Genomic DNA, 144,179 nt, shown 5'->3' with positions numbered 1-144,179 from the left:
TCTTATTCAGGTAAGGCGTATGTAAACTTTTGACTTCAACTGTATATGAAAAACTACACAGGAAAAAAAAATCTAACAGACATTAGCTCAGCATGTTCATCAAATATAACGAGAAAACAAACAAACAAGCACAAATGTAGGACCGTGGTCTAAAATTTCATGTGCATTTTCTGTTTCTGATTTTGAATATATAATTTGCTGGAGTAGCAGTTCAAAGCTCCTCCAATGCAACTTTGAGTTAGAAAATGTGTGTGGGTTCGAATGAAGGTTTCTGGTCAATGTTTGATAGGTCTCTTTGTCAACACAAAGACACATGTTTTTGACTGAACCAAACAGTCTCATGAAACACCAGGTAACTAGCTCAATTCACATGAAACAACTCATGAATTAAACAACACAAAACCTTCTAAGCAATAAGATTTTGTAAATTATGCATTCACAGATTATAAATGAATGGTGCTTGCAAGAAGAATATCTTGTCAAAATACAGCTATTTTTACAGTGGCAAAAGTGGTTTTTGCTTACAGATTTATAATTTAAACATAATTTTTTAAGGTTTATTTTTTATTGCTGCATTTAAAAAAAATGTTTTAGTAATTCAATCTTTTTTGCTTTGTTATTTCTTGTTGCTCTTCATGTATAAATGTTCATGTATAAAGTTGGTGTCCTATTTTTGTTTTTATATCTGTAAAAGTATTTTTTGTGATGCCATTTACATTTGTGGATTGTGAATTTTTCATATTTGAAAGGTACATTTATAATATACCACATACCAACATATTTTCATATTATAGGCTACCATATTTAGTGTTTTCATCATTTCATTTAGTGCGTCATCAATCGGCCACAATGGGGGCACTGAACCAGGATTTCCAGGGCAAGAATCTTGACAACATTTATGTTCTTATCATTTCCAGTCAGGAAGGTGAAATATTAGGCTAATATCTTAATTAATACTGCTTGTACGTATCTTTACCACCTATTAACTTTAGTTTGTCAAAATATAGCACCTTTTCCTGCTTACTACATCTGTCTCTATATGATTTAACAGGTTCCCCACATTTTTTCCATGGTTTAGACAGCATAAATTAGCAGTACAACGTATTCAGTAGTACATTTACCTACAATCCATGCTGTTGTTTACATCAGAGTATCGCCATTTTGGCTGCGCATCAGGGTAACTGACCAAATCGTGACGCAAGTGCAAACCCTCTATTCCAATACACACCTTATTCTTCAATGCAGAAATAAGACTGTGGGCAAGACTTCCATAGTGCTATAGGGAAATAACGAGAAGAATAACAAAAAACAGTGTATTTATAATTAATAATACAATAAAATAATATGGTAAGACACACCAATACGTATTATCAAGTAGCAAAACGACTTTTGTACAGCCGAAAATAGCTGGATGCGGATGAGACCGGAAGCCAGACCCATAAAATTTACAAATAGTAAATTAAGGTGGGTACCTTATTCCCAACAAAATGTTATGTTGTTTTAACAGGCGAGTAAATCCATTCCGTGAGGTGGCGGTAGATAGTTTCCCATCACGAACCCTCACGGACACGCGCAGTAGAAGAAGTGTGCTGCTCCCGTTCCTCGCGCACATTGACAGGTAGCTAATTCACAGCTCTCTTTCCTTATTACAGACATTACTTTAAACCTCAATTGACTAAAAACAAGCCAGCAAGGCTATAAAGTCGCGTTAACCAGAGTCGTGCCTGCAGATTTGGTTGATCTGTTTGTAGTTAAACAGATAGGCTAATTTAGTGAACAGCTCAGCTAGCCGGTGTGCTAATGATATATAGATATGAGTAAGCAGTATGATAAGTTTATGATTTTATGACATGTTTAACGTTTTTCAGATTAAATGCGAGATGTTTTTGTGGTGATGTGGTTTATTTTGTGTTTTGGATGTTCGTTTAGACCCTGTCGTCTTTAAATGGAGGGTGTTGAACATGTTAAGATATATGTTTGCGTGTGTTGATGCTTCAACAGATTGCTTTTTTAGAAATACATATATGTGTGGGTCATTTGATAAGAATATTATATGTCGTGCAAATCATGACAATGCTTAAAACTGACATGGCACTGCAGGCAGAATTACTTGTCAAGTCATTCAGGGCTCCAGTGCTCATGGAAAAACATGGACATATCAGGGAGTTTTCAGGAAATTGGATTTAATGCAGTCTTAAAGGACATAGTTTCAGTTTCGAATATATTTTTCATGTTCTAGAATCTAGATTGTCATACATCGATAGAGATGTTTTAATAATTCGTTTGAGTCGGTTCTTTTGAATAAATCAGTTGAACCGGTTCACAGATTGGTTTGATAAACAACTGAGATGCTGGTCCTGTGTTTCTTGTGAGCAGGTTAAATTAATGTAGGACTACTGTAGATTATTTCTGTAAAAACGGGTCTGACGAGTATCATGCCTGACATACGAGATTTCTAATGTAGGCTGTAAACATTTCAAGCTGATTTCTGGATTCAGATTTCTTTATCTCTCCTATAGAATCTCACAGAGGAACACCTGGACACCCCCTCTCCCCTTCCCACTATGGCTGACTCCATGGATATAGATGACTCTCTGTACAGGTACACTGTAAATACTGAATCTAATATACTTTTAGACAGAAATGTGACAGGTTTAGCTTTCTGTCATGCACAGCATTAGCCTGGAAAAATCCAGACCCTAATCTATTAAGATTAAGGGTCTGGGATCGAGCAATGAAAACTGCCTAACTTGAGGGGCGGCACCAAGCATGCATTTGAAACTCTCACTGCACACAATTGGATAACGCCACGACCAATCGCAACAATACACGCTTAGCTACCAGCAGAGCTAAATGATGTTTCATTAACAAAGTTCGGGAGAAGCGCGTCAGATACTTAGCGTAAACATCACAAGAGGAGCCCACTCAAGTCAATCAGCGCCATAGGTTTAAATACAGCTGACTCACCTCAATTCACTCGATGGTTTATCAGTAACCCTCCACCACCCCATCTCATCACTCCGAGTTCTCACTACTCCTATTGGGGGGTACTCTGGGTTCGAGCCACTCCCGAGCTCGGAGCCCTTCACCGGGCAGCACGCCAAACATGCACTACTATTGTCCGGCTAATTATATGTAAGCGTGAACTGATAGATTAAACTCTTGCCGTATCCAGTCGGCAAAACAGCATAAACGTCCTTCTTGCAAAGGAACGATTCGAGTTTTCTGTTTTCTGTTCCTCTTTTATATGAAAAGCCAAGTCTAACTCGTTCATTGTAGCGGCCAAAGCCGTTTCAAACAACTGGTGTTCATCTGTAGCGACAGCGATCTTTCAAAGTTTACTACATGATTCGGACGTCGCAGTGCTGTCATCATCAGCTTAGCTCGCCTCTGTCCCGCCTACATCAGATACACCGATTTGATTGGTTCCCACAACTGCTTACGTAATGCAGTAACCTGCATCATTGCTCGATGCCAGAGTGTCTTGCAGAGACAATTCAAATTGTGCTCTCGCGAGACCTCTGGATTTCCAGGGTAGCACAGCATCTGATTATTTAAGAATCAGATGTAATCCAATGTTAACTGTGTGTTTGTGTGCAGTCGGCAGCGGTATGTGCTGGGGGACAGTGCTATGCAGCAGATGGCCCAGTCCTCTGTGTTTCTCAGTGGAATGGGGGCTCTTGGAGTGGAAATAGGTGTGTGGTTTTTCCTTTTATTATATTTGTATTTTATTAGCCCCTTTCACACAGCAATTCTGGTAAGATTACTGGTATAGCATTACCGGTAACAATTATGCTGTTCACACAGGCAATGGCGTTCAGGCATTTTACCGGTAAGAGACGTTCACACATCAGCACCAAAACACTGGTAAATTCTGTGATCTCAATGATCGGAAATTATCTTTAGAAGCGCTTTGGTTTCACTATCTGTTCAATTTAACCATTTTTTTAAAGGGGTCATCGGATGCAAAACTCATTTTTACATGTTGTTTGAACATTAATGTGTGTTGGAAGTTTGTGAACACAACCACCCTACAATGATAAAAATCCACCCAGTGGTATTTTTTTAATCTTTAAAAGTAATATCCCCTTTTTTAAAATCAGGCCATTCTCAGCTTCATGTCAGTGTGACGAAACACAGTTGACTGACAAGAGCACCTTACCTTATACCCGCCCTCACCGAGCTGAAACTGTCGGACTCCGATCGCCATTGTGTCGACTCAGGTGTAGAAGAAAGACAAGAATGTCTCTGATTGAGCGATTGAGGTGTTCTGTTGTTGGATGTAATATTGAACATAGCAGTCGTCATTTACTCCTGACAACTGAGCCACTGAAGACACAGAGGATAACGTTACTTTCATTTTTAAAATTGAAAGTGCTGATCCTGATCTACATATGCGTCTATGTTCATGCAAATCGTTCCTGATGCAGCTTCACCCACAGCAGAAGTGAGTGTAAGGGTTTTTTTATGCATCTTTGCAGACTGCCTTTTTTAATAAAGTGCTGATGAATGGAAAAAAAGGCTGGGTCTGGAGCACCACACATTGAAAGCTGTGAGATGAGACACAATGGTCAAAGATGTCCATCTAACACATATTTAGATAGAAAAACTAATACAAAAAAAAACAATGGAGCTAGTAAACAGCTCAGAGTAATCACGTCATCTTTATAATAACACTATGTTTGGCCAATTTGGACCAAAGCAGAGTTTAGTTTGTCAGTGTGTTCTACCTGCACATACTGGTAATTTTTATCTGCGTTTACACAATACACATTACTGGTGATGTTACAACTTCTCATACTGTTAAATTGCCAGAACAAATTTACTGGTATTCACACATGATCTCTTAATGGTAATTTACTAGAATAGACTATCTGTGTGCAAGGGGCTATTGTTTTACTATTTACTTTTTACAATCTCTTTATAAATGCTTAATGGCTATAGAAAATATATAGTTTCTAGTATATTATAATCTGTGATGTCCATTGTTTATGTATGTATATTTTCTTTCCTTCTGTAAACTCTTTGCTTCCTAATCCTATGAATTATAAATTCAATACAGTGTACATCACCTAGAGTCTTGATTGAACAGTTTATTTGTTATTTTTGGTGGGTGCTGTAATTCATATCACACCACCAATTACTAATTAAAAATCTCTCATGTTGTGCAGCAAAAAACATTGTTCTGGCAGGAGTGAAGGTAAGATAAATGTTTGGACATAATTTTCTTCTTTGTTTTTTCTGTATGCATATTTTTATGGAATTAATCTTTACATCATGGCTGAATTCGTTACAATACACTGTTGTTAAGATTTTTATTACTTTTAAATATGTTTAATAAAAAATACAGTAAAATTAGTAATATTGTAAAATAATATAATATTTGGAAATATTATTCCAGCTTTCTGTTTTTAGTTTATAATTTTTTTTGAAACATTTGTATTTTTTTAATGATTAATTTTTGGTAGAAAAATTAAAAATGAACATTTTTAACATTTTAAATCTCTTTACTTTTGATCATTTTAATGCAACCTTTATATATATATATACATATATATACATATATATATACATATACATATATACATATACATATACATACCCCCTTCTATTATATATAGTAGGGGGTATAAATTTTTATCATAAATATGAGATAAAAAGAATGAAATTATGACTTAAAAGATGAAATTGCAAGATAAAGACAAAATGACTTATAAAATTGTAATTATGACTTTAAAAGTTGAAATTTACTTTACTCGTAATTTAAACTTTTTATCTCATAAGTTCGACTTTATCTCATAATTATGACTTACTAAATCAAAATCATGACTTTAAAAGTTATAAGTATGAGATGAGAGGCGAAATTATGACAAGTCAATTTCGACTTTTTATCTTGTAATTATGACTTTTTTCCCTCATAATTAAGACTTTTAAAGTCATAATTGTAACTTTTTTAGGCATGATTTTCTTTTCTTACGTGGCGGATATAGGCTGTTTGGTTACTTTTCAGTTGTATAATGACTGTATTATGAGGTTATGCATGCATGCATGTATGTATGTTTGCAGGCAGTCACTCTTCATGACTGTAAGAGATGTGAAGTTTGGGATCTGGGCACCAACTTCTTCATCAGAGAGGAGGATGTGCATAACCAGAAGAAAAGGTGAACTGTGGTTACTTTTGTTACAAGCAGATATATCATATCATCCACTCCTAGTAAAGTTACAGTCATATATATATATATATATATAAATAATGTGCAATAATCAAAATGTTTTCTTTTTCTGTTAGGGTGGAGGCTGTCCATTCTCGAGTGGCTGAGTTAAACCCGTATGTTCAGGTCAGTGTGTCCACTGATGTTCTGGATGAAAGCACTGACCTCAGCTTCCTAAAGAGATACCAGGTTAGTCTTCACTAACAACAGCAAACTTTACAGTGCAACAAACTTAATTCCAATCAGTTTATTATTATTTACCTTATTCTGTATGTTCATATCATTCATTCTTGTATTTATTTCTTCAGTGTGTAGTGTTAACAGAAACAAAGCTGAGCTTACAGAAACGAATCAACCATTTCTGCCACTCTCAGCAGCCTCCTATTAAGGTACAGACATTCCTAGACATGCTACATAGATATTATTATCTGTTTGGATGCTTTAAAATACTTTTTTGGTGCAGTTCATCGGCTGTGATTTGTTTGGGATCTGCTCGCGAGTATTCTGTGATTTTGGGGAGGCGTTTGTAGTGTCTGATCCTACGGGAGAAGAACCAAAAGAACTCTTCATCCAAAACATCAGCCAGGTAACTATCAAACCTTCACATTTCTTTTGGCATTTGAACCTTTGTTTTAGATTGAATGCTGAAACATTCAGTTCTTCTTAGATTTGGGTTGCTTTTTAACTTCCTGTTTGGCATCCAATCGCAGGGCAATCCGGGTGTTGTGACTTGTATGGACAGCCGAACACATGGCCTCCAGACTGGACAGAGTGTGTGCTTCAAAGAGATCAATGGCATGATTGAACTCAATGGTACCACTCACCAAGTTACAGGTATAAACTTAAACTCTACAGTCATTATGCACAGTGATATACTCTACTCATATATCTAACTGTGTGTGTGTATTTAGTTCTGTCTCCCTACAGTTTTGCAATTGGTGATACCTCATCATTCCAGCCATATACTCATGGAGGAATCTTCCGCCTGGTCAAGACCTCCAAAACCTTCAACTTTGTATGTTAACACCACCTTCAGTTGGTCTGTTTTAAATTGGTGAAGTGTAATGATTAACGGTTTCCTCTCTGGTCTGTGTAGGAGATGATGGAGCAGCAGTTATCTGACCCTCAGCTCCTAACTCCAGACTTTAGTAAACCAGAGGTCAGAAACGCAGATTCTCTCATTGCTGGAGTCTATTTATCTTTATTGACATGAGAATCAGTCACATTTTGTCTTAATAAATGTGTCCTTATCCAATCAGGTCCCTCTGCAGCTCCATACAATCATGTTAGCTTTGGATGCTTTCCTGGAACAGCATGCTAGATTCCCCAACATCGGGTAACTTTTTGTTAAACTTTTTATCATCTTTTAGACAGCACCTCAAACCTAGTGAGGTGCATTTTGAATAGGAAAAAATGACAAAATTTAGTTAAATCAAATTAACCATTTATTTTTTTGACAATGTACTGTGCAAACATCAATTACTTTTTTTAAAAAATATATGTCTGTAAAACATTACTTGTAATAATGTTATTTTATTATTTTTAGTACTTTAAGATGTACGTTCTGCTATACAGTAGTGGTATATTTCTGTCACAATTTTACTGAACTTTTATTTTGAAGTGTTGTGAACACCTTTGAGTTTTTGTGTGTATATCCAAAACAATGTGTGTATATAATGATAGAAGACAATAGTTGTGCTGAATTTGCCCGCCAAGAAAATTTAATGGTTTAAAATTGGGCTCCCGGTAACTGCTTTATAAATAAAATATTGGCTTGTTTCTCATTAAGTATGGACAGCAAATGGCTTGTTTCATCATTTCTCTCTTTTTCAATATGATTGACGTGGATGATTAAAATCCTGATGGATTATTCTGCTTTGTGTAGTTGTTTGCAGGATGCTGAGCTGCTCCTGAAGTTCACAGAGGAGATCGGCAGAACACTTAAAAACAAAGTCAGTTTTGTACACTCATTTACATAGTCACTTCCTTTTGTGCATATCTTCGAACTTCCGTCTTTTATTTTAAATGTCTGTGTTTTCAGGTATGCATAAATCAGGATCTGGTGAGGTGCGTGTCACGCTGTGCGAGGGGATGTCTCTCTCCTCTAGCGGCAGCAGTGGGAGGTATCGCTAGTCAGGAGGTTTTAAAAGCTCTCACTGGAAAGTTTTCCCCTCTTCACCAATGGGTAAGTCAAAGCTTGGGTGTTTTGTCTTTGATGTAAATTACCATTTAAAAGCACAGTATGTATGATGTTTTATTAAAATATCCAAAAACCACTAGAACTGTGTTATATATTTTGCTGACTTGTGTACATATTATCCCAAATGTCCCCAAGAATGTTTAAATCCAGAGAAATCCACAAAACCAGTCATAAATAGCACAGGTATTTTTGTAGCAATAGGCAACAGTACATTGTATGGGTCAAAATTATCGATTTTTCTTTTATGCCAAAAATTATTAGGATATTAGTAAACATCATGTTCCATGAAGATATTTTGTAAATGTCCTACCGTAAATATATTAACTTTAGAATTTTTTTTTTTCAATATTTAATTTTTTTTTTTTGCACCCTCAGATTTCAGATTTGTACATTTTTGAGTGTTAATCAGTGTATAAATCTCCATTTAAAAAAATAAAGACCCTTATGACGGTTTTGTGGTCCAGGGTCACATTTATCATCATATTTAACTAACTGATCAATTTAATCCATCTTTGCTGATGGTGTTTATTTTTTGTTACATGTGTGTTTATACAGTTTTATCTTGATGCGGTCGAGGTGGTTCAGCCCCTTCAATCTCTTCCTGCTGAAGAATTTGCCCCAAGGTGAGCATGACACTAAGTATTGAGCTCCACAATCGTTTTTTATAGCATTTGTACAATATCTCTCTTTTGTTTCTCCTCACCTAAAAAAAAATTTTTTTTGCATATACATTACCTAAAAGAATAGTTTACCCAAAAATGCAAATTCTGCCATAATTTACTCGTGTTGCAATTCCTTAAGAGCAGTCTGTCAACCAGGAGCCTCAGCAAACTTCCAAGGGGGCCTAGAATTACAATGTTTTGTTTTATTTTATTTTATTTTATTCCTTAGCAACTAATTTTAAAAGTGTGGTTTCTAGACCTGGAAAAGTAATTTTTCATTAATAAGATCTGCATCTTAGTGGGCATTTTTGTAACAAATATATATTTTCCTTGTTATGCCAAGTTCTCAATTCTTTTTTTAGTTTGTGAAACTGTAAGGAAAAAAATATTTAAAAAATCTTTGGAGTCAAAAAGGTAGAGGTCAATTGCTTTAATGAATTAGTTTACTTCCAGAATAAAAATACTCCCATGTCATCCGAGTTGTTCATGTGTTCATGTTTTTCAGTCAAAAAGAAATTAAGGTTTTTGAAGAAAAAAAAAAGAACATTCCAGGATTTTTCTCCATATAGTGGACTTCAATGGTGACCAGTGGGTTGAATGTCCAAATTGTGGTTTCAATTAGATAATCATGTTGGTAAGGCCATGTGTGGTTGTTCAGTTCAAAAAGGTAGGGTAGGGTAAAAAACTTCTAATTTTTTTCCTCCAAGTTCGAAATCATCCGACATAATGGTTTTCCTTTTTTTGGTAAAGGTTGTTTGACTTTCTTTGCATGTTCGCTTTTTAAACACTGGGTCTGTACTTCTGCTTACTTCATGCATGACCTTTCCAACATGACTACGTAATATGTAAGTCGAGCTAGTGCAAGACAAGCATTTGTGGTTAAAAAGTATATAAATTTTAAATAATTTTTTAGAAAATGGCAGATCATTCCACTAGATAAATCCCTTGTTTCTAAGCTAGGATTGTGTAGAGCCCTTTTGAAGCTGCATTGAAACTGCAATTTGGACTTTCAACCTGCTGATCCCCTTTGAAGTCCACTATATGGAGAAAAATCCTGGAGTGTTCTCCTCAAAATCCTTAATCTCCTTTCGACCGAAGAAAGAAAGACATGTACATCTTGGATGACATGGGGGTGAGTAAATTATCAGGACATTTTTATTCTGTAAGTAAGCTTTAAATGCTGTTTTTCTGATATGTGTTAACAGGGGTGACCGGTACGATGCGTTGAGGGCATGTATCGGAGAGTCACTGTGTTTGGAACTGCACAAGTTTCAAGTTTTTATGGTGAGTCAAAAGTATAGTAGATACAGTAGAACATGAATGTAATTGTAATGTAATTTTAAAATCAATTAAGGAGTTAATATCATACTGCAAAACGTAAATGAGATAAAATGTGTGAATTATCTTAGTATATATTCTTTGCGTGGATGTGTTGCGCTGGTTTTTGATATCTTAATATGTGAATGTAGGTGGGCTGTGGTGCTATTGGCTGTGAGATGCTGAAGAATTTAGCACTTCTGGGCGTCGGATTGAGCAGATGCTCGGGAGAGGTGGGCTATATACATCTGACAGGACTTTTCAACATTTGTTTTTTTTCATTCTCACTTGCAATTGGTCCTATTTTCAAAATGCTATTTTTTGCATTCTTAGATATGCATTACTGATCCAGATTTGATTGAGAAATCCAACCTCAACAGGCAGTTTCTCTTCAGACCTCATCATATACGGGTATGATTTTAGTTAGATACTACTTCATTCTTCTTCATTTAGATTTTCTAGTTAGATTTTTTTATTTTTTTATTCTCTCCTTTTGTCCATTTTCCTCTCTTTGTAGAAGCCAAAGAGCACTACAGCAGCAGCAGCTACATTAGAAATAAACCCAGAGATGCAAATGGATGCTCATCTGAATAAAGTGTGTCCTGCTACAGAGGACATTTATAGTGATGCTTTCTTCTCCCGTCTCAACCTGGTGGTCACCGCACTGGACAACGTAGAGGCACGGAGATATGTGGATAGGTAATTCATGATTAACATTAGAAATAATTGTTTTTCAGTGTATTACATGTGTGCTTTATTGCAAATTCTTCAGTGGTTGTTTTGTGAACTCACAGCCGGAGTGTATCCAATCAGAAAGCTCTGTTAGACTCTGGTACCATGGGTACGAAAGGACACACTGAGATCATCATCCCATACCTCACAGAGTCCTACAACAGCCATGTGAGTGTGTATGTTTATGCGTGTGTATATGTAGGATTTGTGCCAGTTTATGCATCTATTGTCTTTGTTTTTTTTCTCAATTGTGATTGTGTTTTTTTTAGAGAGACCCACCAGAGGAGGAGATTCCATTTTGCACTCTAAAATCTTTTCCTGCTGTTATTGAACACACCATACAGTGGGCCAGAGACAAGGTCGGTTTAATTTAAGTTAATTAAATTAAATTTTATTTACTTTTATAATTTATTTATTGTTTTTATTTATTATATTCAATTTTTAATTTAATTGAAATTTGTTTTTTTTTGCATTCATTTAATTATTTTTTTTAAATTTTTATTTAATTTTATAATTATTTTTTAATTATTTTGTTTTAACTTTAATTCATTATTTTAATTCAGTTTAAATTTAAATTTTTATTCTATTTTATTATGTAAATTTAATTTTATTGAATTAAATTGAGTCACTGTACCCATGTTATTGAACAAAACAGTGCTGTTTATTTTTTTATTTTAATTTTATAATTTTTTAAAATTATTTTGTTTTAACTTTAATTCATTATTTTAATTCAATTTAATTAAATTTTTTATTCTGTTTTATTATTTTAATTTAATTTAATTTTATTGAATTAAATTGAGTCACTGTACCCATGTTATTGAACAAAACACAGTGCTGTTTATTTTTTTTATTTAGTTTTATCATTTTTATTTAATTTATGTATTTATGTTATTTTCTTTTATTAGTTTAAATTAAATGAATTTTAATTATTTTATATTTTTCATTTAATGTAATACTGTTTTTTTTAAAATATTTTTATTTATTTAATTCTATTAATTTTATTAAATTATATTTTTAATTGTATTATTTTAATGGAATTGATTTTATTTTTTACTTAATTTAGTTTTAGTTTTAATTGTATTATTTTAGTGTAATTAATAATTGATTTTTATTTTATTCAATTTAATGAATTTATTTGTTAAATTTAATTTAGTTTTAATTTAATGCAAATACGTTTTTATTGCATTATTTTAATTAATTACTTAGTTTTATTTTTTATTTAATTTTTTATTTGTTTTGTTTGTAATTTTTAATTAAGACAAGAAATGTAATGTTATTTTATTATTACTTTTTTGCAAATAGCTCTAATTACATGTTTTTACCAAACTAATTAGCATTTTAATTTAGAAATGATTCATTCACTGTTTTTCCAAAAAGTAAAAAAATTTCATTACCATCACACACAATATAGAAAATGAACACCATCACAAATACAAAAATCCACTTAAATGCTGAGACATGATCAGATCTAAAAGAAGTTTCAGTTTAAAGAAGTAGTCAGAAGAAGCCCTAACGGAAGCATCCCTCAATAAAAATCTGTGTGTGGAATCTTTTGCACTCTGGATGTTCCCTGGATAATATAGATTTTATTTAACAGATATTAAAAATTTGTTCTGTATTAGCATCCTATTCCAATCTCCTATGTTTAGTCAACTTTAACCACGAACAGCTGCAAAGGTGTGATTTTTTTACGACCAATTAAACTTATAAACAAATTTTTAAAAGAGTTTGTTCAGACTTCACATCTAAAAAGAGTGCTATGTTTTTGACCACTCAGAATACATTTTTATTAATTAAAAAAAGATCAAAAAGGTTCAGTTTGAGTTTTGACTGTCTCATAATAGCACTTAGAGATGTTGTAAGTGTTTTGATTTGTGATCTTGTTGTTTGGTATAGTTTGAGAGTTCCTTCTCCCACAAACCCTACATGTTCAACATGTTCTGGCAGAGTCATTCATCAGCTCAGGATGTGTTACAGGCAAGGACATATTACTACACGCTTATCTAAACTCTAAATCTAAAATTTACCCTTGTTGGTGTTCAGCAAGCCTTGTTAAGTTTCTAATTTCATTTCTTGTGTGTGTGCAGAGGATGATGGCCGGGGAAAGTATGGATGGATCATTTCAGGTCATTAAATTGCTGAGTCGAAGACCCACTCATTGGGATCACTGTCTAGCTCTCGCTCGACTCAAGTTTGACAAGTACTTCAAAAAAAAGGTACTGAATAAATCTTTAGTAATAGAGATTGTCTTGTAGTAATGACCATTCTGACCTTTTAAAAGTATTTATAGAATAGTAATAATATCTTTGAATGCTTTATAATTCACTAATACGTTCCCCATTGAAAATAAAACGTTTATTTTGCAACATGTTTACTGTGTTTTAATATTTCAGGCATTACAACTACTGCACTCATTTCCACTGGACACACGGCTAAAAGATGGCAGTAAGTCAATCTGCTTTGCTCACTCATGCAGAGATGGTGTATTAAAAGCCAACCGACTCTAGTCTTTACCCAGCTGAAGTGTTTTTCCACTGTTTTCAGGCCTGTTCTGGCAGTCTCCCAAACGGCCGCCTTCTCCTATAGAGTTTGACCTCAATGACCCGCTGTGAGTATCTGAGGAAATACTCTGTTCACTGAATACTGAATGTTCAAAGAGGTGAAACGTAGAATTTAAAAAATGTCTCTCTCCTCCATCAGGCATTTCAGTTTTGTTGTCAGCACAGCTCGCCTTTTTGCTGAAATTTATAACATCCCATATTCAGAAGAGGTAAAAAGAATATTTAACATCTCAATCTGATTCTGTTACTTTTCTATACAATTCTTGTATTATTTTAATGTTTTGTTGTCACTAAATAATTCTTAGAAACTCTCCTACGAGGCTGTTTCAAGTGTTTTAGCTGAAGTGGCGGTTCCTGAATACAAACCAGCTGAAAAGGTATGTGTTTTTTCTCTAGTTATGTATTTAGTACTCAGCAACCAATGAAAACGTGTCTAAATTAACTGAATGAAATACATAACTGCACTGTGTTATTTTATTAATTTTTTGCTTAACTATACACTATAAACTGGGTTTGTGAGTTGATAAAAAGCTATTACTTAATTAAATCTTAATGTCAAATTAAAATCATTGTAGAATAATAAACAATATTAGGGCCCTATGTAATCTATATATTTTTTTCAAATTCTGTTTTTTCCATTTTAATGGTCGAATTAAATTTTAGTAATTAAAAATCATGTCTAATCGAAATTGTGACAATTCAATAAAAATTAATTAACAAGGCTCTGCGCTTACTTTTCCTTTTAGGAGCACACTTAAATTTAGGAGCACAGTCCAAATTTTTGGAGCACCTTCTAATCAATAATCCAGAAATCTGTTAAAAAATTTGACTTCCCATTATGAGGTGATTATTTGACTCGTTGAAGAACGAAATAAAAACAAAAACCATGTATTTGTACTACAGAGGTACCACAGAAACACAAAAGTGGCTTTTAGGTGTATTTTCATATGTTTAATGAGGCTGGCATGAGTGCAATCAAATTCATAAATTCGAGATTAATGTTTTAAATGTACAATTTTGAATGCAAATGATTTAAATAACTGAGAAGATACTTTAAAAATGAAACTAAATCTGCCAGTAGGTGACGGCAAGTCACTGATTTAATTACTGAATCATTCATTCATGGGATTAGTTCGAATGGCTGATTCTTTCAGGAATAAAGCAAGTGACTGTCTTTATGAGTGGGAAATTGAATCATTGACTAGATTCATTTAAAAAGCACGTTCATTCAGAAACAATGCTGTGTTTGAATGGAGATGCACAGCGGCTCAGTTCTGACTTGTTTCAGACCATTTTTGACGACAAAATAGCACAAAATCAATATAGTGTTATAGTCCGGCAATGTATATCACTTAATATTAACTTGTTTATTTAACTGTTGCATTAAATCAATATCTCATTTACAAACTCCCTTAAAAATCAAAAGTTGTCACTCATCTTAGTTCATTGCGTTCTCACATTATAAAAGTTTTATTATAATCAACAAAGCTCTCTACACTTCTCAATCAATCTCTTATTTACACTCTCTCTACCCTTTGTTTAATGAAAGGATTTGTGAGATATGTCAGTGATACATTACTCAATGTTGCAAAAGGACGTAGAAACCTTTGAAGCTCCCCTCGCAAACACAAATATGCTGATCGGGTCAGTTGCACATGGTGCTCCTAAATATATTTTCAAAGTTGCACGCAGTAGTTTTCTGTCACTGCAGAGCCCTCATTAAAGTTCCTGTTATTTGGTAAACAATAAATGGCATAAAGCAATTAAAAAATAATCAAATGAAATTAAACCCATTTATTTTGGTAAACAAAATGCTGCACAACAGAGGTTTACTGTTAAAATTAAAACATGTAGGAAAAACTGTATCTCTTTCAAAATGTTTTATTAATCATTTTTTTATAATTACTATAATCATCATCTATCACAATTTCTTCAAGTTAAACCAAACTTTTATGTTGGTGGTTGCCATAAAGACCTTAGTTTCTTTGTGTTTGTATGTAATAAATATGACTATTTTTTTAAATTATGCTTTTTTCCCCCTAAATTATGCTCATGAAGAGACTCACAGAGCAGCTGGAGATGAATTTCTTTTATGTCATCATATAGTGAGATGGCAGAGGCTGCAAGAAATGCAGGAATCATATTTAAAGGATTATTTCACTTCTAGGACAAAAATTTACAGATAATTTACTCACCCCTTTGTCATCCAAGATGTTTATGTCTTTCTTTCTTCAGTCGTAAAGAAATGATGTTTCTTGAGGAAAACATTTCAGGAGTTATCACCATAGAGTGGACTTTAATGGTGCCTCCAAGTTTGACCTTCCAAAATGCAGTTTAAACGCAGCTTCAAGACAAGCATTTGAGATTAAAAAGTATATAAACTGTCAGTTTGTTTCGAAAATGACCGATCGTTTTGCTAGATAAGACCCTTCTTCCTCGGCTTCCTTTGAAGCTGCTTTTAAACTGCGTTTTGGAAGTTCAGACTAGGGGGCACCATACAAATCCTTTATATGGAGAGAAATCCTAAAATGTTTTCCTCAAAAACTATTTCTATATGACTGAAGAAAGAAATACATGAACATCTTGAATGACAAGGGGGTGAGTAAAATTGAAATATTAATTTAAAATCTAATTGAATTTAATCTAAATTGAATGTTTTAGGTGGTTTGGCTGACAAAAAAAATGTCTAGGAATCCCTGCAATAGAATATTAAGCAGAATATTGATTTCAGATCTTACCAGTAGGATTCCTGTCCTTAAGAGCCAAAGACATCCATTTAATGCATGCGTTCATATACCAATGATTTAAAAAAAAAATTGCCAGACACTAGTGGTGCTAAAATTGCTTGCTTCCTCTTTGGAGGAACTACTAAGTGTTTGAATGTGTATTAGCATATAGAGACCGATGAGACTGTAAGGAAGCCTGATCAGGTGAAAATGACAGTGAGCAGTGAAGAGGAGAGAGAAGCAATCACACAGCTACAGGAGGCCATCAGCTCTGACTTTGTAACGCCAGGTGTGTTGATCCACATCCACATCCACTTATACAGAACACGTAACAGCCTTATGAACTAATCTTTAACCTTTTTCCGGCCTGTTTTTTTTTTTTCTTATATGCATTTTTCGTTCTTCTTCTGTATTTAGAGAGGCTACGCATGACTCAGCTTTACTTCGAAAAGGACGATGACGCGAACGGACACATGGATTTCGTAGCATCAGCATCAGCTCTGCGAGCTCACATGTATGCCATTGAGGCTGCTGACAGACTACAAACCAAACGAATTGCGGGTAAAATCATTCCTGCTATCGCCACATCTACAGCTGCTGTTTCAGGACTGGTAAGAGAAACAATCCTGTTCAGAAAAGAAGTCATTTTCTATGATATATACAGTGCTTTGCAAAAATATTCATACCCCTTCATTTTTTTCACGTTTTGTTGCAGCATTATGTTAAACCGCTTTAAATTAGTTTTTCCCCACATCAATTTACACTCCATACACCATAATAATGACAAAGCAAAAACCAGATTTGCAAATTTTACAAATTTATTACAAATAAAACACTGAAATAAGTAGATTAACTCAGTACATAGTTGAAGCACCTTTACAGCCTCAAGTCTTTTTGGGTATGATGTGACAAGCTTTGCACATCTGCATTTGGCAATTATCTGCCATTCTTTGCCTCACCCTTTCACCTCTCAAGCTCTGTCAGCTTGGATGGGGGCTGGCAGACATTTTCTAGAGTCCTAGTTGTTTTAATCGTCTTCCATTATGGATAATGCAGGCTACATGCTTCTGTGAACCTTCAATGCAGCAGATTTTTTTCTGAACTCGTCCCTAGATCATTGCCTTAACGTAAGTCTGTCACTGAGCTCTACAGGCAGTTATCTTGACCTCAGGACTTGGTTTTTGCTCTGATATGCATTTTCAGCTGTTAGACCTTTTCTGAGAGGTGTGTGCCTTTCTAAATCATACTCATTCAAATGAATTTGCCACAATTTAACTCCACTCGAAGTGTAGTAACATCTAGAAGCAATATGAATGCTCCTGAGCTAAATTTCGAGTGTCCCAGAAAAGGGTATGAATACTTATGCAACAGGATCTTTTCAGTTTTTTATTTCTAATAAATTTGCAAAGTTGTTACAAACCTGTTTTGTGCTTTATCATTATGGTGTATGAGATGTAGATTGATGTGGGAAAAAAAGTAACTTAAAGCAGTTTAACATAATGCTGCAACAAAACAAAATGTGAAAAAACTGAATTTGCAAGGCACTGTAAATAAGGCAATGGACTGAATTATGATAGTTTTGTTATTTATTCTATTTAGGTGTCATTGGAGTTGATAAAAGTTGCTGGTGGTTATGGATTTGAGTTATTTAAAAACTGTTTCTTCAACCTGGCCATTCCAGTCATGGTGCTCACAGAAACAGCTCAGGTCAAGAGAACCCAGATCAGGTAGCAGCAACACTCATGCATGGATTGACACGTGCAAAAATGACAAGATGTGTGTTACTTATCTTGGAATAATTTGATCCTTTTGTTTTGACCAGAGATGATATCTCCTTTTCCATCTGGGACCGGTGGACTATTTTTGGTCATGAGGACTTTACCTTGTCTGATTTCATAAGTGCAGTAAGGGTGTGTAGCATTTGAGCTTGCAGATCAATAATGTGAAGGACACTTTAGCCTTCAGAGACCAACTGGACTAAAAACTACTTTTTGAAAGTAGATAATACCCAAATATGGATTCAAACAGCTGCTCATGCTCTGAAATGTATCATGGCAGCAAGTTTGGAAGCAAAATACTTGTACAATACAATACAATACAATACAATACAATACAATACAATACAATACAATACAATACAATACAATTGTAATCTATTTGCTGAACAGCATCACTGTCTACTAGGGATGTAACAAAATCTCATGATACAATAATATCTCCATATGAAGTCCACGACACAATATTTATTGCAATGTGTATAAACATGATTTTATTTTACCATTGGCTTCATAAAAACAAATATAAGATATAAATTAATAATCCTTGGGTCTCTGATGGTTAATGATCTGTAATTTTAGAATTTTTTTTAAGGGATAGTTCACCTAAAAATGAAAATACTGTCATTAATTACTCACCCTCATGTTGTTCCAAACCTGTTCATCTTTAAAACACAAATTAAGATATTTTTGATGAAATCCGAGAGCTTTCTGACCCTGCATAGACAACAGCGCAACTGACATGTTCAAGTCCCAGAAAGGTAGTAAGGACATCATTAAAATAGTGAAAATGGCAAAAGCAAGAAAACTTTTTGTGTGCCATGGTTTGTACAAGGTGCTTAAAGTACTTGAATTTGACTTTTTGAAATTTAAGGCCTGAAAAACTCAAGAAAATTGCTTTGTGAAGCTCAGTGCTTGAATTATTGAAAGACAATGTATCTATGAAATAAGCACGTCTTTTCACACAATTTAAAAAACTGTACTTTTTAATCTTATTGCAGTTAATATCGTGAAACTAGTGAGCTAAACCAGTAGTATCATTGACAATGTCGTGTAAACATGGCTGAAGACAAAAAAAGAGAAACAGATGAACCAAATCAATTGAGTCATTTATGCCGAATCCACTCTGATTGATTCAAACTCGTGACCTTGAGCAATTCATTTTAAGCGATTCACTAGCCAGATTAAATGAAAAGAGTAATTCATTTTTAAATTGCAACATCGCTTGTAATCATTTTAAAAAGCATGTTGCAATGGGTGAAACTGAGCTTTTCGAAACTCAGAATCAGTTAAACCATTGCTTTGCAAAATGATTCACTATTTCAAAGTACTCCAATCTAATCAGGTATCAAAGATGATTTGTTTCAGTTCAGATACTTCAAATCATGTATCACGAATCATTTGTTTTACATCTGAACTTAGCGCATCGCAATTTGATTCAAATCAGGACTTGAGAGTGGATATCACAAATCATTTGGTTTAGATCGGAACGGTTTTGTGAATCATTTCATGAAATTGAATAATTGGAATTAAATGATTTGTGATGCGCAGTTTGATGTAGATCAGGTTTGCAAATCATTTGAATCAGTTCACAACTTTGGCGCGTGTATGGCTAATTATTCATTTCAGATCAGGATTTTGGAGTGGTTTTATAAATCTTTTTTTTTTTTCAGTAGAAAACATCAAACATTTAAGGCAGTACAGTTATAAAAACAAAACAAAGAGAAAAAAAAGAAAATATACACAAATGCAAATCCCTTAAGAACATAAACCATGGTTTTTCTATAGTAAAAGTGTAGTATACTATGTAATACTTAATTTTGGCCATTTAGTTTTACTAGTATATTTTTATTTATCTAATTGTCTTTTTTCAGAATTTGAAAGAGAAGACATTGTTTGATAAGTGAGATCTCTGATTGAAGTCCTTGAAAATTAAACAAGTAGTGCTTGAAAAGTCCTTGAAAGTCCTGGAATTTCATCTTCAGTATCTGTACAAATCCTGGTGTGCAAAGAAAACTAAAATAACAACTTTATTCAACAATTTCTTCTCTTCCGACATGCATTCACGACAATACCATGGCGCATGCTGTTGTGAAAACGCATCAAAGAAAATTGTTGAATTTCTTCATAAAATTAAGCTTGAACCACTGATGTCACATTTTTAATGACTTTTTAAATGATGTCCTTACTACCTTTCTGGGCCTTGAACATGTCGGTTGCGTTGCTGTCTATGCAGTGTAAAAAAGCTCTCGGGATTTAATCAAAAATATTTGAATTTGTGTTCTGAAGATGAACGAAGGTCTTATGGGTTTGGAACTACATGGTGAGTAATTAATGACAGAATTTTTATTTTTGTGTGAACTATCCCTTTAAGAATAAAAGAATTATTGCACAGCTCATAGTAATTTAGCTTTATGCTTAATTTCAGGTGGAGTATGGAATTGAGCCCACCATGGTTGTTCATGGAGTGAAAATGCTGTATGTGCCAGTCATGCCAGGCCATAACAAAAGACTCAAACTGACGTAAGGCCCAGCAGTAAAATAACCTTGTCTTTGAAGCTGAAGGGTGTAATTTCTGTGACTGCTGTGATCAAACACAATTGCAAAAATAATGACACGCTTTAACTTTAATCTAAAATTGCTTTGTGGTTTCATAACAATACCTTTATTTCTCTTCTTACAGAATGCATAAACTAATTAAACCCTCAGCAGGCAGGAAGTATGTTGACCTTACCATATCATTTGCCCCTGAGGTGGATGGTGACGAAGACCTGCCCGGTCCCCCAGTGCGGTATTACTTTAGTCAAGAAAGCGAGAGCGGCGAGAAGCCCTGACGCACACACACACACACACACACACACACACACGCACACACGCACACACGCACACACACACACTCTCCTCTCTTGCCCTGTGGACCACAAGTGGAGTAGCACTTGATCTGACTCATTGTACATAGTGAATTTTTGTTTTCTACTGGTTTATTATTTTATTGCACAGCATTGTCTGTGCAGATGCCTTAAGATAATTATATTGTGCTTCAGTGTGACAATAATAATGATTATAATATTAATACTCTGACGAGTAAAACAAAAAGAAAGTTTACACGACTTCCCCAGGGCTTATTATTATATGTTAGTCTCTTAGATTAGGAGAGGATTTGACAAAAGTCAAGAGAGGGCTTGTGAGAGACAAACATTCATCATGAATCAGCAGTAATTTATTTGCACGTTTTGGGAGGATATTGCAGGAAGGTTCTCAGTCACTGTAAGCAACATAAACACCAAAGATTTTGCATCTGGTTTAAAATGTTTATCATCAGCATTCAGCAATTCCTCATGACTGATTTCCACTGAATGTGGCTGTCAGCTCCTCCTTGATCTTAGCTTTCAGTAAAGATGAGGTGCATTGTAATGTTACATTTACAATGGCAGTTCAAAATGCATTCTCAGTAGAGTCACTAGAGGGCACTGTAGTTAACTGTTTCCTGCTACTATCAACTGCTTGAGTCATGAGTGAGGAGGCTTGTAGGATGAGATTCTACATAATTGACAGTGATATAGGCAGATTATATTCATATCACTAAGTCCAGCCTGCATGCTGACATCAAAAACAGGCTTTCTCACTGCATCTGCAGTCTTGCTGATGTCATTGACTTGTCCTAAAGTGTCCTTTAGGCAGTTGGCTGTTGCTTAGCACACATTTGATTGGCAGTAGTGATCAGAAAGTACTCACACACACATCCTGACCCTGCATTAAGCTTTGAGCTTACAGTGGACATGTTGGAATGGACAAAGAACAGGAAAAACACAGAAAAGTTTTTTGATCCCTTTAAAATGGCAAACATTAAGTTGCACAGAATTCCCTCTCATGATGTCCAGCATTTACAGTTTATGTGATATCGGATGATATCTAAAAGAGCTAAACCAGTGATTGGAAAATATGATGTCATTGTGACAGTATTCAACAGAAGTCCAATAAATCCAAAATGCAAATCAAGTCAAAATGCATTTACCTTTTTTCTCTCCCTTTCTTTTTGCAACAAAAAGGCAGTTTGTGGTAGTGTCTGGAAAGTGTGTAATGTAATGTAATGTAATACACTGAAATCCACTACCAGTCAAGTTTTTGAGCAGTTTGAGATTTTTAATATTTTTTTTTAAGAAATTCTTTTGCTCACCAATCCTGCATTTATTTGATCAGAAGTACAGCAAAAACGTAACATTTAGATTTTTTTTACTGTTTAAAATAACTCTTTCTCTATTTGAATATATTTTCAAAGCTAAATTTTCAGCATCACTACTCCAGTCTTTAGTCTCACACGATTCTTCAGAAATCATTCTAATATGCTGATTTGCTGTTCAAAAAACATTTATTATTATTATTTTTATTATCAATATTTAAAACAGTTGAGTAATCAATTGTTTTTCAGGATTCTTTGATAAATAGAAAGATCAGCATTTATCTGAAAGCTTTTGTAACATTATACACTATACCATTCAAACGATTGGAGTCAGTGTATATATATATATATATATATATAAATTAGAAATTATTATAGAAGTTATGATAAAAGTTATCTATTTCAGATAAATGCTGTTCTTCTGAACCTTCTATTCATCAAAGAAACCTGTAAAAAATACTTTTTCAGCATAAAAATAAATGTCTTTTTTTAGCAGCAAATCATATAAGAATGATTTCTGAAGGATCATGTGACTGGAGTAATGATACTAAAAATCTGCTTTAAAAACACAGGAATAAAATTACATTTTAAAATGTATTCAAATAGAAAACAGTTATTTTAAATAGTAAAATATTTCAAAATTGTACTGTTTTTGCTGTACTTTGTATCAAAGAAATGCAGGCTTGGTGGGCAGAAGAAAATTCTTAAAAAAAAAACACTAAAACAAAAAAATCCTACTGTTCAAAAACTTTTTGTGTATATGCATTACTGTTCAAAAGATTTATTTTAAAACAAATTAAATTATTTAAATTTTAGCCAGCAAGGATGCATTAAATTGACAGTAAAGACATTTGTAATATTACAAAACATTTCAGTTTCCACAAAATAATAAAAAACATTTTATGTAAAGGACAAATTCAGCCTATTAGAATGATTTCTGAAGGATCATGTGAGACTGAAGACAGGAGTAACCATGCTGAAAATTCAGCTTTGCATCACATGATTAAATTACATTTTTATAAATATATATATATATGTGTGAACAGTTATTTTAAATTGTAATAATTTTTCACAATATTACTGTTTTTACTGTATTTAAAAAAAAATAAATACAGCCTTGGTGAACATAAGACAAACATTTTGCCAATCTCTTAACTTTTGAAAGGTAATGTATATTTAAGCTAATTAATGCTGGTAATATCTTTTGTATCATGTTTCATATTGTGTGTAAGATATATATGTGATACTTTCATGCTGCTTCATGACTACAAGTGAATCTGCATCTATGGGGGTTCACGAATGACTCCAAAGTGTTTGATTCATGGCTGAGCTCTCTGTATAGAACACATGAAACAACTCGCCTGTGTCTGTTCTTGGCACGGGTGCTGCTTTGAGGAGTGGAGTTTGACCTCTGGGTCACTTGGGACAGCATGTCTGAGCGTGTGCTTCCAGGACACATACGCCTTCTGTTGTTTGATACAACAATTTAAACAGATTTCTCTTACATTGAATGGGTTAAATCAATATGAAACGCCTTTACATCCACCTATTTACCACAACACACATAAAAAGAGTAGGTGTTGTCATATCTAAACTGATTAAAATAAATACATTTTTTTTGGTGTAAATCACATACCATAGTTCAGACAGAGGAGGAGGCCTCAGGAATTCAATTTACCCTGGAGTGTCAAATGAACTGCCTGCTGCAGTCTGTTGGGTCAGAGTTCACACCAAAAGTCTGCTCCCTCCCCCTATCCCACACGCACACAAAGACATTTAAGAGCACAGATGGTTAATGGCTATCTTGTTTAACATGAATAGCTACAAGCTTGTCGTTCTCCGCCTGTGCCTTCTTCTCCTGATGAAGATGATGCAATATAACAGTCTAGACACTGGACAGCTGCTAGCTTCTGAACCCCTTGTCTTATTAAAAAAGGTTGTGGGATTTTTGCTGACATCCGTTCATTAATTAGTTAGACCTAATTTAAACAAAGATGCTATTACGTTTCTAGAATCTGTATTTATATATGCATTATTAATATGTATTAAGTATACACAAATTAAGCTATCTTTCAAAAAGAAAAATCGTTCTGAGTGCATGTTGACATATTATTTATCAGTTTTGAATTATTATTTCGGACAGCTGCTGTTTTCAGCGGTACATTAGCTCCAGTTTATTCTTCCCTTGAAATGTTTAAGGTTCTCTCTCTCAAAACTTTCCGTCACGCTCTCTCTTCTGTCCGGGAATGTGTTTCCTGTGGTCCGCTGGCTGATTGGTCCGTTGCCTTCCGGGGGAACGCGGATTGGAAGGCTGCGCTCGACATCTGGAAGGGAGGAGAGCAGTGATGGGAAGTCCGACTCACTCCGGCGAATCGGTTCTTTCGAACAGTTTGCTTGTCAATGAGCCGGTTGGAAACGATTCGGTGGTTCTTTGACGTCATCGACCTGTATCCCCTGATCTGTATCAGCGCTTGTACCTGACATTTCGGCACGGCCTACTTTGTGCTATCCAAACTGGTCCTTTTGTGGTCACTTCGAAAAAATGGTTATTTTGGAATTGTGTTTATTGCGTTTAAGTGTTTTGGATTGATCATTTTAATCGTGATAAAAAATATTTAACTCTACACTTGAATGTTAGCCATTGTGTTTCATGGTGACTCTTTGATGCATTTAGAAAATTTTCATATGAAGATTATAATTATTTTATTACTATTTCTTGCAAAAATACATTCGTAAATGTACATTTTCAATAATAATAATAATAATAATAATAATATATTTAACAGTTTAAATATTCAAAAATCATGTTTTTTCATTCCTCATTCCAATTGATCTCAATCAAACTGCAGTTGAGTTATTTTGATTTAAAGTGAAATAAAAAAAATAGGCTACAGCTAACTAACACAATAAAACATAAAAACATGTTCACAAGGATGTTGAAATAATACCTTATCAACGTAAATTAAAAAAATATATATTTATACAAGGGATGTTGCAATAATACCTTCAGAAATGTAAATTTAATTAAATATATATATATATAATGTTACATCAGTGCAAAATTTCGTAACCCTTTATGGTTGTTTATTGTCTTTTTTGCGTCTGAATGCGCTATTCTTTGTTGCAATAAAAATGCATATTTTTAAATAATATTTTTATTAACAAGGATGTTGCAAAAATACCTTCATAAATGTACATTTTCAAAAAAATGTATACATATAATGTTAGCTCACTGCATAATTTCGTAACACTTTTATGGCTATTTTTTGCGTCTGAATGCGCTATTCTTTGTTTCAATAATTTTTTTATTAACCAAGATGTACATTTTCTCTCTCTCTCTCTCTCTCTCTCTCTCTCTCTCTCTCTCTCTCTCTCTCTCTCTCTCTCTCTCTCTCTCTCTCAATTCAATTCAATTCAATATGTGCTTTATTGGCATGACAATTGTTACAGTGTATTGCCAAAGCAGAGTGTTTACATTGAATGTAAAACAGATATGTATGCAACAGAAACATGCATGTATATACATTAAAAAAAAAAGAGCAGGACAAATAATTAACATTTTAGATTTCTATGAACAATTTAAAATTCGATGTGTGTGTGTGTGTGTGTGTGTGTGTGTGTGTGTGTGTGTGTGTGTGTGTGTGTGTGGACGGGCGCATCACTCTCTCTCTCTCTCTCTCTCTCTCTCTCTCTCTCTCTCTCTCTCTCTCTATAATATTTTGGTAACACTTTTTATGGTTGGTTATTGTCTTTTTTTGCGTATGAATGCGGTATTCTTTGTTGCAGTAAAAAAAAAAAATAACACGGATGTTTATTGTACCACAGTTAATTCGTTTAAGTCTTTTCCCAGTTAATATTAAACATACATTTAGAACCTAAAAATTACATTTCCATTAAAAAAAAACCCGGGAATATTAATTTTCATCACTCATTCAAATGATGCATTACCAACTGAGTGGTTCTCGGTTCAGTGAACCAGTGATTTGTTGACTCAAGAACCGCAATGATCGATTTGTCGTGAACGATACAGTCCGACCAATTCATTAACAAGATCCGACTCAAATGAACGACTCGTTCGAGAATCGGACATCGCTAGAGGAGAATAGACTAGAGAGGTAAACCAGAAAAAGGAGGAGAACGGGAGAGGGTGCTGACATCTGAGGTGAGTGATGTGCTATGCCAAAATATCTACCCTGACATAAGAGCAGCTGTACTTATAATTTGAGGATATTCAAATCTCATCGTTTGGCACTTTTGTTGGTAATGAGTTTGAAAGGTTGGAAATATGAAGTTGTGGACGTGCTTCGCCCTAACAGCGACAGCAGAAGGCGGATAGACGCCTCGGCAGATGGGCTTCTGACTAACTGTTTTCAATATTATCGTTACATTAGTCGCTTGAGCTTTGCTACAGTAACAAACACGTTATTGCTTGATACGTAGTAACGATTTTGAGGAGTATTTGGCGCTGATATATCGTGTTTGTTTCAGTTGCGATGGAATGGTGTAACCGGGGGTCGTGCGTGTGGTCGCAGCCCTCCTTCAGAATTTCGCTCGACTTATCCGGTCACTTTGTGCATTGCTGTTGATCCTTCAGTTTTACAATTAATGTTACTTAGACATTGTGGTGTATAGTATTTAATAAGTGCCATTTGGGACGTTTATTTCCCCGCGGTTGTTTTACGCGCCTCGCCTCTCCCCTCTCAGGTTTATGGCAGACTCCGGCCCCCTGCTCAAGGCCAGGCCAATGGAAAAGTCAAAGCAGATGGAATCGATAGTCTGTCATACAGGGCTAAGGCGCTTGTTTGTTCAGGTTAAAGCACTAACGGGTATTTGAATGAAACGTTAATATAATCGCGCCCGTGGGCCTGTGTGTGCGTACCCGCTGCTTGTAGGTAGGTGCGCGTCGCAGTGGCGAGACTCTCGTCCTGTTTCACGACGCCCGTTCTGCGGCAGGCACAGGCAGCTCCAAGAGCAGACATGTTCTCTATAAGACCATTTCACAATATCCAGTCCTTCCAGCCGTGTACTAAACTACAATAGGCAATTATACTGTAGGCCAGTACGGAATTTTTCACAGCAAGGCGTTTGCGATCTCTAGCTGTCCTATAATTCATGGGCTGAAATGTAGAGAGCATATGCAACATGGAGAGCAGCTTTGGGAATTGTTGTTACTTCAAAACTGGTTGGTGCATTTCTGCAAAGTAGCGTTGTTGCTAGATGAATTGGTAGTGGTGGTTGTCAGTATTCGTCCTGTTTGTTTATGATCTTGTAAGTGTGTTTGTAAACTATAAGGGGTCATTTCCACTGAGTTGCATCCCTGGGCCTTCCACTGTAATTCACAAGAGATGTGGGGTGTGATTGCTTCATGGGTTTGTCTTTCCTCTCTTTGGTGCACTGTTTATAAGCTATAGCGTTGGCCATGAATATAAATATTATAAGCAATCTGATATAGAAATGTATAAAAATGAATAGGCCTACTAATATATTAATATTTATAATATATACTGTACAAGAGTAAGGCCCCAGTGAAAATGTTGTATCATTGTAATTTAAAGGGATAGTTCACCCAAAAACGAAAATTCACTCATTATTTAGGTTGTTCCAAAGCCATTTGTTCATATGTTATTCATTTTTGTTTGCTAAAATTAGTTTATTTTTGTCATTTTTTTTAAGATTCTGGAAAGTACATAAAGACAAAACAGTCATATAAAATATGAATTGAGCATTCCAACACTTCTGAAGAGACACAATCACGTTATATGAAGTTTTTGTTTATGTTTTTAGTCACATACAACATTGATGAATGCATACTTTAAGCAAAAGAAACAATACGGTTTGTTCTCCTCTGCCAAGTCAAGTCAATGAATAAATACCTAAATTATTAGCAATGTTTTTATAAACTTGCAATGAATGAACAGAAATGATAAGAGGATAATAAAAATATCTTCATCTGTTTTCTGAAGATGAATGACACAAAGCTGAGTAAGTGATGAAAGTGTAAGTGAACATTTTTTAAATGTATTTTTAGGACTTTCAGAGTTGACTTGTTAAACTGAGATATGAATTAATTATGTGAAATTAAATAACTATTTATATACTCTACAAATCAAAAGTTTTTGGACAGTAAGATCTGTAATGTTTTTTAAAAATGTTTCTTCTGCTCAGCAAGCCTGCATTTATTTGATCCAAAATACAGCAAAAACAGTAAAATTTTGAAATATTTTTACTATTTAAAATAACAGTTTTTTATTTGAATATATTATATATAATGTAATTTATTCCTGTGATTTCAAAGCTGAATTTTTAGCATCATTACTTCAGTCACACGATCCTTCAGAAATCATTAATATTCTGATTTGCTGTTAAAAAACCCCGTTTATTATTATTATGTTGAAAACAGCTGAGTAGATTTTTTTCAGGTTTCTTCAAGAAAAAAAAAACTTAACTGTTTTAAATATTGATAATAATAATAATGATAAATATAGCTGCAAGCAGTAATTACGGGGCCAAGCACTCAAAGGGAAAATGAGGAGCTAAGCATGGCAGGAACAGCAGACCAACTGCAACAATATGTAAAAGGAAGCAATTTTAAGATGATTTTAGTCAAAACGACTTAAAAAATGACATAAAACGCCTACTGATATGATTTAATGGCTTATTGCGTTTAACCAACAGGTGGCGCTGTTATCAAATCGATGTGGTGTGTTTACTGTGAGGTGACAAAGGCACACTCAAAGTTTGGTGTCATTATGTCAAAGCTTTGCAGAGATAAAGCCTCAGAATCATTTTGGCATCAAGCCTAATATTTGTTGAGGGGCTGTACGAAAACGGTTTCATCTATCAACTTGAAATCCATAACTTTTTGTCAACACAGTCTGAAGATGATCTGACTCAATTTTGGTGAAAATCGGACAAACGGTCTAGGACGAGTTCGAAAGTAGGTTTTCAACATAAAAAAAATGGCGGACAGGAAGTTTGACCAACTGTGGCATAATTGGTATCTATGTTGTCGGCATGACCAAAGGAATATTTTGAGACCAGTTTCATTACAATAGGCTAATGCTATCTACAGTTATTAGCATTTTTGGAAATGTCACAATTAATGGTTAATAAATGGTTTATTACTCTTGACCAATAGGTGGCGCTGATACCAAATTGATGTGGTGTAATCAGTGTGAGGTGACAATGCCACATACAAAATTTGGTGCAAATATCTCAAAGTTTTGCAGAGATACAGCTTCAGATGCACTTTGGCATCTTTTCAGCAAACTCGTTGATGCGTTAAATGAAAACGGTTTCGAATATCGACACGAAATCCATAACTTTTTGTCAGCATGGTCTGAAGATGATCCGAGGCAAATTTGGTGAAAATCCAACAAACGGTCTAGGAGGAGTTCGAAAAAGTATGTTTTCAACAATAATCAAAATAGCGGATAGGAAGTTAGGCCAATTTTGGCAAAATTGGTATCAATGTTCTCGGCCTGACCCAAGGAATATTTTGAGATCAATTTCATTACAATAAGCCATTTTTCACAAGTTATTAGCATTTTTTTAAATGTTTATGTACATTCAGGGCATGGTGCCGAACATTTTTGTAATTAATGTCGAAATGATACGCTAATCCGTTCTCAAGATACAGCATTTTAAAGCTAAATTCAAAATGGCCGACACCCAAAATGGCTGACATGGGAAAATTGGATATGGTTCGACTCGGTATGACTCACCGAATCTAAAGAGACCAGTTTTGTGATTTTTGGACAAATCATTCAGACGTTATAAAGAAAAATAGCCATTTTTTGTATCTCCTGACCACTAAGGGGCACTGCACCGAAACACTGGAGGTAGCCTCATGTCATGCTTGTTTTAACACACACCAAGTTTGGTGTCAATATGTCAATAGATATGGCCTCACATTAATTTTTGCTAGCTTTTTGTAGAATTCTTTTGCATGTTATTTGTGAACGGCTAGACGAATCGTCTTGAATTCCATAACTTTTTGCCAGGATGGTCTGAAGATGATCTGGATCAATTTTTGTGACAATCGGTGCAACGGCCTAGGACGAGTTCGAAAAAGTAGGTTAAGGTTTTACGAACAATTGAGAATAGCGAAAAAACTAAACCTTACGATTTTTTAATTTTGGTGTCCATTCGACTCGGAATAAGCCAAGGAATCAGAGGAAAAAAGAATTTTTGTTGTGTGGCTTACGGTTCAAACGTTATTAGCATAAATCTTTTGAAAGTTTGGACAAGTGGTGGCGCTAGAAAGTTTAAATTAGAGACTCCAAACTTGCAATGGTTAATGTTGGGACTGGGACAAGCGGTTCTATGGGCTGCCATAGACTTGCGGCAGAAGAGGAAGAAGAAGAAAAATGCCAACGGATACAATAGGTGCCACCGCACCTTCGGTGCTTGGCCCCTAAAAATGTTTCTTGAACAGCAAATAAGTATATTAGAATGATTTCTGAAGGATCATGTGACACTGAAGACTGGAGTAATGCTGAAAATTTAGCTTTGATTACAGGAATACATTTTAAAACATTAAAATAGAAAGCAGTTATTTTAAATAATAAAAAATATTTCACAATATACAAGCTGCTTTTGCTGTATTTTGAATCAAATAAATGCAGGCTTGGTGAGCAAAAGAAACCTCTTTAAAAATCATTAAAAATCTTACTGAGGAAAACAAAGCACTACCAGTCAAAAGTATTTGTTGTTTTACTGTTTAGAATATATGGTCTTCAATATGCTCTCATATTTTGGACCCCACAGTTGTCTCATACAAAGCTATAAAAGAATATATAAATGACTACTTTGTGCCATATTTTAGTGAAAATAGTATCCCTGTTAAGGATTCAGATTTTCTTGTGCTCTGGCTGGGATAAGGTCGCTGCTTCGGGAATGAGAGCCTTGTGGAATGTTTTGCTGAGGGCTGTTGTGGTCATAAAGTCTTATTTCCAGAGCCTGTGCTCGTCAGGATTTGTTGCATGATGCAATGTTTGTTATAACATTCATCATGAGTTATATTTTGGCAAACTGTTCGCACAACGCTGCTTTATCTGGTTTCTCAGTGCACGGATTGCCAGCCTATGCAGAAACATGATTTTGTTTGGCTGTAAATGTGCTTGTTGTCACAGGATATTTAGACTGGTGGTGGCCAGACATTATTGTAGGTTAAGATTGATGTATATATGGCGGCTACCTCATTGGATGTTTGTAAAGTAGCATTGTTTGTATGTGATATAGTCTGAAATTGTCATATAAGAGTCAAAACAGAAGATCCCTTAAGGTTAGTAATAGCAGTATGACCCATTTTACAATGGTGCACAATCCCCATTCACTCAAGAGTATTTGCAGAACCATTAAAAATTATAATGTGTAAAATCAAATACTTTTAGTGCTACATAAATGCTTTAAATCACTACCTGTCTAACTGCATTGAATAGACTTTGGCAGTGTTGCCAAATAATTATATTTTATAGATCACTAAGTCTTTTTAAAATTAAAGCCTGCTGATATTTTGTAATAAAATAATTTTCCAGATTCAAAACCAGCTAAGCTCTGTCAACGTGTTTTGTAACTGCATTACTGTAAACTTTTTTTTTTGCTCATTTTACAAACTGAAGGGCAAATTATTTTCAGTTGGAACAGATGCTGTGGATAGAGCATAGCTTGTCTTAAACCCGGAACATTCCTTCATATGATGCAGCAGCTGCCGTCATGTTTATACTGTTCTGCCGCAAATTTAGTTTTTCCTATGGGACACATTAAAGTTTGGAAATGCATCCAATCTTTTGTGTTTGGTTTTTTGATTGCATGGCTCAAGAATAAGCACTTTTGTTTTGAGATTTTTATTAGCCCTTCCAATATTTTCACTTGCGTCACCACAAAAATGATAATTTTTATCTCCAGAAATGTATTTAATTAGTGCAGTCAACATTAAAGTAATTTTTCCAGTTTAATACATTTACCAAGAAATATGTGACCCTGGACCACAAAACTTAAGTAGCACGGGTATATTTGTAGCAGTAGCCAAAAAATCATTGTATGGGTCAAAAATTTAAATTTTTCTTTTATGCCAAAATCATTAGGATATTAAAGGAGAAGTCCGGTGTGATATTGACCTAAAGTGTATTGAATCATGATACCGAGTAGTGAGTAGTATCACTGTTTTACACCATTTACGAGGCACACAGTAGCTCCACACTTCATTGGTAGACTTCCAAGGGCCCTGACATTTAAAATGAGACATTGAGAACTCAGAAAAAGCACCGGTAGTTTATTTACAAGAAGATTTATACAGACAGTACCTGCAAGAAATTTACCGGCCGCCGCCATCTTGAATTTAGTCACGATAAGTCGAGTGACGAGCAGGAAGGAACTTATCAGGTTATCAACTTATCAGGTTGTAGTTTCCTTCCTGCTCGACACTCGACTTATCGTGATGAATTCGTTGTAAATTACAAAATTAATTGTTATAGGCCTATACAGATGGAAGAATGTTGTTTTAGCAAAGTATATAGTCGCATATAACATTATAGTGATGTTGTTATAATTCGTGCTGATAGACAATATACAAACAAACAAGATACTTAATATTAATCTTCAAGAGGAACAAGGCAGGAACAGAGATCTTCACACACGTAACACAACATTAAGGACCGACAGGGAACTGAACGCAAACTAATCATCAAACACAGGTGACGGGGATAACGGGTAATGAGGGCAAAACCAATAATCACAGAATGACAGGGGGAGACAATGGGAAAAACCAAATGAACAGACAGACAGAATGTAACAGATGTATGGATACATATGTGACCCTGGACCACAAAACCAGTCTTAAGTCGCTGGGGTATATTTGTAGCAATAGCCAAAAATACATTGCATGGGTCAAAATTTTTGATTTTTCTTTTATGCCAAAAATCATTAAGAAATTAAGTAAAGTTCATGTTCCATGAAGATTTTTTGTAAAATTCCTACTGTAAACCTATCAAAATGTAATTTTTGATTAGTAATATGCATTGTTAAGAACCTAATTTGGACAACTTTAAAGGTGATTTTCTCAGTCTTTTTGATTTTTTTGCATCCTCAGATTTCTGATTTCAAATAGATGTATCTCAGCCAAATATTGTCCTATCCTAACAAACCATACATCAATAGAAAGCTTATTTATTGAGCTTTCATATGATGTATAAATCTTATATCATAACCTTATGACTGGTTTTGTCGTCCAGGGTCACATATTAGACAGTGCATATGTTAACAGCCTACGCGATTCCTTAAAAAATTCTCCTTTTGCTCAGCTGCGCATACAATCTTAGACATGTCTGTGATCGGCTATTGTTCAACGCTGCAAAAACATGCTTTAAAATATGTTTTAATATATAACTTTTTTCAAGTTAATGTTTTAGATATAATTATATATAAATTATTATATATAAAAAGTGTGCCCCCCTATGAAAACGAAATGCCCCCCCAATAAAAATGTTCTGGCGACGGCCCTGATTGCATTATCTGAAAATATTTGTTTCTATTTGAATTGGTTCATTTCGAAAGTAGACATTTCTCTCTCTATAGATATATTTCTCATGTCTGTAAGGCAAGTATACACAGAGTTTCACACTCAAGTAGGGGTGGGCGATATGGTAAAAATATCATATCACGATTTTTTCAAGAAATATCACGATTCACGATTTTATCACGATTCTTTGTCATGTTGGTTTTACTTTTTTACAAGTTGTCTGAGTACTACAGCCAAATTAATTTTTCTATTTTAAAACCAAAACCTTACAAGGTAACAAAATATAAAATAAAAAGAATGGCAGATATTTAAGCCAAAGTGGGCGAAGACAAAAAATCTTTGTCATTATTTTCTTTGTTTTAAAAAAATAAGAACAAAGATAAGCTACATGTTACAAATACACATACTATACAAATAAAACAAACAGTGCTTTAATTTTCAGGTACAGTCCATGTATTTATCAGTAGCATTCAAGAAATTTAATTAACAAATATAAAAAAAAAACACTATATACATTATATACATAAATTATACATAGAAGCAACATTTAAAGCAACTGTATTGAAGTTCTTCAGTCAAGAGCAGTGAGTGATTTTCCTTTGTGTTTTGTTTTATTAGTGTATCATCACCCAAAAATGACAATTCCGTCATCATTTACTCACTCTCGCATTTTTTTAAGCATAAAACATGCTGAACATAAAACTTATTTTGAATAATGTGGGTAACCAAACAGTTGCTGGGTCCCCAGTTACTTCCATATATTTTATTTATTTATTTTAAGTCAGTAGGGACCAGCTACTGTTACCCACATTCTTCAGAATATCTTCTTTTGTGTTAAGCACAAGAAAAAAAAAATAATAATAGAGATTTAGGACATGTGAGTGACAACATTTTTGGGTGTACTGTCCCTTTAATGACAATCGACAGCATGTTTAGCTCTGTCGCAGAGCTGCACGCATCTATACAGACGCGCATCCGTTTTTCTCTTAACTGTTTACTTTCACTTTAGACAACCGACTGTGTTTATATGTAATCCTTGCGTGTTTTTGACAGTATAAGCAAATTAAACGCCAAAGATAGCTCAGTTTAGTAATCAGGTGCTGTTTGACAGGCTTTTAGCGCACGTGCTTCAGGTTTACGCGCTCATGAAGCGCATGCCAGAACAGCGCGCGGACCAAATGGCGTTATTTTACCGGCAAGACTTTGAAGCACATTCAAATAATGTACTTTTGTGATCGCGAATATGAATAAGTGCAGTGTCCCGTGAGTGAATGTACAGTATATTAAGACGGAGGCACACTGTAGCACGATACTACGATATTTATTCAAAAGCAGATCGTGGAGACATTTTAATCGTCCACGATCAAAAATCGTTATATCGCACACCCCTACACTCAAGTTCACACAGTGACTTATCCCAGCCAGAGCACAATAATCGTAGAGTCTTTTCAGATGCGAAAGATGTATTACTTCTATCTGTATGACCAAAAATGATGGAGTATTTTAAGACCAAGTGACCGCACCGGCGCCTCTATTTGTCATGCAGTAAGCACACTATTATTTAGCTTCCACATTCCGCACAGACACTTCAATAGCACACATTTTTCTAGGTTAACGTTAGATTGAGCTTACATATTTTACATGATAAACCATATTTGATGTCGATGAATGACAGGTGAGCATTTGGATGTCCTGTCTGACTATATTACCACATAGGCCAGCAGCTAACGATATGTCTGTCACAGACTGTGTAACTTTGCCACTTCCTGTGGATTTTTTAGTAGGCAGCCCTAATATTTTTGTAGAAAAAAAATATAAAAGAATAAACTCTAAAAACTTGAAATATGTTAGATATATGATACATTTTAAACAATAGATGAGACGATATCCTACTTCTCACCTATTTTATATATCCATTTATTCCACACACTTTCTTATCCCATTGCTTTCTTTGACTCTCTGTCTTTCTTTATCAAAAACACACACACAGACACACATCACCAGCTGCAGACTCGAATGAAATGGCTTTGTCAGTGTACTGGTAACCATCTTTACATAGGATCTGGTATCCTTGTTGCAGCCTGTGTGGTTTTTTTTAGGTAAGCGATGTGATGTCACTGCTAATAGCAGCGTCCTCTGGGCATACTCTCTCTCTCTCTCTCTCTCTCTCTCTCTCTCTCTCTCTTTCTGTGTGTGTGTTGGTTTATATTCCAGCAGGCTGCTGCACTATGTCTCTGTCTCCCTCTTTAAGGGTCTGGACTTGCTGACTGAGGAAAAAGTGAGTCAGAGGGGGATAGAAAGAGCAAGAGAGAGAGAAAGGGAAGGGGGCCGAGAGGGTGGTGCTGTGGAGAGACTGCAGCTGAAGGCTGAAAGGGGGTTATATGTACTACAGGGGTACATCTGCACTGTTGGGTTATTGCTCTGTTATATTGTTTTACAGGAAGGTGCTTTTACTGCAGGCATTGAGCTTCAGCCTGCTGAGGTGTTCATTTAAGATTACATGATTACGGGAACTAAATGAAGGCTGTAAACTAAAAGTTTGCAGGCTGCTTTGTTTTTGTGAAGCTGAAGTAGCCACAGGCTGCTTTGAAACAACTTTAAAGGATAGTTACTCACCCTCATGTTGTTCCAAACCTGTAAGACCTTCATCTTAGGAACACAAATTAAGATATTTTTGATGAAGTCCAAGAGCTTTTTGACCCTGCATAGACAGAAACGCAACTGACAAGTTCAAGGCCCAAAAAGGTAGTAAGAACCATATAGTCCATGTGGCTGAGGATACTTTTTGTGTGCAAAGAAAACTAAATGAATGGCTTTATTCAACAATTTCAGTCTTCGACTCGTGTTTACATGTTGGTGGAGACTGCCGGAAGAGATTAATTCGTGAAACATTATGGTTGAACCATTGATGTCACGTGGACTATTTTAACAATGTCCTTACTATCTTTCTGGGCCATACAATGTTTCAGTTGTGTTGAAACATTGTATGCGACATGAGGGTGAGTAATCAATGAGAGATTTTTCATTTTTGGATGAACTTTCCCTTTAATTTTGGTCAAATTGAACATTTAGGAGCCAAATTACTTTTTAGCTGACAAACTACAATCACTAGCTCAAGATGCTTAAGTTTGATGGTTTTATTGTAGTAATCCTAATTTTTGCATTTGTGTTTTGTAAAAAAAAATGTAAGCCTTTTTTGTGAAGTAATTGCTGTTGATTACCATTTATCATAAAAAAAATCTCTGTTAAAAATGTTTTGCATATTTTTGTTTATTTATTCCTGGTACATTTCAAATCAGACAAAACAGAAAAATCAGTAATGGACCAACATACTCTCATGGAAATTTGTAACCATTTAACATTTTGAAAAATTAGTGGTGAATTCATATAATAATTTGTGCGATTGCATTTGTACGTTTTTGTATTGATCTGCCCACTCCCCATTGACAGTTAAGTTTAAGGGTGAGGTTAGGGGTGGAGCGTCATCCTAGTTTTTTCCTAAAAATCATATATTTTCTTCCTCATTCATACAAATCCCCAACCAGTTCAGCTAAACATAAAATAGTTGTGTTTTCTCATGAGATCAGGTTGAAGGGAGTCACTTACGGCTCGAGTCTGATTCAAATCATAACACAAGTTCAAAAATCCTTTTGACAGACTTCATTAAAAAGAGTAACACAATTTTAACCTCCATTTGAGATGACATGTAATAAAACCATAGAAATATCCACAAAACTTGACCAGCTGCAACCAAAGATGACTAGATTTGAAAATATTGCACTTTTTTTATACATTTGTGACCATTTTAGACAAAACATGTAGTGCCAGTCTTCCCAGCCAGCCTTCCCAGCCTTGTCGTCCTTTCCTGATCTCTCCTACCTGATCTCATGGCGAAAACGTACCACTGGGAACTTACCTATCCGAACTGCTCCACCAGTATATCCCTTTGAGAAGTCTGAGATCCTGCGGCCAGAATCTCCTTTTAATTCCACACTCTAGACTTAGGCTCCGTCCACACGAAGCCGGTGCGTTCCCTATCCGATCATTTTTTTTCCTCGTTCTAAAAAAAAATTCCGTAAACACGAAACCACTGAAAACGGTGTAGTATATATGCCAGACCAGTGTGGGGTGCTGTAATTCTGCCATAGAGATACGCTATACACGGAGAAGAAGACTTTGAGCATGCGCATAACCTTGCGCGCTGTAATATGAACTAAGAAGAAGAAGACGAAGATGCGAACATTATCACTTGTTGCTCATAACAGTTGCATAGAAGCAAATAGATTTTGCTGTAATAAAGCTATAGGCTTAGTAGCAACACGAACGCAATCATGTAGTCCGCCAATATTGTTGTTGCTGTTACGTGTGACGCAGCCGACACGTGATGTGATGACATCATCGTTTCAAAAAATATACGGATTGGCTGTACACACGAAACCGCGAGGGTTCAGTCTCCTAAAACGCCGGATCCGTGTGGATGAAACGCCAATACGATAAAAAATGTATACGTATACAGCGAAACGCGTCTCCGTGTGGACAGGCCCTAAAGCGCAGAGGTGACCGGGCCTTTTCAGTAATTGGGCCTCGTCTTTGGAATGACTTGCCAGTTGAGATCAGAACGGCTCCTAGTCTGACTATTTTTAAATCACTTTTAAAAACTCATTTGTTTTCAATGGCCTATTAGGTTTTATTTTGTATGTGTCTTGTTTCCTTTTAATTTTTTCTTGTGGATGTTTCCAAGTGTAAAGCACTTTGGTCAGTCTTGCGGCTGTTGGAAATGTGCTATATAAATAAAGTAAACTTGAAACTTGAAACACTGGGAACTTTTTCGCAAAACACAAAATACGTACCAATAAGCTCATATCACTGCAGTTTCCAACAGAAATTAACACTAGAGGCGGTAAAACGGAGAGCACTTGTAATCGCTTTCATACATATGATTACAACCTCAAATGTACGTAACAAGCTTGCTCGATAGCTCAGCCAGCACAGAATTAGACTTAGGAATCCTTGGGTTAAATCCCATGAAAAACATGACTCACAATGAAAGAGCTGAAAGATGAGAGATCAAAAAAACAAACTAAAACGGCTTGCGAATGCGTTTTCACATTCATCTTTGTTCATACTATCGGTTAGGTTTAGGTGTAGTGCAGATGGTAGGTTATTTTAAAACGTCACAGAGAATTGGAGTTATAGCGCCACTCAACAGACATTTCAAGTCAGAACAGCGGTGACACCTTCAAAACCAACGTCACATAAAACGTACCATATTAACGTTCATCTGTTCCGGAGAAAAAAACCCGAACACTCTTTTAGCGCCACTCAGTGGACATTTCACATCGAATATGTCACGAAAAGTACATGGCGGTACGTATTTCATGTCTTGTGAATAAGCTCCCAGAGGTTTGTTTTCATCATAAGACCAGGTTGGATTTCATCCTCTCCTCTCTCCTACGTTTTGTCCGCTTGTCAACTGTGCTATCTAAATAAATGTAAAAACACCATCAAATACATGTAAAGCTTGGGAAATAAATGCAGGACCATATACCATATACTATAACTATTGACTAAATTATGGTGCAATTTATGAAGCAAAAAATAATTTTTTAATGTGTGTGGTTGTGTTTTTGTCCCTTCTGTGCAATCAACATTTGCCACATATGGCATTGTGTTTGCCGAATAAAAGTTTGGATCATATCCGAGAGATGCGACTGCGTCCACCACCTCCCTCTGATTCTCCAGTGACTGTGTAAATAAAGCTTACGAACGAAAATCGGCTTAAAAATTGTCTAGTGGGACGCTGGCCTCAGACTAACTTTAGAGAACTGAGGAGGGAGCAGCCAGACTCATCATTCATCCTTAATCAGTCCTGCTTTCCACAGAAGGGGGTGGAAGATCATGCCTCGATCCCACTGTCATTTTTAATGTGTGCGCGAGCGTGTATGTGTGTGCGTGTGTGTAACATTATCACACTCCTCTCATCTGACCAACAGTTGCCTTGGGCTTGACTCAGGATTATGAAAGTGCTGTTTCATTCCCGCTGTGTGTGTATATGTGTGTCCCGACGCCTGTTTTCTATCCTGGCCTAACAATAGGAGGCTTGTATTGTCATTTCTGGCTCCCTGTTCTGTCCATCTCTCCCTCTATCCTTTTCTTTCCATCTCTCTGTTGGGAGTAGACAGCCATGTGGTTTATTTTCATGAAGAAAGATATACTTTCACATGGGTGAAAATATATGGATTTTCTCCTCAGCATTTAGACCAAGTATGTTTGAGTTGCATTGCATTATTTTCTTGGCATTAAACAGATGCTTTTTTGTTTGATAATTCAATTCACCAGTCCCTTGAAATAAAAGGTCACAATTATTGACAAGCCTGACATCACTTCCTATTTCCTGTGGATGTTTTCACAGAGCCTGGGTACACACTGACTCGCATTCCTTTGTGTGTTTGTTCAGAGTGATTGTGTATTGGCATGTCAGTTGAAAAGCCAGCCAGGCTTATGTTTCTTCATGCTTTTCTGAGAAATGCAAACATATTTATGCTGTTTTTCTGAATGAATTTGTATATTATTCTGTCTGGCTCTCCTTGCTCGACCTTCGGTCTGTGCTGTACCGAAATGAGATGGTGTCAGGCATGTCTGGCTCAGAGATGTTCTAGAAAGTTCCTCTGCGTATTCAATCTTCTCCTGTCTACAAATTCTGTTGACGTCCATCTTGTTTCTTTGTTCTTTTTTGACAGAATGATGAGGTGAGATGCAGGTTACATATGCACATGAAAGTAAATCTGCATTTTCAATATTTCTTAGCTGCGTGTGTATATGTTTTGTCAAGGCTGTCAGGTGCAGATGGTAATTTTTATGCTAATTGTCATGCCTCAAGCTATGCGCTCTCACACTTGACAGGTCCAGAGTTTGAGTATATGTGTGTGTATGTTTCACATCGGTCATGTCTGCTGATGTAATTTCATATTCACCTATCAAGCCAAAAGCAAGAGGATCACTGAATTATCAAGATGTTTTATTAATGCTAAACTGTTTTGGGTGGCTGCCAAGTTGACACTGTGTGGTTGCTAGAGCATTCTGGCTAGTTGCTTGAGGTTACTTAAAGGGTTAGTTCACCCAAAAATGAACATTTTAGTCATTAATAAACTCACTGCCTTTCTGGACCTTGAACGTTGTAGTTGCGTTGCTGTCTATGCAGGGTCAGAAATAGGGCTGCACGATATATCGAATAATTATCGTTATCGCGATAACAGTATACGCGATATTGGTATCGCAGAGAGTTGCGATAAATGACATTTAATTGGTTTCATTTCTTTACAAAACTTTTCACAGACTGCTGTGAGCTGATGCAGTGACAGGTTCACTGTTCTCTCCAACATTACAACCATTTAAACTTAATATTACCTTTAATGAAGTTGTGTGATATTAGCCGTCAATCACTCCCTGTCACGGACACTGCGCTCCGCTCAACTGGAAACCGGACGTTTTTTTTTCTTTCTCAACTAATCTCTGTTCTGGATCTGCACAAACTGCATTGCAATTAGGGGTGTGTGATATGACGATTTTTTATTGTGGACAGTTTTAAGGTCTCCACAATCGGCTTTTGAAGAAATATACTATATTTCGTCTTACAGCGCGCTAGGGTTGCACGGTATACCGGTACTACGGTAGTATCGCGATACTAAAGCTTACAAATACCCGCGGTGCCATTGCATTTTTGAAACGGTAGTATCGTCCAAACGGTAGCACCATAAGATATGTTGTATGCACGGCAGGAACACTGTTTAAAACGTTCATGCACGCCAGCAGAAACATTACAAGTTGACTGCCAAAATGTCTTTCTGCTGTGCTTTGTGTAGTACAAGCGGTGTATAGGCTTTATATGCTATTCAGTGTTTCACCATGCTTCAGTTCAGTTTGAAATGAGAAGCTGCACGCGCACGTCCTTGTTCACGCTGCAGTTTCAGAAGAGAGGGTCTGATTCAGACGACTGTCTAATGTTATTTAAAAAATATCAGCCCAAGAATCAATTATTAAACATCAAAATATTTTACTAGACAGAATTTTCGTATTTTTATTCATTTGCCCACTTTTAGAACATGTGTAATAATTTGTTTCTGGAAGCATCTTTGCGATCACTAATGCAATTCCATTAACATAGTGGTTTTGACCTTGGTTCTTATCAATCATTATATATATATATAACTTGGACATTTTAAGATATGGCAGCAAAAATGCCCGTGACAGTTCAGCAATAAGACACGAGCAAGATGTTTTAGTTTCGTTTCTGTGTTCGAATCTGAATTCGCGTTAGTTTGGGCGAATCACTGATTCACTAAGCCATTCATAAAAACGAGTCATTTGATTCACCCCTGAATGATTCAGCCGTTTTGAAAGGATCGTTTGAACAACTCAGTGATTCAATCATGAACACTGCTGCCATCTGCTGGCGGTTTTAAGTTTCCCGTCATGTTCCATTCTTTTCCAACATATTTCTATATTCAGAGTTTTGTATTTAAAACATTTATCTTATATCATTATTTATGCAATTATAAGTACAGTCTAAATGCATAAATACCACATCTAAATGTCACTCTATGAAGCTTCTGTGCAGTGCTCAGATGACTTTTGTTGACATGATTTCATGGATAACAATAGCCAGTCATTTATTCACATTAGTGAAGTATTCAGAGAAAAATCTTGCCTGTTTTCATTTACATCTTTTTATTCATGAATTTTTTTATTCATTTTGTAGATTTGAATTTTAAAATAACAGAATACTGCATGGTATCGTGATACTACTTGGTATCGTGATACTTCAGCTGGTATAGTATCGTAAGTCATTTTTATGGTATCGTGACAACCCTACAGCGCGCACATTCTGTTTATTCTGCCGCCTCAGTCTCAATATAGGCTACTGTACAACGCTGCATACATTCACATCAGATGATAACTCAGCGGCAGAGTTGCACTCACGCAGGGGTGTAATTTCCACTGGGGACACGCTTTTCAAAATCCCGTTTGTGTCCTCCCACTTTCAAATGGTTTTGTTAAAGTAATCTCTTGTATTGTAGAATGGACGCTCTGCGCTGCTGAGAGTTTCGCGCAGTCGTTAAAACGAAACCAAAAGTAAAACACGCACGCGCATTCAAATACAATTTTAATACCCCGTGTTTAGAGAGCGACTCTACAATGCGCGCAAATTAGGCTACATAAAATATCTAGGTTGTTATTAATATGTGGGCTGTATTAAGATTTGTAGTTGTCTAAACTCTATCATGCTTGGAAAAAATCGTTCTCTATTTGCACTTTGAATATTGAAAGAGTAGTCTACTTTGATCATGGCTGCATTTATTGTCTGCACGACTAAGAAAGAACTGTGTCCTTTATTTTTTGTTATTTCTACTGTAGATTATTTAAAAATGCAGAGGTTGTCTCTAATTTAAATGGCTACCTATAATAGAGAAAATTCAATTCAATTCAATTCAAGTTTATTTGTATAGCGCTTTTCACAATACGAATCGTTGCAAAGCGCTGTACAAAAGTTTAGGCTACTACAATATATTTAGTAATTTTAGTATTTAGTGGTGAATACTGTATGTCAAGTCGATGTACATATGATATAAATGTTAAAATCAGTAGGGGTGTAAATATTAATCGATTCGTATCGATGCATCGATTATGCAGCCGCCGATTCAATGCTTCGATTCGTCCGCAAGAATATCGATTAATGTGTTTATTTTGCCGCCTGTTTGTTCACTTGTCTATTTTTAGAATCCGTTCCGACCTTTCTTTTACTGTCTGCTCCGATGTATTAAGCGCACTACCTACTCCTAAGCTGCGGGTGGCACTAACCTCACTGTCTTCTTCTTCACACGCGTTACTTTCGTTTCACAGTCCGTCTATGATGTTGTTCATGTTCACAGACCTCACATTGTTGTCTGACTTTCAAGAGCGATGATTTTGAACTGATTTTGTGGAGTAGTATTCTATTTGCAGTTCATCTACTGCAGAGGATGTGTGACCATTACCTCTTAATAAGATGCAAATTGTATTTTCAAAATGTAACCAATTTTGTATGAAAGAAACTTTTTTAAAACGACGAATAGGCTAATTGGCAATAGTAGACCTGCACTATAAGTTTTTTTTTTTCTTATTACAATTTATCTGATTGCACTTTGTAGATGCAGTAACTTATATTTGCTGTTCTATTTGCAGTGCATTGAGCACAACTGCTTTAGTGGAACATACACATTATGTGAATAGAATACTGTTTCTGTATTCTCAATAAAAGGCAAATTATTTAAAATTTTGGTTGATTTATTTGAAACTTAATAGATATCATGTAAAAATATCTAATATTGAATCGAATCGGATCGAATCGCATCGTATCACAGGGAATTCTGAAGTATCGAAAATAATCGAATCGTTGGCTTAAGAAATCGGTATCGTATCGAATCGTCTTGAAGGCTCCGATTTACACCCCTAAAAATCAGTAACTGTGTAATCGAACAGATGATGAACACTAATTGCAATGATTATGTGCTGTGATCAAACTTGTAAGAAAATTATGTAGTGCTGTATGTTGTTTCAAGGCTGGCATCATCTGCGGTCCTCTGAGGGGTCGGCATCATCTCTTCTTCTGAATCCAGACTGAATCTTGTGTAAATCCTAGTTACCACGGGATGGAAATCCCGTGGCAGAAACAGAGAAACAAATAGAGAAATAATTAGCGTAGCTGCTGTTCCAACTTCCAACCAAACAAAAATGATGTGTTTAGCCCAAGCCGAAGAATATTAATGTGCATTTGATCAGATGTAACTGAAGTACAACGTTATGAGATACATTATGTGAATGCTTGGCTAAAGAGATGAGTCTTTAATCTAGATTTAAACATAGAGAGTGTGTCTGAACCCCGAACGTTATCAGGAAGGCTATTCCAGAGTTTGGGACCCAAATGAGAAAAGGCTCTCCCTCCTTTAGTGGACTTTGCTATCCTAGGTACTACTAAAAGTCCAGAGTTTTGAGACCTTAGGGAGCGTGAGGGATTGTAGCGTAGTAGGAGACTAGTTAGGTATGCAGGAGCTAAACCATTAAGGGCCTTATAGGTAAGAAGTAATATTTTGTAAGTGATACGGAACCTAATAGGTAGCCAGTGTAGAGACTGTAAAACTGGGGTAATATGATCATATTTTCTTGATCTGGTAAGGACTCTAGCAGCTGCATTTTGGACTACCTGTAGCTTATTTATTGAAGAAGCAGGACAACCACCAAGTAGTGCATTACAATAGTCCAGTCTAGACGTCATAAATGCATGAACTAACTTTTCTGCATCAGAAACAGGTAACATGTTCCGTAGCTTAGCAATGTTTCTAAGATGGAAGAATGCTGTTTTAGTAACATAGGAAATATGATTTTCAAAAGACAGGTTGCTGTCTAATATAACACCCAGATTTTTGACTGTAGAGGAAACAACAGTACATCCGTCTAGTTGCAAGTTGTAGTTTAAGAGATTCTGTGTACTCTTTTTTGGTCCAATAAGTAATATCTCAGTCTTATCTGAATTTAACAGTAGAAAATTATTGGTCATCCAGTCTTTCACATTTTTAACACACTCTGTTAACTTTGCTAAGTTAGAAGTTTCATCTGGTCTTGTTGAAATATATAGTTGAGTGTCATCAGCATAACAATGGAAACTAATCCCATATTTCCTAATAATATTACCAAGGGGTAACATGTAAATTGAAAATAGTAGAGGACCTAGGACAGATCCTTGTGGCACTCCATACTTTACTGGTGTTAGCTGCGATGACTCCCCATTTAAATACACAAAGTGATAGCGATCGGACAGGTATGATCTGAACCATCTTAATGCCTGCCCTTGAATACCTGTATAGTTTTGTAATCGATCTATGAGTATTTCATGATCTATAGTGTCGAACGCAGCACTAAAATAAACTTCTTGTTTATGTACTCATATTTTCATTCATTCTTGTCCCTTGCTTAGGCAGTAAAATAAATATATTTTAAAAAGGCTTTCAGAATCAGCCCGTTTTCTTGTAAAACATCGGCAATCAGAATCGGCCATGAAGAATCAAGATTGGTGCATTAGCCTACTAAAAAGAAATTGGGTGCTCTTCATGTTTTTTTGTTTTTTGATGCTCCTAACATTTTGAAGTTTAATAGTAAACCTTTTGTTTAATAGTATTTTTTTATTATTTAATTTGTTTATTAATATTTATTTTTATTTAAAAAAACAAACAAACAGGCAAGGCAAGGAAATATTTTGTTTAAAAGATGCTTTTGAGTGTATGTTACTTGTAAATAAAAAGTAATGTTTGAAAACAATTAATTTTGTGTTTGCAGGTCTATGGTAACAAATCAGAATATCAGCTGAGGTTTTAAGTCATTCATAGTGTTTTAAAGTCTAAGTGTTTGCAACTTACTTGACAGTTTTTTTTTATCCTGAATTAGATTTAATTCGGATGACAGACAAATATCTATTACCTGTTTATTTTAGTATGATCATTACATATATAAATTATTTTAAAACATAGATTAATAATAATAATAATAATTTAAAAAGGCATTTCTCTAGGGAAATGTTATATCGCAAGAAATATCGTTATCACAATATTCAACAACAATATTGCATATCGCATGTTTTCCCAATATTGTGCAGCCCTAGTCAGAAAGCACTCAGATTATAGTTCCGAAGATGAACAAAGGTCTTACCGATTTGGAAAACATGAGGGTGAGTAATTAATGACAGAATTTTAATTTTCGCCAGAGTAGGAAATCTGAAACAGCGTATTTTCAGACACTGCTTTTGATTTATGTGGATAATAAAAATAGAAGTGGGTGGATTTTTACCATTATAAGCTGGTTGTTTACACACACTGTGGACACACATCAGTGTTCATACACCATGTAAACGTGAATATTGCACAATGGGTCCCCTTTAAGTCTATAATGTCATAATAACAAGAAACTGCTTCTAACCACAGGTCGAAACTGTAGTTCCAACCACAACTTTGCGATGCTCTTTGCAAATGTTCATTGGAACTTTCATTTTTGGAAACACTGAATCGTTCAGCTATGTTGCTCGCGACAAAACATGTGACCGTAGTTGGCTGAGTATGCTTCTGAGAAGCACACCACTGGGTTTGCATAATCTACAGAGTGGTCTGAAAATCTGTTGGCCGAAGGCCTGTTAAACTGCAGATTGCTGGTTTTAATGGGCATTAGTACAAATATATTGCTACACAATCTGATCAGGAGTTACAGAGTAACACAGAAACTGAGAGAGGGAGAGATAAGCCCTGTGTAAGCTGTTTTATGTAATATCGAGACTTTTCTGTGACTTGTCAATGCTTAGTTTTATTTATGTTCACAGGTTGACACATTTGTGCATTTAGTTAAACTATTTTTTCAGAGGAAATGCTGGGAACAATGAACTCATCCTGCTGGCTATTATAGAACATGATTTTTTTCTACACACAAACACACACAGTATGTCCGGCCAGCTCTTTTTTGTTCTCACACTCTTTGTTGTGTCTAACTGAGGTTTCTTTCAACCTCCTTGTTGTGTGTGAGTATGAGGAGGTGTGTGTGTTGATGCTGTTGTAATAGCTTGTAAGTCATGTTTATTGCGGTCCATCCGCTCCGTTCATTGTTCTGGGATCTGTGTTGAGGTCACTGGCATCCTGCATCTATATTTTTCAAGGAGATTTGGGTGAATTAAGACAGGACTAAAAAAGAAAACAAAAGTGTATTTTAAAGTGTGTTTTTCAGTCTTTTAAGGGATAGTACACAAAAATGAAAATTCTGCCATTAATTACTCACCCTCATATTGTTCCAAACCTGTAAGACCTTTCATCTTTGCAACACTAATTTAGATATTTTTGATGAAATCCGAGAGCTTTCTGACCCTGCATAGACAGCAATGCAACTGCCATGTTCAAGGCCCAGAAAGGTTACTACAATAATACTTTTTGTGTGCAGAGAAAACAAAAATAACGACTTTATTCATCAATTTCTTCTCTTCTGTGAGTACCTGAAATTGTTGAATGAAGTCATTATTTTTGTTTTCTTTGTGCACAAAAAGTATTCTCGTAGCTTCATAACATTGAGGTTGAACCACTGATGTCACATGGACTGTTTTAATGATGTCCTTCCCAGATTTCATGGCTTTGAATGTGTCAGTTGCGTTGCTGTCTATGCAGGGTCAGTAAGCTCTTTCATCAAAAATATCTTACTTTGTGTTCCAAAGATGAACAAAGGTCTAAATGGTTTGGAACGACATGATGGTGAGTCATTAATGACAGCTAATGACATTTTTTTGGTGCACCATCCCTTTAATACAGTACACTTTTATAGTATTTTGTGATGCCTAAAATCAGTGGAAGCTTTTGTTTATTTATTTTAAGCCAAACCATATGTTTTTACTGGTCTACTAATCATTATTGGCCAGAATTTGAATGTCAGTGCAATGTTAGGGTAAGTTGTTTTTATTCAGCAAGGATGCATTAAATTGACCACAAGTGAAAGTAAAGACAGGGTTACAAAATTTTTTTAATAAATGTTGTGCTTTAGAATTTTTTTTTAAAGAATCCTGTAATTTATCAAGCAACACAACTGTTTCAAACATTGATGATAATAACAATAAATCTTTCTTGAGCATCAAATCAGCATTGTAGAATGATTTCTGGAAATTCATAAGAATATGTTTTAAAATGTACAATTAAAAAATATATATTTTTAATATATTTTAAACTTGAAAACCATTTTACTGTGTTTTTGATATATGTAGTGCTGGGCGATGACGATATATATCGTGGGGACGATAGAAAAGTGTCTATCGTCCTATTTCTCTTCTATCGTTTCTATCGTTTGTAACCTAATTTTATCAATTACTTATTAAGAAAATATTGAATTAAATAGGTTATGACAAATATATGATAATGTTTTGTTGCTATGCAATGCATACTCTACCCTATAAGTGATAATCAAGAATAAAAATGAACTTTTTCACAAAGAAACTCCGTCTTGTGCGACGTGACGCTTTACGTTGTTGCGACATGCTTTAACTCGTGAGTGCTTAGCCTAAAGATGGAGACGCAAGAGGTTGAAGATGAATGCCCGGAGTCGCAACAAACTGAAACTGCTACGCAGGCAGCAGCCAAGAAGTACTTTTGCCGAAACGTGGGGGTACGTCACTGATTTGGTTGCATTTTGGCTTCAAGAGCTCCGACACGGAGCAGAAGACAGTCATGTGCAAACTCTGCCAAAAGACTGTTTCCGCGCCCGACGCTGACGCCTGTTTCACATACTCCGTCTGCAGTGCATATGCGTTGCGTATTTTTTCCGCACCCATGTTAACGGATAGGACCGTTCACATTGCACGCGGTTGCTGTCCGGTAGTGCGTTCCAGAAGCGGTGCGTTTGCAGCAGTGGAGCGATCGTTTCGGCACAGAGTCTATTTTTGCTGTGCTGCATTGCGTTGCATGCGCTGAATGAAAGTGACAGCGCATTGTTCGCTGTAAAAATGAACATGGATTGACACAGAAATGTACCATAAATGCATATAAATGCAGTCTACTGTGTTTCACAGTCAACACGTGGCTTTTTGGCTAGGTTTAAAATTGTGCAGTTTTAAATACACAAGGCAACATAATAGATTCTTTAAAATATGGTTTTTAATAAAGATTTAATGCGAAAGAAAGGCACAGAGAGCCAACTGTTTCTGTCTGTGGTAAGTTTTAATTTAAAATATTTGTGATAGCCCAAATTCAATATGAAAAGGAAGCTATAGCCTATAACCTATGCTGTGTTTAAATGTGTTGCAACTTGCTTGAGCAAATACAAATCTAGAAGTCAAGTGCATTGAATAATAGCCTACGTTGTTTATAATACGTTGAGTTTAAACGTGAATATGTCTAGTATTATTGTATTAGTGTACTGTGATAAAAGTATCCCAATGCTGAAAAAGCACGTTTGGATTTGAAATTAAAATAACGGATAAATGGTGTGTTTGTGGTTAAACAGCCGCGGATCAGGAACGGACTGTAAATGCGTCCTGTGTGAAAGCAAAACGAGTTTGCAGACGGAGTATGTGTGAAACATACTTTGATACTTTATTTATGAAAACGTACTTTATTTTGGTATATCGTGATATATATCATTATCGTGATATAAAATAATCCATATCGTGATACATGATTTTTCAGTAAATGCATATATCAAAAACATAAAAAAAAAAAAAAAATGCAGTCTTGTTAAGCATAAGAGACGTCTTTCAAAATAATCTTTAAGACCGTAAAAGGTAGTGTATATTAAACCTATAAGTAAGGAAGTGTTCACACTTGTAGTTCGGTTCTTTTGGTTCATTTGGTCCAAACGACGGAAAGGAAAGGAAAATGATACATCTGTCATATGTTCACAACATGATTGGTTGGGTTGAATGACATATATTTCATGACAGAAATCACCAAACACTCCAAACAGAAGGAAAAGGCACGTTCAATTTAAAGCCGCGCTGAGTGAATGGGTACTTCACACACCCTCCACACACCCACATCACCGCTTTAAGTCGAACGCACCTAAGCATGGACTAAACGTACTCATTGTTGAGTTTATATTTTATTTTCACCAAAAAGAGCTCATAAAAGACACTTTACCTCCTTGTTGCTCCACGTTTGCCCTCTGCTCATTTTGTTTTTGATACACCACTTGTTCCCTTCGTGAAATCATGTCTCATTACTTCCTGTTTTTGGTTTGTTTAGAAGTATTTGGTCCTTGTTGCATTCATCTTTCATTCAAACCGAACCAGAGTTTGTTTAAAAGTGGACCAAGACCCATCTTTTTAGCAGTCTCGGTCCGCTTGCGCACCAGGGTTCGGATGGCAGCGTTCACACTTACTCAAACGAACCGCACTAACAGCAATCGCACCAGAGTTTGTTTTAATCGAACCAAACATGGCAACTGTGAACACACCCAAACAGGTAAATGATCTTTGCCATAGCATTTTTTTTTCTGTGAAAACTGCTTTTGAATACTGAAGAAGGAACACAATGTTACAAAGCTTTACGGTCCTTTGCTGGAGTAGAGTCTGTTGTTTGAACATTTTAGAGTCTGCCTTTGAATATATTTACATAAAGAAAGTGTGGTGGCCAAGTCTAATACGCAGCTCAGTGCACTGCTGCTGCCAGAGACTTTAAAGCCTCCACGCAGTGATGACTTCAATTCCCACCTACCCAAATTAATAACACTGTGAATACACTGATTTATACTAAAGCAAAATATTTTTGTAACATAAAATATGCTGCTAAAAATGTACAAATGTAATTTTCTTGTGGCTAATAAAATTGTTCTTGAAACCAGATCAGCTTTACTTTAGCTTGAGCCAGTCAGTTCCCATACATATATGATACCATGGTAGAAGTGACACTTGAGGATATTGAGTGTCTATTGAGTGTGAATATTGGCTTTGAATATGACACACAAAGGTTATGACATCACTAGATCAGAGCTGTGGAATGTCACCTCCATCATGATGACATCACTGAAACATTATCCAAAGTGGTGCGGGGCTGCAATACTTGGACGTTTTCATGCTTTTTGCTTGTGTGTGTGAGAAAGAGAAAGCCCACTCCAGATGTTTGGCATTAGTGGTCGTGTTTGAGGAGGATGGACTGTTTTTTAGTGACGCCCACCATATCCCTCCCCCAATTCCTGCCGCTGGAACAGGAAATGGGTTTTGGGCTCATTTCAGCTCCTGCGCTGTTCCTCTAGCTCTCACACAATACACTGTGGTTGTGTGTTTGTCTGTGAGAGGAACAGGAATGCTCCTCCGTGTGTTTCTGAGCCAGGCTACGTGCCTTTTATCTTCGGTTGCTTTCTTGCTCTAAAACGTAAACATTTCTCAAACTCTTAAAGGGATAGTTTACCCAAAAATGAAGATTATGTCATTATTATGTAACTGATTGTCGTTTCATACCTGTGTAATTTGAAGAATATTTACATCTATATCCATAAGAAAATATGAATATTCCTTGTCTGATTCCCACATAACCTTCAGCTGTGTGTTTGTCTGCCGTGACAGCATTGATTTATGATATTCCATCATGTTCAATCTTATGGTGGTTATTAGGGAATGATATAATCTATGCGTACTTGTCACTCTTCATATAAGCATTATCAGAGCAGACTGCATCGCATCAGAAGAAACAGCCTTCATCTCGGTTGTGCATTTTCTTCTTTGATCAGCGCCAGCACACAAGATATGGACTATTAGCTGAAGTGCTGTGTGTGCGTTTCTGACCTAGCTGTATTTTTGGGGACAACATTTCTAAAGCTTTTTCTACAACTGAGTATCTTACAGTCATTAGCTTAATTTATAAACAATAGAAGTATGCACTCATAAAAATAGTTATTTAATGTTCATTTGCAGCTCAGACGTGTCTCGTAAAATAGAAGTAAAACAGACCCAAATGCTGAAATCTACACCTTGAATGCAACGTGAGCTGACAAAAGTATCTGCCAAATGCAGTAAGGAATAACTGACGACAGGGTATTGAAGTATTAGAAAATAATGCATTTTTTTCTAATAATTCAACGGACCTGAGTCAATTATTCTGCTTATGCTACTTTCCCTGCATGTCAAATATTGTTCGGATGTTGTATTTAAAGACATTCTTTAGGCTTTTGTTCTTGGTTAGTTTACTCAAAAATGAAAATTCAGTCATTAATTACTCACCCTCATGTCGTTCCAAACCTGTAAGACCTATGTTCATCTTCTGAACACAAATGAAGATATTGTTAATGAAATCTTAGCTTTCTGACCCTTCATAGACAGCAAGGGTACTATCACGGTCAAGGTCCAGAAAGGTTGTATAAGGACATCATTAAAATTGTCCATGTGACATTAGCGGTTCAAATTAGAATACTTTTTGTGTGCAAAGAAAACTAAAATAATAACTAGTGTTCAATAATTTATTCTCCTCTGTATCACCCTCTTGCAACAGTGTTCAGCAGCAGCATTTCTATTAATCTTCAAAAACAGCGTCGTTATTAATGAAAAATTACATGTAGCTTTTAAGTTGTTAAACTATTTTACTGGTAAAATCATTAGAGCAGTGCTAACAACTTTTTGTGTGCGTTTCGTGTGTGCGAGTGTGTCTGTACTATATGTGTGTTGTGCTTTTAGAAGAGAGAGCAGGAGAAATAGAGTATGTGTTTGCTGTACATAATAAAATGTAATTTTGTTGCAAAAAATGGAAATAATTTGGTGTTTTTTATCCTAATGTTTACTATGTGTATTTGCTTGGTCAGTGTCATTGTAGGTTTTGGTTGTTTTGCTGTATTAGTCAACCTGGTCTCATGGCAAAAATGTACTTGTGAATACTTTTTCACAAGACACGAAATGCGTACCAGTAAGTACATATCACTGCAGTTTCCAACAGAAATGTCCACTGAGTGGTGATAAAAGAGTGTTTTTTTTCCCCTGGGACGGAGACATTATTTTAAGGCGTAGGTTTAAGGTTGGGCTAGGTGTAGACATTAATAAAACACAATCTAATAGTTAGAAAATGTAATTTATTGTTAGTTTCCAGCCACAGCTGTATCAACCACATTTTATGTGACATTGGTTTTTGACAGGATTTGTACCCAAGGATTCCACATCTCAACTCCAAGCTACCGAGCCAACCTTTTACGTCTGGTGTTCAGACAATTTGTGCTACCCTGTCGTGTACACCTACCCTAACCCTAAACCTACGCTTACAGTAATAAAAATACAGTGTTGGTAGCAAAATCTGATAGGTGGCATTATTTGTCAGAACATCGGAAAGCGAAACATATGGAGCTGTAATTATAACTGTGTACGAAAACAATTACAATTTCTCGCTGTTTTTACCACCTCTACCACAGTGATATGTACTTATTAGTGCTTATTCACGTCTCGTGAAAGGTACGGTTTTGTCATGAGACCAGGATGTTTTTAGGCTGTGATAATATAACTTAAAGGGGGCATAACAGACACAGTTTCACCCAGTCTCATGTTAATCTCGAGTACCTATAGAGTCGTACTGCATTCTTCATATCTCCAAAAAAAGTCTTTAGTTTTGTCATATTTACAAAAGAAAGCTACAGCTTTACGATGGGCGGAGCTAAAGATTGACGAGAACTTGCGTGCTGATTGCCAACAAAAAAACACAGACATTTGATGCCGTTTCATTACCATCTGAAGTTCTGAATCATGACCAGGATGTTTTATAACTTGGACCGCTCCATCTTTCAATATCAAACGATGTGCAAATCCAGCATCGAACTGGGCCTTGTTTATGAAACGTTCGTCAATAAACACACTGGCAAAACTCAAAAATAAAAAAATCTAACTGCATCCACTGTTCACATAATGCTGGGTTATTCGGGAAGCTGAGATTCATAGAGACATTCTTCCCAAGTGAGTCCCAAGCAGCAGTACAGCCGAATGAAGCACGTTGATGGGCACGCTCTTGCTTTCACTTTGGTCGATGTGTGCACGGGTGCACTCTTTCGGGAGAAATGCCAATACAAGGAGTTCCACCCTTCAGGACGTCATGAAGAGCCATGATCAAAAAAAACTGCCCGAAACTTGTAAGAAACTTGGAAGTGTGTATTCGGCACAGAAATACTCTGTTATATGTCCAAATAGTTTTTTGAAACTTTGACCATGTTTAGCATGAGAATCCAACGTTTTTACAGTGTAAATAACTTAACATGCATGAAACAGCATTGGACTTCCCCCTTTAAATCATTTGGCGAAGTGATATAGACGTAATACAGTCAGGGCCTGCCTGGAACTAATTGTGCTGTGCATTTGCCTGAAGATATTGCTGTAGTATAATGTAATGTAATGTATATTACATAGAGCACTAATGAATGCGAACTTATGGTAAGATATGAATACTAGCGTATCTCACATAATTTGCTTTTAGGAGAAATGTTTGAGATGGGATACTGAATTCTCAGACTTTTGGTTGCAGAAGTTGAAATGTTTTTGTAACTTTGTTGAAATCTGAAACTCACATGAGAAAACACATTTGGGATTACTGTAGTCTTCTCTGAGCAGCAGAAGAATTAAACAAAAGTCCCATTTTTGTCCATTTAATCTAATTGCTGTCAAGGAGAGGAAATTGACATATTAAAGAGATCTCATTTGTGATTTTCCTTTTGTTGTGCTGGCTATATAATTCATTTCAGATTAAAACAGCTGTTTCTTCATAAATTCTTCAGATTAGTGTATTGGTACTAGGTTTGTTTAAATTGTTGTATGGTATTAAGCTCTAAAACCTTTATTTTAAAAACATATAGGGGAAGAACGTAAATCAGTGTACACATGTTGAAAGAAGCACAAACTAGGACCGACTAATATGTGCGTCTCCAAGCTTCTAGCATGCACATGGATTGTTTATACAGATGTTGATGGAAACCCAAAGTGCTGTGGCTTTTCTCTTTCTTCTTTTTCTCTCTGTTGCCTTTTGCACTCGTTCTCGGCTATCTCTCTTTCTTTTCCTCCCTCTTTTCATCTCTGTCATTTGGCAGCTGTTTTCGCAGTGCAATGTGCTGGAAAGCAAGTCTTTGATATAAGGCCTTGTGTGTGTGTGCAAGATTTCTTCTCTCTGAAATATGATCTAGACTTGCCTCTTTCCCAGCATCCATCTGTGTATTTTTCGGTGTGTTTGTGTATGTTTGTTTTTTTCTTCCATGATACTGATTGGATGCACTTTTATGGCATGGGCAGAGAGATGTGCAGTTATGAGCAGCAGTCAACTCCGACTATACATGTTCCTCCCTGTTTCTGCAGCTAAATAAACGTCCTTTAATCTAACCAGTCCGCCTGTTTGTGAGCACAAGCGTCTCTCTTGCTTTCTCTCGCCCTCAGCGGGATGTGCTGCACAGAACTGTGCTCTCTGTTTCTAATTTGCACAGTTGGATTATTCAGCAGGTCATATTTACTTTTGTTATGTGTGGTTTGTTTGACATTTTATTTTCAGCTGCTAAAACTGTCAGTTACTGTCTGTGCTGTTTATTTAGTTATGATTCTTGATGATTTCTTTGGTATTTCTGTCTGGTATTATTATTACTATTTGACTTAAACTGACACAATTTGCAAACTAACTGTCTGTTTCTCTGTTTTGCAGGTAGGAACCTCATCTGAATGTGACAAACACCTCTACCTAAAAAGATACAGGTATATTTTTTATATGTGTGTTTGTGAAAGAAGAGTGTGATTGTGAGTGTGTTTTTCTCAGATGGGTAATTAAAGCCTTCTGAAAATGACATGCCAAGAATTCCTCAGTTTTCCCTCACATTCCTGCTTTTTTGCTCCTCGTAAAGACTGCAGTGGATTTGAGGGTGTGTGTGTGTGTTATGATTATAGCTGTTGTGTCCAGACGCCAAACTCTGTCTGTTTTAAGTGCTGCAGAATTCATTTCTTTAAGTGGATTTAGAAGTGGAAAAGAACTGAGCTATAAAAGCGTATTTCATTCTGTTGTTTAGTGTGTGTAATCCGGCTGCAGCTTTCTGTGGATGGATTCTGTCCTCTCTGAAGTGTCAGTTGCTGCAATAATATTTCGTAACGCACATTCCAGGGAACAATAGCGGGAACGATTTTCCAAACAATCGAGCTTTGAAAGGTTTTATTTTATAGAATGTGAATTACATTATTGTTCTGAAACAAATAGTTCAAGCGGAACGAAAACTGTCATCACCATCTGCCTTATGTCATTATTTTATTGTTCAGCGCAAAATCGAATATTAAGCAGGATACCAGAGCTGCACTTTTTATATAAGAAAAGTGGTGGATTATACTGCCAACCTCTAAAAAGACAAAAAAATACTATAAAAAAATATATAAAAGTACCATTAAAGTATTCAAAATGACTCATTTGCTGAGTTAAAAGTCTTCTGAAGCCATTTAAGAGCTTTGTCTGAGTAGCACACATATTAAAAATGTTAAAACATGAAAAGCAGTTGTGGTTCAAATACTATTATCATTTACTCACCCCCATGTCATTCCAAACCAAAAAAGACTTGCGTTTGTCTTTGGAAATGAAATGAGGCTATTTTTTAATACTCATCATTTTTTCCATCCATTGAAAGTCCAAGCAACCCAAGCTGTCATGCACCAAACTATGCATGTGGGTTGATCAATGTTTATATGTAAATTGTGACCCTGGACCACAAAACCAGTCATAAGGGTCAATTTTTTTTTATTTAGATGTATACATGTATACAATGTACTTTTGGCTATTTCTACAAATATACCTGTGCTACTTAAGACTGGTTTTGTGGTCCGGGGTCATAATTATTGTCTAAACGAAATCTGTTCATCATATAAAGCAACCATGTCTCATCAGAAGGATTAAACCTGTCAGTTCATATAGATTACAGTGTCTTTTTGTACTTTGTGATGTGTAAAATTTTTGGTTCTGTGGAGTTTAAATGAATAGATAAAAATAATAAAATAATATAGCTGCAAGCAGTGATTACCGGGGTTCAAGTGCTTTAAGTTATATAAGCACATATGAAAAAAGAGATTACATATTATTCAGCAAGCCTGTAATCTACTAAATCAATGATTAAAAAACATTTTTGGCAAGTCCAGGTAATGTACCATAGAAACATGATGATTTTTAACTTTTATGACTGTTATAGAGTGCCAGCTGTGGTCCTATCTCCCTAAAACTTTGCATGCTTATCTAGAACTTCCTGTCGCATATGCTCACCAGGTTTTGTGAAGTTTTTGTTTAGGCTTTATAGGCTTTTGGGTATATTTGGACAGGCCGCTTTTCTAAACGACCCATTTATAGCTTCACAAAGGGTAGATTTAAAATTTTTTTTAAATTATTGACCTAGAGAGTCCAGTACTGCAGTGTTTTTTTCCAGACTGAGTGAAAAACTAGTTCACAAAAGTAGGTTTTTTACATCTTTTCAATCATTTAACAAACCGTTTGACTGACAGCAGTGGTTCTAGAGGCAACATTGTTCAGAATGAGGAGGTCTATCGTATAAAACGAATATTGTGTGGAAAACCTCAAAGTTCCAATCGACCTCAGTTAACCTTGTCTAATAGGTGCTCAAACTTCACTGGCCAATAGCGGCCATGTTTTTTGAGATCCACAAATGTCCTTATATACACTTGTGGCACTTTGGGCCTCCTATGTTGATAGGAGAAACAGTTGTGTAGTTATATCTGTTTTTTGTTTTTTCCCCCTCTTGTAGTACCACCAAGTGGCCAAGCTGTGTCCTCCTACATACGTGTTTTAGGTTTAGCGAAGATATCTCATTCTGTTCAGTAGTTATAGCTTTTCATTTTAGTAAAAGCTGCCCTGCCCCTTTCGAACGTTTTGGTCGAAAAGTCGAACAGTTATAACAGTTATAAGCGATTTCATGCTTTTGATCACTGTAGCGCCCCTGTCAGGCCGATTGGAGCGAGCCTTGGTGATGTTGTCATTCCAGACAGCTTTGCCTCTAGAACCACTGCTTTCAATCAAATCGTTTGTTAAATGATCGAGAAAATGTAAAAAAAACATACTTTTGCGAACTAGTCTTAGGTTTTTCGCTTTATCTGAAAGAAAAAAAAAACACTGCAGTACAATTTTCTGGACTCTCCAGGTCAAAAATGGTTGAAAAATGTTGAAATTTACCCTTTGGGATGCTATAACGGGATCGTTTAGAAAAGGTGCCTGTCCAAGATCCTATAAATCCTAAAGCAAATCTCAAAACTTCACAAAGCCTGGTGAGCTCATGTGACAGGTGGTTCTAAACAAGCATGCAAAGTTTTAAGGATATCGGATATTTTCCCAAAATGCTTTTTTAAATCATTGATTTAGGTGGTTACAGGCTCGCTAAATAATGTCTTTTTTAATATATGCTCAAAAACCTTTAAGTAATCACTGTTTGCAGCTATATTTCTCTTTTCATTTGACTATTATAAGTGTTTAGTAGTCTCGCATAGCCAGACCTTCAGACTGACGGCTGAAGGTCTGGAATTCATGGCAGCTTTCATTGGCCAAGGCCCGCCCATAAGGCTGTTTGATCAACATGTCAAACAACCAATCACAGTTCGTTTCGTCCAGCGTCACGTTTCAGCGCATGGAAATTCCCCCACAAGTACAGACTGGCGTGCAACAAGTCAGTCATTGAAATAACCAGCATTGAAGGTTAAATAAGAAGAGGGAGAACAAGCAGTAAGTCAGTAATTTGTTCGTGAACGTCGCAAATGTGTATAACAACAATGGCGTCTGCATAAGCACCTTTTAGCAAAACGCAGAGTAAATCCGTCTGCGCTTTGTTTCCCGGCGGACCGAAAATAAATGCGCCACTCGCGTCTCCCAGATATCCGATCAAATTCAACTAATCAGATGACGACTTTGACATTCCTGGAGTGTTTCCAGTTAAGCGTACCATATGCATCAGACGTTTAGCCAACGTTCCGTGGGCGTGACGTCTGAGGCTGAGACTAAGTGTTTAGTAACATTACTGTGTAGTATGTAGTATGTAGTAAAAAGTGAAGCAGATAAAAATTACTTTGCAATGTCACACTTCATTTCAGCCCAAATGCTTTATGAGCACATTTTACTGAAAACCAGACTGTTCATGGAAATCTCCACTTCATTCTTAGGGGTAGTTTTGTAAAGCTTGCCTACAGCGGGCACAGAGCATAGCGGAGGGTCAATTGCTGTGGTCAGATTCAATTTATATACTCAAACATACACACACACAACCTTTAACACACACACACTCTTTAAGGTCATAAGTGTGGCAGCTTCCTGAGTAGGAGAGGGAGATGCATGATTATGAAAGAGGGATCTCAAGGAGGTTAGCCACCAGTCGGACATCTCTAATTAAAGCTCACCACACTCTTACATACACAGAACTGCACTGCTTCTGTTTGTTTTCTGGTCTAGGTTATGCAGGGATACAAAATGCCAAACTGAATGAAAATTCAGTGCTTATCTGTCTGTTTTACTTTGTATCTCTGTCTATTTTTTTCTCCCATGCTAAAAACAAACCCTCTTTTCATTTTTACAGCTAAGTTATAGAGAATAGCTTTACCACTTTATATTAGGTGGCCTTAACTACTATGTACTTACATCAAAAAATGAGTACAATGTAGTTATTGTATTCATATTGTATTGCAAAACACTTTAGCTGCTATTGAGGTGGGATACAGGTAAGGTTAGACACAGGTTTGGTGGTATGGCTAGGTTTAAGGTTGGTTAAAGTGTAAGGGATGGGTCAACAGTGTAAAAAGTGTAAACCATCAAAACTTGATATATGTTATTTTTGGTTATAATGTTAAAGGAGAACTCCGGTGTGATATTGACCTAAAGTGTATTGAATCATGATACCGAGTGTGAACGTACCTTGCATATTTCATCTCGGTTTGTGTCCAGCTGTCCGAAATCTGGGGTCAGTTAGCCGATGCTCACAACAGGCTGTCTATGAGAGTGAACAGGGCATCGGAAAAGCCATGTAAATAAATCACTGTTTTACGCCATTTACGAGGCACAAAGTAGCTCCACACTTCATCGGTAGACTTCCTAGGGCCCTGACATTTAAAACGAGACATTGAGAACTCAGAAAAAGCACCGGTAGTTTATTTACAAGAAGATTTATACAGACAGTACCTGGGAAAGAAAATCCGGTAGCCGCCATCCTGAACTTAGTCACGATAAATCGAGTGTCGAGCACCAATGAATTTATCAGGTTATCAACGTATCAGGTTGTAGTTTCCTTCGTGCTCGACACTCGACTTATCGTGACCACATTTAAGATGGCGGCGACTGCTCTATTCCTGGTGGAAGATGTCTGTATAAATCTTCTTGTAAATAAACTACCGGTGCTTTTTCTGAGTTCTCAATGTCTCGTTTTAAATGTCAGGGCCCTAGGAAGTCTACCGATGAAGTGCGGAGCTACATTGTGCCTCGTAAATGGCGTAAAACAGTGATTTATTTACATGGCTCCTTCGATGCCCGATTGACTTTCATTGACAACCTGTTGTGAGCATCGGCTAACTGACCCCAGATTTCGGACAGCTGGACACAAACCGAGATGAAATATGCAAGGTACGTTCACACTCGGTATCATGATTCAATACACTTTAGGTCAATATCACACCGGAGTTCTCCTTTAAGACATGCCCTTTGATCTGTGCAGTGAAAAATGATTTCATTCTCATTCAACACCCGGCTAGGTGATTCCCCTTGAGATTGAGTGTGTGTTTCTGTTTGTGCCTCCACCCTGACAGTTATTTTTATCATTGTGCTCCAGATGCATATTTCCACCCCACGCTGTTTACAGCAGGAGATGTCCCGGAAGATACAGACACGCTCACACATCACTAACCTTAGCTGAAGGATGGACCTAGTGAAAATGCTTTAAGTAAAAATGTCCATATGCTATCTATTTTCTAATCATCATTTTTTATTGTGTTCAGGATAGATTTCTTGAGTGCTTCCATGCTGATATACTCTGCTGGTGCTGATTGGCCAAAACCTTGATGATGCGCTGATTTTACACCATGGCCCAGGAGGCTCTGTGGAAATACCCACAATCCTCAGTTCCCTGGTGAGTGTGACTGCTTGCCCGAATGGAACATGTTTATATTAACCTCTGCATGTGATGTGTTGGTCTTTACAGAACTGAAATTGAAGTTATACATTTGCAATTGTGAATAAATACATAAGTTACAGTACTGAAGTCATATTGTATGAATGGTATGAATTCATAAACTGAATTCATACTATTTGCACTTGCATGCATGCATGTTTAAGGATGGTCTATGTTTGCAGATGATGAAAGAAGATAATTGTATTTTTTTTTTTGCTGCAGATTTACATTGGCAGCATCTCCGGCTCAACGAGAAAACCTGTACAAGGTCAGACAGCCCTCAGTGACAGGATATGATTTGAAAAAAAAAAAAAATGTACTAATGAGTCACCCGCTATTAAAATGAACCTTTTAGGAGATTAATTGCTTTTGTTAGTTGCCAATTTTACAAAACATTAACCATTCATATTCAGTAGTAAATTTAAATGTTTTTAGGATACCATTTATTATTTGTGACCCTGGACCACAAAACCAGTCATAAGGGTCATTTTTTTGAAACTGAGATTATACATCATCTGAAAGCTAAATAAATAAGCTAAAATAAAATTAAAATAATTAAATAAATTTGGCCAGGATACAGCTATATAAAAATCTGGAATCTGAGAGTGCAAAAAAATTAAAATACTGAAAAAAATCACCTTTAAATTTGTCTAAATAAAGTTTTTAGCAATGCATATTACTAATCAAAAATTAAGTTTTTATATATTTACGGTAGGACATTTACAAAATATTTTTGTGGAAGATGATCTTTACCTAACAACCTAATGATTTTTGGCATTAAAGAAAAATCTAAAATTTTTCCCATACAATGTATTTTTGGCTATTGCTACAAATATTTTTTTGGTCCAGGGTCACATTTTGGTAACACATTACAATGAGGTTAACGTTAGTTAAAGCATTACCATGAACTAACAATGAGCAATATATTTTTACAGCAATTATTACATTTGGTAATGTTAGTTGATAAAATGTTCGTAGTATTTCCCAGTGCATTAAAGGGAAAGTTCATCCAAAAATTTAAATTCTGTCATTAATTACTCACCCTTTGTTCATCTTTGGATCACAAATTAAGATGACATTTTTGATGAATTCTGACCCTGCATAGACAGCAACACATCTACCACATTCAAGGCCCAGAAAGGTAGTAAGGACATTGTTAAAATAGTCCATGTGACATCAGTGGATTTTACGAAGCTATCAGAATACTTATTTGTGTGCAAAGAAAACAGTCTCCGCCACACGTTTCTGAGAGTAGCATGATGAATGCATGCATAAAAACTATTCTCGTAGCATCATAAAATTAAGGTTGAACTACTGATGGACTATTTTAATGATGTCCTTGCTACATTTCTGGGTCTTGAACATGGTAGTTGTGTTTCTGTCTATGCAGGGTCAGAAAGCACTCAGATTTCATAAAAAATATCTTAATTTGAGTTCCGAAGATAAACAAAGGTTTTATGGTTTTGGAATGATATCAGGGTGAGTAATTTATGACAGAATTAAAATTTTTGGGTGAACTATTCCTTTATCTAATCTCAACAAATACAACTTTATTTTTGCAAATGTATTTATAAATGTGAACATTAAAAGGCTAATTCACCCAGAAATGAAAATTAGCCCATTATTTACTCACCCTTAAGGCATCCTATGTGTATATAACTTTTTCTTTCAGACAAATCCAATCAGAGTTATATTAAAAATAGTTTTGGCTCCTCCAAGCTTTATAATGGCAGTGGGTGGGTGTTTCTTTTCAACAGTCCAAAACAAGTTTAATAACGTGCATCCATCCAGTAAATTAAAAATCAGACACAACTGATAAATGACTTGCAGTTCTGTGAGGAAATCAGCTGTGAATTCAGTAACAGCTCTAAATGATTCACTCGATGATTATGATGCCTGACTCATTACAAGATGTTATTTGATCAAATTAATATGGAGGCTACTGTTGCCAATGGTGACTAGATTTTAAAATTAAATCTCAAATTTGTATTTTTTATAGTCACAGTCTGGAGCCCAGTTTGTGTCCATCTGTCTCTACGTAACATGTTGGATTATTGTGTGATTTCCTAGTGCACCTAGTGTCTCTGTGAGGCTTCTCTTTGAGAGTTAGCAAAAATCAGCTCATCTTTTGGCATGAACCTGATTTAATTTTCCACCCAATCGCATCATAGTATGAAGCACCGGGTTGTAAATCAGCCATAATCGCATTCAATTCTCATCAGATTAAGTTGATTTTAAATGTGGTAATTCGGTTTGGTAGCACAGAAGCAGCACAGTCTGCAGAGCTGCTTGAGCAAAGACAAATAAGCTTTTCATGAACGTCACTGCTGATTCAGTCCCACTGTCGATCTATCTGCAGTATTATCATATTTTTATATTCCTTCACATTTAATAAAGGAAATTATGGGTGACACACATGTTGATGTTAATTCACATTGCTTAAATTATTTTTTTGACCTCGTCCTACATTTAATCTGTCCTGACGTGTCCTAACCAACAGCGACAACCCGCCTTACTCATCTGTCACTCAAACACTGGACAAAAACAAGGGATTTAAAGGAGCAGTTCACTTCCAGATAAAACATTTACAGATAATTTACTCACCACCTTGTCACCCAAGATGCTCATGTCTTTCTTTCCTCAGTCGTAAAGAAATTATTTTTTTGAGAATTTCTCTCCATATAGTGGACTTCTATGGTGCCCACAAGTTAAAGGAGAACTCCGGTGTGATTTTGACCTGAAGTGTATTGAATCATGATACCGAGTGTGAACGTACCTTGCATATCTCATCTCGGTTTGTGTCCAGCTGTCCGAAATCTGGGGTCAGTTAGCCGATGCTCATAACAGGTTGTCAGTGAGAGTCAACAGGGCATCGGAATAGCCATGTAAATAAATCACTGTTTTACGCCATTTACGAGGCACAAAGTAGCTCCACACTTCATTGGTAGACTTCCAAGGGCCCTGACATTTAAAACGAGACACTGAGAACTCAGAAAAAGCACCGGTATTTTATTTACAAGTAGATTTATACAGACATTTTCCACCAGGAACAGACCGGTCGCCGCCATCTTAAATGTAGTCACGATAAGTCGAGTGTCGAGCACGAAGGAAACTACAACCTGATACGTTGATAACCTGATAAATTCCTTCCTGCTCGACACTCGACTTATCGTGACTAAGTTCAGGATGGCGGCGACCGGATTTTCTTTTCCAGGTACTGTCTGTATAAATCTTCTTGTAAATAAATTACCGGTGCTTTTTCTGAGTTCTCAATGTCTCGTTTTAAATGTCAGGGCCCTTGGAAGTCTACCAATGAAGTGTGGAGCTACTTTGTGCCTCGTAAATGGCGTAAAACAGTGATTTATTTACATGGCTATTCCGATGCCCTGTTGACTCTCACTGACAACCTGTTATGAGCATCGGCTAACTGACCCCAGATTTCGGACAGCTGGACACAAACCGAGATGAGATATGCAAGGTACGTTCACACTCGGTATCATGATTCAATACACTTCAGGTCAAAATCACACCGGAGTTCTCCTTTAAAACTTCTAAAATGCATTTTGAATGCAGCTTCAAAGGGCTCTAACCGATCCCAGGCAAGGAAGAAAGGTATTATCTAGCAAAAAAAATTGACAATTTATATACTTTTTACCCTAAAATGCTTGTCTAGCTCTGCTTGAACTCTGTGTATTCCAGTTCAAGACATTTAGGGTATTTAGGCCAACTTCGAAATAGTCCTACATCGCTGCAGAAGTACCGACCCAGTGTTTACAAAGTGAACATGCAAAGAAGATCCTTCTTTGATCCACCCTTTACAAAAAACGTTAAAACAGCGATGTAGGGTGATTCTGAAGTTGGAGAAGAAAATGAAATGGGAGTTTTTCGACCTATCCTAACTGTCTTGAACTAGAATACACAGATAATTCTGTCATTTTGGAAGTTCAAACTCGGGGGCACCATAGAAGTCCACTATATGGAGAGAAATCCTGAAATGTTTTTCTTTAAAAAGCATAATTTCTTTATGATTGAAGATAGAAAGACATGAACATCTTGGATGACAAGGGGGTGAGTAAATTATGTTAATTTTTGTTCTGGAAGTGATCTTCTCCTTTAAATTTGACCAAAATGCAGCTTTACTTTGTTTAATGTATAATTTTTTTTCTTATATTGTCGAATGCACTGTTTATAGGTGATTTTGACTGCTTTTTTTACTTTTTCTAACTTCAGCCATGATGTCAGTCTGCGTGCCCCCACCACGTAACCCCTCCCCCTCCGTGGACGTAGCCAATCGCAACGGGCCCTCTGCAACTCCGCCCACTTCCCTCAGCCTGCGTTCCTCACACAATCAACTGCTTAGTGGTGATGTCATCAAACAGGGCCAGGCCACGCCCCCAAAATGCCGGAAGAAGTACGCACTCACAAGCATTCAGAGCGCGATGGGACTCGGCGAAGGCGTGACACCACCGTCGTCATCTTCAGCGACTACTGACAACCCTAAACTGGCCAAAAATGGTGCAAATCAGTTACGCAAAGCCGCAGAGCGACAGGATCACAACAAGAACACCACCGAAGAAGACGAAGATGGAAACACAGCTGGCGAATCAGAGCTCAACATCGATGATGAGTTGAGAAACGTTGAGGAATTAAGTCTCGACAGCGAGTCTAATGTCGACGACCTTCACAGTGACTTTGACCCGAACAACGAGCTTGTTGACGAGGAAGTAACTGAGTTAATTGATGATGACACTAATGAGGAGGATCATGTGGAGAATTGTGACGACCTGCTCATTCTGTCCGAGAAAACGGAGATTGTTTCAGACAGGAAGTCGCCCGAGCACCTTAAGTCCAAGAGTTACCTTGAGTCATGCCTGGATGACCTGTCGTATGAACTGTCTGATGCACAGGATGAGGATGTCACTAAGCCTTTGCTGGAGAAAGAGAAAAATCCCTGTCCTTCATCACCAAGTAAACCGCAGAGCCCTGAGGACACGCCCCTTCTGTCTGTCGGCTCTTCATCTTCCTCTTCGTCACCGGAGACGAAAAAAGACAGACCACGGACGGGAGCCAAGACAGACCGGGCGCTAAACCGCATCCAGAACCTTCCACACAGTGACGAGGAGTCCAGCTGGACCACGTTGTCACAGGACAGTGCATCACTGGGCTCACCAGAAGAGAGCGGTCAGTACACATTCAAAGTGTTACGATGCTTGCTGGTCTCCTTTGTGTGGTTTTTGTGTGTGCTTTGGCCTAGTGTAGAGGATGTGATGCATTGATGTGGTATGTGTGGTTTTCAGTTTGACTGAAGTGCGTTGGCAGAGAGGTGTTTGTGTGTTTGGACTTTTGACTTCACTGAAGTGTGATCTAGGTAAATGCAGCACAGTGTGTGTCTGAGGATTTGGAGCAAAGCTTGTCAAAAGCATGTTTGCTATTGTGTGTACCGTTTTTTTAATTGTCAATTGAAAGGTAATTTTTAAAAGATATAATTCATCCAAAATGTAACATTTTGCCATCATTTACTATCTCTAATGTTTAGATCTATATGATGTGAACCAAAAAATAAGAAGTTGAACACGAAGGTTCATGTTGCTCCTTTCCATATCATGAAAGTGGACAGTGACTAGTGGCTATCAAGCTCAAATAAAAGCAGAAAAAAATTCACATAATACATAATAATACAATTAAACACATAATACTTAAAAAAAACTCTGAAACACAAATTAAGTTATTTGTAATGAAACTTGGAAGATTTCTGTCCTTCCATGGAAAATCTATTCCACCAAGACATTGTTAAAATAATATGCATGAATCAAGTGGTTTGATCCAAGTCTTCTAATGAGCCATGGTCATTTTATATAACAGATCTAACAGGACTTTTTTTGACATACTACCAGTCAAAAGTATTTGAACAGTAAGATTTGTAATGTTTTTTAAGAAGTTTCTTTTGTTCACCAAGCCATTTATTTGATCCAAAGTACAGCAAAAACAGTCAAATTTTGAAATATTTGTACTATTTAAAGTAACTGTTTTCTATTTGAATATATTTTAAAATGTAATTTAATTTGTGTCATTTCAAAGATGAATTTGTAACATCATTACTCCAGTCACATAATCCTTTAGAAGTCATTCCAATATTCTGGTTTGCTGCTCAAAAGCATTTATTATTGTTATGTTGAAAACAGCTGAGTACAATTTCAGGTTTCTTTGATGAATAGAAAGTTCAGAAGAACAGCATTTATCAAAAATAGAAATATTTTGTAACATCATAAATGTCTTTATCATGACTTTTTAACAAATTAAAACATCCTTGCTAAATGAAGGAGTTTCCATACCCCCCCCCCCCACACTCAAAAAAAAAACTGACTACAAGCTTTTGAATGCTATATATGTGTATAATGTTACAAAATCTTTTTATTTTAGATAAATGCTGATATTTGGATCTTTCTATTCATCAAAGAATCCTAAAAAAATAATTAATTGTTTTAAATATTGATAATAATAATAATAACAATAATAAATGTTTCTTGAACAGCAAATCAGCATATTAGAATGTTTTCTGAAGGATCATGTGACACTGAAGACTATAGTGATGTTGAAAATTTAGCTTTGATCAGAGGAATAGATTACATTTTTTAAATATATTCAAATAGAAAACAGTTATTTTAATATTTAAATATTTTTACTTTTATTTTCACTTTTAAAAACTAAAAATGTTTTTAATGTTTTTGCTGTACTTTAAATAAAAATAAATGCAGACTTGGTGAGCAGAAGAGACTTCTTAAAAAAACAATAAAAATCTTACTGTTCAAAAACTTTTGACTGGTAGTGTGTAAAGTTTGATCAGCTGACATACATAGAGAACATTAAGTATGGTGAACAAAAGCTCAAACTTGTTTGCTTGACGAAGATGAAAAAAAATCTTTTGGATGGAAAAGAAATGAGGGTTAGTAAATGACAGAATTTTAGTTTTTTTCATTACTATTCCTTTAAATTTGTTTCAATTTAAGTTTCTCATACAAATTTATTGCAAAACTAGGGCTGCCTTCAAAATCGCACACTCTGACTAGTAACTTCTTTTGAACAAGTAATTACTTTGCGACCGTTAAAAAAGTATGTTCTATATCAGCGGTCCCCAACCACCGGGACATTCCTAACCGGGCCGTAGCCTACAACATGAGTTTAAAAAAAAATGCATGCAAACTAAATAAACTCAATTTAATTCGCAATAATGGCACGTTTGATTGCACGCATGTTTGCATTTTGCAAGGTCTTTTTCCTTACGTCTGTCTGTCCCGCCTTTACACTTTACATATTGGCTTCGGCGCTGCGCAGCCTCAGCTCAGCTCACTTCACTTGATCAGTTCTTGGCGAACGGTAGTGTCACACGAAGTTAGCTAAACTGCTAGAATGAGCAACAGAAAGCAAACATCTTTAGAGAATGTGTGGGGGAAAAGTAAGGAGATTTTCGAATTATTTATTAATAAACTAGTATTTGTCGCAAAGATGAAGTTGACGATCCTGACTCGCCATCTGCTCAATGGACGTGCCTTTAATGCCTAAATGCATTTTCATGGTTAGGCCCATAGCTAATGAAAGAGTTTTGTTTTGAATTTGAATTATTTCATTTTAGTAAAGTAATAATTTAAAGCTTTCTAATTGTGTCTGAGGCAATTGCGTTTCGGTATTTTTTCGTGAAGCGCTCCTGTTCAACATCAGAAAGCGTATCTGTTTTGTTGATAATGTGAGTACACACAAACTAAAGTAGACCTGTTACAGTTCCAGATGATACATTACTCTTACCTTTATGAGCAAAAATTAAGTTTCACATTGCACCGGCGCCTCCATGTCCTGCAAAGCTCTTCAGCTTTCACTCTCAGCACAAACGATTGGATTTGCACCTAATAGTTCAACCCATTTGTCAATATCCCGAATAGTCCTAAATTGACAGCACAGGAGGAAGATCAGTTGATCGAAATTGCAAATGACGGTGGTTTTAAGAGTGTGTATGAGCAAACCTCTCTGGCGGGTTTTTGGATCAAAACCAAAGCAGAATATCCCGAGATAGCCGTAAAAGCGCTGAAAATGTTGCTACCATTTCCCACCACTAGGGCTGTGCAATATGGACAAAATAATCATATTGCGATTTTTTGAAGGAATATTGCGATTGCGATTTTATTTGCGATTTTTTTTTTTTTTTTGCTTTTTCAAACAAGCTACATACATACATTCTAAATGTATTCAGGCACAAGAAGTGCATAACAAAACATTTCACCATGAAATAACATAGTATTAAGTTTAATAAACAAAACTTTAGTAAAATTGTCTTTAAAACAGACAACATAAAATAAATAAGCCATTTTACTTTTTTTCCCGGTACTTTAGCCTACTTTGTGCAATAACGAATACGTTCATTTCAGTGGAAAAATAAGTCCAAAACTCTCTATTTTAACATTTTGAGGTTCTAAAATCTTTTGCTTTTTTTTTTTTTTTTTTTTTAGAAATTCTTATGTGTTTTACTTTTTCTGATAATGAAAAAGCATAAACATTTATTTATTTTTAATCAAATGAAAAATAAACCCTTTTAATTTTTGTCAAACAAACAGAAATTTACTGTTAAAATCAATGTGTGGAAGAAAAATTATATTCAGTTTAAAACGTTTAAATAATTAAGTGGTTAATCTTGTTGTAATATTTTTTTATCATATATATTGTTTTATGTAAATTATTTAAATAGGAATATATAAACACCTACATCATACTGTACAAAAGTAATACAGGACTAATATTGTTCTGTTTCATGTTAAACCGTACTTTTATTTTGACAGGTTGCAGTGAAGTTTCTGTTTGTATATAATGCTAGTTTTCTCAAATGAAACGGTAAAAGTGAAACTCACAGCAGCGATTTGGAGATTGAGTTTATCTGTTCACGTGAGATGCAAATGCCAAAAATTAGCGGGAGCGTCACGCGTGCTTCAGTCTGCATGTAGTAAAGAAATAAAATGCGTCTCAGCCATTCATACATACAGAAGCAAACGGAACATGCAGGATTCATATTAAAACGGTCTTTTTGCATTTCAGTTTTCACAGACACTAGTCCATATCGCGATTTGAATTAAGTGACAGACCAACTTTTGATTTATTAATCCAAAAATCGACGAATTACGTGGCATTCCGCACTATAGTAAATTAGGTTTTTATGAATGGAGTCCGCGATCCAGTCCGTGTTTTCTTGGAGACATTGTAAACGCGCGACCATGAAGAGACAGAAATGACATGCCTTAGTGTAAATAAGATAAATAACAAGGCAATTTAGTATGTTTAATAAAAGAACTATGTATAGACCTGTTCTATAGGAAAGATAACCTTAAATGACTTCTATTGTGATGTGGTGCTATATCGAAAATAAAACGAATTTGACGTTCAAGGGGGGCGGGGATGCCGTTGGGGGGATAGAGAAAATCGCAGCCTTGTGCGGTTTAGAAATCGCATGTGCTTAAATCGCGATTTTTTTGCGATTGCGATTAATTGCACAGCCCTACCCACCACGTACCTATGCGAGGCCGGGTTTTCGCCAATGACTGCAACTAAGACAAAATTGCGCAATAGACTGGACATTTCAAACACACTGAGGGTGTCACTGTCTTCCATCACACCCAGATGGAACCTTCTTGTTGCAGGGAAACAAGCACAGGGCTCCCACTGATTATATTCGTTTTGTTCCCATATTTTGTTAAGCATCTTCACACTTGATAGATAGCTTCAAGTTGTTCAATGTTCATAGTTCATAGTTCATATTGTTAAATTTTCACTTCTTCAAGTTCACTTTTTTCACATGTTTAAGAGTTCGTTACTGTAATGGCGATCTATTCCTCTCAGTTCTCCGCCATAGGGGATCGGCACAAAGGATTTGACGCGTGAAACCACAAACTTGCAGTGTAACAGTTTACTTTTCGTTTGTCAGGATACAACAAAAATCAAACTTAAGAACTATTTACACTTTTTCAAGCTTCAACTAAATTATGGTTTCAAAGAACGGTCAAAAGACTCTACCATCAAGCCCCTTCCTTCTTCAACGATTGCTTACACATACGTATTACGTATGACATTACAGTTAACCTATGAGAAGGCATGTACGCAATATAATATTGCAAAATATGCAAACTATATCAAATAACAATAACTCTCAATACAAATAATATAATATTACAGAAAAATATTACAAATTTCTAAATGCTCTTTATGGCTCTAACAGTTACCTTCACTGTTCATACATAACTGGAGCTAGTTCTTTTCAAGTAATGCATGCACAACACATATGGAACAACCCCCATGGTACATAAAAGGTTGGGGACCCCTGTTCTATATAGTATGAATGTGTGTGGTGGTTCTGAATTCTGAATGTCTTACATTCACCATGTTGCCCCTCTCCTGTCGTCCTGTTGGATAGTAAAGTGACCTCATGGGATAACAAATATCCCATTAGGCCACAGGTGCACACTTTGAAATCTAGTTTACCTGTTTTATGATTACTATGAATTTGGACTTACTACCCTTTTACTCCTCTATGGAAGCCATATTTGGATGCAGGGCGGGACTATAGCTCACAAGTCATATGGGCTACCTATCTTTTTTTAAGTTTGACAGGCAGTGGTTACTGGTAAGTTTCTGATTTCACTTGTCGAAAATGAAAGATCGAAAACAGATCTGGATAATGCAACTGTAGTCAACTGTAGGCAGAAGCTCTGGGAACCTTAGCCACTTTTAATGGCCAAGGACCACCCAAGAGGCCATATGACTGACAGGTAAAGCAACCACTAAGGGTTCGTTTTGTGCTGAGTCGTGTTTAGGGGGCGTGGAAATATCCAAACAATAACAGACCGGTGTGTACAACTATTAGACTTGTATTTTTAAGTCTATGCTGCTAACTTTACATATTTTGCATATTTAAAAAAATACAGGGTTAAGTTGATCCTGATAAGCACTTATTGTCACAGTTGTAAACACGACGGCTCTTCTTCTTCCAGAAGGGGGTTTGACATCACGCCATCTTTGTTTTCAGGCGGAATGTTAAAGAGGTCATCAGATGCAAAACTCACTCAACTTTTACATGTTGTTTGAACAACCACCCGATCATGATAAAAATCCACCCAGTGGTATTTTTTTAATCCCTATAAATAATATACCCTTTTTCAAATGAAAGCATTCTCAGCTTCTTGACTGTGACAATAAGTATTTGACCCCCAAAACATGACTAAGTATGGTGGCAAAACCCTTTTTGGCAATCACATAGGTCAGACATTTCTTGTAGTTGGACACCAGGTCTATACACAAATAAGGTGGGATTTTGTCCCACTCCTTTTTGCAGATCTTCTCCAAGTCATTAAGGTTTCGAGACTGACGTTTGGCAACTTGAACCTTCAGCTCCCTCCACAGATTTTCTATGGGATTAAGGTCTGGAGATTGGCTAGGCCACTCCAGGACCAATTTTCAGTGTCCTGGCTAAGGGAAGAATGTTCTCGCCCCGTCCATCGTCCCTTTGATGCGGTGCAGTTGTCCTGTCTCCTTAGCAGAAAAACACCCTCAAAGCATAATGTTTTCACCGTCATGTTTGACAGTGGGGATGGTGTTTTTGGGGTCATAGGCAGCATTCCTCCTCCTCCAAACATGGCGAGATGAGATGATGCCATAGAGCTTGACACTTTCACCCAGTTCTCCTCTAAGTCATTCAGATCTTTATTGGCAAACTTCAGACGGGCCTGTACATGTGCTTTCTTCAGCAGAGAGACCTTGTGGGTGCTGCGGGATTTCAGTCCTTCACAGCATAGTGTGTTACCAATTGTTTTCTTGGTGACTATGGTCCCAGCTGCCTTGATATCATTGACAAGATGATATCAAGTAATACCCGTGTAGTTCTGGGCTGATTCCTCACCGTTCTCATGATCATTGAAACTCCACGAGGTGAGATCTTGCATGGAGCCCCAGACCAAGGAAGATTAACATTTATTTTGTGCTTCTTCCATTTGTGAATAGTCGCACCAGTTGTTGTCACCTTCTCACCAAGCTACTTGGCAAAGGTCTTGTAGCCCATTCCAGTTTTCTGTAAGTCTCCTTGGACCGCTCTTTGGTCTTGGCCATGGTGGAAAGTTTGGAATCTGATTGATTGATTGCTTTTGTGGACAGGTGTCTTTTATACAGGTAACAAGCTGAGATTAGGAGCACTCCCACTTGTCAGTGGGCAAACATACAAAATCAGCAGGGGATCAAGTAATTTTTCCCCTCACTGTATGTTATAGCCTTTTCATTAAGACCCTAAAGAATCATATCAACTTGTGGAAAATGTGCATCCGATGACCCTTTTAAAGAATGACACACATTTCTTCTAAATGCTGTAGAATTCAACCAATCCGGTGAAGACTTAGAAACTCCTGACGTGTTTTCAGTTTTGTGCGCTGTATACATCAGACATTCAACCAACAGTCCATGGGCATGGTGTCTGAGGCTGAGACTAATGTAGCTGTAAATGGGCTTTTATTGTATGGAAAAGAACAGTACTAACATTCTTCAAAATATCTCAATTTTAAACCACAGAAGAAAAACTACACAGGTTTAAATTGACATAAAGCTGCCTAAATAGTTTTTTTATTTTTGGGTGAAAAATCCCTTTTGGCACATGCGACCCATGAAGTTTATGACAAGGATAAATGGTGCTGAATATCTTGTAGTATCACTGCGGTGAGTCAAAATGGCTGTTTCTGTGGTAACAATCCTGCTCTCTGCCCCCGGACTGTCACTCAAACCAGTCTACCATTGACACAGTGCCTGTCAAAATCTCTCCCACCGCAGACAGGAAAACCTCGCAGGTGTGTGGCAGGTCTGTTCGACCAGCATGGTGGGTAATGGACAGCTGCGAACTGGTTTTACACCCAGATGTCAGCTGGCATCACCGCAGCAGACTAATGCTTGCACATCTATCCCTCACCCACCGATTTTGTATCTTGTCATACCAAGGTCATGTGACCACGAGTTGGGTGACACTGCAGGAAAAATGATCTGAGGGTTGCCGGGGTGACCGAGCGTTCGGCGAGGGAGGTGGGTTCGTGTGGCCGCGAGACCAATCGGGTGTCCCGGATGGACAGAAAGCCGATATCTCTCTTCCTGCAAGATTTTGATAAAAAATAAACAGCAAATAAACAGAGTCTGTTGCTTTCGCATGCTCACCCACCCCGTCTCTCCCTCTCCCTTTCTCCATCAGTCGCTCGCCCCCTCTGTCTCTCTCCGGCTCTACCTCTGCTTTCCTCTCTCTTCTCATGTCATCCTCCCTGCTTGCGGCTGCTCAGTCATGATGCTGGGTAAAGACTACATGTTGGCCATTGTTATAGTGAATTACGAGGGTAGGTACCGCGCGTCGGTGTGTCTGTGTGGCTGTGAGTCAGTGCTGCGCATGTAGCTACGCGTCTCCGTTGCGTGTGCATGCTCATAAATGCAGGCGGAGAAGAGAGATAAGCAAGGAGGGAGGATGCAGTGAAGGGTGTCACGAGCTGTGTGCTGAATACTAAAGTTTGTGCATATGTTCATGGCACTTCGGTCCGCGTGTGTGCGTGAATTTTACAGCTGTCCTCCCCTCCCCCTCTGGCGCCACATGCTTTATAGACTGCAGAAAGAGAGAGAGACGTTATCGAAAGTGGGTCGATTGTTTGATCGAGCATAGAAAACTAGGCTGAGGATAGTTACTATATGCCAGTACGCTGTCTACCCGTGTGTTTGAAAAAAAATGACAAATTAAACATAAACCTGATCTCTGTTTCTTTGTATTTGATTCTGTATGAAGCTTTCATTGTCTGTGCGGTGAGGTTTCAGGCAGCTGTAGTGACCCACTTATAAATCAGGGACTACAAGTCCCACAATGCACCTCAGCATAATACTCAGTATTAAAGAACACTACAGCTCCTGTACTGCAGTGCCCCATTGTCTTACTAAAAGAGAACTTGGGTACCGGAGACGTCTCTAATAAGCACTTGTGTTCATTTGCATGCTGGGAGATTAGATTTGCTGTACATGACTAGTGTTGGTTAATAGCTGTTTCATTCAGTTAGTCAGTTCTGTTGGCTAATTATTAAGTCTCTTTGAAGTGAGTCATGCCTTAAAGCGGCAGTGAGGTGCTTTTTTCTTCAAAGTGCTACTTGTATGGTTATTATAGTTAAATAAAACTAAATTCTTTGAAAAATTGTTACTTTGAAGAAAATAAACATTAACTGACATTAGCTAAACTTATTTTATTTTTAGCTAATTGCCGAGGTTCATTTAGTTGAACTTGATCTTGGCTACTAAACTAACAAATGTGACCCTGGACCACAAAACCAGTCTTAAGTAGCATGTGTATATTTGTAGCAATAGCCAACAAAACGTATGGGTCAATATGATCGATTTTTCTTTCATGCCAAAAAATCATTGGGAAATTAAGTAAAGATCATGTTCCATGAAGATATTTTGTAAATTTCCTACTATATATATTTCAAAACTTACTTTTTGATTAGTAATATGAATTGCTAAAAATTTCATTTGGGCAACTTTAAAGGCAATTTTCTGAGTATTTCCATTTTTTTGCACCCTCAGATTCTAGATTTTCAAATAGTTGTTCTGATAAACCATACATCAATGGAAAGCTTATTTATTCAGATTTCAGATGATGTATAAATCTCAATTTTGAAAAATTGACCCATATGACTAGTTTCATAGTCCAGGGTCACAAATGAAAACTGAAATTAAAATGTATAAAAACGGTAAAGTAATTTTAAAAAATAAAAAAATTGACAAAAACACAAAATTACTCAAATGGAAATGGGGAGAAATCATTCAAAATATTAATATATTATAATAGTATCTCAGCGATACAAAAATAACAGTTGTTACATTTACTGTGATTTTATTTAATTTTTTTCAGATTGTTTTAATAGAATTTTACACATTTAAATTAGTTTAAAGATTTTTGTCAATAGTTTAGCGATGCGTGAGGCACAGCTCAAATCACACATTGAAACTAGTGTTGGGCTATATGCTCAATTTTCATATCGTCCTATCGTCAGCCTGTGAGATCGCCGATACACGTTACTATCGTGCTAATTTATTTAATAATATGTGATATGTCAATATGTAATAAATTCCTTATTCGTTTTGTAAGGGTAGTGCATGTGACTTGTGACACAGTTGTGCGTGTACAGGGCGCTGACGGTAGTTTACTTTCGGTTTCATTCTCTGCTAACTTCAGGGAGCGGTAAATGTGCGTGCGTGAATGTAAATGAATGTATCTTTCTATAACCGTCATATTGCGATAATGCTACCGGTATATGTCTGATCTTTGTCATCAGTTCATGTTGTATTTCAGTTCATATTGAATGTGGAGAAGCGATGTGCGTGTAATTCACGTGCATATGTTTAGCGCCATTTTATCGCATCGTAATTCTAGTTAAAGCATACAGATGTTACTGAGGTGAATGTTTATGTTTCCTATATTCAGACGGATTCTCATGAATCGCATTTAATTCAGCCTAAACTACATTTTACTACCTCTGTTATCCTAATGACTGTCTACATGTAAGTCTACACTTAATCTATGTACACTGTATGATGAATAAATCTCTTACCCATTTTCACTGCACACATCTGCGGCACCACGTGGCCACTCTATGCTTGTGTTTACCGCGGCAAGTTTCTGAGTCATCCTCGAACCGACTCTCCGTTCTGCATTGCTAAAGAAAGGTGCCTTTTTGACGCATAATAATAATAATCTTCTTACTATCGTCAAAGGCATCAGCAACAGGCGATATCTCTGACTATTGTCGATACACGATACTATCGTCTGTCGGCACAACACTAATTGAAACCAAGCAGATGTGTTTTGGTCATTGCAGTGAATTCACATAATCAGCTCGATCCCGATCCCGAAATCTGCATGTGGATTCCTACTGTAACGAGCAGAATTTGCCAGCGAAAGTTTAATAAACAGAATAAAATCTGACCACACCTTTTGTGATAAAATATCAGAATGTTTTCTTATCACTCAAATCCTTTTGGTTGACAGATTACCATGTAATATTCACACAAGTTACTTTTATACTGATGCTGAAAGTGAATTCACAGCCAATATTTGTACTATGTGGAGCAGGATTTTACACTAATGAAATTTCACTGTGGGTGGAGCAACCCAGTGTGATTCCCAGACATACTACATCTACCATGTTGGCATTGTCCTTTGACCTGTGTGACCTTCAACAAGTAAATAAATTACTTTGGTGCTGTTAAAAACAGTTTATGCATTTGGGTTTTAGCAGGAGTATTCGGACAACTGTCTCATTTGACAAAGGACTCATTTGCTTTTTGCATACTGTGTGTGCAGTAGGGAATATACACCTTTTTCTTCCTGCGAGAGTGTGTTTGTAAATTCTATGGGCTTGGCTTCTGGTCACATCCACATCCAGCTATATTCAGCTGTACAAAACTGCTCATTTTGCTGCTTGATATTGCAAATTGGTGTGTCTTACCATATTATTTTAATGTATTATCCTAATTATGAACACACTGGTTTGTAGTCCAAACCGTTTACTGCACGTTGTTATTCATCCCATTATTTCCCTATAGTGGCTAATGAACAGGAAATCTCGTCATAAGCTTACTTTGGCGTTAACAAATGAGGAGACGAAAGAGATATTATCACTTAGTGTCCCAGTTAGTTATTATACAGTATTTCAACTACTGTTAGTCATTTGCTCTATTCATTTTATGGAAGTGTCGTGTAGATTGACACAAAGTCCTCTGAGAAAAAGTTTTTTTAAACACGCACACCCTGTCACGGCTTCTTGGTTTTGGTGAGGACGTGTTTCCTGGCTTGAATCTGTTCAGCATATGTGTGAGTAACAGACTGCAGTGGTTTGCTTTGTATATGTGCGGTTTTCCTCATCCCGATTGCATTGTGTGAATAATGCTCTTACTAGCATCTGAAACATGAAACAAACATTCCCAGCTGCTGAGTGAGGACAGACAGAACAGTAGCAAGTTCATGTGAGAGAGACAGAGATTTTACTGAGTGATAGTCTTCCACTTTTACAGAAAAAAACACCTATTCATGGAAGCAACAATATATTACAGGCACTCATATACCACAGAAACACAGAGATGATTACTTGGTCTTGGAATGTCCATATGTGACCCTGAACCACAAAACCAATCATAAGGGTCAATTGCGATTCATCATATGAAAGCTGAATAAATAAAACTTTCCACTGATGTATGGTTTGTTAGGATGGGACAATATTTGGCCAAGATACAACTATTTGAAAATCTGGAATCTGAGGGCGCAAAAAAATTGTTTAAATGAAGTTCTTAGCAATGCACATTACTAATCAAAAAGTTTTTATATATTTGCAGTAGGAAATTTACAAAATATCTTCATGGGACATAATTATTTTTGGCATTAAAGAAAAATCTATAATTTTGACCCATACAATGTATTGTTGGCTATTGCTACAAATATAACCGTGCTACTTAAGACAGGTTTTATGGTCCAGGGTCACATATGTTGGGAGACTAGCTGGGAAATTTCAAACATTAAGACAAAATAATCAGTAAAGATGAAGGACATTGAATTTGTGAAGTATTTAATTGACTAGATTGGCCATTACCACATGTTCCGTCACTTCCGCTCACATACTCTGGTCTGTTGTGTGCACGAGTTATTGTCAATACCGGTATATTGAAACACCCCTCTACCAAGAGACATGCAAATTAATACAAGCAGTATAATATCTTGGAACGCTATTTGCATTCAGGTCAGAGTTCCAGAACTAACTGTTGTATGCTGATACATACTGTTTAAAAATTACTCATGCTGTCATACAAGGTTTCAGTCATCACGCCCATTTGTAGGAGTCTTGGATATCTTAGTTGACGGGTGTGTGGGCCACGCCTGACCTTGTGTATTTGTGTTTACAGATATCTGGGGGGAGCAGTCATTCCAAACAGACCCTGATTTGCCTCCAGGATGGAAGATGATGACAGACATGGCTGGTATTTATTACTGGCACATTCCAACGGGCACCACACAGTGGGAGAGACCCGCCCCATGCCATCCGGTGCCAACTGGACCTAGCCATGTCAGCCGCAAACACTCCCTGGGCTCCCTGTCACCCTCGCCAACTCCAGATCACGAGGTAACCCTTTGAAATCACATTGTTACACAAACTGGACATGGTACTCAAATAAAACAAATCAACTGTTGATTTATCCACATTGACCAGTCATTTTCTCTGTGGCTCTAGTCGATGTCTCATGCCGACATATTTTTCGGAGCATCGAGTCGTTCAGGCAGCACCACTTCCGACAGCTCGGCTGACCCCGCCCCCATCCCGTCTTCTTCATGTCTGGACCCTACCCCTGTCCTGTCTTCAAACTCTTCCTCATCCTCTGATGGCAATGTTCCTTCCTGTGGATTTGTCAACAGCTGCTACTTTGTAAGTTTTTTCATCAGTCTCCCATTTTACAGTATGGACAATACTGGGCATATCCTGCCATTCTCTGGATGTTTAGCTTTCACAATGAGTACAGTTTGGTTGTGGAGAATAAATGAGGCGAAAACTGTTAATACAAACATGAGAATTCAGTAAAAAACTGTTACAGATGTGACACTACTTTAGTTGCCATGGATTAAACGGAGCTGGGTACATGCTTAATATAGATACAGGTTGCTATGACTTTATTTACCATGCAACCAGGGTGAGAAATGAATGTTTTTTGTCCACCAGACACAGTGGCTGATGAATGGCGAGTTTTATCAACCACTTTTTTTATCAGCTAATGAAATCAAATGTGTGAAAGAACTTACTAGATAATTTCAACTGAACAAATGTGCATATAGTATAACTTAACAGTAGGGTTGGGTCGATAGACGATGCCATCGTCCATCGCCGATGGCCGATAGACATCACGATGCTAAGCCAAAAAACAAGAGAATGTATTTTTTTTCCCATCAAAATACAAACGTACAATACATAGCCTATACATTATAAATAACAGTTTATCATTCAGATACATTGGGAATATGGAAACACTTGGATTTGTGCCGAATTACAGAGGTACGTGAGCCCAACGCCTGCTATTTTTAGTTTCGCTTTGTTTTGGACTCTTAACTTTATATATTTTGTTTCATTCCTGTTCTGTTCAGAATACCGTTACATTTAGATGATTCGTTTTGGAGTCAGGGTAACTAACTTATAGCTATGGTTATAGTGTTTATAATGTTAATACATAATAATATTTCGCTTGATTTGGTATTATTTCTGATATTACACTTTCTCTCTAAACATTGCGCTGCTCATTAAATGCATTTGGAGAGAGTGAGTTAAGCAGTAAGCAATCAATGAGAGCGATTTTGAACTTAAGGCTCCGTCCACACGAAGCCGGTGCGTTCCCTATCCAATCTTTTTTTTTCCTCGTTCTAAAAAAAAATTCCGTAAACACGAAACCACTGAAAACGGTATAGTATATATGCCAGACCAGTGTGGGGTGCTGTAATTCTGCCATAGACATACGCTATACACGGAGAAGAAGACTTTGAGCATGCGCATAACCTTGCGCGCCGTATACGAACTAAGAAGAAGAAGACGAAGATGCGAACATTATCGCTTGTTGCTCATAACAGTTGCATAGAAGCAATAGATTTTGCTATAATAAAGCTAGTAGGCTTAGTAGCAACACGAACGCAATCATGTAGTCCGCCATTATTGTTGTTGCTGTTACGTGTGACGCAGCCGACACGTGATGTGATGACATCATAGTTTCAGAAAATATACGTATTGGCTGTACACACGAAACCGCGAGGGTGTCGTTTACAGATTTATCCACTTTGGGACCCGGTTTCAAAAAATAGCGGATTCAGTCTCCTAAAACGCCGGATCCGTGTGGATGAAACGCCAATACGATAAAAAATTTATACGAATACAGCGAAACGCGTCTCCGTGTGGACAGGCCCTAAAGCTGACCGGTCGAAAATATGTTAAGGACCAACACACATCCTCCAAATACATCTACATAAACCCGCGCTTGCTATGTCTCGTATGCACGCACGCACTGTCACGATCTAATGCACTTGTTAATGCCGGATCTTTAAAAATCCGGCTCAAATTAAGCACTGGTCAAAACGGTAGGCTACAATTAATTAATTCGTTACGAATTAATTATTTAACAACAACCATCCCGCCCTCTCCCCGCCCCCCGCGGACGATGCCATCGTCCATCGCGATGTTTCACGTTAGACATCGTACGATGCCAAATTGGTCGACATCGCCCAACCCTACTTAACAGTCACCGTGAATTCACTTTTTGTATTTAAATTGCTATTGGCTTTAAAAGTGGGCTTGGATATCTATTTGGTCCTTCAAGTCCTAGTTTATTTTAGAGTTATGCAGTTCGCTGCAGTATGAAATAAAGCAAAGTGGACAGCACCTCACATGGTTTTGTGTGTTTTAAAATGGCAATGTGCTACTGAATAACTGAACAAAAGAAGATATGCATCTTTGCCGGTTTTGTTTTGTCTGTTCTTTTCATTTGACATTTGACTTAAATTCAAATCTTACTAGATTTGACATGACTAGACATGACTTGTTTGCTTTTTTGTTGTTGCTTGGTTTGCATCCACAACCACACCCTTCCCAAAAAAATAAAAAATATATAAAATATAATAAAATTTAATAAAATTCAATTAAATGCAACTGAATTAAATTATATTTTAAAAAGTAAGTAAGTAAATAAGTTAAGAGGTACTTTATTTGTCAATTGCAATTTATTGGAATACCCAAAAATAAAACAATTGCCAAATAGTTATTAAAATATAAACCATTGTTGTTGGTAAACTTCTAGCGTATTTAAATGCAATATTGTAAAATTAGAATTTAAATATTTTGGGGTCACTATTAAAAAATATAATATTATAAGATATATTAACATCTATTATATATTTATAATTTTTCAGGTTCTTTGATGAATAGAACTTTGGAAGCCCGTTTCCGCCACTGAATAAAACATTAAAAAAGGTAATTGTGACTTTTTATCTCACAGTTTTGACTTTTTCTTAGTATGTGAGATATAAATTCGCAATTGCAAGTTATAAAGTCGGAATTTTCAGATATAAACTCACAATTCTGACTTTATTTCTCAGAATTCCGAGTTTATACATCACAATTCTGACTTTATAACGCACAATTACAAGTTATTAAGCCAGAATTATGAGATATAAACTCACAATTCATATCAGTCTTTTTCCCCCCCTTAGAATTGGATTGTAAAACCCCTTTATATCTCAAATTAATATCTCACATTTCTGAGAAAAAAAGTTAGAATTGCAAGATGCAAAAAAAATCTGAATTGTAAGATGAAAAGTCACAGTCAGCTTTTTTTTAATTCAGTTATGGAAATTGGCTTCCATATAGAAATCATATAGATTTATTTGAAATATAAATTTTGTAACATCAATGTTTTTACTGTCACTTTTGATCAATTTAAAGCATCTTTGCTAAATAAAAGTATTAATTTCTTTAAAAAAATTAAACCAACCTTTTGAATGAATAAAATAAACACCAACTTTTGAAATGTAGTGTATATTGTATCAAATATAAGTATGTTTTGATAGTTAGATTGATATTGGTCATACGTAATAAGCTAAAACCAAGTATATGTTTGTGTGTGTGTGTTTGTAGCCTCGGTCCTCATCCCTACAGATACTGCCTGGAAAGGATAGACACTCTGAGGCACGCCATCGGGAAGAGGACAAGGTAACAACAACACTCAGAATGTACATGTAGTGGAATAACAGTTTGTGCTGTCCTTTGATTCTTGCAGCATTGAGTGAGATATCAACATCCATACTGCATCTAATCAAATCACAACCAAACACAAAACAGCTAGATACTGTACACATAAACATACACGCACACACATGCTTGCTGAGTGATCTAACAACCCTGTGTTGTCTCTCTCCAACCTCCTACCCTTGACCCCTCAACCTTGTTCTTCCCGTTGTGTGTTTGTGTGTGAATAATGGTGCAGAAACAGCCATGGAGTGATTTTGCAGTGGGAAAGATTGATAGTGAGATCTGGAAGGTTAGTATCTCAGGCAGTTTTTTTTTGAACCGCAGAGCCAAACACACAGTAGAATGTCTCAGGAAACTACTTTCAATACTTGGTTATGTTCTTCACAGGGTTCAAAATTAAATTTTTGCCCAGTGGCTGGTGAATTGTGAAATATTGAGCTCTTATTTTGCAAATGTAGTTTGCTTATTTTAAAGGGATAGTTCGAGCATTTAAGACATGAAGTTGTATGCAATCCTTATCAGCACTATAGTGTATACACACTGACCCACACTGCGTTCACCTCCCTGGTCAGAGTTCTGGCCGCTGGAAGTTTTTCAAGAAAGTAGTCACGGTTAGTTTCCGGGGCCTCAAAACTGTGCGTTTTTACGTGAAAAAAATATATGCGTTTCAAAGCTTGATTAATTTACATCACAAAAAACACTCCTAACAAAAATCATACCTCATTTTTAATCGGCACTATATTCTTTCCGTTTCCATCAATCCGCGCTGCTGTCAGTTCGCACGTTCCGATCAGCTGTTGATAGCGCGACTCGCTGACAACATGTCTGAATACGAAACTTCTGATGATGAAACCAATTTTAGCACAATGTCAGACGGAACAGACGATATATATATATTTATATTAGACCTCGTTTCACGTGATTTCCACAGGAGTCTAAAAACATCAGATTGTTTACTGTACAGTTTAGACATGGGATCTCCAGTCCTCGTGAGCTACTGTCTTGCTGGTTTTAGTTTTTCTCTGATGCAACACACCTGACTCAAATCAACGGGTTATTAGCAGGCTTGTACAGAATGTCTCATTTGAGAAAGGTGTCCTGTCATAGGAAAACATCGCGCTGCAGGAATGTAGCTCACGATGACCGGAGTTGGAGATACCTGGTTTAGACCTACCTGTATGTATGTGACTTCAAGCACACTTATAAACACGATGATACCGACGCACGTTCCGCATAGTTACAGACAATAACAAATATAGCAAAGCATCATATTTTGTTGTGTTATATAGATTCAATTTAATTCATTAGTTATGACATTTGCCGATTTTCTCACCACATAGACAGTCGATTATTGTCGATGCTATCACTGCCCCGGTTAGAATATTCTCAATGTGACGTTAGCCTAAAAACCGACGTTAGCTTCAAAATAAACCTGTCGTATGAGACATGAAGTTAGTAAATAGAGCTTACCCGTGGTACTGGTACAGCAGAACTCTTTAAAATCCATTTTTTGATTTTTCCTCCTTGGTTGGGGATGTAATCGTCTTCGCTGAAGTAAGCACTGCACACACGAAAATCCTTGATACTGGATATTTTAGCTCCAGCAGAGTAGCCGATGGCAACCAGCCAAAGCTGTCTCATAACTATATCAGAAACAGGAAAACGATGGAATCTGAACGGCGATCCCTGCACATTCTTGTGGTCACAACCTGGGAATTTACAAGTTCGCACCATTGTTAATTTTCTACTTTTTACGTCGTTGTCATTCGAGTGTGTAATGGAACAGCTGATCGGAACGTGCGAACTGACAGCAGCGCGGATTGATGGAAACGGAAAGAATATAGTGCCGATTAAAACTGAGGTATGATTTTTGTTAGGAGTGTTTTTTGTGATGTAAATTAATCAAGCTTTGAAACGCATATATTTTTTTCACGTAAAAACGCACAGTTTTGAGGCCCCGGAAACTAACCGTGACTACTTTCTTGAAAAACTTCCAGCGGCCAGAACTCTGACCAGGGAGGTGAACGCAGTGTGGGTCAGTGTGTATACACTATAGTGCTGATAAGGATTGCATACAACTTCATGTCTTAAATGCTCGAACTATCCCTTTAATACAAATTCTAAGGTTGGTCTTCCTGCAGATGTTCTACTGGCGTAGTTGTGTTCTGAGATCCTGTACTGCTTCATACCTTCCTCACCTTTTGACCTTGAACCTTTCTTCTGAGCATGGCTTTAGTGTTGTCTGTCTGCACTGCAAAAATCATTTATCTAACTAAATTTATTTTTTGTAAACTTTTGTCACAGTTTTTCCTTTATTTAAGCGTAAACCTCCCCCCCCCCCAAAAAAAAAACTAGTCTTAATATATGCAATTTTTGCTTGTTTTAGAAATTAATCATTCGATGTATATTCGGATATATACAGCAAACTATGGAAGCCCGTTTCTGCCACTGAATAAAAAATACAATTGTCTCAGAATTGCATGATATAAACTTACAATTGCACATTATAACGTCAGAATTGGGAGATAAAAACGCAAATGTGAGTTTGTATCTCACAATTCTGACTTTTTTTCTCAGAATCTTGAGATATAAAAGTCTGAATCGCAAGATAAAAACCTCACAATTCAGATTTTTTTCTCACAATTCTGATTTTTTTCAGAATCGTGAGCTATAAACTCACAGTTGTGAGTTTTAAAGTCAGAAGATAAAAACACAATTCTGACTTTGTCTCGCAAATGCAAGTATGCGTCTTGCAATTCTGACTTTTTTCTCAGAATAATGAGATATAAACTCGCAGTTGTGAGCTCACAATTCTGACTTTTTTATCAGAATTGCATAATTTATACTTGTAATTGTGAGTTATAAAATCTGAATTGCGAGAAAAAACTCACAAATCTGACTTTTTATCTCGCAGTTCAGATTTCTTTTCAGAATCTTAAGAAATAAACTTGCATTTGCGATTTTTAAAGTCAGAGTCGTGAGATATAAACTCGCAATTCTGCCTTTTTTTCTGAGAATTGCATTATATAAACTCCCAGTTAAAAGTTATAAAGTCAGAATTGTGAGATAAAAACTCACCCTTCTAATTTTTTTCTTGCAAATGCGAGTTTATATCTCGCAATTCTGACTTTTTTCTCAGATTTGTGAGATATATACTCGCAATTGCGAGTTATAAAGTCAGGTTTTAAGAGGAAAAAAAGACTGATATGTTCTCAGAATTATGAGTTTATATCTTACAATTCTGACTTAATAACTTGCAGTTCTGAGAAAAAGTCACTATTGCGATATAAACAATTCTGAGATAAAAAGTTGTGTTTGAGTTTATATCTTGAAACTTTGAGTTTATATCTTGCAATTCTGACCTTAGTTCTCAGAATTGTAAGTTAATATCTTGCAATTCTGACTATAACTCACAATTGCAAGTTTATATCACCGTTTCTGAGAAAAAAAGCCACAATTACCTTTCTTAAATTATATTCAGTGGCAGAATTGGGCTTCTCTATAAAACTATATTGAGGATTATGCAGATAAGAACATAAGCTTTTTATAAAATTCAATTCTTACACTATTTATTTATTAATTTACGCATTTAGATATTTTAATACTGATTAAGAAAATGATTTTTGCTCTTTATGATCACTCTTCATCTCGTTTTATTCTCTTAACCGATTCCTTTTGTAAAATACACAGGGTTCAAACTGTGTCCGTTTACTGGTTAATCATCTTCATTTCAGTTTATTTAATCACTCATCAGAGGAACTGTGGTTTCCTGTTTTGTTTGGCGTGATCTCTGCACTTAACCCACTGGCTCCATGCTGTACATTTGTGGGTTTGCTGCATGTTTTTGTGCTCATGTTTAAGCACCTTTGCTTTATCTCTCCTTCAGGATCTCCAGGCAGCCACAGTAAACCCTGACCCCAGTCTGAAAGAGTTTGAAGGCGCAACTCTCCGCTACGCCTCCCTCAAACTACGGTGTGTGAAAGCGAATAAATAAATACAAATAAATGAGAGAGAATAAAAAGATAGAAATCTGAGATGTGAAATGTATAGATCTCCTCTGACCGCATGTGTGGCTGTGTTTAGAAACCCTGCTCCCGTGGAAGAGGAAGATTCCAGCAGCATTAACAGTGACCCTGAAGCCAAGGTGAGGGCACATGAGTTTGTTCTGCACATACTGCAGCTATTCAAAGATAACAGCTCTACAGAGAACTTATTTTAGTCTTGAAGGCAGGATTCAAATGAACATTTGCAAAGCTCTGAAGCGAATGTATATAATATACTGTATAATGGAGTTGCACACCATTTGGCTGGCGTTTGTTTAGGAACTGCAACATTATATGGTTTAAGTAGTGCTTGCTGTTGTAAGAGGCAAACATGAATCAAATGAAACTGCTGTGAAAATAGGCCATTCCATTTACCTTCTCTTGTGGGTAGAAGTAGACATTTTGGGTCATGCATAGGGTTAAATATTGATTTTAACAAATAATTTGTCCCCCCTAGATTTGTTAGCCTTTTATTCTTTAAAAAAAAACATAGTTTTGACAATATAGCAAGTTTGACAAATTATTTTATAAGCATTTTTTATTGCTTTTTGTGTATTTGGTGGTGCTGCTAGGAGTTTCCAGCCTCCAATGTAATTCTAGATATACAGTGCCATCTGCTGGCTGCTCAAAGATATGCATATGCACATCATGCTTGGAGATGTGGGTAAAGAAGACAATCGAAAAACAAATTTGTAGTTAATATTTCTGAAGTTTAATCTAAGAGAAAGACATATCCTAAATAGAGCATTAAGGAACCCTTATAAAAGCATAAAACACTAAACAGCACCCTCTCTGTCAAAAGACTGTGTCATAAATACATAGTCACATGTTTTGTGCCACAAAACACAAAATGTGAAACAAATAAATGAAAATCAGTTTATAAAAGAAAACACCTGCTAAAGAAAGTGGATGCTGACCACAACTGCCAAGCTATTATATGATCAAAAAAAGGTATAGTAAAAGTAGTCTAAAAATGCACCACATTACAATCCAATTGGAATTCTGCAGACAACATTTGATCTTCTTGTTATACGGTTGCTCAAAAAGACAGAGGTGATCCACAAAGTGTGTTTAATCCTTCAGATATTTGATTACGCAATGTGTCATATGCACTATTTAAAAGTTTTAGGTCTGCAAATTTTGAAAGACATCTCTTATGTTCACCAAACCTTTTCTTATTTTAGTATTTCTTAAAGTGTTATTTATTTCTGTGACGGCAAAGCCGAATTTTCAGCAGCCATTATTCCAGTCTTTAGTGTCTCTTGATCCTTCAGATATCAATCTAATATGCTGATTTGGTGCTTAAGAACATTTCTCATTATTTATTTAAAAGAACAGAATTTGAAATTGAAATAATTTTGTAACATTATAAATGTCTTACTGTCACTTTTAAATTTAATATACCCTTTCAGCATAAAAGTAAAAGATCTCACTGACCCCAAACTTTTAGACAATAGTATATCAGTGATGTACAAGTAAGTGAACCTTGGTGAAATAGGGTGGATCTAGTACATCATTTTACAATACATGACATACAAATAGGGATGCTAAAAAATGGCAATATTGGGTTTGGCTAAAAGAGAAAAAGGTCAAAATTGTGCACTGAAAATATATGTCTACATTGAAAATGTGACTTTTCTTGAAAATGTGATTTGCTAAGCATCATACATTATAAATAGTCTTGTGTCATACACTACCAGTCAAACGTTTTTGAGCAGTAAGATTTTTTGCATTTTTAAAGAAGTCTCTACTGCTCCCCAAGCCTGCATTTATTTGATCCAAAGTACAGCAAAAACAGTACAATTCTATTACTATTTAAAATAACTATTTTAATATATTTATTCTTGTGATTTCAAAGGTTTCAATAGGTTTCTTTGATACTGATTTTTACTATAATTTTTCTGTAGCATTATAAATGTCGGTAACACTTTACAATAAGGTTCATTAGTTAACATTAGTTAACCACATTAGTTAACATGAACTAATAATGAACTGCACTTATACAGTATTTATTAATCTTTGTTAATGATAATTTCAACATTTACTAATGCATTATTAAAATTTTGTTAACATTAGTTAATGCAGTGTGAACTAACATGAACAAACAATGAACAACTGTATTTCCGTTAACTAATGGTAATAAAGATTAGTTAATACAGTAACAAATGTATTGCTCATGGTTAGTTCATGTTAGTTAATACATTAACTAAGGTTTAACTAATGAACCTTATTGTAAAGTGTTACCTAAATGTCTTTATCATCACTTTTGATCAATTTAAAGCATCCTTGCTGAATAAAAGTATTAATTTCTATATACTGACTTCAAGCTTTTCAACGGTATAGTGTTTAATGTTACAAAATCTTTTTATTTAAGATAAATGCTGATCTTTGGATCCTTCTATTCATCCAAGAATCCTGAAAAAAATTTACTCAAATGTTTTAAATATTGATAATAATAATAAAAAATGTTTCTTGAACAACAAATCAGCGTATTAGAGTGATTGGTGAAGGATCATGGGACACTGAAGACTGGAGTAATGATGCTGTAAGTTCAGCTTTGATCACAGAAATAAATTACATTTTAAAATATATTTTATATAAACAGTTATTTTAATTACTAAAAATATTTCACAGTATTACTGCTTTTGCTGTAAATTAAAAATCTTACCGTTCAAAAACTTTTGACCTGTAGTGTATATAGTTGAAAAGGTCTCAACTGGCAAAATTCAACATAATTGTTCCAGATAGAGACCAAACAATACCAAATACAAGTAAACAGTACATACATGCAGCCTTCAGTAAACTATGCACTCTGCATTAGTAAACTTTGCAGTTAGGCTATGATGTATATTGCCTACCGTATCAATTCAAAGACATTTTAGGTTTTTAACACTAAAATAATTGTTTATTTCTGAAACTTGAAATGCAGTGGATAGCCTAAATTATGTGTCTCATTTGATTGGGTGGACCAGCTGAGTGGGCTAGTGCCACCCTGGCCCTTATGTAGCCTCGCCTGTGTACTGAATACTTGAACAGACAGAAGAAGAATTTAGCTCTATGCATTGCAATTATGCAGCAGCCCCAATGTAGCTCAATTTTAACTGTTACTGGATTTTTAAATTCCAGTTATATGTTGCTAGATGAAAATTCATCTGCCATTCAATATATACGTCCCCTTGGGTCATGCTCTATCTCTCTCTTTCTTTCTCTATCCCTTCTACTTGTTTCACACTCTTCCTCTCGAGGATCTGTTCTTTCAGCAGCAGTTAAAATCAAACTCAAAGAGCATGACAACATTCTGCCTATTATTAATCTCTCTCACACACAAACAGTGTCATAATGGAGGCGCCTCATCACAGATTGTCAGAAAAGAAGAGAGACTGAATGATGGATGATTTTGCTCTCGGAGTGCTGGGAGTGAGATACAAATGAGAAAGGCGGAGGGAAACGAGTGGAAGATGAAAGAAAAGATCTTCCAGTAAAAGGGGTCCTCTCTTTTGATCTCAGCACCCTGTTTTAAGAGCTTGTGTGTGTGTGTGTGTGTGTGTGTGTGTGTGTGTGTGTGTGTGTGTGTGTGTGTGTGTGTGTGTGTGTGTGTGTGTGTGTGTGTACCTGGTATTCATCACGTTGTGGGGACCAAATGTCCCCACAAGGATAGGAATACCAGTAGATTTTGACCTTGTGGGGACATTTCTCAGGTCCCCATGAGGAAACAGGCTTATAAATCATGCACAATGAGTTTTTTGAGGAAGTAAAAGTGTGCACAATCTCCTGTGAGGGCTAGGTTTAGGTGTAGGGTAGGTGTAGGGCGATAGAAAGTACGGGTTGTACAGTATAAAAACCATTACGCCTATGGAATGTCCCCATAAAACATGTAAACCCAACGTGTGTGTGTGTGTGTGTGTGTGTGTGTGTGTGTGTGTGTGTGTGTGTGTGTGTGTGTGTGTGTGTGTGTGTAAATGATAATGTATGTGTATGAATGCACTCTCTCTCTCCTTCTCACTTGTTTTAACAGCAGCTATACTTAGAAGATGCCATGTGAAAATTTTAAGAGGTGTTTCCTCAGTTCAGTCTCTCTCACTAGAGAAGAGTTGGAGGATTTTGGATATGAGGCATGATGGAATATATGTAATAGATAAACACATTATTAAATGCCTGAGCTTGTTCTTGTGAAAACTGTTATTGTGAAAGTCGTTTATTTGCTGTGCTCTTCATTTGTTGCTGTTGCCCTGTAGTTATTTGTTACATTGTTTGTGCTTAACGAGTGGGTTTGTGTTTATTACAGTGTTTTGCTGTGCGCTCTCTCGGCTGGGTAGAGATGGCTGAAGAGGACTTGGCTCCGGGTAAAAGCAGCGTCGCTGTTAACAACTGCATCCGTCAACTGTCTTACTGCAAGAATGACATAAGAGACACTGTGGGCATCTGGGGAGAGGTGAGATATGGCTTATCACAAACACAAACAAGCTGGTTCAACCAGCCAGACCAGCACTAAACTAGTCTAAATTAATCTTTTTAGCAAGGAGCATAAACATATTCATTTAAAAATATACACTGTTTCTAAACACGTCTTGTATCATCTTGAAGATAAGGGGGGATAAAACAAAAAAGAGACCAGAAAGGATAAAATGAAAAGAGGGAAAGCCGAAAATGTCATGCAGAAAAAAGCAAGTGAATAGAAGAAGAAGAGGAAGAAAGAGAGAGATTAATGTGTTGTGACAGGACACAGGAAGAGAGCCTCTGTTCTCCTCCTGCCTTTTATTTTCTGGTCTGATCATTTATTCATTGCTTTCAACACACATACAAGCACAAGCATCCTTAGACCTTATAGTAGCCTGTGACATTGATTCCAAAATTTAGTGAGTTGCCTGCATAGGCAGTATTTCAAGGCATCATTGCTGCGTTTCCGACTTTATCTTTATTTTTAAATTTTAAGGCATTTATGCTTCATTGAAAAAAAAAATGACTAGCTACAGTACGTTTGTTATAAATACTTATATTTAATTTAGTAACAAATCAGTCAAAAAATGGCAGTTTTGCCTATTATTGTGCATTTTATGTTTAACAGGGTATCGCTTTTTTAAATTAGCAAGATGAAGCTACTGTGTGGTCTGTTTAAATTGTTCTGTTTGTGCGAAATTACATGGAGAACAATTAGAGGTGTAACGATACACGTATTCGTACTAAACCGTTTTGTATGAGGCTTTCGGTTCGGAACACATTACGTCCTGAACGTTTCGATTCGTTGGACTAATCCTATTACATTTGGAAAATAAAAGAGCTTAAAGTGTGTGAAATATAATGTTCTCAGTGCAACGGTGCTCAACAAGGCAGTTTGTGATGGTGAGGTAGTTTGTTAGATTTCCCTCTTTTCCTCTCTTAAATAGTTTGTAAATGCCTATGCATTTTACTTTCACTTTCGAATTAGTGGCAATTAAGCGTTGATTGAATTGACAACAACTGTAGGCTACTACAAACTCACATTAAACATCAGATGTTTAATTCAGGTCCTTGAAATCCTTGAAAGTTTTTTAAAAAGGAACATACATAGATGCAGGTCCTTGAATGTGCTTGAATTTATTTTGTGCAAGAAGTTTTCTGGAAAAAAAAATCATATTATTCCCCCTGGTCTGCTAATGTGTTTTTCGCCAACACTTTGTGGCCTATGAATACTAGTTTGCTTAATTTACGTTAATTATGCACATTTACGACAAATAGAATATCCAATCTCTGTCATATGGCCAAAAAAATATTTTTTGACACATGAAAACTGTAACAATGTATCTTACAAGGTAACACAATGCAACCTTGCTCTCACTTGAAATGTGTCCCCTGTAATAAGCCCTTGAATTTGAGGGTATTAGACCTGGAAAGTCCTTCAAAGGTCCTTGAATTTGAAGTTAACCAAGGTGTGGGAACCTTGTTATTAACAAATGAATACAAATACACCATGCTGTAGGCCTAATATAAAATAAGAAATAACTTACACAAAGTTCAAATATAAAACATTGAAAATCAACAAATGTGGTGGAACCAAATAAATAAGCAACAAATGTTTAAAAAAAACTTCCAAAATCATTTTAGTTAAATGGAAAAAGTCAAAAGGCCTTCCAAAGCCTAAAACCTTTTTAAAGCAGGCGCATTTCTATTTCGTTTCGAAATATTTTTGTCTTTCTCACCTCACTCGTCAGCTCGACTCACTCTCCTCACATGATAAATGAAATCCAACTCCTGCCTGATCTGAGATGAGACAGTTGTCTGGCACACTGCATTGTTCAAAGTAAAACCAAAAAAGAATACTTTATGGTGCATCTGTATATTCTATCCCAGTGGTTTTCAATCCTGGTCCTGGGGACCCACTGCTCTGCACATTTTGTGTGTCTCTTATTTAACACACCTGATACAGATCATCAGCTCATTAGGAGAGAGATCCATGTACTTAACTGAGTGTGTCAGATAAGGGATACATACAAAATGTGCAGAGCAGTGGGTCCCGAGGACCAGGATTGAAAACCACTGTTCTATCCAGTATAGACAAGATAGCGACAGTGATTGTAATTTCTATTTGCTTTTGATGCAACACGACACTCACATTCAGTGTATTTAAGTGTCACGCCTGTTTCACACATACTCCGTCTGCAGTGCGTATGCAGTCCATGTGCGTTACGTATGCGATGCAGAAGCAGCACAGACTCGTTTTGCTTTCACACAGGACGCGTTTGCAGTCCGTTCCTGATCCGCGGCTGTTTACCACAAACACACCATTTATCCGTTATTTTGATTTCAAATACAAACGTGCTTTTTCAGCATTGTGATACTCTTTTATCACAGTACAGTACACTAATACAATAATACTAGATATATTCACGTTTAAACTCAACGTATTATAAACAACGTATTATTCAATGCACTTACTAACATCACTCCCAACCAGTGTGGATTCGTGAGAGGGTGTGGAACAACAGACGCTATCCATGCTGTTCGCCTACTCATGGAGAAGCATAGGGAGAAGAACAAGAAAGTGCACATGGCATTCCTCGACTTGGAGAAAGCTTTCGACCGAGTGCCCCATGACCTTATCTGGAGCGCCCTCCGCTCGCATCGTGTCCCAGAAGCCTATGTGAGATGGGTCCAAATCCTGTATGGGAGGGTCACCAGCGCTGTCCACTGTCCTGCGGGAACCTCGCCAACTTTCGCAATCAACGTGGGAGTACACCAGGGTTCGGCCCTATTGCCGTTCTTGTTCATTTTGTGCATGGACGTAATTACAGGAGACATCCAGACACCCCATCCGTGGACACTCCTTTATGCCGACGATGTGTTCCTCGCCAGTGAAGAGCGCCCAGCTCTCGAGAACCAAGTACAACAATGGAAAGAGAGGCTAGACGAGAACGGGTTGAGGCTTAACCTTGTGAAAACAGAATATATGGAGGGCGGCCTGCAATCCGACGGCACCATTAGCGTCGATGGACAAGACCTCAGGAAAGTGGAGCAGTTCAAGTATCTCGGCTCCACCCTCTCGGCAGACGGTGACATCCTCCCGGACGTCCGAGCCCGGATCAATGTGGCCTGGCTCAAGTGGCGCCAAGTGACGGGTGTTCTCTGCGATCGACGAATGCCCAACTGCCTTAAGGCAAAAATCTACAAAACCGTCGTTCGACCAGTGGCACTATATGGCTCGGAGTGCTGGCCTGCATCCTCAAATCACCAGCAAGCCCTTCACGTCATGGAGATGCGCATGCTTAGATGGACACTCGGCCTGACCCGACTGGACCATGTCAGGAACAAGGATGTCAGGATGGTCCTGAATGTGGGACCGATTACTGAGAAGATGAGAGATGTGCGCCTTCGATGGTATGGCCACGTTGTGCGCAGCAAGGAGGAGTCGGTGGCCAAAAGAGCAATGTGTCTCAGTCCTAGTGGGCGACGGCCGCGAGGGCGACCAAAGAAGCGATGGATGGACCGAATCAAGGAAGATATGAAAGCAGCCAATGTCGACCCCGAGGATGCTCTTGATCGGAACAAATGGAGAGAGGCTTGCCGCACAGTGAACTTACGCGGGACGAACGCTAGGAAAGAAGAAGATTATTCAATGCACTTGACTTCTAGATTTGTATATTAAGTTGCTCAAGCAAGTTGCAACACATTTAAACAGCATAGGTAGGCTATAGCTTCCTTTTCTTATTGAAATTGGGCTATCAGAAATATTTTAAATTAAAACTTACCACAGACAGAAACAGTCGGCTCTCTGTGCCTTTCTTTCGCATTAAATCTGTATTAAAAACAATCTTTTAAAGAACTTTTCTACCTGGAGAAGTGCATCTATTATGTTGCCTTGTTTATTTAAAACTGCACTATTTTAAACCTAGCCAAAAAGCCACGTGTTGACTGTGAAACACAGTAGACTGCATTTATATGCATTTATGGTGCATTTCCGTGTCAATCCATGTTCATTTTTACAGCGAACAATGCGCTGTCACTTTAATTCAGCGCATACACCGCAATGCAGCACAGCAAAAAATAGACTCTGTGCCGAAACGATCGCTGCACTGCTGCAAACGCACCGCTTCTGGGACGTACTGCCGGACAGCAACCGCGTGCAGTGTGAACGCTCTAATCCGTTAACATGGGTGCGGAAAAAAATACGCAACACATACGCACTGCAGACGGAGTGTGTGAAACAGGCGTCAGCCGTTAAGCTACTGAACGCTAGTGGCCGGGGCCTATGGTGAGAAGATGACTATTCGCCGATGCCTTGCTCTGGAGGCGGTGTTTATGCAAATGCTTGTGCCTGGGTGATATGACCTTGCACCTCAGTTCCAAATGAGCCGTTTTTGGAGCTTTATTAGATACATGCTTTGTTTATAATGAGGAGGAGGTTTTAAGCTATGAAACTGCTGGATGGTTTAATGATACAAAGACATCTTATATGCCAAAAGATCAAAGCTAATTCGATTTCTCATGTCATGACCCTTTTAACTAAGTGTTTTCCCTTAATAAACTACTAATTTGCTGCTTATCAGGAGTTAGTAAGCTAGTTGTTATGTTTAAGGGATCTAGAATGTGGCCATACAGAATAAGGCATTAATATATACCTATAAGTACTAATAAATAGCCAATTTGCTAGTAATATGCATGCTAGCAATCATCTAGTTAATAGTGATAATTGAAGAAAGCTTGCTTATATCTTGTCTTTCAACATTGTGCATGTGTGTCCAGGGGAAGGATATGTACCTCATTCTGGAGAATAACATGCTGAATCTCGTTGACCCGATGGATCGTAGTGTTCTACACTCTCAGCCAATCGCAAGCATCCGTGTGTGGGGCGTCGGCCGTGATAATGGAAGGTGAGCACTGGTTGCCATTGGCAATGTGTATTTTTATGGGCTAGTTAAGGAGAACATGTTAAATGATGTAGGATTTATGAAATGTTTAATAAATGACAGAGATAAACTGCACAAAACTGAATGATTAATAGCTAACTCTTTACTTATGAAAATGTGGGAGGTGTTTCTAAAATTCTCTTGGAAACTGCGCAGATGGGCCAAAAAGGGATTTATTTCGGTTAAAAGGTTTCAGCTCTCAGCTGCCACAAACAGCATTGGGTCTTATTTACTCGAGGAGCTAATTTTCTACTTTGCTGATCCTGTTCGGCTGACTGCTCATCTACCAACAGTAATAATGTTTAATCTCCGTGACCCACTGAATGTTAGCTTAAAGCTCTGCAATCTTTTTGAGTAAGCAGTTTCTGCCTAGTTAAATCAGATAAAGAGCACTTCAAAAACTGAACTGACCTGCAGAAGATATTGATTGTATGTACATTTGAGATTTACAACTCTTTTTTAATAAAGGTAAAATGCTGAATATTAAATAATAAACAATCAATTGGGATCAGTAAAATTTGTAATGTTTTCTAATGTCTTTTCTGCTCATCAAATCTGCTTTTATTTGAATAAAAATACAGAACAAAATGTAATATTGTGAAATATTATTTTATATTATATTGTTAGAAAAGATTTCTATTTTGAATAAATGCTGTTCTTTTTAACATTTTGTTCATCAAAGAATCCTGAAAAAAAAAACATTAAGCTGTTTCCAACACTGATAATAAATAACCATTGTGTGACACTGAAGAATGGAGTAATGGCTGATAAAAAAAAATCAGTTTTGCATCAGAATTAAATTATGTTTTTAAGTATTTTTAACAAATAAATGTAACTTTGATGAGCAACGTTAAGAAACGATTTTTAAAAAACGAAAATTGTACTGATCCCAAACTTTTAAACGGTAGCGTATATAACAATAATTTGTCATTTTAAAGGGCTGGTTTTCAACCAGTGTTGCCAAGTATTTTCAAAATGTTAAATCCAAAAAAGTTTTCCTCACTGTTTCTCCATTAAACAATCATTAGTAAATAATAATACTAATAGATGTTCATATATATGCACAAATAGAAACATGCATTGTTATTATATTTAATAAAAGTGTTTAGTATATATTTACTAAATATTCTTTCATTAAAACAAAAGCAAGACTCTCATTAACAGTGATGAAGGTAAAAGAAAGTAGTTTAAACACTGAGTTGAATCTGACAGCTTGTTTTATTCACAAGAATATTTTTTTCATTTTTCTAAAATATATTGACTATTCAGTGTACCATACTGCATGTAACATATGTCCTGCGCTTCTTTACATTTCCTTATAATTAGAGATTTCAGATCTGCAAACGTCAGCATCTCTGCTGCACCTGTGACTTTCCTCGTGTGCTTATTATCTATTAGACTCTGCAGGAGATTCACTTAATGTGTCTGTGTTAATGCATTCTGAAATGAAGACACTCCTCCACATCCTTCACGCTAAAGGTCACTATATAATGATTCTGGATTGAAGAATCACCCCAGTGAAAGGAGGACAGAAATAAAAGATTGATGATTGAGAGACAAGTGCTAATGAAAGTTTAATCCAGTGTTATATATGTGTAGAGCGTCATCCAAATGTTGCATATAAGTCTCTCACACACTCAAGAGCTTTACTTTTCCTGCTTTAGTCCCTGAAGAGCTGGCCGGTATGTGTGTGAGTGTGTGTGAATGATGCAGGGGTGGAATGCAGCATACTTCATCAGGGATGCTGAATCACACTTTTGGCTGTAAGCAGTAACACACTCTGACCAGCAGGTGGCACTCTTCACATGATTCCTCAACAGGAATCATGCTTTAGGCTGGGCTTTTTTGAATTTATCGTGTAGTCTGCATGTGTGAGTATGTGTTTGCATGTGATCATTGTGTCCCTCCTATGCTAATACTCCACTAAGCCCATCAGTAACATTTTCCTCCCCAAGACCCCGGAGGAGGTTACCGTAGCGACAAGCGAAATGGGAGGGGGAGGGTAGAGGGAACGCTGGGATTGGATGGAAGGAGAGAGAGCGAAAATGAGAAGGGGGTAAAAAAAAAAGAGAGAGATTGAGCGTAGAGAGGTGAGCTGCATGTTTTTAACAGAGCAGAGGATGAGACGAGGAGGTGAAAATCTGTAGAAGAGTGGTATGGCATAATGCTATAGCAAATGTAAGTATTTTTCTCTTTTTCTGTCTTGCATTTTTCATTATTTACTCTGTAGGTCACCTAACTTTATAGTACCCATGAATATAAGCAATGCAATGTTGTTAAGTAGTTTTCAGTGAGAAGTGAGAGGAATAGTAGGAGTGTTAGAAGGTAGAGTGGGTGGAATTGCTCCAGATGGTGTGAATGAGGAGGAGGAGATTTCTAGATAATTATGGATGTACTGTATGTGTTGTTATTTACTGTGGTGAGGATAGTATTGTAGAGTACTGTGCGTTCAGTTATTAAAGTAGGTCACGGCAAGATGTTCACGTCACTAAATGGGTTACATTTGAAAGAGACTGCAACTTCCTTGCGTGCTCCCTCAGATCAGGCCTTCCCTCTGATACCATCCCACACATCTTCGCAAACTAGAACACATGGCTTTTTTTTTCGAATTCCTTAGGGGAACCTCAGGGTTCTGTTCTCGGTCCATTTGCGTTGTACCTCCTTGTAGTTTCTCCTTGACCCTCCAGCAGATTTTCCAGCTGAATCCTGCTGAGGTGTTGTAAAACAGCCCTTTTTGAACAGGTTTACCAGCTTGGGGTTCATTCCGGGCATTATTGAGTGCACTGAGCTCATCAGGTTTTATTCTCTTTCTCTCCCAGTCTGTTAAATCTCTAATTATCACACTGTTACATATTCATGTTTTTTACTGGCTGCACACTGGGAGCTTCATGTTTTGAGGTGTCACATACATTGTGATAAATGTTTGAATTTTTGTCACACCTGCTGGTCTTGTTTCCTCTTTCTTCCCTTTTTTCTCTTCATACACTACCAGTCAAAAGTTTTTGAACAGTAAGATTTTTAATGTTTTTTTAAAGACGTCTCTTCTTCTTACCAAGCTTGCATTTATTTGATCCAAGGTACAGCAAAAACAGTAGAATTTGTAAACATTTTTACTATTTTAAATATATTTTTAATTTAAATATATTTTAAAATGTAATTTATTCTTGTGATTTCAAAGCTGAATTTTTAGCATCATAACTCCAGTCACATGATCCTTCAGAAATCATTCTAATATTCTGATTTGCTGCTCAAGAAACATTTATTATTATTATGATCATGTTGAAAACAGCTGAGTATACTTTTTTTTTCAGGTTTCTTTGATGAATAGAAAGTTCAGAAGAACCACATTTATCTGAAATGGAAATGTTTTGTAACATTATAAATGTCTTTATCATCACTTTTGATCAATTTAAAGCATTCTTGATAAAGAAAAGTATTCATTTCTATAACTTTTTCCCCAAAAGTTATACTGACTTCAAGCTTTTGCATGGTATAGTGTATAATGTTAAAAAAGCTTTATATTCCAGATAAATGCTGAACTTTGGATCTTTCTATTCATCAAAGAATCCTGAAAAAAATGTACTCAACCGTTTTAAATATTCATTGACTGAATTTTTCTTGAACATCAAATCAGCATATTAGAATGATTCTGATGGAGCATGTTATGTTCACAGGAATAAATAACATTTTAAATTATTTAAATAATATTTATAATTTATAATATTTAAAGTAGTAAAAATATTTCAGAATTTTACTGTTTTTGCTATACTTTGGGTCAAATAAATGCAAGCTTTATTTGACAATAAATATCTTACTGTTCAAAAACTTTTGACCGTTTGTGTATTTTTGAGGTTTGGAAAATACAATAAGGATTAAAATGAATCTTCGAAATGAGAATTTTCATCACAAGTTCCAGAAATACCTGTACACATTGGAACCCATTCAATGAAATACAAGCAGAACATGTTTCTGTGTCAATCCTTCATAATACACACGTTGTTACATCAAATTAACTGTGACAGTTGTAAAGCAAAAAGGGTCTGTGAACGATATAAGCAGAAATTTGTTTTGCTTGTGTTTCATTAATGGCCTTTATTGTGAGTATTTTCTCATCATGTTTTTTATCTTTTACTTCAATGCTTTCCGGGACTCAGAGAGAGGTAAATTGATTTACCCTATTGTTACTTGTGTTCTCATCATTGCCTGGTTGCTCTTGCCGCTCGTTTTGTTCATAATAGTCTATTTTTAGTGGAACTGTTAAAAAATGTGTGTAATACAGCTGGAAGTGTAAGTTTAGAGACACTCATTCATCACACAGCCACGTTCACCTGCATATAGTAGGTGAAGTGTGTGCATTTTATACATGGTTATATTTTACACCATTTTTTGTTTGCTTGAAATGTGGGTGTTTCTTTAAGTAACTGTTTTAAATTGATTGTCTCTGTTAAAAATAAAGGACACATCATCTATCAGGGTCTTTCAGGGTAGTTTTTAGCACAAGGACAAATACAAATACATACACATTTAAAAAAAACGTATTATTTTTCTAGTTCAGTATCCTTTTTGGAAATAAGACAGGTTGCAAAATGTGTTTCAGGTTGATTTTTAACAGCTGTTTACATATGATTTTAATCTTGTTTCATTTTAATTGTGTGCAAACAGGGATTTTGCATATGTAGCGCGAGATAAGGACACCCGGATATTAAAATGTCATGTGTTCCGCTGTGACACCCCTGCCAAAGCCATCGCCACCAGTCTGCACGAAATCTGCTCCAGGGTGAGACTTAAACACTACACAAAGACAAAATGATCCTGAGTGTCCCATTCAAAATAGTGTAACTCAAAAATGACATTAGATTGCTGAGAAAACCACTGACAGTCTCAAGTCTGTGCCTAAGGATAGAACACAGCTGAGATGGAAGAAACCGGGTTCACATTCTGTTTAGGCTGCTGATTTAGGGCAGAGGGTTTAATGAGTTCGATTTCTGTGTAATAGATCATGGCAGAGCGCAAGAATGCCAAAGCTATGGCTGGAGGATCCCTACAGGACAGAACACATGCTGGGCTCGACGTCCCTCTACAAGGTAACACAGTATGAGTACACGTGTGTTTCTTCTCTGTTGAGTAATAGGTGTGTTTGTGTGTTAATGTGTATGTTGTGTGTTACCCTTAGCAGAGTTCCCCACACCAAAGACTGAGCTGGTGCAGAAATTCCAGGTGTTATATGTTGGCATGATGCCGGTTGCCAGACCGATAGGTGAGCAATCACACTTACTCAACGTCTTGCACTCACATAATCTTCTTTTCTCACTTACACTTCTCTTTTTTTTATAATGGACCCTGGACCACAAAACAAGTCTTAAGTTGCACAGGTATGTTTGTAGCAGTAGCCAAAAATACATTGTATGGGTCAAAATTATTAGGATATTAATTAGAGATCATGTTCTATGAAGATATTTTGTAAATTTCCTGCCGCAAACATATCAAAACTTAGTAAAATCCATTGCTATAAGCTCAATTTGTTCAACTCTAAAGGCTGTTTTCTTAGTATTTAGATTTTTTTTGCACCCTCAGATTACAGATTTTCGAATAGTTGTACCTCGGCCAAATATTGTCCTATCCAAACTAACCATGCATCAATGGAAAGCTTATTTATTCAGCTTATTTCTTTGTATAAATTGTCCAGGGTCCAGGGTCACATTTGATATATGCATATCCCAGTGACTTTTGTTCACATTTTACACATACAATCCTCCTTGAATTCCTACTTTGTACTGGATTTCTGGATAAATTGATCATAAAATTTGACCTGATCTTTAACAAAAGACAAACACAATCTGGTTTTAAACTAAAAAACAATGCTTTTTTGTGTGTTTGTTTTAAAACAGTGTAAACATTCACAGTGCAGGGTGGAAAACAATATTTATATTTAATATGTAAATCCTTATTTAAAGCAACACTTTTTTTTCCATTTTTTTTTCCTAACTCGTGTCAGTGGTTCATCAACTCATAACAGGGTGAAACGGCACTTTCGTATTCTCTTTGCGACCCTCTATTGGCCATAGCAGCACTATGTAAGTTTGGGTCGTCGGGTAGCGGTTTTGTAGTTCAAATGAGACTACAAATGCGACTTGCTTTACGGCTAAAATAAATAGCAAACAATGTCATTATTATGTTTTATTTCGTTTTCATACTTTCATAAAGTCATGCAACATACTCTACCTTGTCACTGGACATCGTTATTTCCAAAGCGGGTCCTGGATAGCCTCCAAACAAATAACGTGCATGTGACGCGACGGTAGGCTAAATTATTTACAACAGCGGTAATGGACAATTCCGCTTCCAACCTGTAGAGGGAGCGAAGTTCTTCAGTGTTGCTTTAATAGCTGGTTGACCTTCTTCCAAATCAGGCATGCATGAGTTTTAAACATCTTGCACTATTCTTCCTTACAATATTTTTTACAGTTTAGTAATATTTTTTATTGTGGGGTGTGCATCTTCTCTTGAAGGGGTCCTATTATGCCTTTTTTACTTCTTGAATTTTAGCCAGTGTGAGGTGTGTATGTTTGGGCATAAAAAGTTACAAGTTACAAATCTCAAAATCCACTCCAAAGGAAGATATTTCATTTTAAAAAATACATTTTCACGAACTACAACGAACAGCGTTTGTTTTCCGGATGCTATGATGTCACAACCTAAATCCTGCCTACGGAAATTCGAATCATGGACAAGGTGCAGGATTCGCATAACTTTAGCGAGCCGCGCCATTGACGTGTGCGTAAAAACCTCTTTTAGCGATCTGATGTGTTTTTGTAAGAAAAATATCCTTTGTTTAAAACATAAGAGTCACTTTAATCTAGGTTGCGTAGTTGTACACAGGACTTGCTGCTTTGAGAAGGGGCGTGGCAGGACCGAAATGCCGCCTAAGCTCAATTGCAACGCAGTGGGACTGCTAACCAATCACAATACATTTCGTTTTTCGGAAGGCGGGCCTTCATCAAACCCGGAACTAATTGAGGCATTTGTGCCAGCCTGGGGGGAAAACTATTGTAATAATGTAAATTATGTTAAAAAATAATGCGTTTTCAAACCACCAAGCATGAGAGCATGTTCTAGTGCACCCCCAAAACAAAATGAAGACTTGGTAAAAGAGCATAATAGGACCCCTTTAAGGTTTTGCTTTTGTAATCCTTTTCAGCTTTATACAAGCCATTCAAAGACTATTTTTTATATTAGGTGCTCTGAAATCTCTTTGTTGGGTAGTTCACATCAGACAAAGCGTCTTGTAAATAGCAAACTGTGTGATTGTTGTTTTATAGGGCAGGGTGACTCTGACCTCCAATATTGTCTCATTGATTGGACTCCAGCTTAGATGACTCCAGACTCTAGTTAGTTTTTGGAGAAATCATTTCCACCTTGCATAGTGCGCTACTGAAAGCGTCATTGCTTATTTTAGCAGACTGCATTAGTCCATTCTAGGTACTTAGTTGTAGATCAGTTAAAATTGCATAGCTATTTTATGTTGAAATCCAGATATTCTTTTCCTGGAACTGTACATGCTGTTAAAAGAACATATGTTCTTTTTTTTAGGCATGGAGATTCTCAACGGTGCAATAGACAGTTTGTTGACGTCATCAATACGAGATGAATGGACCCCTGTGAGGTTGAATGTAGCTGATGCAACAGTCACAGTAATCAAGGAAAAGGTAATTACACATCCTTTAACTTGTTAAACCCAATCTTAATTGCTAGTTTAACTAATAGTTTAACTTTTTGTGTTAACAAAGTTGTAATTTTGATGTTTAAAATGATGACTCGTGTAAGATTCTTGTTGTCATAACCTATGTTAGGAGGAAGAGGAGGTCATAGTGGAGTGTCGTGTGCGTTTCCTGTCATTCATGGGAGTTGGGAAAGATGTGCATTCATTCGCATTCATCATGGACTCCGGGAACCAGCACTTTCAGTGTCATGTGTTTTGGTGTGAACCCAATGCTGGCAGTGTGTCAGAGGCTGTTCAGGCAGCGTGCATGGTGAGTTATAAAACTATAATAATGGTTCAACACCATCAAATGTAAATGGCCACTATAGTTTTATAATAAAAAAAATCAATGTCAAGACTAGAACTGGTCAATATAGCTACAAAAATTGTATCTCTGTATTCAGTCTGTTGATTGTGGTCAGAATAAGAATAAGAAATGTGTCTTGAACACCAAATCAGTTTGGAACACTAGTAATAGTAGTAGCAAAACTAGTAGTAGAAAACAGCTATTTTAAATCATAGTAATATTTCGCAATGTTACTGTCTTTCATGCATTAACTCATTCTATTGAAAAATGTGTTATTTCATCATTTAAGGTTCATACGTTTCATAAGTTTAAAGAATTGGTTTACTCCTAAATTATAATTTCCTGATAATTTACTCGCTCCTCGTGTCATCCAAGATGTCTTTTTTCTTCTGTCAAAAAGAAAAATTAAGCTTTTTGAGGAAAACATTCCAGGATTTTTCTCCATATAGTGGACTTCAATAGGTATCAGCAGGTTGAAGGTCCAAAGTGCAGTTTTATGGCAGCTTCGACTTAGGGATAAACCCGAAATTCTTGGCCCGAAGCCGAACAAAATCCGAAGCCGAACAAAATTTAACACTGGGCCGAAAGCCGATTACCAAACATGTTTTTTTGTGTCTTTCCCCCATGTATTTTGCCAGTTTCACCATTGCATAAATTAAATAACCAAAATGTGCTTTTTACAGTTTTGTCTTACTTTAAAAAAAAAAAAGAATCAGAACAAATAAATGCAGTCTTGCTGAGCAAAGGAGAATGATATAATAAATGTATTAATAGAGCTGTTGTAATGACTGTTATCATTATTTTTGTCTTACCTTTTATTTTATTTTACAGAACAACAGTTAAATTACAATGCTAACATTTATGAATGTTGACTTTTATTTTGGCGGAAACCCACAAGAAGACCTCAGTACTACTTTTTGCTGACAGCAGCAGATTTATGAATGATTCTCATTATTAAAATGTGTGCGTGTATTAGTCAACATAACGTTCTGTAGTTTATTTACTAATGGTTTAAGGCCATTTTATGATTTCAGTCATTGTTCGGTATAATTTTTTATTTTTTTTTTGCTTATTCAGTCGAACACTGAAAGAGCTGTTTTTGCTTTTTTCGGACAAATTCGGTTTTTCGAACATTCAGTGCATCTCTACTTCAAAGGGCTCTACACAATCCCAGCCGAGGAATAATGGTCTTTTCTAGTTAAACGATCTGCCATTTTCTTAAAAAAAAAAAAAAAAGATATACTTTTTACCCTCAAATGCTCGTCTTCCACTAGCTCTGTGCGCGTCTACAATTTCATGCATTATGTTCATCACATAGGAAAGGTCATGCATGGTTCTTTTTGTCTGCGTAAAGATGGAGAAACTCCATCTGTCAAACGTCGTTCGACATTGTTGGTTTACCTTTTTTTTATAAAGGGCGCACTTTGAGAGTTTAAAAGAGTTCAAAAGCTCCAACCCATGTTCTTAAGAAAAGTTAAAACAGAAAAAAGTTAGTGAATTGATTTGTGCCTGAAGTTTAAAAGGGGATCATTCCTCTTTTTAGTTGTGATATACTGTCTCAGTCTAAATTACATTCACAGTGGTGTTTTAGAAGCCAAACAAATTAGAATATAATATAATTTTATATTATTGTTATTTCTATGACAGTAATAGCCGTATATTGTAAAACAATTGCACTGTAAAATAAATGAAAATAAATATTTCAAAGGTATATTATTTTTGCTTTACACTACAGCAGGAAAATTACAATACTTCCTAATTTCTACAGTTGAAAGAGATATTTTGAATTTGGACTGCAGTAATGTTACCCATTTAACCTCTTAACCTGTGCCCCTATTTTTGAGCATTTTCTGAAAAAACGAAATACCCAAATAAAAATATCTGTAGCTCTTGAACCCTTTGGTCTAGATTCACAAATCTGGTCTAGCTGTCAGCAATTCATACTGCACTTTTTAAGCTTTTTGATGGAAACGGCAGTAGAGCTTTTATTTTGAAGGAAAACTACAGTTTCAGTGAAAACAGGCTTACAAAAACGCATCTTACTACAAATCTAGTGGAAAACGAGTTTACTGCATTCACTGTCAACGGAGTTGATGAAGAGATTAAGCCATATTGTGCTTCCGTTTTTAGTTGGTTTGACAGATACTGGACCAAAGCATAATGGCCCAAAACACAACTTTAAAGACCTTTTATGTTTGACTATTTTTAAAAATCGACACTTTTGGCCCGTAAGACCTATATCGTCTCATATCGTCATGTGACCATGATAATATTGAGACAGTTTTGGTATCGTGATACCACGATATTGATGATATCGTTACATCATGTAGAGTCCTTTGAAGCTGCATTGAAACTGCAATTTGGACCTTCAACCTGCTGATCCCCATTGAAGTCCACTATATGGAGAAAATTTTGTTTTTCCTCAAAAAACCTTAATTTCCTTTTGACTGAAGAAAGAAAGAAAGAAAGGAAGAAAGAAAGGAAGAAAGAACATTTCGTAATGTAAGTTCAAGGTGAAAACATGAATTCATTCACTCACTTTTTCTTGTTGTTTTCTTCTTTGTCTCTGCAGTTGAGGTATCAGAAGTGTCTGGTGGCACGCCCTCCGTCTCAGAAAGCCTGCTCACAGGCACCCCCTGCTGATTCAGTCACGCGCCGCGTCTCCACCAGCGTCAAACGTGGAGTTCTTTCCCTCATCGACACGCTCAAACAGAAGAGACCAGTCACTGAGCTCCCCCAGTGATCTGCCACACAAGCACGCATTCTCACCATCACGCTCTGCATGCTTATAACTATCAGAATGTCCTGTACATATCTGTCCAGACACGCGATGGAGATGAAGCAGAAATCCAGGACGAAAACCTGAGAGAAAATCTACAAGTAATTATCAAATGAGCTGATGCCAAGAAAATACACCCTTTACTCACACTCACAAACACACAAACACCTAATCCAATATCTACAAGCCTCTCTTCCGTCTCCCATATGTCAGTCATGCGTACAGTATATCTGCATGGGAAGTCTCCAGCATGACTGTCAGTAACCAACAGGCTTTGACCATCTTTTAGCACCACTCTGGACAAAGCCTGCTCAAAGAGACAAACTGAAGAAAGAACAAATACGGCTGCTTCACTCAACAGAGCTTCTTCATATTGTCACAGTTCATAGCTGTCACATGACCATATGTGTGTGCGGGTGTGTAGAGGAGCTCAATGCTGCTTCATTTGCTAACGGATGTTCACAAGTGTCATAAAAGCTATTTTTTGTTGCATTATCCTGACGAACACAAAAGAAGAATGGGTGGATGAGAGGAACCCTGCACTGAGTTCCATTCAGAGTTGGATGAGGGACATTCTTTGATATCTTCTGACCAAGGTGTTTCTGACCTCGAGGGCTCAAAAATTGATGTGCAAATTGAAGTTTTGGTCCATTATTAATTGTCAGTAGTGCATCGATGAAGCACAACTCACATACAAGTTGCTTTCAGACCAAGCAGATTTCTATTGGTCAGTCGTTCAATTGGGGAAATCATTCACCCTAAAGTGAAATGACCAATCATGTGGATTCCTTTTGAAACATTGGTAAATGTGACCGCACCTTAAAGAGACAGTTCACCCAAAAATTAAAATTCTGTCATTAATTGCTCACCCTCATGTTGTTTCAAACCCATAAGACTTTCGTTCATCTTCGGAACACAAATTAAGATATTTTTGATGAAGTCTGAGAGCTTTCTGACCCTGCATAGAGAGCAACGCAACTACAAAGTTCAAGGCCAAGAAAGGTAGTAAGCTACTCAAAACTAACCCTAAAGCATTCCAGGGGGTAAAATACACATTTTGTGGAGGGGTTCCTCTGGTCAAATTAGCATTCCATGGGCTAAATATTACATTACTGGGGTCGCTTTAACCCACGGACATGAAAAACAACCCCCTGCAACAGTATGAAAGTAGCCCAATTCCACGGGAAAACCGTGGACTTGGCAACTCTGACATCAGCACTGCAAAAAATGCTTTTCTTACTTAGATTTTTTGTCTTCTTTCCAGCCAAAATACCTAAAAATTCTTAAATCAAGAAGGATTTTCTAAACAAGTAAAAGTTATTTTAAACAAGTCAAAATTAAGTGCGTTTTTGTAAGGTAAGAAAAATAATAATAAAAGACTTTTTTGCTTACCCCATTGGCAGATTATTTTGCTTGTTCTCAGCAAAAACTCGTTTAATTTTGATTTATGACAAAAAAATCTAAGTAAGAAAATCATTTTTTGCTGCGAGTAGTTCAACCTTAATTTTTAGCTACGAGAATACTTTTGTGTGCAAAGTTAACAAAAATAACGACTTTGTTTGACTCAGATGAAGCTCTCATGGTGCGTTCGCACCAGATGTGAATGACACGTTAAGTGATACATGTTAAGTCAATGCAAAGACGCGATAGACCTCCCTGCGGCACGAATGACGCGGCGCGAATTGAGCGTTTCGCGCGTTTGACGCGCATAACGCGTGATACGCGTGAAACTTTGGCGAATATTCGCGCCGCGTTAACCAATCAGGAGCTTGCTCTAGTAGAGACGGAGGCAGAAATCCGAAAAGAAGGACAAAATCATCGTCGCTGTATGTGGATACTTTTATAGAAACAGGAATAAAAAGGGTCTTGCTTGGAAGAAAGTGAGTGAGGAGGTCGGACAATCTGGTAAGTTGTAAAAACGCTCTTTACTCAATTAGATACTACAACCTAGATAAAGCCAACAAATTGAGCTTATTCGCTGTATTTTACAACTATTTTCCCGCTGACCAGGGAATGGCGCGAATTCGCGTCTGTTGTGAAGTGAATTTCAAGCGCAAATAGGGTGTGAAACGCCCTATCAGATTTCATCAAAAATACCTCAATTTGTGTTGATGAATGAAGGTCTTACGGGTTTGTAATGACATGAGGGAGACTAATTTATCACAGAGTTTTATTTTTTGGGTGAACTATCCCTCAAAGGCAACAAAACAACACTACATTACATCAGCATTGCATTTATTCAGTGTCAACGATGTCTTCTAGAAGCCAAATTGTGGCAAATAGATGGCGCAATGCGCAATTTGAAGTTCAAATGAAGCCCTTTTCAAAGAAGGAAGCTGGAAATGAACTTTTTCAGCTGAGTGAAACATCAATAACATTGAAATGCATCAAAGCTTTCACCAAATGATTTTGTTTTCTTCAAGAAGCTCTGCTGACTTGTTCATCTTCACCGGAAGGCTTGGAAAAGATGCCAATATGAAACAAACAACACTGATGAATCGGACATCCCCATAGACTTGCTGTGCATTAACACAGGTGGAAGGACATGACCTGTTCAGTTCAGTGTGTGTAGATGTAAAGTATGAATGTGCTTTTTATATTTCCAAAGTGAAATTGCCTTTTTTTTTCTTTGAAAGAGAAAACGTGGAAGAGAATTGAATAACTCACGGAGCAAAATACAGGAGGCGGCAAGAACTTCGCCTAGAGTCAAACAGTTCAGTCGTGTCAATTCCGCTTTGAACCCCAGCGTAGTGCTTACTTCCTCGAGAGGCTCTCCAGTGACTGAAAATCAAAAAATACCTGACTAATAGGATCTGCAGCACATCCAACTTAGTGAAAAATCTCCAATGTCTGTGAAGAGCTATTTCAGTTCCTGATGTTTGGATACCATTAGTTGCTCTACAGTACATGTCCTGGTTGCGCTTCACAGATGTTTTTTTGAGCCGCACGCGACGTGGTCTTGCTGTAATATGGCGTGCCACCTGTAGTCCTAGACTTGCCCTTTCTTTCACAAGGGTTCTGAGTCACTTACGTGTGTACATATAGTATCTATATATAGCAAACATCGTATCAATATCATAATGCTTTATTTTTCGAATTTCAGACTTTATTTTGTCTTTTTATTTTGGTCATACTTGCCTTGGCATGTCTCGTGATCCCGTTTATTCTGGCCATACTGTACAAAAATCATGTATGTGTTGTAGATAAACCAACTGACGGAACAAAGAAGAGAAGACGAGTGAAAGATGGTAGAGATTGTGAATATGAATTTATTTTATGGTCCTTTTTAGGAGAGCTAGCTCTAGAGGAGGAGATGTGAACTGTAAGTGTCTATCTATGCATTCTTTTAGCTCCGAGGAAGATTTGAGAGGGAAAAAAAGACACATTGCCTTGCATGTCCTGGGACAATTTAAGAAGAAAAACTGTAATGAACAGAAATGATATTTTTTATTTTATTTATTCTATTTTATATCGGTATATACTGGTTTCATTGTGATGTATCATATGCTTAGACATTCTTTACCCTGTATTGAACAACAAATCAAACAAATGTCAATTCAAATCACTGTACAGTTACCCTGGTGTATCTCAGACGCTGACTGCCATGGTCACATAACATTTGAAAAGCCTTGTAGGATCTTTACATTCTGCCCAAACCAACATTTGATGTATGTGCGCTACCAGTCAAAAGTATTTGAACAGTCAGATTTTTTTAAAGAAGACCTTTATGCTCACCAAGCCTGCATTTATTTGATCCAAAGTACAGCAAAAACGGTCAAATTTAGAAAATATTTTACTATTTAAAAAATCTGTTTTTTATTTGAATATATTTTAAAATGTAATTTATTCTTGTGATCAAAGCTACATTTTCATTATCATTATTCCAGTCTTCAGTGTCACATAATCCTTCAGAAATCACTCTTACATGCTGTTAAAGAAACATCTTTTATTATTATTATCAATATTTAAAACAGTTGATAACATCTATTCAGGATTGTTTGACAAAAAGATCCAAAGATTTGCATTTATCTGAAATGAAAGCTTTTGTAACATTATACACTATACCTATACTTTACCTTTTTTTGGAAAGAAATAAGAAATTATAGAAATAATACATTTATTTAGCCAGGATGCTTTAAAATTGATCAAAAGTGATGATGAAGACATGTATAATGTTAAAAAAATTATATTTTAGATATATGCTGTTCCTCTGAACTTTCTATTCATCAAAGAAACCTGAAAAAAATCTACTCAGCGGTTTTCAACATGATCAGCAAATCAGAATATTAGGATAATTTCTGCAGGACTTGAGTATGATGCTAAAAATTCGGCTTTAAAATCAGAATAAATTAAATTTTTAAATATATTCAAATAGAAAACAGTTTTTTTAAATAGTAAAAATATTTCAAATTTTACTATTTTTGCTGTACTTAGGAAAAAATAAATAAATGCAGGCTTGGTGAGCAAAAGAGACTTCTTTAAAAAAACTTAAAAACTCCCCATACCCCCCCCCCCCCCCCCAATTTTATTTTTTTAGTTTTAAGTCTTAAAGTGTTTTAAAAACCTGGCACCCAATGAAGGATTTCAAAAGTCATGTTTTCGAAAAAGCTTAACATCATATGTTTTAAAAATGTGGCGCCCAGCGTAGGGTCTTGAGATGTTAAAATGTTATCTTGATATATTTTAGAAACAAGGTTCCCATACATGAGACGCTAAAAAACACTGAGATGTGGCTAAAGAAAATCAAAGAAGTCCATCTATAATGCATTACAATTAAAAAAAACGTGCAGTGAAGCAATTTTTTTCTGAAATATAATGCAGTGGAAGCTGGTGTATCAGCAAAAGCAGGACTACACTCTTAAAAATAAAGGTTCTTTATTGGCATCAGTGGTGCCATGAAGAACCTTGAACATCCATGAAACATTTCAAACCCAGAATAGGTTCTTTATAGTCGAAAAAGGTTCTCTGGTTTTTTTAAATGTTCTTCAAAATGGTTCTTTTAGGAACTGTTCACTGAAAGGTTCTTTGGGGAACCAAAAATGGTTCTTCTATGGCATCAATGCAAAAACACCTTTATTTTTAAGAATGTAGTGTCCTGTTAATGATTTGTATGATTGATATGTTACGCATCCGTTTAGTCATTTAGTGTATGTTTCGAAATGTCAATTCAAACAAGATAGTCACAATCAGATTTTACACAAAGACCAAAATTAGAGTGCATTTGTTTGGGCAGTATGTAGATGTTTAGCTAGCTCTACTATAACCATTACTCCTGTATCTTGACCACACAAGGCCTCCGCTGAGTGTTAATCAGTCATGCTAAAATGACCCGACACAAATCAATCTGTTTGTGTACTGCACCCCTTCGCTCTCCCCCTCTTATTATCTCTTTTGCAGTTTTGAATATGTGCATGTTGGTTTTTAATTTTTTTCATGTGAATTGCACTCTCACTGTTTTCTTTTAGATTATTTTTTGATTCCCTTCTTTTTGAAGGCGGTTCACAGTGAATACGAATCAATCACTTTTTGTTTCAGAATGAATTCAGTGGCAACCGGCAAAGTCAGCTGTTATGTGCAAAACCAGAACGAGGGAGGAGACTTATGGGTAATGTAGTCCAGTACAATAATTCAGCGTAGAATCATCATTCTCTTGTTAGCCAAGAGTAGTGTGTTTGACTCTAGTGTTCTTGCATGGTGGATCACTCTGATTGACGATTGTCAGGGGGAAATCTCATCACAAGGATTAACAAGCTAAGAATTAACACTACTGGTGAAAAACACTCGAACACCTGTTTTTGTGGAAACGTTGGCTTCCTCTGCTCTACACTAATTTGTACACCATATAAATGTAAACTGTTGTGAAAAATAAATGGCATATCACAAAATACATCAGAATGTTTCTGGGTGTTCATTGATTTTACAATTGATTGTTGTTAGTACCAAGAAATTAACTAATGAATAACTACAAATGTGGTTTTAAAGGGTTCACCTAAAAATGAAAATTTACTCACTGTCATGTTGTTCCAAACCTATAAGACCTTCGTTCATCTTCGGAACACAAATTAAGATATTTTGGATGAAATCCGAGAGCTTTCTGACCCTCCTTAGACAGCAAACTACCACAACTACACTACACAACTACCACCTTCAAGGCCCAGAAAGATAGTAAAGACATCAGTAAAATAGTCCATGTGGTTTAACTGTATTTTATGAAGCTACAAAAATGCTTCTTGTGTGCAAAGAAGACAAAAACAACCACCATGCAACCACACAGATGCATGGTACTGTTGTGAATGCGCATTAAAGACTGACAGGAAAGAGAAGAAATGGTTGAATAAAGTCATTATTTTGTTTTCTTTGTGCACAAAAAGTACTGTTGTAGCTTCATAAAATTACAGCTAAACCACTGACATGGACTATTTTATCAATGTCCTTACTACCTCCTCTCTGGGCCTTGAACAGAGTAGTTGCATTGCTGTCTATGCAGAGTCAGAAAACTTTTATATTTAATCAAAATATCTTAATTTGTGTTTTGATGATGAATGAAGGTCTTATGGGTTTGGAATAACATGAGGGTGAGTAATTAATGACAGAATTTTCATTTTTGGGAGAACTATCCTTTTGAGTAATACACTACTCAATAATTTAACTGTTTTCTTATTGTAGTGCAACACACAAAATTACGGCCTTAGGCAGGTTACAAATCACAAGTAAAATCTTTATTCAACTTTTTAATGACACAGTTTACAAGTTACAGTATTGCCAAAATACAGCATACATTAACATTAATCAACTATACTGTTTTAGTTATGTACAGTGCCTTGCAAAAGTATTCATACCCCTTCATTTTTTGGTCACAATTGCAGCCTTATGTTTAAACTGCTTTGAATTACTTTTTTTTCCACATCAATCTACACTCCATACACCATAATGACAAATCACAAAACAGGTTTGTAACAACTTTGCAAATTTTTTTTGAAATAAAAAACTGAAATGATTCCATTGCATAAGTATTCATACTCTTATCTGGGACAGTTGAAATTTACCTCAGGAGCACTCACATTGCTTGAAGATGTTACTAGACTTTGAGTGAAGTTAACCCTGTGGCAAATTCAGTTGAATGAGTATAATTTGGAAAGGCACACACCTCTCAGAAAAAGTCTAACACCTGAAAATGCATATCAGAGTAAAAACCAAGCCCTGAAGTCAAAATAACTGCCTGTAGAGCTCAGAAACAGGCTTGCGTCAAGGCACAGATCCAGGGGAAGACTTCAGAAAAATATTCTGCTGCACTGTAGGTTCACCGAAGCATGTAGCCTGCATTATCCATAATGGAAGACACTTGGAACAACTCAGACTCTTCCTAGAGCTGGCCTCCTGGACAAACTGAGCAATTGACGGAGAAGGACCTTGGCTAGACTGCTGACCAAGAACTTGATGGTCACTCTAGTTAAGTGCCATGATCATATAAGCAGATGGAAGTAACTTACAGAAGGACAAACTTCACTGCAACACTCCACCGATCCGGTCTTTATGGTGGATGTCCAAACTCAACTGTCTCACTGAAGACACATGAAAACACACTTCTAATTTGCAAAAAAGCACCTAAAGGACTGAGAAACAAGATTCTCTGGTCTGATGAACCTCAATTTCAAGCATCATGTTTCAAGGAAACCAGGCACTGCTCATCACCTGCAGAGTACCATTCCGAAAGTAAAGTGTGCTGGTAGCAGGCTGTTTTTCAGTGGCAGGAACTGAAGGACTTGTCAGAGTAGAAGAAATGCACCAAAATATTGAGATAGCCTTAATGAAAACCCAGTCCAGAGCATTCAGAACCTCAGACTGGGCAAAATGTTCACCTTCCAGCAGGACAATGACCCTAAGCACACAGCAAGAGTGGCTTATAGACAACTCTGTGAATGTCCCAAATGTGGCCCAGCCACAGCATGAACTTGAACGCAATCAAACATTTCTAGAGAAACCTGAAAATGCGTGCAAGCCCCCATACAAGCTGACAGAGCACAAGAGGTGAAGAGAAAAATGGGAGATAATTGACAAATGTTGATGTGCAAATCTTGCATCATACCCCAAAAGACTCACTTGAGGCTGTAAAGGTGCTTCGGCGAAGTACTGAGTTAAGGGTATGAATACTTATGCAATGTACTTATTTGGGGTTTTATTTTTATTACATTTGCAAAGTTGTCACAAACCTGTTTTTTTTTTTTGCTTTGTCATTATGGTGCATGGAGTGTAAATTGATGTGGGGGAAAAAAAATATATATAACAAAATAAAAAGGCTGCAACATAAAACGTGAAAAAAAATGAAGGGGTATGAGTACTTTCACAAGGCACTGTAATTGCTACCTTGATTTCGATGGCAATATACTTGTCTGCGCACATTGTATACTACAATTCTTCTTTTGTATGGAAGGATTTGTATTTCTAAACAACAGGTTGTAGCTCACCGCCATGTCTGTGAATATATGACGACAGAGTCTCTGCCTTTGGCAATGCTGCTAGAAGAGGAAAGACTGCTGGAGAAATTAGAAGACATGGAGGAGAACAATCGATAGGGGGATGAAGAGGGATGTGAAGGACTGAGGGGATAAACAGGAGGGAGACTGAACTCTCTTGACCGGATTTCCTCCCTGTCTGGCTTAAAGGCTTCAGATTTGATCATTCCTTTTTTTAGTTTAACAGACTCTCGTTGAGACGTGGCTCTGCTGTGCAAATGCCTGGATCTGTTCGGTGACACTGGGGTTCTGATGGCAGCGGATTTGCTCTGAGGTGGAGTTGGTTTAATTGAAGTAATAATTGTGTTTTGAGATGGCCTAAGGTGCAGGAGTCTCTTGCGTGGAGGTCGAGACCTGCTCTGACGTTCTTTACGAGTGTGGGACTTTTTAGATTTTTTCTTCCTGGACTGCTTAGCAACTTTAGCTTGAGGCTTGTGACCTTTTGGTCTCTTCCTTTGGACAACGGAAGGCTGGTTTTTATTGTTGGATGAGTGGTCTAGAACATTGGAATGATTTGTAGTGCTGGATGTGGCATCCATGATTGTAGATTTTTGACTTGAAGTGTGATCTAAGATTGTGGAACTGTCATTCAGGAGTCTGAACGTGTGTTTTGAGTTGTCTGCTGTCTGGCTGATGAGCGCATCGTCAGCTGGAGGACTCCGACTGATCATCACTGATGCAGGAAGCTCAATCAGGGAGGAAGGCGGAAGAATTGGCGTGGATCCTTTTTGTTTTTTTCTCTTTTTTGGTTTCTCTCTGCTCAGGGGGTCAGGAGGCAGCAGCCCCCCCAGCAAACCTTTAGCAGCAGCTCGTGCTAAAATATCCTGCACGGTTTCTACCTCTGCTGGGTCTTGCTGTTAGAAAGTAAACACACACATACAGCTGAACTCAAAAGCTTGCTCTGAAGCTTGAGAATGTTTATTATTTTATCAAAATAAGAGGGATCATACAAAGTGCATGTTATTTTTTTATTTAGTACTGACCTGAAAAAGATATTTCACATAAAAGTGAATTATAAAAAAAAAATTATAGTTGAATTTTTAAAAATGACCCCGTTCAAAATTTTACATACGCTTAATTCTTAATACTGTGTTGTTGAATGATACCTGAATGATCCACAGTTTTTTTTTTTGTTTGTTTGTTTGTTTAGTGAAAGTTGTTCATGAGTCCCTTGTTTGTCCTGAACAGTTAAACTGCCCGTTGTTCTTCAGAAAAATCCTACAGGTCCCACAAATTATTTGGTTTTTCATCATTTTTGTGTATTTGAACCCTTTCCAACAATGACTGTGTGATTTTGAGATCCATCTTCTCACATTAAGGACAACTAAGGGACTCCAATGCAACTATTACAGAAGGTTCAAACGCTCACTGATGCTCCAGAAAGAAAAATGATCCATTAAAGGAACACTCCACTTTTTTTGGAAATAGGCTCATTCTCCAACTCCCCCCGAGTTAATAAGTTGAGTTTTACCGTTTTGAAATCCATTCAGCCGTTCTCCTGTTCTGGCGATATCACTTTTAGCATAGCTTAGCATAGATCATTGAATCCTATTAGACCAATAGCATCACGTTCAAAAATGACCAACGAGTTTCGATATTTGTCCTATTTAAAACTTGACTCTTCTGTAGTTATATCGTAGTTATATAAGCAGGAGCAGTAATACCACGCAGCACATGTGCAAATGCTAAACTAGCTGGGAACTCATTTCTCATAATACTCCGCCTGCTTCGGCCATATTATGGCAGCAAACTTCCTTGACCATTACGCCGGAATGGAAGTGTAGTTCCTAATCTTATCAGCCTAGAAACTCGCAGCTTTGCATTTCCACCGGTCTTAGTACACGATATAACTACAGAAGAGTCAAGTTTTAAATACAACAGAAAATGGAAACTCGTTGGTCATTTTTGGATGCGATGCTATTGGTCTAATAGGATTCAATGATCTATGCTAAGCTATGCTAAAAGTGATATCGCCAGAACAGGAGAATGGCTGAATGGATTTCAAAACGGTAAAAATCAACTTATTAACTCGGGGGGAGTTGGAGAATGAGCCTATTTCCAAAAAAAGTGGAGTGTTCCTTTAAGAGCTGGGGGTGAAAATTTTTGAACAGAATGGAGATTTCTAATTTTGCCTAAATATATTTCTTTTTCATTTAATACTGCCCTTCAGAAGCTACAGAAGATACTTACATGTTTCCCAGAGAACAAAATAAGTACAATTAACTAGAGATGCACCGATCTGGATTTTGGGGGCCGATCACCAAAAGCAGTATCTGCCGATCCCGATATTACCGATCACAGCGTCAAATCCATAAATTCTTCAATATTTTTGTCTCATGTACAAACATTGACATTGTATTATTAGTATAAAAAGTAGGAAATGAGAAAGTATCATGAATTGACCAGTTTTATTGCAGGCTGAGGCAAATTTCAATATTTAACACTCTCGAGACTCTCAGAGACAACTTGGACTCAGCTTACATAGAGTAAGTGTTGCTTACTATCTTAAACTGTCTTTTGGCAGTAATTATGTGTACAACACAACATTTCACTCTTTTAGGGTTGACACAATTTGTAAACTATGAACCTTAGTTTTTCTGTGGAAAAAGGAGTTAAATCTTAAAACAAAAAAAATATTATGTGCAAAACACACATGTGCACCATAATAAACATTTAACTCTCAGGAGGCTCTTTCTTAGAATCACAATTTAGAGTTTAGCAACAAGCTTTTTGTGGAAAAATAAAATAAATATGCCATACATATGCATATACACATGCAATTTGTGAAAAAAACAGAGGGGGATGCTTTTTCTTCTCTCTCCATATAGGCAGAGGTTGACCAAACTGTTAGTGTAATCTGTTAACAACGCGCATTGTATACCCGTCTTTTTAGGCAAGAACCAGATAATGAGTATCAGGTCATGAAATGTTTTTAATACGACGGAAGCTGTATTATGTGATCACAATTTAATAAAAACATTGTAAGTTAGGCCTATTAATAGTAATGATTTAATTTCAAACAACGAATACATTTTATAGAGAAGGTGAACAAAGTATCAATGGAGCTTTTTGGAAACTCCGAATCAGTAAACCACTGCGTCGCAAAAAGATTCACTGTTTCGAAGCGCTCCAATCGGATCGCGAATCATTTGATTCAGAACGTTCAACTTCAAAGCGCGTATGGCGAATCATTTGATTCAGACGACTTTAAAGCGCGTATCACGAATAATTTGATTTAGATCGGGACGTAGGAGCGGCTTTGCGGGATGTTTTATCCCCACCAGGGGCGCCGCTCGCAATTTTGGGCCCTATGACAAAATATGAGTTTGGGCCCCCCCTACCACACCAAAGCAGATCTCTGGGGGCCCCTAAAGGGCATGGGCCCTTAGAATCGCCCTAACTTACCCCCCCTTAGCAGCGCCCCTGATCCCCACCATGGATAAAAATAATTCAGCAGAGGCAGGGACGCATCCCCCCCGGCAAATCGCACCCTGTACATATACATGCACGCTCTTTTTCTTTCTCTGCCTTATCAGAAGCTACATTTGTAAACTCGGTATACTCCTTAATGTGAGAAACTTTCAAATGTCGTATCATGTTCGTTGTGTTGAAATCCTTTTGTAGCACTCCTCCTCGGGGTATCTCCTTTGCACACACCTTGCAAACGGCAAATTTGTTGTCCTTCTCGGACACGTTGTAAAAAACCCATACAGGCGACGCCATCTTCAGTGTTAATGCGTTGTAGAGACAGCCATGCCCATTAGGAGACCCTAGTCTGAGAAGTGGGAATGCATGCTCTGGCGGCTGTTTGTTGTTGTAAACATCATCTGATCGGCCTGCTCTGATCTATTTTGAGAACTCCGATCAAAACCGATAGCGCCCCTATCGGTCGATTGCGATCGGATGCCGATCGATCGGTGCATCTCTACAATTAACCCTGATCTTCAAATTCCAAAAGTTTTCACCCCCTGCTCTTAATGCATCGTGTTTTCTTCTGGTGCATCAGTGAGCGCTTGAACCTTCTGTAATAGTTGCATATGAGTCCCTTAGTTGTCCTCAGTGTGAAAAGATGGATCTCAGACTCATGCAGTCACTGTTGGAAAGGGTTCAAATACACAAAAATGCTGAAAAAAAAACAAGAATCTGTGGGACCTGAAGGACTTTTCTGAAGAACAGCGGGCAGTTTAAGTGTTTAGGATAAACATGACTCACGAACTATCACTAAACAAACAAACAAAAAAAAAAATCAGCTGTGGATCATTCAGGTAAAAACACAGTATTAAGAATCAAGCGTATGTAAACTTTTTGGACGAGGTCATTTTTATAAATTGACTATTATTTTCTCTATATGTAAATGCCTTTAATGTGAAATATCTTTCAGCACTAAATAAAAAAATAACATTTTGTATGATCCCTCTTATTTTGGTAAAATAATTAACATTGTGTATGTAAACTTTCGACTTCAACTGTATGCATAGAGCAATATCACATACAGGAAGAGTGGTGCTAGCTGTCACAAGGGTTTTATCTCAATAGTCCTAGCCACAGACGGCTCATCCACTGTCTTCCGACAGTCCGTTCACTGACCATCTGATGCATTCTGCTCACAAACCTGGAACGTCCTGGTCTACGCTCTAATCTGATAGGCTGTTTTTACTTCTGTCACCACTAAAATGGAGGTAGATTTTAATCCAAAAAGTTGTTAAACTGTGTTCTTGGGACAAGAATACCTTTTAAGAATTCTTTAAAAGGCATTTTTTACAAAAAAAAAAATATAAATAATTCTGTCAAGAATTACTCACCCTCATGTTGTTTCCAATCCGTAAGATCTTTGTTCATCTTCGAAACATATTTTTGATGATATTCAAGAGCTTTCTGACCCAGCCTAGACAGCAATGCAACTCACACATTTAAGGCCCAGGTAGTAAGGATATTGTTAAACCACTGATGTCACATGGACAATTTTACCAAAGGTCCTTACTACCTTTCTGGGCCTTGAATTTGTCAGTTGTGTTGCTGTCTATGCAAGGTCAGAAAGCTCTTGGATTTCATAAATAAAATATCTGAATTTGTGTTCCCAAGATGAACGAAGGTCTTACAGGTTTGGAATGACATGAAGGTGAGCAATTAATGACAGAATTTAAATTTTTGGGTGAACTATGCCTTCAAATAATTAATAGAAAGTAAATATCTGCATTTACTGAAACAGAAATCATTGTAAATGTGTTTACTGTCACCTTTATTCAATTTAATGCATCATTGCTAAATAAAAGTGTTAATTTCTTTTAAAAAAATTATAAAACCTTACTGACCTAAAAATGGTAGATGGCAGAATGACAGATTCCTATAATATTTTGAGGGCAATGCTGAATTAAATTTTAATTAATAAAAAATTTTAATAAAAAAAAAAAAAAAACATCTTATATGTGACCCTGGACCACAAAACCAGTCATAACCAGTAAATTATTTCAAATTGAGATTTGCATGTTATTTGAAAGTCTAAATAGAATAAATAAACTTTCCACTGATGTGTGGTTTGTTAGGATTGGACAATATTTGGCCAAGATACAACTATTTGAAAATCTGGAATCTGTTTAAAAAAACTCAAAATATTGAGAAAATCGCCTTGAAAGTGGTCCAAATGAAGTTCTTAGCAATGCATATTACTATCCAAAATTTAGGTTTTGATATATTTACGATAGGAAATTTACAAAATATCTTTATGGAACATGATAGTTGATACTTAATATCCTAATGATTTTTGGCATAAAAGAAAAATTCATAATTTTGACCCATACAATGTATTGTTGGCTATTGCTACAAATATACCTGAGCTACTTATGACTGGTTTTGTGGTCCAGGGTCACATATAATCATTATAGTAAAAAAGTGACAACTAACCCCACTCTATATGCTGTATAAAGTGCAAATACAAGCTTGCACACACGTACACACACAAAAGAAGCTGCAGCCTTGTTTCTCTTGCTGTGTGTGGTCCTGTGTGGATGCTAATGTGATCAGACACATGTGTTCATTATTTAGTGCGAACCGGAGCTACACTGCCAGTATTTAGGACAGCAATGCATCAAGCTCTGCATGAGAGCTGTGTGTGTGTGTGTGTGTGTGTGTGTGAGCTCTGTCACCAGACACTTTCCTTCATGCTTGTTTAGATATAAACACAGCATATAAATCACAGCATCTCTTTATATATGTTAGAAAATCTGTTAGTGATTTGATTTTCTCTCTTTCCTACTTTCTAACCTCTCTTTTCATCACACAGAGGAAACAGCCATTTGTGATGTCAGATGCTTGAGTTCTGAAAAACTTCTCTTCCTCGTTGTCCCATCCTGCACTTACCAGCCTGAGAGAAATATGGAGAGAGAGATGTTTTGTGTTGTAAATTCAATCCAACTCATATCCATTTTCTCATAACTCAAACATTCACATAATCCTTCCCCCACTTGCTTTTCCGTGGATTAACTGCTGTTTCCATGGATACAGCAACTTTAAATCCTTACAGTTAGTGGCGTGTGACAGGAAAGACTTAATGCTTGGACAATGTGTGTGTGTGTGTGTGTGTGTGTGTACCTGAAGGGCACAGCTTTTGCTTTGCTGTCTGCGTTCTCAAGTGCTCTCTTCACAAGTCTTTCATTCTCCTCTGGATATACTGAGCATGTGCAGTACACCACAGCTTTCACCTTAGGAACTGCAGTTAACCAAGTTAGGTCATTATAACAATTAGGTCATTAGTCAATGTATGACTTATAAATGCATACATTTTATACCATTCAAAAATTGGGGGTTGACAATATTTTAGCTGCATTTATTCCATTCATTCATCTATCGATCTATCCGTCCATCCATCAGTCCATCATCCATCCATCCATCCATCCATCTAACCATCAATCTGTCCATCCATCCTGTTCTTCCATCCATCTATCCATCCGTCTATCCCTCCATCCATCAATCAATCTATCTGTCCATCCGTATATCCATCTATCTATCCGTCCATCCATCCATCAGTCTATCTGTCCATGCGTATATCTATCTATCCGTCCATCCATTTGTCTATCCATCTATCTATCCGTATATCCATCCATCCATCCATCCGTATATCTATCTATCTATCCGTCCATCCATCCATCAGTCTATCTGTCCGTGTGTATATCTATCTATCCGTCCATCCATTTGTTTATCATCCATCCTTTGTCTATCCAACCATCTGTCTATCTATCCTTCCATCCATCCTTCTATCTCGCTATCCGTAATCCATCTATCCGTCTATCTGTCATCTGTCCATCCATCAATCCAGTCTATCCATCCATCCATCTATCTATCTATCCATCTATCATCCATCCACCCACCCTTCCATCCATCTATCTGTCCATCCATCCACCCATTTATCTGTCTGTCCATCCGTCCACCCACTCACTCACCCATCCATCCATTCGTCCACCCACTCACTCATTCATCCATCCATCCATTCATTTATCCATCTATTCACCCATCCATCCATCCATCCATCTATCTGTCTGTCCATCCATTCATCCATCTATTCACCCATACATACATACATCCACCCAACCATCCATCCACCAATCCGTCTATCCGTCCATCCATCCATCCACCGGTCTCTACCTGTCCATCCATCCATCTAACGGCCTATCCGTCCGTCCGTCCGTCCATCCATCCATCCATCCATTTATCCATCTATCATCCATCCACCCACCCATCCATCTATCTGTCCATCCATTCATCCATCCACCCATCTATCTGTCTGTCCATCAATTCATCCATCTATTTACCCATCCATCCATCCATCCATTCGTCCACCCACTCACCCATCCATCCATCCATCTATTCACCCATACAACCATCCATCTATCTGTCCATCCATTCATCCACCCATCTATCTGTCTGTCCATCCATTCATCCATCTATTTACCCATCCGTCCACCCACTCACTCATCCATCCATTCATCCATCCATCCATCTATTCACCCATACATACATCCATCCATCCATCCACCAATCCGTCCATCCACCCATCCACCGGTCTCTACCTGTCCATCCATCCATCTAACCATCTATCCGTCCATCCATCCACCTATCCGTCTATCCATCCATCCGTCTGTCCGTCCATCCATCCATCTATTTACCCATCCGTCCATCCACTCAGCCATCCATCCATCCATTTATCCATCTATTCACCCATCCATCCATCCATCTATCTGGCCATCCATCCGTCTATCCATCCATCCTTCTGTCCGTCCATCCATCCGTCTATCCGTCCGTCCATCCATCCATCTATTTACCCATCCATCCATCCGTCCGTCCACCCATTCACCCATCCATCCATCCATTTATCCATCTATTCACCCATCCATCCATCCATCTATCTGTCCATCCATCCATCCACCTATCCGTCTATCCATCCATCCGTCTGTCCGTCCATCCATCTGTCTATCCGTCCGTCCATCCATCCATCTATTTACCCATCCATCCATCCATCCGTCCACCCACTCACCCATCCATCCATCCATTTATCCATCTATTCACCCATCCATCCATCCATCCATCATCTATCTATCTGTCCATCCATTCATCCATCCATCCATCCACCCATCTATCTGTCTGTCCATCCATTCATCCTTCTATTTACCCATCCGTCCACCCACTCACCCATCCATCCATCCATCCATCCATTCATCCATCCATCTATTCACCAATACATCCATCCATCCACCAATCCGTCCATCCACCGGTCCCTACCTGCCCATCCATCCATCTAACCATCTATCCGTCCATCCATCCACCTATCCGTCTATCCATATATCCGTCTGTCCGTCCATCCATCCGTCCGTCCATCCATCCATCCGTCTATCTGTCTGTCCGTCCATCCATCCATCCATCCGTCCATCCGTCCATCCATCTGTCCGTCCATCCATCCATCCACCTATCCGTCTTTCCATCCATCCACCTATCCCTGTCTACCCATCCATCTAACCATCCATCCATCCGTCCATTCATCCATCCATTTATCCATCTATCATCCATCCACCCACCCACCCATCCATCCATCTATCTGTCCATCCATCCATTCATCCATCTATTTACCCATCATCCATCCATCCGTTCACCCACTCACCCATCCATCCATTTATCCATCTATTCACCCATACATCCATCCATCTATCTGTCTGTCCATCCATCCATCCATTCACCCATACATCCATCCATCCACCAATCCGTCTATCCATCCATCGGTCTCTACCTGTCCATCCATCCATCTAACCGTCTATCCGTCCATCCATCCGTCCGTCCAATATATAGTATGTCTGTTGGAATTTTGTCTTTTCCCTTACAAAACCAAATTATGAGGGTAATGCAGAGAACAATTTTTTGTCCTTAAAACAGCTGATCCAGAACTACTCTCTATACCTCTGTACCTTTTTTACAGAAAAAAATATTTGTAATTGTTATGAATTAATAATTAAGTTATTAGTAAGTTATTTTTGCAGTATAGAGAGAAACACACATGAACACATGGATAAAAATTAGGTTCAGTAAAGAGGGCAAAATACATGGAAAGCCACATATTGTTTTCTCATTCTCACTTAGTGGGAGTTTTAGAACCATTTAGTAGGTAGTAAATGAATGTGTGTGTGTGTGTGTGTGTGTGTGTGTGTGTGTGTCTCACAAGCGAGTGCATGGTTGAGATCTTGTGTCTGCTTGGCAACCAGCGCCTCCAGTTTACTGTCAGAGATGATTCCTTTAGATAGGCCATGCAGCAGCTCTCTGTCTGATGAAGAGCAGTATACGTTATCTTGAAATGTTGTACTAGTTTGTAGTTTACAAAGATCACCCAACTGTCACAGTGAAAAACAGAATGTCTCAAATGTAAAATTATGCATTGCTCTACCTCCACTCTCACTGAGCATAAACTCAACAGGGTTACAGAGTGCTGACGCAGAACACTTCGGGAGCAACACAACAACCCGAACCTTCTGAATACGCAAATCCCATTCATTAAGTTCATTGAAGTACTCAGACATCAGCTTCACATCTATGTAGAAAAAGACAGAATATACCTGAAAATCAATACTTCACTACTGTACTTTAATATGGTATGTAGGTATCACTCAAGATAAGGTTGAGCAGAATAACAGTTACTTTTGCAGGCAGCAGACGTGAGAATGGTTTGCAATTCCTTGTTGAAGGTGGAGATGTTAAGAACCCCACACACATGTACACAGACAGAACAGGCAGCGGCCTGGACAGCCACATGAGCCACAGTCAGAGCCGAGAAAGACCCCACAATAAGAACGTCTCCACCTTCCACCAACAGCGGGCGAATCGCACATGCTGCCAGACTGCGAGATTTATCCTGAAATCACACACACACACACACACACACACACACACACACACACACACACACATGTTGGGTTTACATGTTTTATGGGGACATTCCATAGGCGTAATGGTTTTTATACTGTACAAACCGTACTTTCTATGGCCCTACACCTACCCTACACCTAAACCTAGCCCTCACAGGAGATTGTGCACACTTTTACTTCATCAAAAAACTCATTGTGCATTATTTATAAGCCTGTTTCCTCATGGGGACCTGAGAAATGTCCCCACAAGGTCAAAATCTACTGGTATTCCTATCCTTGTGGGGACATTTGGTCCCCACAACGTGATGAATACCAGGTACACACATACACACACACACACACACACACACACACACACACACACACACACACACACACACACACACACACACACACACACACACACACACACACACACACACACACACACACACACACACACACAAAACCTGGATATGATTTGCACTGATGATGCTTGTGCTGTATGTCTGTGTTTCTTTATTACCTGTATTATGAGTGTGTGGTCTGTCACTAGTTTGGTTTTCTCAAGCTGTTTTGAGAGCCGTCTGGGAAACAGCAGTACATTGGAACAGTGTTTGTCCTTACAGAACACATTTCCCACCAGGTGTGTGTGTGAGTCGACCTGAGCAAAGCCTGATGTCCTTAGAGTCTCACACACGTCTTCAATGCTGAATGAATTGGCAAACACAGGTTTACATATTAAGGGAGGAAAAATACATTTATGTATTAAAAAATACATACACAAACACACAATACCTGGCTTTGAGGGTGTTAACCCAGGCATAGAGTGGTAATACTTGTGATCTTTGTTGTTTTACCCTCACAACTGGTGGCAGGAAACTGTCAATTGTCAGCAAATTATGTTTTATTCTGTAGTGAGCCAGTGAGGCTTCCAGTTTGGTCTTGAACCTGATATGTACACACAAACATACAAGCACCATTTTAAAGGGATAGTTCACCCAAAAATGAAAATTCTGTCATTAATTACTCACTCTCATTTTGTTACAAACCGGTAAGACCTTTGTTCATCTTTGGAACACAAATGAAGACTTTTTATTGAAATCTGAGAGCTTTCTGAGCCTGCATAGACAGCAAGGGTACTCACAAGGTCAAGGCACAGAAACGTAGTAAGGATATCAATAAAACAGTCCATGTGACATCAGTGGTTCAACTGTAATTTTACAAACACGCATGAGGCCAAGTAATTAACGACAGAATTTTCATTTTTGCGTGAACTATCCCTTTAAGGTACAATATCTTTAAAAACTTGTGAAACATCACCAAGGGATTTATTTTTTATTTTTTTATTTACTTAATTTTATTTAAAGTTCAGGACATTTAATGAAATAAGTGTATTTCTTTAAGTATCACCTTAGCCTTGGAAAATAAATATTTAAAAATGTTCTAATCTATGGAAACCCTGTGAAAAATGGAAAAGGAAAAAAGCTGCAATTTCAAGAAATTGTGTCAATTGTTAAATGTGATGTAATACTGTAATAAAGTTGCAGTTATGAGAATTATTTTGCAAAACTATTTTTTTTATTTTTAAAAAACTTTTTTAATAACTATTATTCATTTTTAGTACATTTTTGTAGTATTGAGAAAGAAAATATGAAAACATGAATAAAGGATAAAAGAGGGCAAACATTTTTTGCAACAGAGAGCTTATGCGCAAAACCACATATTGCTTTCTCAAAAGTAGTTTTAATCTAGAGAAATTCAATTTCCACCTTACAGTAAAACAAGTTAAAAAAGGAATTTAGTCAAAATAAAATAAAAAGGTAAAAGCACAAAAATGAGGTCACAAAATATATAAAGACTGAAAGAAATAAAGATATGAAACTGCAAATACACAGTTTTTTTAAAACTCTTGAGGCAGAAACAGGCTTATATTGAAATATTTGACTTTAGATGGCAAACTTTGGTATTTAGGGCAATTTGAGATCAATTATGAACTGTAGACTACAGGATATAAATTCTTCAGAAAAATACTGAATCGGAAGATCTCTCCAATTAATCTCATTACTGTCTAGGAGACACAGCTGAGATTTTTCTTTCCATGGGTTTCACAGAACATCATTAAAAGGATAGTTTACCCAAAAATGAAAAAATTCTGTCTTAATTACTCGTGTCGTTCCACACTTCGTTCATCTTCGGAACACAAATTAAGATGTTTTTGATGAAATCCAAGAGCTTACTGACCCTGCATAGACAGCAATGCAACTCTGACACATTCAATAAACCCAGAAAGGAAGTAAGAACAATGTTAAAATAGTCCATGTGAAATCAGTGGTTCAACTGTCATTTTATGAAACAGTGAGAATAATTTTTGTGTGCAAATAAAACAAAAAATAACGACTTTGTTTAACAATTTCTTCTTTTCTGTGTCAGTCTTAGACGTGCATTCATGACAGTACCACAACATTTCATCAAAAATATTTTAATTTGTGTTCCAAATATGAACAAAGATCTTACAGGTTTGGAACGACATGAGGGTGAGTAATCAATCATTTTTGGGTGAAGTATCTTCAAGTCTGATTTAATAAAGAAAGAATACATTTTCACAGGGCAGACTTGCTCATACTGACCTACAAAGGCTGTCCTCCACCTCTCTCACTTCCTTTATCGCCTCCTCTGCTCTTTTCATTGGCTCTCTAGGCTGGAACTTCCTGTCCAGGAGGTCATAGAGTACTACCACCACAAGAGCCATAAGATCATCTGGCTGAACATACACACAAACTCATCCATCAATCACAAAGTCAATCATGATATCAAGATAAAAGGGCAGATGTCAGTCATAACAGACTCACCATTTGCTGAGAACGATAAAAGTAGCTGTCAACCAGGATCTCCTCCAGTAGATCTTGATCTGTGATGGTAAGAGAAAATTTGGGATATTTAGCTTCAGTAGATAGAAGTCGAGCAACACTGATGCTATGATATCACTGCTATACTGAAGTGGGTAGTTGTAATACAACAGCATAACAAGAAGAGCCAAAGTGGGAAGCAAAAAACTAAGCCTTACTCCAGAGATCCTAAAATACCCAACAGCCAAATTGATGTGTAAGTGTTACATCAGCTTTGCTGAGAAATGAATTTAAAAATAGCTGAATTCCAACTCAGCCTGGTTTACTAAATTTTAAAAATGAATGAACTGAATTTTAATCGAAAATATTTTAATTAAATCAATTTAGTCTATTTTAAAATGTAACAAATATTTTTAAAAAATTATCAGTTTTCATGATGTATTCTAAAATGTACCTCCTTTCTAAATATTTGGGGAGGAATATTATTTATTTGTTTTGTTTTTAGCATAAATCTAAGCTTTTGTCTGATTTTTTTTTTAAATGTATATAAATATAAATCATTTGTTGTTTTTGTGTTTCTGGATGATAGAACTGACTGCTAGTATAAACTGACCTCATGCTTACAGTTCAGCACAGCCATTAAAGTGTTACAGCAGTCAGTTAGCTGATGTCTGAACTGACTACACTAAAAGCAAATAGATGTCCTTAAAAAAATAGCCTCCCCTAAGCAAAAAGTTTGAGTGAGAGAGAGAGAGAGAGAGAGAGAGTGAGAGAGAGAGAGAGAGAGAGAGAGAGAGAGAGAGAGAGAGAGTGTGTGTGTGTGTGTGTGTGTGTGAGAGAGAGAGAGAGAGAGAGAGAGGAATGAGTCAGAGACATGTGTGGGGAAGATAAGCTACAAGAAGAAACTCGACCAGAATCAACCACAACCCAAAAATCAGTCTATTATCTTTTTTTGATTTTCTGATATGAAGCTTTGGAAACAATACCACAAAACTAGTGCAGGGCAACAATCAATCGCATCTAAAATAAAAGTTTTTGTGTAAATGTGTGTCTATTACATATGATATAGCCGTGTAATAAGCGGGATAATGTACAGGCAGCCTGTAGTTATCGCGAAATAAGCCCCCGCTTCGCGTCGGGTCCTGATCACACTGTCGGGGCCACTGATCTATATAATGATTCTGAATCATGTAATTATATGATAATGAATAGTCATTATATAGATCAGTGGCCCCGACAGTGTGATCAGGACCCGACGCGAAGCGGGGGCTTATTTCGCGATAACTACAGGCTGCCTGTACATTATCCCGCTTATTACACGGCTACTTGCCACATAAGGAAAAAAACTGGACATGAATATGAATTTGAAACCTTTTATTGGCATATTTGTTTTAAATTAACATTTTTATCCTTCCGCGAAACGATATAGTACCACGTGACTAACTTTCAAACTATGTACGTTAGTAAGACAATTTAAATAGATTAATGTCGAAATTTTCCATTGTTAATTGTGGTTGTCCAGTGTTTGTCACAAGATGGCGCCAAACGGTAATCTTTGTTGGCACGGAGGGATTTTAAACATACAAGTAGTACCGGCTATGCGTTATTACTTTGGAGCGGTGATTATTTGAAAAGAACGAACCTGCAAATGTCTCAACTGACCAATCAGAATCAAGCATTCCAAAGAGCCGTGTAATAAGTATATATAAATACACACACACATACACACACATGCTTGCAGATATTTAAGGAAAATATGTTATGTTTATATATGAAATATGAAGAACTATTAAGAACCTGGAACATTCATGGAACCTTTTAAATGCAGAAAAGTTTCTTTATAGTCGAAAAACGTACTTTAGATGTTCTTCAAAATTATTCTTTGGCATCACTGCAAAAACACCCTTTTGTAACCTTTATTTTTAAGAGTGTTGTTGCATTAGAGACCACCAAAGACAAAAAGTATGGCATCCAACCCCAGACTTCTCTACAACACATTAAAATGGAAAGGACTGAAGGACAGGATAGGATGAAAAATAGATTTTGGGAAATAGTATTATACGTTTATGACTCTTTATTGGTTTATAACTGCACCTTTGAGTCAAGAGGAACTGAATAATTGATATTAAAGACTTGTGGACCACAAAAAGAATGACATCAGTGACCACAGGGACATTAACTGCAAAAACAATCAAGACGAACTGGACACATTCGATTCTTGTGCCCTCTAAACCTCATCACTATCTATTTGATTTTTACAATATAACCCAAAACTTACTTTGCTTCTTTATAGTTTACTAGATCAGGCAAGTAAAACCCACTTGAATGCTAGAATGCTGAAATGTGATACTTTAAAGGAAATGTAATGTGATTCCTATCCCGACAATCATCCAAAATTCATTTTGCTTTTGAGGCCTGACTTTATTTTGTCACTTACATTTCAGGGTGTTAAACGCCAGCTCATACGCCCAGAGCTCATTCTGCTTGGTGTTGGAAGAACTGTCGTCAGCAATCCCAGAATCATCATCACCATCATCATCATCATCATCACCATCACCACCATCACCTTTAGGACTGGTGCGCCTGTAGCGAATGAGTCGGTGTGCAAGGTCTTTCTCCACGTGAGTTTTCTGGAAAATAGCTGCAGCATGAGAGTACACAGAGTCTGGGAATCCCAGAGGCGTTCCCTCTCTCTCCATCCTGTTCCTTTCTGTGGGCACTGCAGTGACCCCCTTTTTAAGGGACAGAGTGCATACTTTTCTCACAGGGCCCTTAGGAGAGACTGGAGTTTGTGCTTTACTCTTAGGAGCTGATTCTTGATCCAGTAAGTTCAGCGATGTGACGTCAGGTAGATCTGAGTCCAGTGTGGAGCTGAGAGTCTGTTTAACCATTCTGACAGAGCCAAAATCTGCAAAAATAATGCATTTGTGATTATCAAAGATCAATTTAAAGTATTATTTTACATAAATTAAGTCCAGGGGTTTTCAACTAGGGTCAGTGCCAGTTATTTAGCTTGTAAACAACATTTTCTTACACAATATAATGCAGCCTTTACATAAATTAAACTACAGTGATCATTAAATTTGGGGGCACTTTGGCATCTGAATTAGTCTATTTGAAAATATTATGTATACATAGTATTTTGACCCTGTAGGTTAACAAATATGCAGTATACAGTTATATAGGCTATTCTACAGAATTGGTCAAAACTGCTGTCCCACAACCCTAAAAACACATTTAAAAACCATTTAAGTATTCAAATCTAGGATGTTTACTAAGATCCCTCTATTATCTATTGAAACCCACATAATATTTAAAATATCAGTAAGCTTAATATATATTTTGTCCATTTGCTGAGACAGATGAGAAAGATGAGTAGATAAGCCCCATCATTTTGAGGTAAATGTGTTCAAAAGTATGAAAAATCTGTGTGTAATTTTAAAGAATGTCACTACCGAGCACCATTTTTGAACACACCTTTTTATTTTATTTCATAACATTTAGTTTATATATGTGTACAACTGTTCAGAACTGTGCTAGCTAACCATGTGCTGATTAGCATCATTGAGGTAGGTTCAAAAGTAGCTAAAATTGTCACTACCGAACAGTCACGACCAAAACATTTGGTGAAGTTTCGGTAGTGACATCTTTATTTTTTTTGGGGTGTTATCCCATAAAATGGTCACTACCATAACAGTCACGACTGAAACATGTCACCATTGTTTCGGTAGTGACAAAAGGGAACACATAATAGTTTATTTGGGGGAAATAAACACATTTTTTTTACTGCTGTTATCAAATTTTTTGTATTTTAGTATGCTTTAGTGGATAGAAAATTCTGTAATGCGATGTGGTCGCTACCAAAACATCACTGTCACTAAAGAAAATGTGCTGTTACAACCAAAACATTGGATGTTTTGTCAACTAAGATGTTATGACAGTGTGTGGATCAATATGTATTCAAACTAATGAATCCTTCAATTTAAAATCAGTGTGGTGAACTTTTTTCCTTTTACAAAGAAAAATTAGATATAAAATACAACAAATTTCATAAATCACACTTGAAAAATTGTTAAAATTGTAACTGTTATTGTTTTACCTCTGACATCTTTTTATTAAAATAGAAAAACTATATTTACAAGGAAGATGTAAGCAAAATCTTAATAGATCAATAACCATTCTTATTAAATTACATATTAAGGAGAGGACAAATATTCCAAAATTCTACAATTTCTATAGAATATGCAGTTGGGCCCAAAATCTGACACTGATAGAACTTGTGCATAAAAACAGTGCAGAACCTTAAATATTATTAATTTTACATCATAACATTTCTTTCTTTCTTGTATCTGTTTAAATCTAAATTTGAATCCCAGATTTTAGACTTTTTCAATGTAGACTTTTTTTAATCCATTGTACAAACATTAGTCCAAAAGTTTGGAGTCAGTGTGACATTTTTTCAAGACGTTAATTTTATTCAGCAAAGATGAAATATGATCAAAAGTGACAGTAAAGTCTGTCATTATGAAATTTCATCAAAGAAACCTGATTTATTTTCTGTGTGTGATAAGAAATGTTCCCTAAACAGCAATTCAGCATATTAAACTGATTTCTAAAGGTTCATGTGACACTAAAGACTGGAGTAATGGCTGCTGAAAATTCAGCTTTGCCATCACAGGAATAAATACATTTAATAAAATAGAAATAGAAAACTTTTTTTTACAATTTTAAATTGTAATAATAATAATTCACAATATTGCTGTTTTTACTGCATTTTTGCATTTCTTGTAACTGTTTAAATCTAAATTTGAATCCCATATTTTAGACTTTTTCAATGTAAACTTTTTTGAATCCATAGTACAAACATTACTGTCCAAAAGTTTGGGGTTGGTGTGATATTTTTTTCAAGAAGTTAATTTTATTCAGCAAAGATGAAATATGATCAAAAGTGACAGTAAAGTCTGTCATTTCAAATAAGAAAACTCTTCCTGTGTGTGATAAGAAATGTTTCTTGAGCAGCAATTCAACATATTAAAATGATTTCTGAAGGTTCATGTTACACGGAAGACTGGAGTAATGGCTGCTGAAAATTCAGCTTTGCCATCACAGGAATAAATACATTTAATAAAACAGAAAACTGTTATTTTAAATTGTAATAATAATTCACAATATTGTTGTTTCTACTGCATTTTTGCATTTCTTGTAACTGTTTAAATCAAAATTTTAATCCCTACATTTTTCAATGTAGACTTTTTTGAAACCATTGTGCAAACATTACTGTCCAAAGGTTTAGGGTCAGTGTGATTTTTAATTTTTTTTTTTAAATTTAAGAAATGTTTCTTGAGCAGCAATTCGGCATATTAAAATGATTACTGAAGGGCTCATGTGACACACAGAAGAGTAATGGCTTCTGAAAATTCAGTTTTGCAATCACAGAAATAAATACATTTAATAAAATAGAAATATAAAACTGTTGTTTTAAATTGTAATAATAATAATAATAATTCACAATATTGCTTTTTACAGCATTTTTAAACATACTAGACTTCTTCCAAAAACATTTTGAATATTTAAACCTAAATATTTCTTCATTTTATATATATATATATATATATATATATATATATATATATATATATATATATATATTATTTTATTTTACATATTCAAAATCCTGTAACTAATAAATTATTGCCATGTTTAAATAAAAAATTAAAAACACACACATTCAAAATCCAGTTAGTCAAAATAAAATTGTAATACATACCTCTCATAATGTAAGCGCAGTCAGCTTGGCAACAGGTTTGAATATGACAACATGTGAGAATTAGGAGCTCGTTCTCTCTGTCTCTACGCCTGTCTCCCTTGTCTCATAGTCTCTCTCTCTCTCCAGCTCTGAGATCTTGTGTCACTACGACAACAAACACATTTGTTCTTGTCAACCGAGTGTGAATCTTCTCTCTAGTTACAGATGCAGTCACTCATCTATCAGCAGCACATCATCACTCCCCATCTCTCTCTTACACACATAAGGAGTAAAAACTCAATATTAACGTACACTCACAGCTTTGAGTTAAGATAGACACATAGTGTCATATATGTTAATTCGTTAGTGTGGTTGTTGTATTTCTTACCCACTTCTTTACACAACTGAGGTGATGTTATTCACTGGAGCTTAGTTAAAGAACAGGCTGCTGGCTTTAAGAGTAAACAGACTCCAGAGTAACGCTTTATTTCTGCTCATTTGAAACCCTCTCATGCCTGACGCATGTCGGCTCCAATGAGACACAATTAGCCTGACGTTTGCATTCATCATGCTGAATGATTCATTGCTTTGGGCTTAAACCCGAACTAAACCCAGTCTCCCTCTTTTACCCCCACATTAGCACCGAAACAATCTAAACAGGACAGGTGACAGGTCTTTGTCAAAAACAAGCTTCCATTCACTTGTAAAAAATGATGGCTTTAATTCTAAACTTTGACAGCCAATCAGCTGCTAAGTCTAATTAAGCCCCACCCTGGCATCACCTGATTGGTCTATGCTGTTATTATCAGTTTAGTGATGAAAACTGCCAATCTCTTGAAAGTAATCCTTTGTTGCTTTAACTCCAGATTAGTAGAACAAACACGGTGGAAACATAATAAGAGACTGCTTAATTAATAATGTGTGTGGGGTGTGTATACACTTCCGTGTGTCTTTGTGTTGAATTAGTAATGTGAAGGAATATACAGCTTCTTTTTTTCCCTCATTAAGCCACCTCAGTGGCTCAGGGGTAGATCAGTGTGTCCAGTGACACTACAGGTCATTCACATAGATATATATACGTAGATGCCTCATTAGCGACTGTTTCTATGGGCCGTCATACGTGAGCCGTCCTCCATTTCACTGCGGTCTACTTGACGTCATTCACCCATAGGTCTATGTAACTGACCATAGTAATCAGTGAATATTCGAAATGCCACAGTCCTGCACAGCCGTTGGTCTGCGAACCTACAGTATGGTGAATGACGTCAAGTGGACCGTTCCAAAATGGCGTGCTTGGAGCGGTCCAATGGGGTATCTACGTATATATATCTATGGTCATTCAGCTTCTGCGCTATTTCAGATAATGTTATTTTAGTATCAGTACCAGTTTTTTAAAGATTTTGAATTAGATTTTATTTTTTCTGTTTTTGCTTTAACTTAAAGTTTAGTAATTTGTTGTTTTTGTCTTTTTTGTATTTTAAGGGTTTTTTTTATTAAAAAAAAATTAGCTTGACTTTATTTTGGTACTTATACTACATGAAAATGAGAAATGTTGCCTTGCAACTGGCTGAAATCTTTTTTTGTTTGTTTTTGTTCCCCCTAAGTAACATTTCTTTTATTTTAAGTAACATGTTAATGGTTTTAGAAAACAACAGTAATTGATTTCATCTTCAACAATGTCATTGTAAACAATTTGGTAAAACTATAATAACTACACACTATGAACCATTAGTTAAGCATTAGTAAATAGTCAATTCATCATTTATAAAGAATTATTCCCACATTAATAGACAGCAGTAAGCAGTTTATATGCAGCTATAAATGTTTTGTTCCTGATTTATAAGCATATCTATAATGATTTTAATAATTGTATTTTCATAATGTATTAATGATCAATTAATCATTTCTAAATTAAGTATTATAGTATTACCAGACCAGTTATTTAGGAGTTGTCAGAGATTCATAAGATAATGTAGAAAGTGTAACTAAATTATTATTAAACGCACTTTAAATGCACTTTCTACATATTATTTATATTTAGACATACAATAGTTACTCAGTGTGTTAAAGGAACACTACACTTGGAAATAGGCTCATCCTCCAACTCCCCCCGAGTTAATAAGTTGAGTTTTACCGTTTTGAAATCCTTTCAGCCGTTCTCCTGTTCTGGCGATATCACTTTTAGCATAGCTTAGCATAGATCATTGAATCCTATGAGACCAATATAGCATCGGGTTAAAAAATGACCAACAAGTTTCGATAGTTGTCCTATTTAAAACTTGACCCTTCTGTAGTTACATTGTGTACTAAGACCGGCGGAAAATGTAAAGCTGCGATTTTCTAGGCCGATAAGATTAGGAACTACACTCCCATTCCGGTGTAATAGTCAAAGAAGTTTGCTGCCATAATATGGACGCAGCAGGTGCAGTAATATCACGCAGCGCCTGAATTAGTTCCCAGCTAGATAATATTACTGCGCCTGGGTTTTCATTAAGACCTCAATATTTTGGTGAGTCCCTCATTCCCTGCCAGTGAAAAACAGCCCCACAGCATTAGGGTCCTACCACCACACTTTACTTTTGGGATGGTACTCTGCAGGTGATGAGCAGTGCTTGATTTCCTTCAAACATGATGCTTGGAATTGAGGTTCATCAGACCAGAGAATGTTGTTTCTCACAGTCTGAGGGTCCTTTGTGTTGCAGTGATGTTTGTTCTTCTTTAGGACTCTCCTGTCTCCGCATATTATCATGGAGCTCAACTAAACTATCAGGTTCTTGGTCACCACTCTAGCCAAGGCCCTTCTCCATGAATTACTCAGTTTGGCCAGGAGGCCCGCTCTAGTAAGAGTCGTGGTTGTTTCAAACTTCTTCCATTAAGGGTAACAGAGTCTACATGCATCTGTAAATCCTTCAATGCAGCAGATTTTTTTCTGAAGTGAACCCCAGATGTGTGGCTTGATCCAATCCTGTTTCTGAGCTCTACAGGCAGTTTCTTTGACCTCAGGACTAGGTTTTTGTTCTGATATGCATTTACAGCTGTTGGACGTTTTAAGACATGTGTGGCTTTCCAGATACGACCATTTAATAAATTTGCCACAGGTTAACTTCACTCTAAGTGTAGTAACATCTACACGCAATATGAATGCTCCTGAGCTAAATTTCAAATGTCCCAGATAAGGGTATGGATACTTATGCAATGGAATCATTTACATTTTTTTTTATTTTTAATACATTTGCAAAGATGTTAAAAACCTGTTTTTTGATTTGCTAATATGGTACATGGAGTGTAGATTGATGTGGAAAAAAGTAATTTAAAGCAGTTTAACATAGGCAGCAATGTAACAAAATGTGAAAAAATGAAGATATATGAATATTTTCGCAAGGCACTATATGTCTTATCTGATTGGTGTGTGAATGTAGACTGTATAATGTGATGGTAATATATTTGCTGATGTGAAAAACTGATTATAATAAATTTAATTGGATGTGACATATTGCACAAATAAGAGAACTTGTGGAGGTTCTTAGATCTTAGTGACTAAACAGAAGGGAAGAATAGAAATAACTGTAACACATTTTGGTTTTAAGATATTTATTTAGAAAATGTCTAGCCTAAAGCTTTTAAACCAGTGATGACGAGATGGTTGCCAATACGTTGTTATGTGGTTTTAAGTGGCATTTAACATGTTGCAATGTTATTACTAGGGTATTCTGGGTGATTGCTAACTGGGACAAGACAGACGAGCCCACCACAATTTTTTATATTTTATTACCTAGATATAATCCACCACGTGAAATTTTGAGTCTGATAGCAAAGTCAAAAATCTCATCTCTTTTTAATAAGTCTCTGTGGCACAAACAGTATGATACTAAATTGAATTAGGAGTTTAAACCAGACCAAAATCTGAAGAAATCTGCATAATGACTGTGGAATACAATAGCAGTTCAAATCTACTTCTAATGCACACTGTAACAACAGTCCTGCCAAATGTGTGCTGGGTATTCATGTGCTAATTACATCAGAACATGCAACTGACCCACATTTCTGTTGGCCTAGAAGATGCTGTTACAATAATGCAAACTGGAAAATCACACACTTTTTGTAATTAGGCTAGAAAACACAAAACACTAAAGCTTACATAACTGGTTATTGCATGGTTATCTTTTGTGAATAAAAGTACAGCAATATTCTACCACTGAAGGTATGGTCTTACTATAGTGTGATTTCACAGTAATTATAAACAGCTCTTCATGAAGATCTTTGAAGAAGAATGAAGATTCTAACTCATTGTTTTTCATCATTTTAATTATTCTTGATTCCCTCTAGTGTATCCCCTGGTCGAGAACTGCTGTTCTCAACTTGCATCTGAGCTCATGTTCCTATTTTATTGACATGGATACTGCCTTGCATTCTGAGGCTTCTAACCATTTAAAATAATGTCTGGCCCCATTGCACTATTCATGCACAGATCTCAGCTCTTGTTCGTAAACTGTAATCTGCAAGCCTTTAAGGGGACGTATCATGAAAATCTGACTTTTTCCATGGTTAAGTGCTATAATCGGGTCCCCAGTGCATCTACCAACCCAGAAAACGTGAAAAGGACAACCCAGAAACTTTGTTTTGATAAGCCTTTCTCTACAAACATGTGAAAAAAGAGCTGCTCAGACTTTGGATGAAGGAGATGAAAGAAAAAATGTATTATAAATTTTCACCCACGGCAACAACGGTGTACCAGTTCTAACGCCATGGCCAAAGTTTGAGTAAAGCCTGTTAACTGTTCTGTCATTGGCACAGACGAGCACAGAACACTATTTAGAGTCCCAGCCTCAGAGGAGACAAGAGAGCAGTGGATTTATAGATTTATTTACTGTATTCACCTTATTTTTGCCGTAAAAGTGGGAGCCAGTGTTGTTTTTGACAACCATCTTAGATTTAGTCTTAGTCTTAGTCTTTTGGACTAAAATGCTTATTAGTTTTAGTCAAATTTTAGTCACTTCTAAATGTGATAGTTTTAGACCAATTTTAGTCAACGAAAAGTCAAAAAGGTTTTAGTCTAGTTTTAGTCAAAAAAAGGGGAAAAAGTCTTTTAACAAATTAATGTAGGTCAGTAAGTATTTTGCTGTTTGGTAGTGTCAAAATAGCAGATCTATAGTTCAACACAATGTGAGCTTCCAGATTGACTATTTTCACCAATAATTACAATAATGAAGGAATGGTTTTAGACATAAAAGACATTTGAAATACACCCATAGGTCCTCTCACCGTTTGCGACCACAATGTGTGCAAACTGCCGCCATCATGGTTAATCGTCTGTCTGTCTGAGTGACAACAATGTGACATGTTGAGCGTAACCAAACAAAGATAGAATGCTAAAACGGCTTGCCATAGCGGCAGATACTTTTTCGGTTTTTTAATTGGCATGCACAATAAGCAGAAATGTCATGCATTTTAAACGTCTGAAGGACCACCCACTAACATTTTCGTCTATTCTCGTCTCGTCAACGAAAACTCACACACGTCTCGTCATGTTTTAGTCATCAACGAGCCATTTTTATCTCGTCATCGTCTCATTATCGTCATGAAAAATTGCCGTCACTGAAATGATTTCGTCATCGTCATCGCTGACGAAAACACTGGTGGGAGCAGCCATTTGTAAATTTTATGGATCTGGCTTCCGGTCTCATCTGCGTCCAGCTTTTTTTAGCTGTACTAAACAGCTTGTTTTGCAGCTTTTTATTGCAAATTGGTTTGTCTTACCAAACTATTTAAATGGTTTAATTAAACCTTAATCATGAGCACACTGGTTTGTAGTGCAGTTTTACTGTTTACTGCACGTTCTCAAGGTCATTGCACAGTCCGAAATGTGTTTTTTCGTTTTTTGTATTTGTCATCCTTTCTTATTAAAATGCTTGCTACGAAAGCGAAAACGCAGAAAACCGAACCTGATCTGAACTTTGTTATGACGGGCAAAAGTTTCGGAGGCAGTGTGTAAACCTGATTGACACAACGTGAGGTCGTATTTATTTTTTAAGGTGAAAAAAATTTCGGACTCAGTGTGCAATGACCTAAATTTTTCTCTTTATTTCCTTATAGAGGCTAATGAACCGAAAGTCTTGCCCATAGGCTTATACCTAATATAAACGTGTATCCCAGGTGTTTATTTTCACAGACATTTTTGTAACTCATGTTTGTTTTTAACATAAACTTCTATGTATATGGCTGTTGAAGCGCAATAAGACATGAGAGTTTAGTACTTGTTTAGACAAGTAAGTTACGTAATTAGTTCAGTACTCACATGCCGTGTGACAGCCGCTTTCTGTGCCCGTACTTTGGATGTGTGAGTTTAGAAAATCCTATATCAGAAGTATAAACTAATATGCCGTTAATACACATGATTTTAACGCGATATACATGAATATCAAAACAAGTTTTTTTTTTAATCAGAGTATCTAATGAACCAGCTATAAATGCACTATTCTGGAAAAGGGGCAGGGAGCAACAGCTCATTTGCATTTAAAGATGCACTAAAACAGTGTGTTTCTGCTTCCACTCAAAATAGGCATTTTCAAAATGATTTTGAGCTAAATCCTCACAAACATTCTTGGAATACCTGAGACTTATTTATTGTAAAAAGGGGCATAATAGGTCTCCTTTAATACTAAGAATAAATGAATGCAAAGTGGTCTAAAGTTAGAACTACCTTTAATGAACTCAAAATGTTACTTTTCTGATGATGCAGCTCCTCACCACAAACCAACCCCCTGTAAACTGAAAACAGCAATTAAGTTGGCTTTATTTACTGCAACCAGTAATTCTACTGTCACTACTGACAGAATCAATAAGCTCATTTGACACTGATCATAAAATTTAGCCTTACTGCCATCCACAGGACATACAGGAAGTGCACACATGGCAGGAGAAGCCCTCTGATCTTTAAGTGAGGGACCGACAAAACCCCCTCCACATGATTCAATGTGCAAATGTAAAAAACAAACAAAAATAAAGAATCTTTTCAAATGTTTGTAAAAAAACAAAACAAAACAAAAAAAAACTTTATTTGAAAATGAATAAAATTCTTACAAATATCTTTGCATGTGACTGCATTTGCATTTAGAATTAGGTCTGTATGTCATTAAAAAAATGTTCCCGCTCTTCATTAACGCACTAACAAAAACAATATAATTCCTACTAAGAGCAACAACAGGTACAAAAATATCAGACACATCACATTTTCTGTTTTCAGTCTCAAAGATGGCACGTTGTGCATTATCATCGTGGAGGGAATCCACGATGTGGGCCTCCACGGCCTCTGAATCCACCTCGATCTCCGCGGAAGTTTGGGCGATTTCTCTCCCGACCCCGATCTCCTCTTCCCACAGCGGGACCGCCCCGTCCTCCACGCGGTGCACCACCACCTCTCTCTGCCATGGATTTAGGAGGTGGGGATTTGGGACGGAGTCTCTCAATTTCTTCAGTACAACCAGACAAGTAAGAGTTGGGCTCACCGAAGTGGGAAGCATAAGCTTCTGCATTAAAGTTACTATTGGTCAGTGTGGGGCCCACAGTCAGCCAACCTGAAAAAATACATAACATTAGATCAGAATAATCATACACTACAGTTCAGATGCTTTTTAAAGAAATAAATACTTTATGTAAGCCACTTTTATGTTTCTACTACTGAATAAAAATAAAAAAAAGGTAATTGCGACTTTTTATCTTGAAATTCTGACTTTTTTCCCCCCCAGAATTGTGAGATATAATCTCGCAACTGCGAGTTATAAAGTCGAATTTTAAATTGCGAGAAAAAAGTCAGAATCTTATCTTGCAATTCCGACTTTATTTCTCGCAATTGTGAGTTTATATCACTCAATTCTGAGAAAAAAAAAAAAAAAGTCAGAATTGCCTGTTTATCTCTTAAAATTTTGACTTCATTTCTTGGAATTGATATATAAACTTACAATTCAATTTTTCCCCCTAGAATTGCGTGATATAAACTCACAATTGCGAGTTGTGTTAGAATTGTGAGATATAAAGTCACAATTTAAAAAAATAAGGTCACAATTGTGACTTTTTTCTCAGAATTGTGAGATATAAACTCGTAAATCTAAGAACATATCATAGTTTTTTTCCTCTCAAAACTTGACAATTCTGACTTTTTTCCTCGCAATTTTGACTTTTTTCCCCAGAATTGTGAGATATAAACTCGCAATTGCAAGTTCTAAAGTCCAGTTTTAAATTGCGAGAAAAAAGTCAGAATCTTATCTTGCAATTCCGAGTTTATTTCTCGCAATTGTGAGTTTATATCACTTAATTCTTAGAAAAAAGTCAGAATTACCAGTTTATATCTCAAAATTGTTGCGAGTTCATATCTCACAATTCGGAGTAAAAAAAAAGTCAGAATTGCGTAATACAAACTCACAATTCTGACTTTTTTTTCCTCAGAATTGAGATATGTGAACCTGGACCACAAAACCAGTCATAAGGTTAAATTTTACAAAACTGAGATATATACATATGAAAGCTCAATAAATAAGCTTTCTATTGATGTGTGGTTTTTGTTAGGATAGGACAATATTTGGCCGAGATACATCTATTTGAAAATCCGAAATCTGAGGGTGCAAAAAATCAAAATACTGAGAAAATTACCTTTAAAGTTGTCCAAATTAAGTTCTTAGCAATGCATATTACTAATCAAAAATTACATTTTGATAGGTTTACAGTAGGAATTTTACAAAATATCTTCATGGAACATGATCTTTACTTAATTTCCTAATGATTTTTGACATAAAAGAAAAATCAATAATTTTGACCCATACAATGTATTTTTGGCTATTGCTACAAATATACCCCAGCGACTTAAGACTGGTTTTGTGGTCCAGGGTCACATATATACTCGCAATTCTGAGAAATAAAGAGAATTTTTTCTCAGCATTGCGAGTTATTAAGTCAGAATTGTGATATATAAACTCGTAATACTGAGAAGATATCAGATTTTTTTCCTCTCAAAATTGGACAATT

The 144,179-nt window shown here is 36.7% G+C and overlaps 4 protein-coding genes across 4 annotated transcripts in view; 2 read left to right on the top strand and 2 right to left on the bottom strand.

The window, feature by feature from the left end:
* Nucleotides 1–1,578: 1,578 nt before the first annotated feature.
* Nucleotides 1,579–23,501, top strand: uba6 (ubiquitin like modifier activating enzyme 6). Its single transcript, XM_073842443.1, has 33 exons — nt 1,579–1,618; nt 2,520–2,602; nt 3,601–3,695; nt 5,172–5,200; nt 6,067–6,161; nt 6,290–6,401; nt 6,521–6,601; nt 6,676–6,798; nt 6,923–7,046; nt 7,124–7,227; nt 7,309–7,371; nt 7,472–7,548; nt 8,098–8,164; nt 8,254–8,397; nt 8,968–9,035; nt 10,280–10,358; nt 10,544–10,624; nt 10,725–10,802; nt 10,909–11,090; nt 11,186–11,291; nt 11,393–11,482; nt 13,020–13,100; nt 13,211–13,339; nt 13,517–13,568; nt 13,668–13,731; nt 13,824–13,893; nt 13,990–14,061; nt 16,576–16,699; nt 16,828–17,021; nt 18,010–18,137; nt 18,233–18,320; nt 20,614–20,708; nt 20,869–23,501. The coding sequence occupies exons 2-33, from the start codon at nt 2,565–2,567 to the stop codon at nt 21,017–21,019; spliced, it is 3,084 nt and encodes a 1,027-aa protein (XP_073698544.1). The 5' UTR covers nt 1,579–1,618; nt 2,520–2,564; the 3' UTR covers nt 21,020–23,501.
* A 32,540-nt stretch (nt 23,502–56,041) lies between these two features.
* On the top strand, nt 56,042–113,563 carry apbb2b (amyloid beta (A4) precursor protein-binding, family B, member 2b). The gene is made up of 18 exons (XM_073841578.1): nt 56,042–56,123; nt 61,377–61,507; nt 61,772–61,817; nt 65,780–66,730; nt 79,535–79,752; nt 79,861–80,052; nt 83,293–83,367; nt 83,642–83,695; nt 87,293–87,378; nt 87,490–87,550; nt 91,735–91,881; nt 96,666–96,793; nt 101,492–101,606; nt 101,826–101,913; nt 102,003–102,086; nt 104,420–104,535; nt 104,680–104,859; nt 107,468–113,563. The coding sequence occupies exons 4-18, from the start codon at nt 65,782–65,784 to the stop codon at nt 107,636–107,638; spliced, it is 2,664 nt and encodes an 887-aa protein (XP_073697679.1). The 5' UTR covers nt 56,042–56,123; nt 61,377–61,507; nt 61,772–61,817; nt 65,780–65,781; the 3' UTR covers nt 107,639–113,563.
* Nucleotides 113,564–116,135: 2,572 nt separating this feature from the next.
* LOC141336933 (putative methyltransferase NSUN7) lies at nt 116,136–135,189 on the bottom strand. The gene is made up of 12 exons (XM_073842656.1): nt 135,183–135,189; nt 131,853–132,323; nt 129,419–129,477; nt 129,197–129,330; nt 127,365–127,517; nt 127,093–127,276; nt 126,361–126,574; nt 126,110–126,253; nt 125,888–125,989; nt 122,776–122,893; nt 122,449–122,548; nt 116,136–117,041 (listed from the first exon to the last, which is right to left on the bottom strand). Exons 1-12 carry the CDS (start codon nt 135,187–135,189, stop codon nt 116,136–116,138), a joined length of 2,592 nt encoding a protein of 863 aa, XP_073698757.1.
* A 6,727-nt stretch (nt 135,190–141,916) lies between these two features.
* mettl14 (methyltransferase 14, N6-adenosine-methyltransferase non-catalytic subunit) overlaps nt 141,917–144,179 on the bottom strand; it is a 6,682-nt gene continuing 4,419 nt past the window's right edge. Inside the window, exon 11 of the mRNA XM_073843074.1 lies at nt 141,917–142,735. Coding sequence (XP_073699175.1) covers nt 142,431–142,735 — 305 coding nt within the window. The 3' untranslated portion in view covers nt 141,917–142,430. The remainder of the gene's footprint in view (nt 142,736–144,179) is intronic.

Source organism: Garra rufa, chromosome 6 (genome assembly GCF_049309525.1).
Source record: "Garra rufa chromosome 6, GarRuf1.0, whole genome shotgun sequence".
NCBI lineage: Eukaryota > Metazoa > Chordata > Actinopteri > Cypriniformes > Cyprinidae > Garra > Garra rufa.
Note: the sequence above shows the minus strand (reverse complement) of the source record. Positions and strands in the feature narration are given on the sequence as shown.

What these genes read in the sequence shown, in the direction of transcription:
- apbb2b (XM_073841578.1), top strand. Translation starts at nt 65,782, where the DNA reads ATGATGTCAGTCTGCGTGCCCCCACCACGTAACCCCTCCCCCTCCGTG. An exon ending in GCCATCGGGAAGAGGACAAG is followed by an intron (nt 83,368 to 83,641) that starts GTAACAACAACA and finishes ATAATGGTGCAG; the next exon opens with AAACAGCCATGGAGTGATTT. An exon ending in CTGTTCAGGCAGCGTGCATG is followed by an intron (nt 104,860 to 107,467) that starts GTGAGTTATAAA and finishes TTGTCTCTGCAG; the next exon opens with TTGAGGTATCAGAAGTGTCT.
- uba6 (XM_073842443.1), top strand. Translation starts at nt 2,565, where the DNA reads ATGGCTGACTCCATGGATATAGATGACTCTCTGTACAG. An exon ending in GCTGAAGAATTTGCCCCAAG is followed by an intron (nt 9,036 to 10,279) that starts GTGAGCATGACA and finishes ATGTGTTAACAG; the next exon opens with GGGTGACCGGTACGATGCGT. An exon ending in CAGAGTCCTACAACAGCCAT is followed by an intron (nt 11,292 to 11,392) that starts GTGAGTGTGTAT and finishes TGTTTTTTTTAG; the next exon opens with AGAGACCCACCAGAGGAGGA.
- LOC141336933 (XM_073842656.1), bottom strand. An exon ending in CACGTCTGCTGCCTGCAAAA is followed by an intron (nt 126,254 to 126,360) that starts GTAACTGTTATT and finishes TTTTCTACATAG; the next exon opens with ATGTGAAGCTGATGTCTGAG. An exon ending in GCAAAAGCTGTGCCCTTCAG is followed by an intron (nt 122,549 to 122,775) that starts GTACACACACAC and finishes TATTTCTCTCAG; the next exon opens with GCTGGTAAGTGCAGGATGGG.